The 130,344-nt window shown below is 43.1% G+C and overlaps 1 protein-coding gene across 2 annotated transcripts; it reads right to left on the bottom strand.

The window, feature by feature from the left end:
* Positions 1–54,683: 54,683 nt before the first annotated feature.
* LOC137432245 (CD9 antigen) lies at positions 54,684–120,640 on the bottom strand. 2 transcript variants are annotated; one of them, XM_068124001.2, is made up of 9 exons: positions 120,320–120,640; positions 117,631–117,733; positions 99,690–99,787; positions 68,846–68,920; positions 66,190–66,291; positions 63,999–64,088; positions 63,650–63,733; positions 62,325–62,392; positions 54,684–54,821 (listed from the first exon to the last, which is right to left on the bottom strand). In XM_068124001.2, the coding sequence occupies exons 1-8, from the start codon at positions 120,461–120,463 to the stop codon at positions 62,330–62,332; spliced, it is 759 nt and encodes a 252-aa protein (XP_067980102.2). In that variant the 5' UTR covers positions 120,464–120,640; the 3' UTR covers positions 54,684–54,821; positions 62,325–62,329. The 2 variants fall into 2 exon arrangements, with proteins under 2 accessions (XP_067980102.2, XP_067980103.1); XM_068124002.2 differs by having other exon boundaries at positions 120,421–120,633.
* Positions 120,641–130,344: the final 9,704 nt, after the last annotated feature.

Consider the following 130,344-nt stretch of genomic DNA (forward strand, 5'->3'; position numbering starts at 1 on the left):
AGCTTGTCGCGTCATACCCAAGAAGACTCGAGGCTGTAATCGCTGCCAAATGTGCTTCAACTAAGTACTGAGTTAAGGATCTGAATACTTATGTAAATGTGATATTTCAGGTTTTTCATTTTAATAAATTTGCAAAACTTTCTAAAATCCTGTTTTCTCTTTGTCATTATTGGATATTGAGTGTAGATTGATGAGGGAAAAAATGAATTTAAACGATTTCAGCATAAGGCTGCAACATAACAAAATGTGAAAAAGTGAAGGGGTCTGAATACTTTCTGAATGCACTGTATACCTCAATGGTGAAGAATCATCCGGATCCGGATCTTCACCAACATTTAATCAATTCTTCCTTGTCACAGACTCAACCTGAACACCAAGTTTCGTCCAAATCCATCCATTACTTTTTGAGATATCCTGCTATGCATAGTTTTTGGCCCTATCTCCCAATGGTGAATGATCACTTGAAAAATTAAATAATTCTCATATCCGAATCCATATTCAGATCATCACCAAAATCGAATTTATTTGTCCCTGTCAGACACCTAAGTGGTTCACCAAGTTTCGTCCAAATCCGTCTACAACTTTTTGAGATATCCTGCTAAGTATCGGTTTTGGCCCAATCTACCAATGGTGAAGAATTACTTTAAAATTCTAGAAACCGAATTCGAATCTTCACCAAAATCTAATCATTTCGTACTTGTCACACACGCCACATCTCAGCCATCTCAGGAAATCAGCCCACATTACCGCTTTACACAAAAAGGTGCAAAAACAGATCCTTGCAACTACAGACCAATCAGCCTGCTCCCAATTATCAGCAAAGCCATGGAATCCATCATTGCTTCGGATATCAAATCCTTATGCTTCTCCAATGGCTTGATCTCTGATCATCAATTTGGATTCAGACCAGGTCACTCTACTCTGGACATGCTGCTTCTGCTGTCTCAACAATGGATGGAGGTCCTTAATGCCAAACAGGAAATCGGAGCTGTCTCACTTGACATATCACGTGCCTTCGATACGGTATGGCACCCCGCTCTGCTCACCAAACTCTCCTCCAATGGTATCCATGGAAATCTCCACACATGGCTAGCGGACTTCCTTTCTGGTCGTCGTCAACGTGTGGCCCTGAATGGATTTCTCTCATCTCCCCTTCCTGTTCAGGCTGGAGTTCCCCAAGGCAGTATTCTGGGTCCTGTGCTTTTTCTGGTCTTCATCAATGATCTCTCTGACTCTCTTGAAAATCCTCTCTATCTCTTTGCTGATGACTCCACTCTCTGCCGCTCCATTCCTCATCCCTCAGATCGGTAGTCTGCAGCCTCCTCACTCTCTGCAGACCTGGACAAAATAACAGACTGGTCAATCAAGTGGAACATGTCTTTCAATTCTGACAAATCTCACACTCTTACTTTGACTCTCCAAAAAGACCGACTGGACAACCCGCCCATCTACTTTCTCACAATCATCTCCAAGAAGTTCTGTCACTCAAGCTCTTGAGTCTCATTCTCTGACATGATCTTTCCTGGGAAAACCACATTTCCAAGCTGGCCGCCAAAGCCAGTCGACGACTGGGCATCCCCCGTCGTGTAAAGTCCTTCTTTGGCACACCTGAGCTCCTCACCACATACAAGGCTTTCATCCACAGCTCAATCGAATACTGTTCCCCCATCTGGGCTGGTGCTCCTGCCTCACACCTAGCTCGGCTTCACGCTGTTGAAACCAAAGCTTTCAGAATCATTGGAATCTCCCGCGATGAAGTTAACTCCGAGGGCCTTTTACTCGCTCACCACAGGCAGGTTGGTGGTCTTTCTGTCTTCTACCGACTCCTCTCCGGCCTTGCTCCCCAAGCTCTCTCTGTGCTCTGTACCACAAATATTCCTACAGGTCACACAAGATCTAACATTTATAAAAAATAATGTAGTACATTAACAATGAAAACGACAAATAACTGAATAGGAAGTGATTTGTATCAAAGTATCATGGCAATTTGCTGAATATCATAGCCAAGATCTGCCAGCAACCCTCTCATGGTAAAATTGCCAAAATCAAGACTCTCTGCTCACCTTCACTCCTTCATTCCTCTTTTCTCCCGCCGCTGGAACAAACTCCCTCACTCTCTTCAATCCCACTCCTTCCTCCAGGTCTTTAAAACAGCTGTTCTCCACCATCTCTTATATTCCCCCATTCAAAACCTTGATCTTTTCTACCCCCGTTAATTCACCCCAGATCCACTTTTTTGAAATACCAACTTCTTTCCTGGAAGTCCTAGCAGTGTCCGTGGGTTTTTTTTTTTCTTTACCTCTCCCTACCCCTCTTTGTTACCTCTCCCTTTAAAACTACAAATCCCACAAACTTCCAACTTACCTTATTCTTCTCCTCGTGTTCTTATCTCTCGAAATCACCAAGCGTATGCGAAGCTGCGACGCAGGAAACCAATCAGTTACATGGCCTGAGAAAAAAAGTGTTGCTTTTCTTCTTCTTTCAGAAATAATGACTTCCAGCTTCCAGACTGAACAACCTATCATGTTGAAATTTTAAACACTTATTCCCGTTGATGAAAGCTATATTACATTAAAATTTCAAGTCGATCAATGCAGCGATTCAAGAGATAGAAGCTTTTAAAGATTTGCGTTCAATTATCTATTGCGGCCAAACCATGTGACTTATCGAAACTTCCCGAGTAAGGCTATAACTTCCCCACATGGGGGACGTTTGTTTTAAGTTTCCACTCGATATCTTCAAAAATTATGGAGGAGATAGGATGTAAAGTTTATGCTGAAAAACGTCATACCTCATAAACGATGTGATGTTTAATGTTGTCATGCAAGTAGTTTTTGTTCGGCATGGGTATGCGATTGTGCATGCAAAGTTTGGGCTCAATCTGTTCAGCCGTTGCGGAGAAATATTTGTTTTAGTGTTTTTCACGAAAGACAATATGGCGTCCGAAGCATATGACGTAGGAGGTCGAATTTTTTTGCATTCTGAATTTTTTCACGAAGGTCATGTAAAAAAAAAATCATATTCGTGGCATCAAGGGATCGATCTATTTGTCGAATTCTAACTTCATAACGTTAGCAGTTTTCATATCCTAAATAAATATGTTTTTGGTCCCATTGCAGAGTTCTTTAGAAGGATCCATGACTCAATTTTTCCCATTGAACCGTTTCGGAGATATAGAGGGGCAAAGTTTTTTTCCGTGTTTTTTTTTTTTGTATACAAGATCGAGGCTCGTGTAATAGTCTATAGGCTTATGTAACATTTCCAGGTTTGTTATTTTTTTGGGTAGACTCTTGGCACTCATGTCTAAACACATCTAGAATCTTCACTGATTAAGAAAAAAATAAGGGTACCAGTTTTTCCATTAACACTTAGGGCCTCCATTTTGAATTTCAAAATGGCCGCCACCAAAACTCAATTTCTTAAAATATATTTGCTAATTAACTATACTATTCATTCAAATGTCATACAATATTTATTCCATTTTACCTAAACTCATATGTAGGGGTCAACAATTCATTGGAAACAAAATGAAAGCACTAGAAATACTTTAAATTAGCAAAAATCAAAGATGGCCACCAAATTTCAGACTTTTTTTTACGTAACATGCCATAACTTTTGAACCAATGGACATAGGAAGATGTTTTTGGTGTCTAACCATATGTTTTGGCATATGAGGATTCCAATAATAACAACATATTTATGATTCGAACACTCTTCACCAATCCTCCAAAACATTTAATAGAAACAATGTAGAACATGTAATTCAATATAAATTTATTTGGGCGGTTATAGAACTTGAAGGTGGATAATTTAAAAAAAAAGGTACAACATGTATGAATCAGGAGTGTCAACGTTACGGATTAAATGTTCCTAATTGTCATTGTCTCAATCATCTTCGAGATCTTCGCCAATCATTGGTGGTGTGATGTTCGTACATATGTCGCCTTCCCCACCACATTTGCAAAGTTCGGTACAGACCACATTGTTTCCTCTGCATGAGCATCTTCTCGAACACTTTGATTTCTCACAGTTACACCTGACGAGCTGCAACACTGAGACCGGAGCTGTTGCAACCCGAGAAAGAACCGTCAGTAGCTTTTTGTCTCGGTTTCGCCACCCCAAGGTCAGAGGGTCAAGACAAGTTGGGTTCAATACCATATCCTGGCGCCAGATATTAGCCTGCACATGAGCACGGCGTATATGTTCAATCCATGCTCCCAGAGTCGGTGGCAGTTTGTCAGCTGCTTCTTCATCTTTGAGTTGCTTGAACAAAAACCATCTGAACATCTTTGCTTGCCCAATGTGGACTCCACGTGGACAGAAAAGAGAGCAAAGAAACTCTTCACAGCCACATATAACTTATGCGGACGGTTCATCTCCTTCGCCAAGACCAGCTAGTGCTATCAGAATTGCGGGGCTTGCCATCAGGAAAGTTGCAAAGCATCCCTTCTTTCCCTTTCCATGGATATGTCGACTGTCATATCACAGCCTGTGAGAGCATGCCAGTTGATCAAAGCTGCTGATTTCTCTGGGCCAAGCTTGTCATATATAGGCTGTAGGAAGACTTTGCGTCGTCTTTCGCTTGTGCCCATGATTAGCGCAGAATGGTTGCCAAGTAGTGGTGTTCTTCGCAGAGCCAAAAGTAGCACATCTGTGTCTTGTGAATATTTGTGGACATTCATCCCGTTTCTCGCAACTTCTACTGCATGATAAATCATAAGAGTGTCCGCCTCTTTCTGTGTGCTGACACCAGTCATTGTTTCACATTCATAATTCGTCATGACCTCTTGCCGTGTTGCAGTCATAACCTTGACGGTACTGTAGCGGATGAGCTGATGGGAAAGGTAGAGAGTTAGCGAATCCTTTGTTCTGCTGCTGACAAGAAACATCTTTTTGTCTTTGATGCCCGTTGAGTCTTGAACGATGTCGGATTTAGTTCCCTTCAACTTGCCTTTCCGCCGCTCTCTAGTCTGTTCCTTCATTGATGCTTTCTTCATGTAGTTATCAAATATAACTCGCAATTGGCAATATCCTCGAGCCTTTGAGTCGATGAGTGTGACGAAGGATGTTGCAAGCTCTTTGCAAGTCCTGAAATTCTTGACTGCCATCAACTCTTGTACCACTCCCATTCCATCAACTACAAGACATGTCTCCAATCCCTTTTCGAACTCGGTAGGCTGTGCAGAAGCTTGAGCTGTGTCGTTGGCCACCACCCACCAGATCTTCCAGAAGCTTTATCACTGTGCTCTTGTCTGTAGTGGGATGAGTAGATCCATCCGGTGCCATGAGAAATTTGTTGGTGTAGGAAAAGTCATGCATCCCAATCACTTCTTCCACATTGACACTCTCTCGAGATGACCGGGCAATAACCAGCAGTCTGGCACAGAGTGATGTGGTTGCCTTCAAGGTCAACACCTCAGACCCTATGTTCAATTTAATGTCTTTTGCAGCAGACGTCCATGTCTTCTGCTTGACTTTGGTCATCTTGTCCCACAAATTGCCACTCCCGATGATGCGGTCCTCCACAAACGTTTTGTAAGCTTCCATACCAGTCTCCTCTGTTGTTAGGATACTTTGTTGAACTTCGTCAGGGATGATCTCCTTTGACATGAGTTTGAACATGCAGCCTTTAGAGTCCGAGTTCTCGCTACCAGCCTCCGTTTGGAATACGTAACAGGGTGCGAACACTGCCTTCAGCTGTGCAATGGAGCGTTCTTGGCAAGCAATTTTTGACTGAGAGAGTTGATGATGCTGTTTTGGTGCTAGTAGTAGCTACAAGTCGTTCTGTCTCATCAGCAAGTCGTGCCAGCTCAGGAGCAGTGAGTCAAAACTTCAAGAGTGTTGTTGGATATGTTCTTAATCCAGAGATCCCTCCGTGGCCTTTCGTTGATTTGTTAAGGTGTTCCATCGCCTGATCAACACCAATTCGTGTGAATGGAATATGGTTGCTGGTATTCACTGCAAACTCACCATTGATGAAGCTCTGCCATAGTTCTGGATCAGAAATGGACCAGAAGCGGGAGAAAATACGAATGAAGGAGTGAAGGTGAATAGAGAGTCTTGATTTTGGCAGTTTAACCACAAGAGGGTTGCTGGCAGATATTGTCCAACCTGTATGAATATTTGGTGGACACAGCACAGACAGAGCTGGGGGAGCTAGGCCGGAGAGGAGTCGGTAGAAAACAGAAAGACCACCAACCTACCTGCGGTGAGGGAGTGAAAGTCCCTCGGAGTTAGCTTCATCGTGGGAGATTCCAATGATTCTGAAAGCTTTGGCTTCAACAGCGTGAAGACGAGCTAGGTGTGAGGCAGGAGCATCGGCCCAGAGGGGAGAACAGTATTCCATTGAGCTGTGGATGAAAGCCTTGTACGTGGTGAGGAGCTCAGGTGTGCCAAGGAAGGACTTCGCACGACGGAGGATGCCCAGTCGGCGACTGGCTTTGGAGGCCAGCTTGGAAAAGCGGTTTTCCCAGGAAAGATCATGGCAGATAGTGAGGCCTAAAAGCTTGAGTGACAGAACTTCTTGGAGAGGATTGTTGAGAAAGCAGATGGGAGGGTTTGAAGATAATTTTTCAGAGAGACATAGTAAGAGTGTGAGATTTGTCAGGATTGTAAGACATGTTCCACTTGTTTGACCAGACTGTGATTTTGTCCAGGTCTGCAGAGAGTGAGGAGGATGCAGCCTGCCGATTTGAGGGAAGAGGAATGGAGCAGCAGAGAGTGTAGTCATCAGCAAAGAGATAGAGAGGATTTCCCAGAGAGTTGGAGAGATCATTGATGAAGACCAGAAAAAGCACAGGGCCCAGAACACTGCCTTGGGGAACTCCAGCCTGAACAGGAAGGGGAGATGAGAGAAATCCATTCAGGGCCACACGTTGACTACGACCAGAGAGGAAGTCCGCAAGCCATGCGTGGAGATTTCCATGGATACCATAGGAGGAGAGTTTGTTGAGCATAGCGTGGTGTCAGACCGTATCGAAGGCACGTGATATGTCAAGGGAGACAGCTCTGATTTCCTGTTTGGCATTAAGGACCTCCATCCATTGTTGAGACAGCAGAAGCAGCATGTCCAGAGTAGAATGACCTGGTCTGAATCCAAATTGATGATCCGAGATCAAGCCATTGGAGAAGTGGAAGGATTCGATGTCAGAAGCAATGATTGATTCCATGACCTTGCTGATTATTGGGAGCAAGCTGATTGGTCTGTCGTTGCAAGGATCTGTTTTTGCACATTTTTTGTGTAAAACGGTAATGTTGGCTAATTTCCAAGCAGATGGCAGGTGACCTTGAGCAAAACAGAAGGTGAAGAGAACAGATAGAGGGTGAGATAGAGTGGCAGAGCAGGATTTTAAGACCTGTGGGCTGATGCCGTCTGGTCCAGTTGTAGAATCAGAGTCGAGGTTTGACAAAAACTTCTCCACCTTGTCAGGAGAGAAGGACACAGAGTCCTGGAGCAGCTGGGTTCGACTGGGAAAGGTGGGTACACAGAGAGATGGGTTTGGGACACAAGATTTTGAGGCAAACACAGAGTTGAGAAAGGTGTTTTGAAAGATGGCGCCCAGACCACGTGACCTATGACGTCATAATTCGCAGAAAAAATTATACATGTCCAGCCATTCACTTGATGAAATTTTCGTGTCAATTGGACCAACTTTTGCTGTGAACATTGATTTTAAAATTTTCAGAGGTGAAAAATAGGGTGGAAGGATAATAAAAAGAAAAAACTCAAGGAAAAACAAAAGGTATTCGTCTGCATTTAAATGCAGAGGAAATCTAATTAGAAAGAATGACGAGAAATTAGTCAGGTTAACTATGTCAATAAATTATATTTCGTTCAAAATCATGGTAGATTAGCAAACCTATACATTTTTGGAAAGGTTATAGCACAAGGAAACTAAAAATCAATGTTTACATTTGGAGAGATACCTGTATGGCGGCCATTTTGGATTTTCAAAATGGCCACTGTAAAATACATATTTTGTTCTATTTCTGCCTCTAATTACCCTAAAAACGTTTTAAAATATACTAAACCTATATTTTCAGGGACAAGGAATCCAATGAAAGTATCAAATTAGTGCTATGGGGAATGGTAAGACACGAATCAAAGGTTTTGAATTGCAAAATACTGTCTTTATATTCGCGATAAGTTGCATAATCAAATACATGTTATTATTTTGTACAGGCAGTTAATAACATCAAAATGTGTCACAATAATTCATATCACCAAACATACACAGGCAGTCAGCAAAATCATATATACACATGGTCAGTATAACTTCACATCTACACAGGCAGTCAATGACAAAATATACACAGGCAGTCAATGGCATCAAACATACACGATTACAGAATATGCCATTTAGAGTTCCTCATCACTGTCCTGTGTGTCGTATCCCACAATAGAGTCCGCATCGTTTTCACAGTCCGTTCCACACAAGCAAATGTCGGTCAATTTGATTGGCAAATCGAATTGGTCGAATGGTCGATCGAATCGAATTCGATGAATCGAATCGAATCGAATCGATCGAATTGGTCGAATGGTCGAATGGTCGATCGAAGCGATTGGTCGAATGGTCGAATGGCCGAATTGGTCGAATGGAATTGGTCGATTGGTCGAATTGGTCGAATTGGTCGAATCGAATTGGTCGGAATTGGCAAATGTAAACATTGATTTTCAGATTTTCCATGTAATAACGTTTCCAAAAATGTATAGGTTTGCTAATCTACCATGATTTTGAACGAAAAAACATGGTGAACCTGACTAAATGTGAAAAAGTATAAAGAAATGTGAAAGGAACAAAGATCCCTAACTCCTAGCCCAAGATCCTTAACTTAACTCCTAGCCCTAACTCCTAGCCCTAACTCCGAGCCTGAACTCCGAGCTCGAACTCCGAGCTCGAACTCCGAGTCCGAACTCTGAGCCCGAACTCTGAGCCTGAACTCTGAGCCCTAACTCCATCCCTAACTCCGAGCCCTAACTCCGAGCACTAACTCCGAGCCCTAACTCCGAGCCCTAACTCCGAGCCGGAACTCCGAGCCCGAACTCCGAGCCCGAACTCCGAGCCCGAACTCCGAGCCCTAACTCCGAGCCCTAACTCCGAGCCCTAACTCCGAGCCCGAACTCCGAGCCCTAACTCCGAGCCCTAACTCCGAGCCCTAACTCCAAACCCTAACTCCGAGCCCAAACTCCGAGCCCGAACTCCGAGCCCTAACTCCGAGCCCTAACTCCGAGCCTGAACTCCGAGCGCGAACTCCGAGCCCTAACTACGAGCCCAAACTCCTAGCCCTAACTGCTAGCCCTACAAAGATGTTGGGAAGAACCCAGATAGATAGATTTCAGCATTTCTTCCTCAGGAAAAAACGCTGCAACAGTTACAAGCTACCAGGGGTCCATCAGCGGGGAAGCATAATCTACACAACATCAGGATATAGTACAATCTTAATGAAACGGAAAACCAAATACGACATTGGAGACATCAGGAGGAACCTGGATAAGATTCCGGTTTCAAATGCTACTCTACAACCCTCAAACCCATCCAGGCGCAGCCAAGTGAACCTTGCAGAAAAATCTCTGCAAGAATTCACTTCTCCTTGGACAGATAAATGAAGAAAGAGAGAAAGAATAAGCAAGAATTAGAATGAACTAGAACTGCCACTCTATAACTGCTGGCAGTAATGCCCAGTTCCCTCCACCTTCCCGCTTTCACATTATATATTTTTTCTTTTTTTTCGTTTTCTTTCTCTTTCTCTTTCTCTTTCTCTTTCTCTTTCTCTTTCTCTTTCTCTTTCTCTCTCTCTCTCTCTCTCTCTCTCTCTCTCTCTCTCTCTCTCTCTCTCTCTCTCTCTCTCTCTCTCTCTCTCTCTCTCTCTCTCTCTCTCAAAGTTAACAACGAATTTTGCCCACCCATAAAGGTTCAGAGAGGGGTAAGGCAAGGTTGTCCACTTTCAGGTCTATTATTTGCCCTCGCCTTGGAGCCCCTCTTAATCGCCCTCAGAAAGGATATCCCTGGACTTGTCCTTTCTCCAGGACACCCACCTTTGACCCTGTCAGCTTATGCCGACGACCTTTGTGTCATTATAAAAAGAAAATGCGACAGTGACGCCATGGCAAAGTGTTTGTCGGACTTCAACCTTGCCTCATCATTAAGGTGTAATTGGGGGAAAAGCAAGGCTCTGTGGATCCCCTTTCCAAAAAATGACTTACCTATGCCACCGTTATTACCACCACCTCCCCTTCCTGCAGAGCTAGTGTGGGCAAACGATGGCATCAAGTATTTGGGCGTCTTCCTTGGTCCTCCTCAGTATGCCCAGAACAATTGGGACAGGATCATTGACCAGGTAGATGGGCGTTTGAGCCGATGGAAAAGAGCTCTACCCCACCTTTCCTATAAGGGTCGCGCGCTAGTTGTCAACAACCTCGTCACTACCCTTTTGTGGCACCGGTTCATCTGCCTGCAACCACCGGAGGTTTTGCTCCAAGCTATCCAGAGGAAACTGGTGGATTTTTTTGGGGGAGGCTACCACTGGCTTCGACCCAGCGCCATATGTTGTCCCTCGGCCAAGGGTGGTCATGGCCTAGTCGATGTGAAATGCCACCTGTTGGCCTTCCGGCTCCGCTCCATCCAACGCTTGCTTTATGCAGAACACCTACCAGGAAAGCCCCTAGCCTGCTCCATTCTTCAACGAGCTGGGAGGCTCGGATACGGACAGGAACTTTTCCTGACCAACCTTCAACACGTTGATACATCTCTGCTCCCAGTCTTTTATCAGAGCCTCTTGAATGCCTGGCAGGGCGTTTCGATAAGTCGCCAAACAGACTCGTATGGCACTAACATGTATGCACACGAGCCTTTATTTTTCAACCCACTTTTCCCCGATATCCCTAGGAGTCGCGACTTCTGCCAGCATTTTATAGTGGCCAACATCCTGAAAGTGTGTCATCTCCGGCACGACTCTGGACAGGGATGGAAGCCTGCGAACGAGCTGGTGGACCTAACAGGTGTTCAGTCCAGGAGGCAAATCGGGAACATACTAAGAGCGGTGATCCGAAGGGGCCACCAGCTAGGCCTACAGTGGACGCAGGACGCAGAGGTTGAGCCCACAGTCCCAAAATTAGGTGTCGCTTTTACCCCAAACGAGCTGCCCCCCATGAGCGCAGGGTCACCCCCCTTCCATGCTATGAGCAGCAAGAGTATTTATAGGTCTTGTGTGAAACTCCTTCTTGGGGACCCACCTCTAGCTGGGGTTACCCGGTGGAAAGGACTCTTGCCTCCCGGTCCCCCCTCTGAGCCTTTATGGGATACAATGTATGCTGGACTTATTTCTAAAAGAACAGGTGACCTTCAGTGGCGTTTGGCCCACTGGATTGTTCCTTCCAATGCTGTCATTCGTTTTTTTTCCCCCATTTCCGGCTGTTGCCCTTTTTGTCCGGTGAGGGAAGATTTGTTTCATGCTTTCATTAATTGTGAAAGACTTTCTCCTTTGTTTCATTGGTTAAATTTTATTTCCCATAGATTGCGGGTTACCTTTTCTTTGAAAGCTTACATCTTTGGCTTTCCTCCCAAAAAGGGAACCACATCTATTGTATTCGGGTTCCTAACCGCTACCGCTAAACTGGCCGTATACCTGTCGCGGAAGGCGAAGCTGGGCGGCAGACCCATGCAGGAATGCAGTATTATGGTGTTTTTTAGTTCGTTGGTGTCAGCAAGGCTCAAGCTTGAATTTGGCTGTGTCCAAACTGCAAACGACCTTGCAAATTTTGTTGCGACCTGGTGTGTTGGAGGGATTTGTGAGGTCCAAGATAACAAATTGTTAATTTCTGTATAATACAGTGCGGGTGTTTCTTATACACTGTTCTATGCTTCTCCTTGCCGGCGTTTTTCTCCCCCTGGTCTTGACCTACTCTTTCTTTCTTAAGTCTCTCCTCAGGGTTGCAGATGCGATTGTAAATTTGTACATATAAAATTATGCCTTGTTTAGAAATTATGCCTAGATTTTCTCCTCGTGTTTTTTTTGGTATTTGCACCTTTTCTGTCGCTTGGTTTGCATTGCACCGATTGTTTTTTCCTTCCGGGATTGCTATGATTTTACTGATTTTCCTGGATGAATTACTTTTGGTGGTACTCTTGTTTTATACTTTTATAATAAAAAGAGTTTAAAAGTCAAAGTCTCTCTTTCTTTATATATATACATATATATATATATATATGTATATATATATATATATATATATATATATATATGTATATATATATATACAGACTTTTTTTTTTTTTTTTTTTTTTTTTTTTTTTTTTTTTTTTTTTTTTTTTTTTTTTGTATACAGAATCGAGGCTCGTGAAAGAGCTACCATTTATCACAAAAAGAAATCAAAGAGACAAACAAAGTATATAAAAAGGGGAGCGGTAGACAAGATGGGGAGAGAAGGGGAAGCACATAAACACAACATTTGAGAGCTTTGAGACTTGGCATTTAATATGGAATATTTTTTTTTCTCGACTTGGGTTTACTTTCTTAACTCAGTATATCAATCTGGTGAGTTTATTTTACACTTTGGTGATTTATTTGTTAAAAGAACCATGTCACTGATTGTCTGTCGCAGCAAGAAGTTAACAACAGGATTATATCACAGGTGGCGTGGCAAAATGTACGGACAGGTGCATTTGATGATTGGCTTCACAGTTGGGTACACAAGGGTTGTTGCGTTCTGTATTAGTGGAAAACAACTGCTGCACGTCTCCAAAAGTTATTGCCGCTTCCTCTGGAGATGGTCCGTCAACTTGACAATGCTGTTTGTCATGGAGTGGTGGCTTTACGAAATTATGGCATGAAACAGCGTGCTATTGCTCAGCAGTATGGCATCACTCAAGGTCAGGTGTCAAAGATCCTGAAACGAAATGCTAGAGGGGTGTCCCTACTCAAATACCGAGGCCAGGACGTCCCCGCAGAACCACAAGGAGGGATGATCGCCAGCTGCACCGGTTAGTCCGCAATGGCCGTACCAAGTCAGCTAATCGGCTTAGGGTTGAGTGGCAGCAACTGACAAATGTGCCTGTATCCAGAAGGCTAGTCAACCAACGACTGGTTCAAGCAGGCTATCGTGCCAGGCGTCCCCTGAGAAAGCCACGCCTGACTAGACAACACCGCCAGCGCCGATTGCAGTGGGCCAGAGAGCACCGTCAATGGCAGCCAGAACACTGGAATCACGTGATCTTCAGCGACGAGTCTAGATTTCTGGTCTATCGTCAAGATGGCCGCGTCCGAGTGCGCAGACAAGTGCATGAAGCCTACAACAAAGATTGTATAGTGCCAAGAGTCCAGGCTGGAGGTGGTGGGGTGACCGTTTGGGCTGCTTTTCATGCAGGGGGCAAACCTGACCTGGTTGTTCTGAATGGAAACCTGAACCAGTTCAAGTACAGGGCCATTCTGGAAGAAACATTGCTTCCATTTGCTCGTGCAGCCTTTCGAGGAAGCTTTGTCTTCCAAGATGACAATGCACGGCCTCATCGTGCTCGCATGATCCAACACTTTCTTGCTGACCGTGGTGTAGAGCATATGGAGTGGCCTGCCATGTCCCCGGATATGAATCCGATAGAGAACTTGTGGGCAGAATTAACGCGTAAAATCGACCACTTGGACCAGCAGCCGACCTCTGTACGTGAATTGCAGCAGGCTATTGTCACTGCATGGCAAGTGATTCCTGTCCACACCTTGGCAAATCTCGTGAACAGCATGCCTCAACGTGTACGTGCTCTCCTGAATGCTCGTGGGGGTTACACGAAGTACTGAACTGTAATTTTACTCTCCGTAATCCCAGTCGTAATTTAACTTTTGTTTTTGTTAACAATTTTTTTGGCTAATGTGCAAAATAAAGAGATACCTCTGGAAAACGCACAGAAGTTTAACACAGTACTGTCCATGAATTGAGTTCGATATCAGTTTACATCACTTTCAAGGATCAATTTATTTGTTTCGAAATGTCAAATGTGGGTTTTGTTTCTTTTAAAGGTCACATTAACAAAATCTAGAATAATTTCAACATAATTCCAATGAACTTTTGGTTCTAAGACATCTTGAAAAGTAAGTTCACCCCCACAAAAAAATATTCCATATTAAATGCCAAGTCTGTATATATACATATATATATATATATATATCTCTCTCTCTCTCTCTCTCTCTCTCTCTCAAAGTTAACAACGAATTTTGCCCACCCATAAAGGTTCAGAGAGGGGTAAGGCAAGGTTGTCCACTTTCAGGTCTATTATTTGCCCTCGCCTTGGAGCCCCTCTTAATCGCCCTCAGAAAGGATATCCCTGGACTTGTCCTTTCTCCAGGACACCCACCTTTGACCCTGTCAGCTTATGCCGACGACCTTTGTGTCATTATAAAAAGAAAATGCGACAGTGACGCCATGGCAAAGTGTTTGTCGGACTTCAACCTTGCCTCATCATTAAGGTGTAATTGGGGGAAAAGCAAGGCTCTGTGGATCCCCTTTCCAAAAAATGACTTACCTATGCCACCGTTATTACCACCACCTCCCCTTCCTGCAGAGCTAGTGTGGGCAAACGATGGCATCAAGTATTTGGGCGTCTTCCTTGGTCCTCCTCAGTATGCCCAGAACAATTGGGACAGGATCATTGACCAGGTAGATGGGCGTTTGAGCCGATGGAAAAGAGCTCTACCCCACCTTTCCTATAAGGGTCGCGCGCTAGTTGTCAACAACCTCGTCACTACCCTTTTGTGGCACCGGTTCATCTGCCTGCAACCACCGGAGGTTTTGCTCCAAGCTATCCAGAGGAAACTGGTGGATTTTTTTTGGGGAGGCTACCACTGGCTTCGACCCAGCGCCATATGTTGTCCCTCGGCCAAGGGTGGTCATGGCCTAGTCGATGTGAAATGCCACCTGTTGGCCTTCCGGCTCCGCTCCATCCAACGCTTGCTTTATGCAGAACACCTACCAGGAAAGCCCCTAGCCTGCTCCATTCTTCAACGAGCTGGGAGGCTCGGATACGGACAGTAACTTTTCCTGACCAACCTTCAACACGTCGATACATCTCTGCTCCCAGTCTTTTATCAGAGCCTCTTGAATGCCTGGCAGGGCGTTTCGATAAGTCGCCAAACAGACTCGTATGGCACTAACATGTATGCACACGAGCCTTTATTTTTCAACCCACTTTTCCCCGATATCCCTAGGAGTCGCGACTTCTGCCAGCATTTTATAGTGGCCAACATCCTGAAAGTGTGTCATCTCCGGCACGACTCTGGACAGGGATGGAAGCCTGCGAACGAGCTGGTGGACCTAACAGGTGTTCGGTCCAGGAGGCAAATCGGGAACATACTAAGAGCGGTGATCCGAAGGGGCCACCAGCTAGGCCTACAGTGGACGCAGGACGCAGAGGTTGAGCCCACAGTCCCAAAATTAGGTGTCGCTTTTACCCCAAACGAGCTGCCCCCCATGAGCGCAGGGTCACCCCCCTTCCATGCTATGAGCAGCAAGAGTATTTATAGGTCTTGTGTGAAACTCCTTCTTGGGGACCCACCTCTAGCTGGGGTTACCCGGTGGAAAGGACTCTTGCCTCCCGGTCCCCCCTCTGAGCCTTTATGGGATACAATGTATGCTGGACTTATTTCTAAAAGAACAGGTGACCTTCAGTGGCGTTTGGCCCACTGGATTGTTCCTTCCAATGCTGTCATTCGTTTTTTTTCCCCCATTTCCGGCTGTTGCCCTTTTTGTCCGGTGAGGGAAGATTTGTTTCATGCTTTCATTAATTGTGAAAGACTTTCTCCTTTGTTTCATTGGTTAAATTTTATTTCCCATAGATTGCGGGTTACCTTTTCTTTGAAAGCTTACATCTTTGGCTTTCCTCCCAAAAAGGGAACCACATCTATTGTATTCGGGTTCCTAACCGCTACCGCTAAACTGGCCGTATACCTGTCGCGGAAGGCGAAGCTGGGCGGCAGACCCATGCAGGAATGCAGTATTATGGTGTTTTTTAGTTCGTTGGTGTCAGCAAGGCTCAAGCTTGAATTTGGCTGTGTCCAAACTGCAAACGACCTTGCAAATTTTGTTGCGACCTGGTGTGTTGGAGGGATTTGTGAGGTCCAAGATAACAAATTGTTAATTTCTGTATAATACAGTGCGGGTGTTTCTTATACACTGTTCTATGCTTCTCCTTGCCGGCGTTTTTCTCCCCCTGGTCTTGACCTACTCTTTCTTTCTTAAGTCTCTCCTCAGGGTTGCAGATGCGATTGTAAATTTGTACATATAAAATTATGCCTTGTTTAGAAATTATGCCTAGATTTTCTCCTCGTGTTTTTTTTGGTATTTGCACCTTTTCTGTCGCTTGGTTTGCATTGCACCGATTGTTTTTTCCTTCCGGGATTGCTATGATTTTACTGATTTTCCTGGATGAATTACTTTTGGTGGTACTCTTGTTTTATACTTTTATAATAAAAAGAGTTTAAAAGTCAAAGTCTCTCTTTCTTTATATATATATATATATATATATATATATATATATATATATATATATATATATATATATATATATATATATATATATATATATATGTATATATATATATACAGACTTGGCATTTAATATGGAATATTTTTTTTTCTTGACTTGGGTTTACTTTCTTAACTCAGTATATCAATCTGGTGAGTTTATTTTACACTTTGGTGATTTATTTGTTAAAAGAACCATGTCACTGATTGTCTGTCGCAGCAAGAAGTTAACAACAGGATTATATCACAGGTGGCGTGGCAAAATGTACGGACAGGTGCATTTGATGATTGGCTTCACAGTTGGGTACACAAGGGTTGTTGCGTTCTGTATTAGTGGAAAACAACTGCTGCACGTCTCCAAAAGTTATTGCCGCTTCCTCTGGAGATGGTCCGTCAACTTGACAATGCTGTTTGTCATGGAGTGGTGGCTTTACGAAATTATGGCATGAAACAGCGTGCTATTGCTCAGCAGTATGGCATCACTCAAGGTCAGGTGTCAAAGATCCTGAAACGAAATGCTAGAGGGGTGTCCCTACTCAAATACCGAGGCCAGGATGTCCCCGCAGAACCACAAGGAGGGATGATCGCCAGCTGCACCGGTTAGTCCGCAATGGCCGTACCAAGTCAGCTAATCGGCTTAGGGTTGAGTGGCAGCAACTGACAAATGTGCCTGTATCCAGAAGGCTAGTCAACCAACGACTGGTTCAAGCAGGCTATCGTGCCAGGCGTCCCCTGAGAAAGCCACGCCTGACTAGACAACACCGCCAGCGCCGATTGCAGTGGGCCAGAGAGCACCGTCAATGGCAGCCAGAACACTGGAATCACGTGATCTTCAGCGACGAGTCTAGATTTCTGGTCTATCGTCAAGATGGCCGCGTCCGAGTGCGCAGACAAGTGCATGAAGCCTACAACAAAGATTGTATAGTGCCAAGAGTCCAGGCTGGAGGTGGTGGGGTGACCGTTTGGGCTGCTTTTCATGCAGGGGGCAAACCTGACCTGGTTGTTCTGAATGGAAACCTGAACCAGTTCAAGTACAGGGCCATTCTGGAAGAAACATTGCTTCCATTTGCTCGTGCAGCCTTTCGAGGAAGCTTTGTCTTCCAAGATGACAATGCACGGCCTCATCGTGCTCGCATGATCCAACACTTTCTTGCTGACCGTGGTGTAGAGCATATGGAGTGGCCTGCCATGTCCCCGGATATGAATCCGATAGAGAACTTGTGGGCAGAATTAACGCGTAAAATCGACCACTTGGACCAGCAGCCGACCTCTGTACGTGAATTGCAGCAGGCTATTGTCACTGCATGGCAAGTGATTCCTGTCCACACCTTGGCAAATCTCGTGAACAGCATGCCTCAACGTGTACGTGCTCTCCTGAATGCTCGTGGGGGTTACACGAAGTACTGAACTGTAATTTTACTCTCCGTAATCCCAGTCGTAATTTAACTTTTGTTTTTGTTAACAATTTTTTTGGCTAATGTGCAAAATAAAGAGATACTTCTGGAAAACGCACAGAAGTTTAACACAGTACTGTCCATGAATTGAGTACGATATCAGTTTACATCACTTTCAAGGATCAATTTATTTGTTTCGAAATGTCAAATGTGGGTTTTGTTTCTTTTAAAGGTCACATTAACAAAATCTAGAATAATTTCAACATAATTCCAATGAACTTTTGGTTCTAAGACATCTTGAAAAGTAAGTTCACCCCCACAAAAAAAATATTCCATATTAAATGCCAAGTCTGTATATATACATATATATATATATATATATATATATATCTCTCTCTCTCTCTCTCTCTCTCTCTCTCTCTCAAAGTTAACAACGAATTTTGCCCACCCATAAAGGTTCAGAGAGGGGTAAGGCAAGGTTGTCCACTTTCAGGTCTATTATTTGCCCTCGCCTTGGAGCCCCTCTTAATCGCCCTCAGAAAGGATATCCCTGGACTTGTCCTTTCTCCAGGACACCCACCTTTGACCCTGTCAGCTTATGCCGACGACCTTTGTGTCATTATAAAAAGAAAATGCGACAGTGACGCCATGGCAAAGTGTTTGTCGGACTTCAACCTTGCCTCATCATTAAGGTGTAATTGGGGGAAAAGCAAGGCTCTGTGGATCCCCTTTCCAAAAAATGACTTACCTATGCCACCGTTATTACCACCACCTCCCCTTCCTGCAGAGCTAGTGTGGGCAAACGATGGCATCAAGTATTTGGGCGTCTTCCTTGGTCCTCCTCAGTATGCCCAGAACAATTGGGACAGGATCATTGACCAGGTAGATGGGCGTTTGAGCCGATGGAAAAGAGCTCTACCCCACCTTTCCTATAAGGGTCGCGCGCTAGTTGTCAACAACCTCGTCACTACCCTTTTGTGGCACCGGTTCATCTGCCTGCAACCACCGGAGGTTTTGCTCCAAGCTATCCAGAGGAAACTGGTGGATTTTTTTTGGGGAGGCTACCACTGGCTTCGACCCAGCGCCATATGTTGTCCCTCGGCCAAGGGTGGTCATGGCCTAGTCGATGTGAAATGCCACCTGTTGGCCTTCCGGCTCCGCTCCATCCAACGCTTGCTTTATGCAGAACACCTACCAGGAAAGCCCCTAGCCTGCTCCATTCTTCAACGAGCTGGGAGGCTCGGATATGGACAGGAACTTTTCCTGACCAACCTTCAACACGTCGATACATCTCTGCTCCCAGTCTTTTATCAGAGCCTCTTGAATGCCTGGCAGGGCGTTTCGATAAGTCGCCAAACAGACTCGTATGGCACTAACATGTATGCACACGAGCCTTTATTTTTCAACCCACTTTTCCCCGATATCCCTAGGAGTCGCGACTTCTGCCAGCATTTTATAGTGGCCAACATCCTGAAAGTGTGTCATCTCCGGCACGACTCTGGACAGGGATGGAAGCCTGCGAACGAGCTGGTGGACCTAACAGGTGTTCGGTCCAGGAGGCAAATCGGGAACATACTAAGAGCGGTGATCCGAAGGGGCCACCAGCTAGGCCTACAGTGGACGCAGGACGCAGAGGTTGAGCCCACAGTCCCAAAATTAGGTGTCGCTTTTACCCCAAACGAGCTGCCCCCCATGAGCGCAGGGTCACCCCCCTTCCATGCTATGAGCAGCAAGAGTATTTATAGGTCTTGTGTGAAACTCCTTCTTGGGGACCCACCTCTAGCTGGGGTTACCCGGTGGAAAGGACTCTTGCCTCCCGGTCCCCCCTCTGAGCCTTTATGGGATACAATGTATGCTGGACTTATTTCTAAAAGAACAGGTGACCTTCAGTGGCGTTTGGCCCACTGGATTGTTCCTTCCAATGCTGTCATTCGTTTTTTTTCCCCCATTTCCGGCTGTTGCCCTTTTTGTCCGGTGAGGGAAGATTTGTTTCATGCTTTCATTAATTGTGAAAGACTTTCTCCTTTGTTTCATTGGTTAAATTTTATTTCCCATAGATTGCGGGTTACCTTTTCTTTGAAAGCTTACATCTTTGGCTTTCCTCCCAAAAAGGGAACCACATCTATTGTATTCGGGTTCCTAACCGCTACCGCTAAACTGGCCGTATACCTGTCGCGGAAGGCAAAGCTGGGCGGCAGACCCATGCAGGAATGCAGTATTATGGTGTTTTTTAGTTCGTTGGTGTCAGCAAGGCTCAAGCTTGAATTTGGCTGTGTCCAAACTGCAAACGACCTTGCAAATTTTGTTGCGACCTGGTGTGTTGGAGGGATTTGTGAGGTCCAAGATAACAAATTGTTAATTTCTGTATAATACAGTGCGGGTGTTTCTTATACACTGTTCTATGCTTCTCCTTGCCGGCGTTTTTCTCCCCCTGGTCTTGACCTACTCTTTCTTTCTTAAGTCTCTCCTCAGGGTTGCAGATGCGATTGTAAATTTGTACATATAAAATTATGCCTTGTTTAGAAATTATGCCTAGATTTTCTCCTCGTGTTTTTTTTGGTATTTGCACCTTTTCTGTCGCTTGGTTTGCATTGCACCGATTGTTTTTTCCTTCCGGGATTGCTATGATTTTACTGATTTTCCTGGATGAATTACTTTTGGTGGTACTCTTGTTTTATACTTTTATAATAAAAAGAGTTTAAAAGTCAAAGTCTCTCTTTCTTTATATATATATATATATATATATATATATATATATATATATATATATATATGTATATATATATATATATTTACATATATATATATATCTCTCTCTCTCTCTCTCTCTATCTCTCTATCTCTCTATCTCTCTATCTCTCTCATATCTCTCATATGTGTTGGAGCAAATTATGCACAGATTGAAAGCATGGGAAGGACTGCTGAGGTCCATCTCCTATCGAGGCCGTACCCTTGTCATAAACAATCTGGTTGCAACAAAATTATGGCACAGAATTATTGCTTTACAGCCATCAAACCAACTAATTATGGCTACTCAGCGAATGCTAGTAAACTTCTTTTGGAGTGGCTACCATTGGCTGAGGCCTGAGATATTGTACTACCCCCGGAAGGAAGGTGGCCAGGGCATTGTTGATATCTCTGGTCGGGTTGTGGCCTTTCGGCTGCAGTCTCTGCAGAGACTACTGTTCGCTGAACAGCTGCCCTGGCGGCCCTTTGCATTTTTTCTGTTACAACAGGCTGGTAGACTGAGATATGATCGGCAGCTTCTTTTGATAGACCTCGAGCATATACATTTTGCCTCTCTTCCGAGATTCTATCAGAGTTTATTGGACACTTGGAAAAGGTTTGACGTCCACCGCTTCCTTGAGGGCTATAATTGTCGAATGTTCCTTCAAGAACCCCTTTTCTTCAATAACTTTTTTCCTGGTATCCCTCATAGCCATGCCCTGATTAAAAAATTTATCCAAGGAGGGATTAACAAAGTATGTGATCTGAGAGATTCATCTGGAGTTAAGTGGAAACCTGCTGGTTTGGTGGCAACCTCAGTGGGATCTCGGTCTGTCCGACTTGTAGACCAAGTTGTACGTATAGTCATTAGAAAATTTAGACAGCTAAACATCGGCTGGGAAGGTGTTGGTAACATTGAGGACTTTCGGTTAGGTTTCCCTGAAATCAAAGTGCTCCTTTCGTCTTCTCTTCAGCCGGAGATTGAACATACCCCCCCTTTTCATCTTGTAACTAAGATTGGAATCCGTGATCTCTCTCGACAAAATAAGAATGTACCCCTCTCTGGGAGAACACGAGTAGCTTTGTGGTCAGAGCGGTTAGGGTCGGGGTCTCCCTCTACCCCCCTTTGGCCTCACATGTACACCTTACCAATACATGGTGTGTTAGCGGACATACAATGGAGGTTAGCACACTGGGCGCTTCCCTCCAATATTTTTGTCCACCGTATTAACAGCTCACTGCCGGAAACTTGTCCTTTCTGTGACCAGAAGGAGGATTTGTTTCATGCTTATGTACAGTGTCGTAGACTGACATCGCTTTTCTTGTTCCTTGAATATCTTTTTCACCAATTGTCCTTCCCTTTCAATATGCATATGTTTATATTGGTGTGTCTTTCAGGCCCACATGTAGAGATGTGGGTGTTCTTCTCAATTTTTTGGTTGCTGTTGCAAAATATGCGATATATAAATCTCGGAAAATTAAAATAGATAACGGCTATGGCTCTGAGGCTATTTCTATTTTTAAAGGGTTTGTCTCAACACGACTCAAGCTAGAATTTGATTTCTTTGTCAGTAATGGAAACGTCCAACTTTTTGAGAGAAAGTGGTGTATTGGCAATGTTCTGTGCTCAGTCGATGATTCAAAAGTGGTAATTACTTTATAATTCCTGATTGATTTGACTTTTTTTCTTTGGAACTGATTGCTTGCATATATGTTTCTTCCTGTGTCCTTGAATACATTTCTCTCTCTCTCTCTCTTAGTTTTTCGCTTAATTTGCTCTTGATGTATTTATAGCTCTTGCATGAGCATTTCCTTTAAAATTGGTTGTGGTTTTGTTTGTGTCTTCCCCTTTGGTTTGTAAAATATATATTTTTTGTATATTTGCTGGTTTCTTTTAAATACCCTTTGCTCTTTTTGTGGTGTATTCATGATCCTTATGCAATTTCTTTAAACTGGTTGCTGTGTTTTTTTTTTACAACTGCTTTGTGAAATGTGTTTTTTTTACAACTGCTTGTGAAATGGCTTTACATTGTTTATAATAAAAGGACAAAAAAGTCAAGTCTCTCTCTCTCTTGAAGTTTAATCCGGTGAGATTATTCGTATTCGATGAAACAGTCGCCGTCGTTAGTGAGTGAGTGAGTGATTGAGTAAGTGAATGAGTAATTGAGTGAGTAAACACTTCAGTCATTATTGCTTGAACCAAACACACAATTGATTTTGATGAAACTTGTCCATAAGCTTCATATCTGATACGTCACGAAGGTGTGTCTGTTGACCGCATCAAATCAAAATGTGCACCCATTGAGTGTGATTACAGGGTAGTGTTTCGGAGATACAAGGAAGCAGATTTTGATGTAGTCAATAAACCTTTGCTAGGTATCAGATATGCAGCTTGTGGGCAAGTTTCATCAAAATCGTGTATTTGGTTCAAGCAATAATGAATGAACTGTTTCCAGATTCATTCACTGACTGACCGATGGACACTGCTTGATAGCATAAGGTCACTGGACTAAACTGCAGCTGAGCTCAAAAAAAAAAGGCTGAGTGGGTCTGTTGGGGGCAGGGGGGGTTCGGAGGGGGGGGGGGTTTGGGGGACTTGCTCCTGATGCACGTGAGCTTCAGTACCCACAGTCCTATTTTTTGTTAACAAAGTCAGTTTGTCAAAGAATGAGAGCACTGAACGGACAAGAACGCAGCAAAACAAAAGAAACAACCATGGGGAAAATTGCGGTGGATAATAAAGCGCCCACAGAGAACGCATTCAAACAACATCTCAAACGTTCCGCCCACAGACAACGCATTCAAACAACATCTCAAACGTTCTTCCCACAGAGAACGCATTCAAACAACATCTCAAACGTTCCGCCCACAGAGAACGCATTCAATCAACATCTCAAACGTTCCGCCCGCAGAGAACGCATTCAAACAACATCTCAAACGTTCTGCCCACAGAGAACGCATTCAAACAACATGTAAAACGTGCCGCCGACAGAGAACGCATTCAAACAACATCTCAACTGTGCTGCCTACAGAGAACGCATTCAAACAACATCTCAAACGTTCCGCCCACAGAGAACGCATTCAAACAACATCTCAAACGTTCCGCCCACAGAGAACGCATTCAAACAACATTCTCAAACGTTCCGCCCACAGAGAACGCATTCAATCAACATCTCAAACGTGCCTCCCACAGAGACCGCATTCAAACAACATCTCAAACGTTCTGCCCACAGAGAACGCAATCAAACATCTCCACCGTGCCGCCTACAGAGAACGCATTCAAACAACATCTCAAACGTGCCGCCCACAGAGAACGCATTCAAACAACATCTCAAACATGCCGCCAGCAGAGAACACATTCAAACAACATCCAAACGTGCCACCCACAGAACAACATCTCAAACGTGCCGCCCACAGATAACGCATTCAAACAACATCTCAAACATGCCGCCCACAGAGAACATATTCAAACAACATCCAAATGTGCTGCCAACAGAGAACACATTCAAACAACATCCAAACATGCCGCCCACAGATAACGCATTCAAACAACATCTCAAACATGCCGCCCACAGATAACACATTCAAACAACATCCAAACTTGCCGCTAACAGAGAACACATTCAAACAACATCCAAACGTGCCACACACAGAACAACATCTCAAACGTGCTGCCCACAGAGAACACATTCAAACAACATCCAAACGTGCCGCCCACAGAGAACGCATTCAAACAACATCTTAAATGTGCCGCCCACAGAGAACGCATTCAAACAACATCTCAAACGTGCCGCCCACAGAGAATGCATTCAAATAACATCTCAAATGTGCCGCCCACAGAGAACGCATTCAAGCAACATCTCAAATGTGCCGCCCAGAGAGACCGCATTCAAACAACATCTGAAACGTGCCGCCAACAGAGAACACATCTCCCGATGTCCCTGCTCTCAAATGTTGTGTTTGTGTGCTTCCTCCCCTTCTCTCCCCATCTTGTCGACCACTCCCCTTTTATTATACTTTGTTTGCTTATTTGTTTGATTTGTTTGTTTGATAAATGTTAGCTCTTTCACGAGCCTCGACTCTGCATACAAGAAAAAAAAATGCATTCAAACAACATCTCAACTGTGCTGCCCACAGGGAACGCATTCAATCAACATCTCAACCATGCCGCCAACAGAGAACACATTCAAACAACATCTCAAATGTGCCGCCCACAGAGAACGCATTCAAGCAACATCTCAAATGTGCCGCCCACAGAGAACGCATTCAAACAACATCCAAACGTGCCGCCCACAGAACAACATCTCAAACGTGCCGTCCACAGATAACGCATTCAAACAACATCTCAAACATGCCGCCCACAGATAACACATTCAAACAACATCCAAACGTGCCGCCAACAGAGAACACATTCAAACAACATCCAAACGTGCCACCCACAGAACAACATCTCAAATGTGCCGCCCACAGAGAACGCATTCAAGCAACATCTCAAATGTACCGCCCACAGAGAATGCATTCAAACAACATCTGAAACGTGCCGTCCACAGAGAACGCATTCAAACAACATCTCAAACATGCCACCCACAGAGAACGCATTCAAGCAACATCTCAAACCTGCCGCCCACAAAGAACGCATTCAAGCAACATCTCAAATGTGCCGCCCACAGAGACCGCATTCAAACAACATCTGAAACGTGCCACCAACAGAGAAAACATTCAAACAACATCTCAAAGGTGCCGCCCACAGAGAACGCATTTAAACAACATCTCAAATGTGCCGCCCACAGAGAACGCATTCAAACAACATCTCAAACGTGCGGAGTTAGCGACTGCAATCGACAAGATAAGAGTACTCACATTTGCAAGCCGTGTCAAACCATATGAGTACTATGTGTGTGAGGGCCATGGATGATGAAAAGCTGGTACCTGTGCAATTCACACACACCTGACCTGGACACAGCAGATGATGCAGACGATCTTCTGTGGCTGCACCAAGGGCTGCAACACAAACTGCTCATGTGGGAAGAAGAACATTGCCTGTTAAGTAGGCTGTCGCTGTGACGGATCGATAAATAAGTGCAGCCGTGCCCACTACAACCTTGACACCAACATACCTTGACAGCAGCAGCAAATCAGAAAGTGATAACTAATAGCACCACAGAAATGCATATGTCTACATATGTCATATGTCACCACAGAAATGCATATCAAGACATATGTCTACATACAAAACAATTAAATTCAGGATTGAGCGTGAATTTTGAACAATTCTTCGATGTTTTGCCCAAAAATATGTCTTGATATTGAGATGTAAATGGTTCAGGGAGTAATACCAATTCATTTATGATATATTTGGTTTCTTAGAATTTAGGTTTTCCTTCATAATTGCTCAAGGAACATAGATAAACCATAATGGCTGATCGTCGCGAAAGGCGCCGTATTCGCGTATAGGGTCATGTTGTTTTGAGGCTTCCTACAGATTTCCAGTAGCTTGTTCACAACGTTGTCCATATACATTATATTCCAAGATATATAAAGATATAATTTTGGCAGCCAAACCTTTACAGCACACCAAGTCCGTTAAAACCCCATTTGGCCCACTGGGTAGTTGGAAGAATTTCTACTTTTGCATTGTGAGGTCGCTTCATATATACATGATCGATAAAGGTCCCATTCTCTGTGGTCGACTCTCTCACACATCGAAGAAAACCATTTTCTTCCATAATGTTGCCAATAGAGGACAATTTGAAAATGTCTTCATTGAAATCATCCATCACAATGCAACGGCCTTGGAATGTATCCAGTTTGTTTCAGAGTAACATCCTGTTCTTTCTGAAAAGGTAAATATTTCTGAAAAAGTCCATGACCTATAAATCAACACAACGACAACAATTCATAGATTGGAAAAAATACATTTCTTAACATTAATTTAAAATGATTATACTTTCCCTCAAAGGTCTTTATCAACACGTTAAAATATTGTACATTGTGTATAATTTTATGGTATTTTTCCCTTTCTCTCAATGGTGAAGAATCACTTTTAGAATGAGATGTTCGATGATCAGGTGTCTACATACTTTTGGTCATGTCGTGTATTTGCCGTGCAAGCATGAATGTGGCCCACGGGCGTCGATGGGTGGGGAACGGGGAGGAGACAAATGCGCCCCTACAATCCCCATACACACACCCACGGCCACATTCCCATACACACACACCCCCACACACACACACATGCGCACCCCCAAACACACACACACACACACACACACACACACACACACACACACACACACATCCACACAATATCACAAACACACACACACATCCACACAATATCACAAACACACACACACACACACACACACACACACACACACACACACACACACACACACACATACACACACACACACACACACATCCCCATACACACACATCCCCATACACACACATCCCCTTACACACACACACATCCCCATATGCACACACACATACCTATACACACACACACACACACACACACACACACACACACACACACACACACACACACACACACACATCTCGTTTTTTCATTTCTGTTCCTTACAATTCTATCTCACACTCACACACACACACACACACACACACACACACACACACACACACACACACACACACACACACACACACACACACACACAATTAATTGTACAGTATCGGTTGTCCCTAAACTTAAATAATTTAAAGGATTGTTGTAAATGATGTTAATTTTACAACATCCCATATTCAACTTTATTTAAATTGTAAACCTCAAAAATCGTTTCCCCACCTAAAGCAAGAACTTTAACCCGTAAGCAACTGACTAGTTTCCCGACTGCATGGATCATCAGCTGGGCACCGTTCTTCCTCGAGGTTTCAATCCTTTCAGCCCAGGACCTCTCCAAACGGTGGATCCACAACCTCGATCATGAATCCACATCAATTGATGGTAAATCAGTGGATCCACAACCTCAGTTGCATCCAGGCAGTCAGTCAACCATCCCAACTTTACTTGCAATAGGATTTAATGTGTTATCATATATTTATAACTTTCCTTACACACTCTATAATATGATAATATCATTAAATCATTCACATCTTACCCTGAAACACATCAATCGACCAAACAGCATGACCACACCACCTACCTCTCGATCAAACTCTATTTCGAATGTTCAAACTGTCATTTATAACGTCATTATAACGTCATATATAATGTCATTCATAATGTCAAACACACACACACACACACACACACACACACACACACACACACACACACACACACACACACAAACACACTGTTACGTGTTACCTCCCCAAACCCCGGTTACGTTGCCCCTCAGAGTCTCGAAAGGAAACTCGGCAGAAAGATTTGTTATTTTGAGTGTTCTAATAAACCATGGTAAAACCACACCAATGCATTTGTGTAGAACAATGCAATTGTGTAAATAATAACATTCTTAACGAAAGTACCATGAAAATATCACTTGCATCTCATGAACAATACACATGATGGTACCATCATTCCCCAATGCTCTCAAAGCAATAAACTTACGATACGCCAAACGTGAGCGAAATGTAACAATTCCAAAGTCCGTGCATGAATCCCCACCCTGGGTGAAGGTCGAAGTCGTGCAGGATGGCAAGAACAACAGGCAGGTATCGGCACGGTTGCGGACGAAGAGTTACGTGGTGAGAGGTCGGGCAGATGGCGGCACGGGGTAACAATCCCCCAAAACGTGAGTGCAATCCACGCCTCACGTCCACCAATGATAAAGCCGATATGGAAACCAACGGCGATCAACACGAAGAGTTCAATATGGGAATTAAGTCGATATTGGAACCAACCGCAATCCACACGATGATGTCGATATGGGAACCCCAATGACAAAACACGATTCATCAGGCGGACGACCTCTTCGAGGACAAAATGGCAGATCGGCCTGTAATGGAGGCGCTTGCTTTCCTGCCAACAATAGTTCACGCTGGGTACCAAAACCTGAGACGCATGTTTAATTGCAATCGCAATATGGGACGATGTCGTGGACAACCCCTTTCACGGGAAGCCTCAATTCATTCACAACCAATATCAAGGAAGTCCGCTCACCGCCTCAATGCAAGTCACGGCTGTCTCTTTTCCCTGCCGATTTTCCTCCTTCCTCCTCTTCTTTGTCGCATTTTTCTTTTTCCTCCACAAACATTTGTTTTTACCCTTTACTAAAGTCATCTCCATTTCAGACAGAAATCTTGACAACAATATTACCTGAAACTAAAAATCCTACAAGTATGTAATATCATCAAAGGCGGAAGTGATGAATCCATAACACTCCCCACCTTCAAGGAAGAAAGTTTGAACACGGTGAAAACTTTCTCTCCATACAAAAAGTATCTTTAACAACCAAAAGTAACACTCACATCCATAAACTATCAATCAAAACTATGGCTGATCAACTCCCATAAGCAACAAAAATTCCAAACATTGCACAGGAATCTTCAAGGTTAATTCACTCTGGATAAAGCATCGGCAACTACATTGTCTCTGCCCTTTACATGCCTAATTTCCAAGTTGAACTCTTGCAAAGACAAGCTCCATCTCATGAACCTCTGATTTCTATTTTTCATTTTTTGAACGAAGGTTAAGGGGTTGTGATTAGTGAAGACCTTTATCGGAAAGGTAGTAGTTCCCAGATACACCTCATAATGCTGTAGAGCTAGTAGGAGAGCAAGGGTCTCTTTTTCAAAAGTGGCATAATATTTCTGATGTCTGTCAAACTTCCTCGAATAATAACACATCGGTTTAGCAATGCCATCATCACCTTCATGCAGTAGAACTGCACCAGCCCCCACATCACTTGCATCGATGGCCAACTTGAAAGTTTTTCGAAAATCCGGCGCTGCTAGGACAGGAGAGCTCATCAATATCGCTTTGACTTGGGCAAAGGCAGCCTGCCATTTGTCATCCCAAACAAACTTGGTCTCTTTCCTCAGCAAATTCGTTAAACTTGGTCTCTTTCCATGTCAGAAAAATTCCTACAGAACCGCCGGTACCAACCAGCCATACCCAAGAATCTCATAAGCTCCTTTTTCCCTTTTGTAATTTGGAAGCAATCAGTGGCTTCTATCTTGGCTGTCATTGGTTGCACTTGACCCTGACCGACTACATGGCCTAGGAACACCACCTGTGCTTTTAAAAACTCACTCTTAGATAAGTTGATGGTCAACCCTGCCTCGGTCAGTTTCTTTAAAAATGCATGAATTTGTTTAAGATGATCTTCCATTGTCATGGTGTGGATGATGACATCATCCAGATAAGCCTCCACCCCCTCAAGGTCTGCAATAAGCTTATTAATTCGTCGTTGAAACGTAGCAGGTCCGTTTTTCAACCCAAAGGGAAGAACCTTGTACTGATACAACCCATTTGGTGTGACTAAGGGCGAAATTTAATTTGCCCGATCGCTAAGAGGAATCTGCCAATACCCCTTCAGCAAGTCAAACTTGCTTACCAATTTAGCTGGGCCTATTCTATCAATACAGTCATCAATCCTCGGGATGGGATATGTGTCGGTCTTGGTTACTGCATTAACCCATTTTAAATCCGTACAACAGCGAAAACTGCCATCGGGTTTTGGAACCAACACACATGGTGAGCTCCATTCACTGCTCCTTGGTTCGATGATGTCGTTCTCCAACATATATTGAACCTCGTTTTGGAGATAATCCATCTTAACAGGGTTCATCCGGTAGGGGTGTTGTTTCACGGGAGTGGCTTCCCCCACATCAATATCATGATATACCAAGTCAGTACGACCAGGTACATCTGTGAACAAATGCGCAAACTCAGAAATGAGGTTGGATAATTGTCCTTGTTGTTCCCTCGTCAAATGACCTAATTTCTGGTCTGGGTTCCTTAACACTTCCGTGTTCGTCAATCTGGGACAAGCCTGGTCATCAATGCTATCGAACTTCACACTGGCCTCAAACTCTGGATTCTCTTGCACACCGACTACAGGCACGACAGGTGAGACAGGAACCATTTTCCCCACAGGGTTCCTCTCATAATATTTCTTCAGTCGGTCGACATGACACAGCTGCCGCTTTTTCCGTCGGTCCAGAGTTGTCACCACATAATCCGGTTCATTAACCCTCCTTTTGATTGCATCGGGACCAAAATACCTAGCCTGTAGTGGCTGACCTGGAATTGGAAGCAAGACAAGCACTCGGTCCTCGGGACTGAAATTTCTTATCTGAGAAGTCTTTTCATGTCTCACTTTCATTTTGTCCTGTGCTGATTTCAAGTTTCCTCCCGCTACTTCACAGGCCTAAGCCAATCTGTGCCTAACCGTTGACACATACTCTACCACTGTTGACTGCGACTCCTCCTGTGGCCACTGTTCCTTCACCAGTTTCAAAGGTCCTCAAACTGCATGTCCAAACACGAGTTCAAAAGGACTGAATCCTAACGACTCCTGAACAGATTCCCTCGTAGCAAACAGCAATAAGGATATTCCCTCGTCCCAATCCTTGTCACATTTAAAAGCAGTAAGTTCTGATCATATTCTTCAATGTCTGGTGAAACCTTTCCAAGGCCCCATGGCTCTCAGGATGGTAAGTACTTGACCTCACTTGCTTCACTCCCAACAGGTGTACAACTTGCTGAAAAAGCTTCGACTTGAATTTGGAACCCTGATCAGACTGGATGACCTTAGGTAGGCCAACCGGGGTGAAAATTCTAATCAAGGCCTTTGCAATAACTGCCGCAGTAATTTTCCTAAGACGCCCCGCTTCTGGGAACACCGTGGAAGCGCACATGATGGTCAGCACATAATGATGTCCAGCCTTAGTTTTAGGTAAAGGACCTACACAGTCAATAATGACCCGGATGAATGCTTCTTCAAAAGCTGGAATTTGTTTTAAAGACGCTGAAGGGGTTTTATGATTATGTTTGCCCACCATCTGGCAAGAATGGCAAGATTTACAGAACTCCGCCACATCACGTCGCAATCCTGGCCAGAAAAAATGTGCCAGAATTATTTCACATGTCTTGTTCACTCCAAGGTGCCCGGCCAAATGTGTATCGTGTGCCAAACTCAATATCTCCTTCCGGTACGGCTGTGGCACCACAATTTGGTTATGGATTTTCCACTCGTCATTCGCTGGTACCTCTGGTGGTCTCCATTTTCTTATAAGTATTTCCCCTTTCATGAAGTAACCAACAGGTACCTTCATAGCCTCTTCCTCTGTAATGGCTTTACCAATCAAACTCCGGAGCTCCGAATCTCCGTGTTGTTCTTCAACAAGTCTCTTTCGGACAAGCACCGTTTGTTCAACCTCGTTCCCAGATATCTCCGACGGACACTCCATTTTATACTTTGGTCCAGATGAAACCTTATCATTAGGTTCCTTGGTGTCACTCCCTTTCCTACCGTTTCTCCCAGACCTTTCCCCCAATATCTTTATGGAAACCAATTCCACATCAACTTCCTTCTCATTCTCTTCAGAGCGCTTCCTACCCATAGCACGAGTCACTGCCCATGATGAAAAGATACCCGGAATCTCCTGCTCTAACTGTGCTGTGTTATTTTCCATACTGGGCTTTTCCACCAAATCGGATTACCTGAAACTCGACCACCGGCCAAATCGTTCCCGATAATAAAAGAAATTCCCTCCACAGGAAGAGTGGCTTATAAACCTACGATGACCGGTCCTGACACCAACTCAGACATTAAAGGGATCACATGAAGAGGAGCTTTAACGAAGCCACCAACCACCTGTAAGAGGACAGTAACCCCAGTTGCAGTTTTTTCAGACAATGGCAAAATGCCCTCAAGCATCAAAGATTGATGTGCTCCGGTGTCCCTCAATACCCTAACAGGTCTCTGGTGAGTTAAGTCCCCATCCAGTGACACAATCCCCTTGGAAATGAAAGGTTTGTAACCCTCTTGGACAAGATCGTTCTCTGATGCAGTTAGTTTGGCACAGGAACCTTCACAAGTCACTGTCCTCCAAGGACGACTTCTCGCATTGGCCAACACATTCGGAGTTGCACTAGCCTGACTCCAATCCTGATTTTTCCTTTTCAGGGCATAACATTGGGACATCCAATGCCCATGTTTCTTGCAAAAAGCGCAAGTCGGCCCGAAGGAAAATCCCATGGTCTGCCTCGGGCCCCTTGGAGTGTAGGTCTGCCTTGGGCAGTTAGCCTTTTAATCACTAAAATTTGGGGTACCAGCTATTGCTCGGTACTCATCTCTGGGCCGCCTCCATGAGAATTTGCTCTCCAAATTTGCTGATTTAATGTAACTCCCCTGGCTACCTCGAGGAGGGAAGTTAGGTTTGTGAAACCCCATCGTGTGTCAAGGCATAGTCATCTGCCACTGTTGCTGCCTCATACAACTCAGGTACTTTTCTCTCATCCAAATTAACTTTAATTTCCGTGTGGACACACTGTTTAAATTCTTCCACCAAAATCAATTGTTGTAAATGGTTAAAATCTTCCCCAATCTCTTTTGAGTCACACCACCTATCAAACATAGTTTCCTTCTCTCTGGAAACTCTACATGGGTCCAATTCTCTTACCTACTTCCTGGCATTTTAGTTATTTTTGTCGGTAAGCTTTGGGGACCAATTCATCGGCTTTGAGAATGGATTGTTTAACTGTCTCATAATCTGCACTTTAGTCAATCGGTAAAGTCGAATAGATATCTTGAGCTTTACCCACCAGAACACTTTGTACTAACATAGTCCATGACTCCTGAGGCCATTTTAACATCTGAGCCACTTTCTCAAAGTGTAAAAAGAACTTGCCTACCTCCTTTTCATTAAAGGGTGGAACCAGTCTTACATGCTTACCAATATCCCAAGAGTTCTGACTTGTTGTCGAACTAGCCGGCAAGGATAAGATTTCTCTCCGTCCTCCCAGTAATTCAAACTCCTTGAGTGATACACACACACAAGACACTCATAGACATAGACACGTATCCTCATAGACACGTACACACACGTACACACACATCCTCATACACACGTACATTCCCATACACACACGTCTGCACACACACACACACACACACACACACACACACACACACACACCCTCATACACACGCACATCCCCATACACACACACACACACACACACACGTTCCCACACACACACACACACACACACACACACACACGCACACACGCACATCCTCATACACACACACACACACACACACACACACGCATCCTCATACACATGCACATCCCAATAGACACACATCCTCATACACATGCACACACACACATCCTCATACACACGCACACACACATTCCCATACACACACACACACACACACACACACACACACACACACACACACACACATCCCCATACCCCCCCCCCAGACACACACACACACACACACACACACATCTTCATACACACGCACACACCCACACACACACATCCTCATACACACACACACACCCATACACACACATTCCCATACACACACACATCCCCATACACACACTCATTCCCATACACACACTCATCCCCATACACACACACACACACACACACACACACACACACACACACACACACACACACACACACACACACACACACACACGCATCGCCACACACACATCCTCATACACATGCACACCCCCATCCACACACACACATCTCCACACACACACATCCCCATACACACACACACACACACACACACACACACACACACACACACACACACACACACACACACACGTCCCCATACACACACACACACACACACACACACACACACATGCACATCCTCATGCACACACACATTCCCATACACACACACATCCCCATACACATGCACACACACACATCGTCATACAGATGCACACACACACATTCCCATACACACACACACACACACACACACACATCCCCCCCCCCACACACACACACACACACACACACACACACACACACACACACACACACACACACACACATCTTCATACACATGCACACACACACACATCCTCATACACACACACACACACACATACACACACACATCCCCATACACACACACATCCCCATACACACTCATCCCCATACACACACACACACATCCCCATACACACACACATCCCCATACACACACACATCCCCATACACACACACACATCCCCATACACACACACATCCCCATAAACACACACACATCCCCATAAACACACACACATCCCCATACACACACACACATTCCCATACACACACACATCCCCATACACACACACATTCCCATACACACACATCCCCATACACACACACATCCCCATACACACACACATCCCCATACACACGCACATCCACACACACACGCACATACCCATACACGTGCACATCCCCAAACACACACACATCCACACACACACACACACACACACACACACACACACACACACACACACACACACACACACACACACACACACACACACACACACACACACACACACACACACATCCACACACACATACATCCACACACACAGATCCCCATACACACTGTTACGGATTTGTCACTTCCATTGTTGTGGTTCTCATCCACTGTAAACATTTTTGGGTGCATGTACTATAGGTTTTCCCACTCAATTTCATATTTTTTTCAATCAATTTCATAAGTAGAGCGTTCAATCTAATGTGTTATGTGCTCGCCAATGAAAACAAGCATTCAATTTTTTAATATGGTCAACCAAATTCCCACTCCGAGCGTTCAATATTTAAAAATCGTCATTCAAATGTTAATTACGAGCATAAGTCTTCAAGGAGCATCCAAATTCATCCGCAGCTGTTTTCAGCTGTCGTCGGTATCGCTTCGGTCATTCATATTCACGAATGAGCAACCATATTTTAAATAAGTACATTGAATTGAAAAGGTTAGTAAATACTTGCTCATCACGCAAGAGAAGTGTACTCAATGGCATCGCCATTCGCAGGTGTACATGCCAAGGTGCCTGGCTCGTCAGGAAATCGAAGGTTAAATCTTATCTGATGATGACGCTAGCCTACTGATTGTACAGAACTGTTTTTTTTAATTTACATTACAGTGTAACTCATGATCTACTATGTTTAAGGAAGTGTACATGTTTTTGTGTGTGACTGGTAAAAAAATGGAGAAAAAAGTGTAACATAGCTTTGTTTTGTTATCAACGGTTGTTGAACTTATACATACATGGGTATTAATGTATACATGATGCATGGAATAAATCCCCACACTTCTTTGACACAATGTAATTTCTCCACTTCTCTCTTTTGTATTCTTGCGGAAGTGAGGGAGAAGTGCTGTTTGTGTGTTTGAAGCGGTGCAAGGGTTACGAAGCGGGGAAGTGAAGCGGAAAAGTACAAAATACACACACACACACACACACACACACACACCGCAAACGTTACTCTAAAAGTTACAATAAACTCCATGTCAATAAATGCATCAAACGATTATCTGAACATCTTGTGCTAGGGAATGAATGTCTGCAAGTCTTGAAATTGATTGCACTTAACAGGAAAATGTTTGCTTAAAAATGAAATCGTTTGCACGAAACGCAAGTGTCAGAGAATCCATGTGAAATTGAACGCTCAAATATGCATTCTCAATTTGATTGCTCCTTAACGAATTTGGATGCTCCGATTGTGTAATTGAATGCACACAATGTTCCGTTATCGGTTTATGCGTGAAATTGATAGCTCGTAAACGAAATTGAGTGAAAAAAGTATGAAATTGAGCGGGAAAACCTATATTATTGTTATCGTTTAAGTGAATTGGAGATAGCTGTTTTCAAAAGGTAAAAAAAGTTAGTGTTTTAAAAGAAACCAGAAACCGGATCGGGAACCGGGGGGAGAAGAAGAGGAAGAAGAAAGAGGAAAAAGGAGGCGGAGCAAGTGAGGTCGGAGAAGGAGCCAAGCTACGTTGAGGTTTTGAGCAAACGCTGGCGAACGAGGGTCACGAGTGAACTTTGGGGTTTCCTGGGAAAGGGATTCCTGCGACAGAGTTGTTATCGCTGTGACAGATAAACCTGCATGACAGGTTTTGCGGTTGATTCCGAAGAGAATCATTGGAGTGCCGTTACGTCTCGAGAACGGACCGTTGGCCATTTTACCTCGCGCCTGATTTCGCATTGCTCCAGGTTTCTCACGTCACTTCAACCATTTCAACACATCCAGCCGTTAACCTGATGTGTGTGTGTAACGTGGATTTTGAGTGCGAAATTTGCGTTTCGTCGATTGGGAGCCATTGAACGTCCATACCCGAAGGTGTGACTTCCCAGCCGCCTCTTGAGGACACTTTTGCCTATCTTTGGCAGTGTGAATGTCAACCGAGCGGGATTCTGGTCTCGATACAACATCGATCTGACGATTACTTGAGCGTGGATTGACTTTGGTTTGAAGCTGGGACAGAGACATTGGGAATGTTATTTTCGCTCACTTGGAGCACAGTGAGTTATATTGTACGAAACTGATGGTACCATCATAGGAATGATATATTGGTTGTACAATTGATTAATATTGTTATTGTACTGTTATTCTTGTGTGACCTTAATACAATACTTGTTTGTTGGCAACAATTGGTGTGGTTTCACCATTGATCTTTGACATACAGAATAACACATCTTTCTGCCGTGACTCCTCTCGGGGCTCGGAGGTGCACCGTGACCGGGGTTCGGGGAGGAGCACGTAACAACACACACACACACACACACACACACACACACACACACACACTTGAGCGTGGATTGAGCGTGGACACAAACACACAAACACACACACACACCCACACCCATACACATGCACATCCCCATATGCACGCACATCCCCACACACACGACACAAACACACAAACACACACACACACCCACACCCATACACATGCACATCCCCATATGCACGCACATCCCCACACACACGACACACATCCACACACGTACTTCCCCATACACACGCACATCCACACACATCCCCAGAGACACACATCCCCAGAGACACACATCCCCATATATATATATACATACACACACACACACACACACACACACACACACACACACACACACACACACATCCCCATAAACACACACACATCCACATAAACACACACACACACACATCCACATAAACACACGCACATCACCATAACCACACGCACATCCCCATACACACACACATCCCCATAAACACACACACATCCCCATAAACACACACACATTCCCATACACAAACACATCCACACACACACACGCACATCGCCATACACATGCACATCCCCATACACATGCACATCCCCATACACATACACATCCCCAAACACATGCACATCCACACACACACATCCACACACACACACACACACACACACACACACACACACACACACACACACACACACACACACACACACACACACACACACACCCCTATACACACACACACACAGACACACACACACACACACATCCCAATACACATGCACACATCCCCATATACACACACATCCCCATACACACACATGCAGACACACACATCCCCATACACACAAACATGCCTATACACACACACACACACACACATCCCCATACACACAAACACATCCCCATACACACACAGACACACACACACACACACACACACACACACACACACACACACACACACACATCCACACGCACATCCCCATACACACGCACATCCCACACACGCACATCCCACACACACACATCCACACACACACACACACATCCACACACACACATCCACACACACACACACACACACACACACACACACACACACACACACACACACACATCCACACATCCACACATCCACACACACACACACATCCACACACACACACCCAACGGCACATACACACACAAAAACACACAATATTTCTTATTTTTAGCTCAACTGAAGTTTAATCCGGTGAGGTTATTCGTTTTCGATGAAACAGTCGTCGTTGGTCAGTGAGTGAGCGAGTGAGTGAGTGGGTAAATGAGTGAGTAAACACTTCAGTCATTATCGCTTGAACGATCTCTGGGGGGGGGGGGGGGGGGGGTTGAGTGACTTGCTCCTGATACACGTGAGCTTCAGCACCCACAGTCCTATTTTTTGTTAACAAAGTCAAAGTTTGTCAAAGAATGAGAGCACTGAACGGACCAGGACGCAGCAAAACAAAAGAAACAACCATGGGGAAAATTGCTGTTGGATAATTGCTGACGGATAATTTCTGACGGATAATTGCTGATGGATAATTGCTGACGGATAATTGTTCATGGATAACTGCTGATGGATAACTGCTGTTGGATAATTGCTGACGGATAATTTCTGACGGATAATTTCTGACGGATAATTGCTGACGGATAATTGCTGACGGATAATTGTTCATGGATAACTGCTGATGGATAACTGCTGATGGATAATTGCTGATGGATAATTGTTGATGGATAATTGCTGATGGTTAATTGCTGATGGATAATTGCTGACAGCTAATTGTTGATGGATAAATTGTTGATGGATAATTGTTGATGGATAATTGCTGATGGTTAATTGATGCCTGCTAATTGCTGATGGATAATTGCTGATGGGTAATTGCTGATGGGTAATTGCTGACAGCTAATTGCAGATGGATAATTGCTGATGGATAATTGCTGATGGATAATTGCTGACAGCTAATTGCAGATGGATAATTGCTGATGGATAATGGCTGACGGCTAATTGCTGACGGAAAATTGCTGATGGCTAATTGCTGATGGCGATGGTCTTGACTGAAGGGATGTATGCAAAATGAAGGTGGACACGTGACCTCCACCTCCTCTACGCCAAGTGAACGCCTGTTCTGTAAAGACCTGTACAACCATTACATTTGTGTGCAGGAGTGGAATTTGGACCCAAGGGGAACAACAGGCCCCTCAAATCTAAATTAATAGCAAGTCAGTTTTTTTATTAATTTAAAATTGAAATAATTTTTTTTTGTGTATTGAACAAGTGCTATACCAGAAAGAAACCCTTGTTCCGGACAAAAAACATAAAAAAAACAAATCATACACTCATTGGGTCGACTCTGTGAACAAAACACCAATATACTCAGTACACTCATGGCAGACATTTTGGAAATCGCCCCTTAGCGGCCGCTCCCCATCATTTCTCAAAATGTTTAGATGCTAAATTTAAAGGTTGTATCCCAAGGTACATAAATCCACTCTCAAACTTAGTTCTCCACAAAATATATGGGGCTGCTGAAAGTAACCCCACTAATCCACGAAGTTGTGTCATAAATCATCCACAAGTTTTTGAAATATCATGCTATATATCGTTTTTTAGACCAATCTCTCAATGATGAAGAATCACTTAAACCATTCTCATGTCCAGATCCAGATCTGGATCTTCACCAAGATCTCACCATTTTGTCCTTGTCAGACACCCAACCTGTCCACCAAGTTTCGTCCAAATCCGTGCATAATTTTTTGAGATATCCTGCTTACAAACAAACAAACAGATAAACAAGGGTGAAAACAAAACCTCCATCCACATTTGGTGGCGCAGGTAAAGAAAGGAAGAGTTAGTGCGGAGGTTTGGAATAGCGTCAGAAACGAAGAAAGGAAATAATAAAATAGGAAATAATAAAATTCCCAAAAAGCACCAGAGGAACAAATAAAATGTGCAAAAGGAGAAGTGCCAGAATGTGTTGTGGCAGTGAGGTGTGATGTGGGTGCAACCCCCCAGGTACAGAAGGAGAGGCACGAGCGTCGGATGGAGCCAGCGATTGCCGACAGGTACGTGGATACACACAGGAATGGTGTAAATGGGGAGCTAATCCAGGTAACAGGGGACTGGATTGGGACTCTTACAGGGAGGGTGTGTGTGCCGAAGTGCACGCAGTGTGGAGTGAAGCGCACACACGAGCTGCCTGTGCCCAGTGGTGTGCCATGGGTGTGGGCGGCAAAGACCGAACCACCAGTGTGTGAGAGTAGGGGTGAGGGTACATGTGAGATCAGTGAGAGGGCCGAGCACCTGCCAGTATTGGAGAAGATGTTAAGCATCCGAGAGTATTGAAGGAGATGGCAGAGCAGATAAGCATGATGTTGGCAGGGCACATAGGTATGATGTTGGCAGGGCACATGGGCATGATGTTGGCAGGGCACATAGGCATGATGTTGGCAGGGCACATGGGCATGATGTTGGCAGGGCACATAGGCATGATGTTGGCAGGGCACATGGGCATGATGTTGGCAGGGCACATAGGCATGATGTTGGCAGGGCACATAGGCATGATGTTGGCAGGGAACATAGGCATGATGTTGGCAGGGCACATAGGCATGATGTTGGCAGGGCACATAGGCATGATGTTGGCAGGGCACATAGGCATGATGTTGGCAGGGAACATAGGCATGATGTTGGCAGGGCACATAGGCATGATGTTGGCAGGGCACATAGGTATGATGTTAACATTTTAAATCTCATGCCTACCTGTTCGGCCAACAAGAGTCAATACCATTGATGTATTACACGTCTACCTTTTCTCGTCCAACATCATAACCATTCTTTACAAAAGAAGCCACATCCTGACCCAGTGCCAAACGTCATCTTGTTGTTGGCATCCAAACTTTTCCATGCCTTCACGTCTCCCAGGATGTAAAAACGTTGAGTAAATATGAGATTATTTACTGTCTGGATGTAAAATGGTAAAACGTTTGTCTCACGTCTGGACCATGCTTGCCTGGACCATGCTTTATTCGGCAATTCAGTTCATACCGGTCTGTGTTGCCTATAAACCTGTATTTTGTTATAATATCGCTCCACAAAGTGTCCAACGTATCAACGTACCCAAAATTTGGGACAAGCTTTGATCCCGATTGTTTGGCCACATACAGTACCTATGGAAAGTCTACACCCCCTTTCAAAATTTTCACCTTTTGTTACCATATAGCCTGGAATTAAATTGCATTAAATCAGACTTTTTCCACCATTATTTACACATCGGAACCCACAACCTCCAAGTGAAAAACAAAAAATTCTACAAATTTCAGAAAATTGATTAAAAATACAAAACGATAATATATTGATTGGATACGTGTCCACATCCCTGAGTTAATACTTGGTGGAAGCACCTTTGACAGCAATTACACCTTTGAGCCTGTTGGGATCGGTCTCTCCCAACTTTTCACACCTTGATTTGGGCAATATTTGCCAATTCTTTTGTACAAAACTGTTCAAGCTCTGGACGGTGGGAGGGATTTTCGAAGCTCCACACGGTCTCCACGTTTTTCGAAGTTAAGTCTGTTCACAATTGTATTTTGTCGAAACTGTATTTATCTTTCGGTGTGTGAAGTTATTGTGTGCAACTTTGGTTGTTTCTCGGTGTTTATCTTTCATAAATTGATCGTCTGTTTGCCGTGTCGTGTCTTGAGGCCTTGTACAGTGTGCACTGTACAACCTTGAGGCTTTGTTTTTCTCTCAGCGGTCCGTCGTTTGTGATCCAATAACTTTCGTTCTCTGTATTCCCAGGCTTTTCACCCATAGCCTACTTCCTTGTGTAAATCTCAACTCAAAAAAAAACAAACAAACAAAAAAAAACAAAACATTTCCTTCTCTGTTCTCATTCGTTTATTCATTCTTATTCGTTCGTTCGTTCTTCGACCACGTGTTTCTCCCCCATTTCCCCAGATAGTTTTCACTCATTAACCTTCAATGTTTACACTTTCCCCTCAAGTTATGTATTCCGTCATATTTTATAACACCTTTTTCTTCTTCTTCTTTAAAAGGCTGCTTTCGACTTGCTCACCAAATCAATTCATCCCAAAAAAAATATCCATCTCCTATAGTGCCTTTTTTCTACATTCCCTAAACTCTCCTGCACTCCATCCTCCATCCAGCGTCCTTAAACGTATTTTTAACTCGAAGGTCACAAGAAACTCATTTTGCAATAAATGTTCGTTTCCCATAAATCGTACACTTTCAAAAATCCAATCTCACCCCTCCCCTCCAAATCTTCCCCATAACCCCTCCCCTCCAAATCTTCCCCATCACCCCTCCCCTCCAAATCTTCCCCATCACCCATCCCTTTCAAATCTCCCCCCTTGCCCCCTCCCTCCTAAACTACCCCCTCACCCCTCCCCGCCAAGACGCCCCCTCGCCCCTCCCCTCCTAGACTCCTGCCTCACCCCTCCCCTCCAAATCTCCCCCATATCCCATCCCTTTCAAATCCCTCCCCTTGTCCCTTCCCTCCCAAACTCCCCCCTCACCCCTCCCCTTCAAATCTCCCCACCCTCATTGCTTCTCAATTTCCCCCCTCTCACTCCCCCTCCTCAAAGCGTCCTCCCCGCTTCTTCCCCCTTCAAACTCTCACCTCCATCTCCCCCAACCTTCTGCCTCGCTCTTCCCCCTCCTCAAATAACACCTCATTGTGGCTCACCCAATCACCATCAAACCTTTTGTCCGCCCCATCCTTCCCTTTCTCCGAGCTATTCTGAAATCTCTGACACACCTTCAACAGCTCTCCCTATCTCTTCCACCTCTTCCACATCTTACCCTACCCCTCCTCCCCCCTGTTCTGTATCTGATGCTCCCCCTTCCTCTTCATTAACGGTATGGACCTCAAACATCCGGGGCCTTCGTTCAAACTTAACTGATCTCTCCATACAGGTTGCTTCTGTCAAACCAGACGTGATCTGCTTAACAGAAACTTTCCTCCTTTATGATGTCTCTGATTCCATAGTATCTCTCCCGGGCTACTCCCTCCTCCGGTATGATAGACCTGAGCCTCGTCCTGGAGGCGGGGTTGCTATCTTTATCAAAAACTCTCTTCCTCACTCGCCCTGCACTGCACTCTCTCCACCTCACCCCCAGGAATACCTCTGGCTACGGCTTCCCCTTCGCTCCCACCTCTTGTTCATATGTGTGTTGTACCGTCCACCAAACAGTGATGACTCCATCTACATCTCGCTGTCTGATGATATGGACCAACTTCTATCTACTCATCCCAACTCTCTCTTCCTCATATGTGGTGATTTCAATAGTCACCATGCCAGTTGGCTGGGTGTGGGTACCTCTCTCACCAGCCATGGCTCTTCAGCAAAGGACTTCTGCGACTCACTGGGACTGACACAATCTGTCAATTTCCCGACCCGGATCTCAGTCAACGGAACATCTTCTCTTCTGGACTTGGTTATGACTAACTTCCCTGAAAATGTCTGCTGCTCTTCTTCTGCTCCGATCGGATCATCTGATCATGTCCTTGTTAAAGTGGACATCTCTCTGACCATCCTCAGGGAGCCTGCTCAGCGTCGACGAGTCTGGCATTTCACTCAGGCCAACTGGCACGGTCTTCAAGCAGCCATCAATCATCTGGACTGGTCTCCCATCTCTACCACCTCTGACATCAACTCATCCTGGGAATTCTTCCAAAGTAAATTGCTCTCTCTCATGCACAGATTTATCCCATCTCGTCTTCAGTTGTCATACCCTTCCTCCCGTCCATGGTACACGGAATCTTGTGGTGAGGCTGTTGCCCAGAAACAACTTGCCTTCGTCTCCTAGAAAGCAAATCCAACGGAAGGAAATCTCATTTCCTTTCACAAAGCCCGAAACAAGTGTGTGTCCACCCTCAGGAGAGCCAGGAAACAATATCTCTCCGTTCTCAAGACCGAACTCTCTTATCTGTCTCCCTCTTCCAAATCCTGGTGGCGTCTGGTCAAATCCGTTTCTGGTGTTTGTTCCCCCTCCATCCCCTCCCTTACCTCAAACGGCTACACAGCTGACTCCGCACGTGAAAAAGCTGAATGCCTCAACTCTGTGTTTGCCTCTAAATCTTGTGTCCCAAACCCATCCCTCTCTGTACCCACCATACCCAGTCGTACCCTGCTGCTCCTGGACTCCGTGTCCTTTCCTCCTGACAAGGTGGAAAAGTTTCTGTCAACCCTCGACTCTGATTCTGCAACTGGACCCGACGGCATCAGCCCACGGGTCCTAAAATCCTGCTCTGCTGCTCTATCTCACCCTCTCTCTGTTCTCTTCACCCTCTCTTTTGCTCAAGGTCAACTGCCATCTGCTTGGAAATCAGCCAACATCACCGCTTTGCACAAAAAAGGTGCAAAAACAGATCCTAGCAACTACAGACCAATCAGCCTTCTCCCAATTATCAGCAAAGTCATGGAATCCATCATTGCTTCGGATATGAAATCTTTCCTCTTCTCCAATGGCTTGATCTCTGATCATCAATTTGGTTTCAGACCAGGTCACTCTACTCTGGACATGCTGCTTCTGCTGTCTCAACAATGGATGGAGGTCCTCAATGCCAAACAGGAAATTAGAGCTGTCTCCCTCGACATATCACGTGCCTTTGACACGGTCTGGCACCCCGCTCTGCTCACCAAACTCTCCTCCTTTGGTATCCATGGAAATCTCCACGCATGGCTGGCGGACTTCCTCTCTAGTCGTTATCAACGTGTGGCCCTGAATGGGTTTCTCTCATCTCCTCTTCCTGTTCAGGCTGGAGTTCCCCAAGGCAGTGTTCTGGGCCCCGTGCTTTTTCTGGTCTTCATCAATGATCTCTCTGACTCTCTCGAAAATCCTCTCTATCTCTTTGCTGATGACTCCACTCTCTGCCGCTCCATTCCTCTTCCCTCAGATCGGCAGTCTGCTGCCTCCTCACTCTCTGAAGACCTGGACAAAATCACAGACTGGTCAAACAAGTGGAACATGTCTTTCAATCCTGACAAATCTCACACTCTTACTATGTCTCTCCGAAAAGATCGACTGGACAACCCTCCCATCTACTTTCTCAACAATCCTCTCCAAGAAGTTCTGTCGCTCAAGATTTTGGGTCTCACTATCTGCCATGATCTTTCTTGGGAAAACCACATTTCCAAGCTGGCCTCCAAAGCCAGTCGCCGACTGGGCATCCTCCGTCGTGCGAAGTCCTTCCTCGGCACACCTGAGCTCCTCACCACATACAAGGCTTTCATCCGCAGCTCAATGGAATACTGTTCTCCCCTATGGGCCGGTGCTCCTGCCTCACACCTAGCTCGGCTTCACGCTGTTGAAACCAAAGCTTTCAGAATTATTGGAATCTCCCGCGATGAAGCTATCTCTGATGGCCTTTCACTCACTCACCGCAGGCAGGTAGGTGGTCTTTCTGTCTTCTACCGACTCCTCTCCGGCCTTGCACCCCCAGCTCTCTCTGTGCTCTGTCCCCCAAATATTCCTACAGGTCGCACAAGATCTGCCAGCAACCCTCTGATGGTTAAACTGCCGAAATCTCGGCTCTCTGCTCACCTTCACTCTTTCATTCCTCTTTTCTCCCGCCTCTGGAACAAACTCCCTCACTCCCTTCAATCCCACTCCTCCCTCCAGGTCTTTAAAACAGCTGTTCACCACCATCTCTTATCTTCCCCCATCCAAAACCTTGATCTTTTCTACCCCCGCTAATTCACCCCAGATCCACCTTGTTTGAAATTCCAACTTCTTTCCTGGAAGTCCTGGCAGTGTCCATATGTTTTATACCTCTCTCACCGCCCCCTTCCCATGCCCCCCCCCCCAAAGCCCTCGCCCTCTCTCAGATCTCTCGATGTCTCCATGTCTCTCGGTCCCTGCTCTCAAATGTTGTGTTTGTGTCCTTCCCCCTCTCTCCCCCATCTTGTCTACCGCTCCCGATGTTATATGTTTTATGTGTCGGTTTGTCTTTCTGTGTGATTAATGTTCGCTCTTTCACGAGCCTCGATCTTGTATACAAAAAAAAAAAAAAAAAAAAAAAAGCTCAGTGAAGTTGCATGTGGAGCGTTGATGGACAGGAATCTTCAAGTAATGCCACAGATTTTCGATTGGATTTAGGTCGGGGATCTGACTAGGCCACTCAAGGACATTTATCTTTTTGTTCCTTAGCCCCTCCAGTGTAGCTTTGACTGTGTGCTTCAGGTCGTTGTTAGGCTGAAAGGTGAACTCCATCCCAATTTCAGCTTTCTTGGAGAGGGCAGCAGGTTTTCCTCGATGATTTTTCTGTATTTTGCTCCATCCATTTTCCCTTCTACACTGACAAGTGCCCCAGTCCCTGCTGATGAGAACCATCCCCATAACATGATGCTGCCACCATGCTTCACAGTAGGGATGGTGTTCTTTGGGTGATGTGCTGTGTTGGGTTTGCACAAACGTAACGTTTTGCATTTAGGCCAAAAAGTTCCATCTTTGTTTCGTCAGACCACAAAACTTTTTGCCACATGTCTTCGGAATCTCTGGTGTTTTTTTGCATACTTCATACGGGACTCAAGGTGAGATTTTTTGAGTAATGGTTTCCTTCTTGTAACCCTACCTTACAAGCCAGACTTCTGGAGTGTTTGTGAAATTGTTGTTTCATGCACACAGTGATCAGTCTTTGCCATAAATGCCTGTAGCTCTTTCAAAGTTGCCATTGGCCTCTTGTTGGCCTCTCTAATCAGTCTCCACCTTGTTTGGTCATCCAGTTTGGAGGGATGGCCTGATCTCGCATGGTCTTGGTGGTACCATACACCTTCCACTTCTAGAAGCAAATCATTCCACTTGACCAGGGGGCTCTCTTGCCTGAGTCCTGTTGCCCATTCTGCAATTACCAACAGCTCAGGACCTGGATGAAACGTGTGCGTCGTGGGCACCACTGACCAATGCAGCTTCACCCCGCTCTCTCCCAGGCTTCGCAATTGCAACCAAGACCCTACCCACAGGTGCTATTTACCTTTACACTGCTTGTTCTAGCAGAGTGTAGTAGCTGTGTTGGTTTCAGCTACAACACCGACAACAAATTCACATTCACGTGCAGAACAAAACGAATAGGCCGGATCTGCATCCAGACCTTCACCCGACTCTTTCCAAAAGTGCACTTGGATACAACAACGGACAATGGCCATCTTTGGCTGGGGCAACAATAACATTGTATGCTTTAACTTCATTTTCCAGGTTACTATCAACGTGGAACGTTTGTGAAAATTGTGAATATTAGAGTAGTGATTGAAGTGGAAATCTGGAGCTGGTGTCCAGTGCCTAATCTACTTGCGCCCTTTAAAAAAAGGTTTTAAAGACCAATATAGCTAAGTGGGGTCGATTTGCTCGGTGGTTTTATTCACCGAGGGAGGGTGTTGCAGTTGGGCTCTCCAGACCCCTCCCCTCAATGAAAATCAGGGCCACTTTATGTCAGGCATTTGCCCATGTTCCAACGAAATAAACTCTCAAGAGCAATGGGGTTTTGAATAATTATATTCTGTACAGCATTTCATTTCAATATGAAAGCAACGAAATGATTATTTTATATTCCATAGAATCCAGGAGAGACGGATGCACCAGGCCATACTGGATAGCAGTACTCCATTGAACTGCTGGCAAAGGCCTTGTAAGTTCAAGGAAGGACTTTGCACGATGGAGGATGCCCGGTCTGTAACTGGGGTTGAAGGCCACCTTTGATATCTGGTCTGCCCAGGGTTTGTTGTCACTGATGAAGATGCCCAGAAGTTTGAGAGACTGAACTTGGTTTTGTACACAATGTTGAGGCTCCTGGAAGAGTTAGAACACATAACAGAATAGAACACAAAGAATACCCAATGGCAGGATGGAAGGACATAATAGAGAAATTTTTGTTGGAACAATGAGCAAGTGAACAATGTGAACATGGGGGGGGGGGGGGGCGAACAAGCTGGGTACACCCTCAAATAAAGCACTGAAAGAAGAGGAAAGGAAAACAGGGGATGAAACGGCGGAAAGTCCTGTGATTCCTTAAAGTTCCTGGTGGGCAGATGGTGGACCATCCTGGCACTCCTTAAAGATCAGGTTCCTTTAAGTTATTGGCAGACAAATGGGATGCCATGAGACACATCACTCATGGCTGGCACCACACCAGAATGTTAATTTTGGTTCATTCCGACCTTTTGGGGGTAACACGTCCAGATGGAACGGCCTAATCATACGCACACCGCCAACGGAGTCCCCTGACACCTCAAAGAGTTTCATACATCCAGAATGCCCAGAGCAGGAACTTTTTGCTTGTGCGGGTACGTATTCCCTGCAGGTACGCAACCTCTCTCCAATAATGAAAAAAACCGAGATTAGAAGGTAAAAACGTTTGGCATCACAATCGTCATGGCAGCACCTGGAATAAAAAGGAACTGCTTTCACTGTCCAGAAACACATCTGTTCAGTGCACTTAGCTTTTGGCACCAAGTTGCATCCACAATCCCGTTACCGATGGGCTGACGGCCACTGCAGGAAGATTCAATCTTGCAATTTCTTACTCTTGTTCAAAGAGGATACGATTAAGGAAAGCTTCTCAGATCCAAGGAAACCTTTTGCACTTTCCTTCACAAAGGAAATTATCAACAACTTCCAGGGATGAAAATCTGGAATCAGGAGGAAAACAAAGAAGAAAACAAATGAAAACAAGTGCACCGATAGTGATACCACAAAGCACCGGATGATGTTGGACATGGTGTGGTTTGCATTCGAAAACTGACAATAAAATGAAACTACCAGCATCGAAAACACCTTTAGGTATTTCGATAAATTAAGGTTAGAATTGATAGGAACTGAAGATCAAGTAAAGAAGTGTTTGTTGTACATTTCACGGTAAATTCCCACCTTTTAGTACAATCCGCTGCCAGTTTAATGAAAATGATTATTCAAACCATGGAATCTTCACCTGTAAATTCCCCCCATCATCTCGGTCGGACAAGGTGGTGCCGAGATCAGGCATTTACCTTTGAGCTTCGTGTGAGTTTGGTTCCTGATCTGACATCTTCGTTCGTGGCTGTGCCACTGATGCAGTGCCCCCTGCTGGTTAGAATAGGAATTTTGAATTTGTCCACCAACAAATGCTGCAGACGGGTGGCAGACGACACATACATTGATGATTCACCCTGTCTGATCTGACAAAACTGTCCGATTTGTGCTTTGCATACAAGGCGTTTCATCACAAAGTGTGCCATCCTTAGGATGGATGTTAAGCTGGCTGTCCTGTCTGTTTGCATTAGTTGGCAAGTTAAAGATCCCCGTGTCTTTCGTGAAGAGTAGCAAGTTACCACTTGGTTAAATTACAAATGCCGGCGATAACTTTCTCACTTACCTGCACTTGGCAAGCATGGCATGCCAAACACCGCTCAACAATTGTTGAGTTAGGGCTTTGTCCTACAATAGGCATAAATAGGTGGAGTGAAACTGAAGAAGAAGAAGAAGAGGGGGATTCTGGGGTGTGGTGATCTAGTGCATACTGGATATATAGTCGAGCGCTCTTTGTGTGTGAGGAGAGAATTACACGTTCTGAAGGCACCATGTTCTGGTCTGCGCTGCATTCATATTGGTAAGACCAGATCGATGGCTTGGTCTTTATACTATGCTTGAGTTAACTTTGTACTTAAACTTTATACGATTCAATAACTAATACGTTAATTGCTTGTGTGCCGAGGACTTGTGTGAATCGATTTCAATAAAGCCTCACTTCTGTGAACGAGGTCTTGGATGAATTCCATTGCAATAGGCTCGAAGAAGAAGGAGGATTGTACTTTAAAACTGGACTTCATGGGGAAGGAAAATTGAGTAAAGGTAAACGCTCCATATGACAAGAGTAACAGCAATGGCAGGAGGAGATTGATGAACATCTTCACCAACACTAGATCAGTGGAGGGATCAAACACTTTCGAACCCAGATTATTAGCCCCAGTTGGACTTGGTCCAAAACGAGGGCTTATGGATTGGGTCTCGTCCGTACGTCTGTCCATGTGTGCGTGCGTGCGTCCTCGACCATATCTGAGATGGATGGACCGATTTTGTTCATACTTGGCACAAAGACAATACATGATAGTATACATATGCACATCGTTTTGTTTCACGATAGGATCAAAGATGGCCGACAGGCGGCCATTTTAGTTGTAAAAAAAAACCTGATATTGAACACGTCCTCAACCATTTCTCAGATATGCATTAACCGAACTTGTTCAAATATGGCACACAGATAATAAATTATGGCTTACATATGCACGTCATTTCTTTTTGAGATCAAATCAAAGATGGCCTACTGGTGGCCGTTTTGGTACTTAAACGTGTCTCGAACCATTTCGTGGACATGCATGGATTAACGACTGCAGAGAAAATGATTAATGACTGCAGGGAAAAAATGAAAACGAAAATGAAAACCCGAAAATGGCAGTGGCACAATCATTCACATGGACTGTGAAGAAAACTGCAGGGTTTCTTCTTCTTCCAACAATTACAACTTCTGGCTTCCAAGCCAGAACTCAAACCGTACAACAAATCATGTTGAAATTTTAAACACTTATTCCCTTTGATAACAGCCATATTACATTAAAGTTTCAGGTCAATCAATGCAGCGGTTCAGGAGATAAAAGGTTTTTAAGATTATAGTTCAATCATTCACTGCTGCCAAACCATACGACTTGACACAAATTCCAAAAGAACAGTTGATCTTCCCGACATGGGGAATATATGTGTAAAGTTTCCACTCGATATTTTCAAAAATAAGGGAGTTGATAGGTTTTAAAAGTTTATGGTTCAAAACGTCACAAATCCTAAACCATGTGACCTATGACGTCATGATCACTGAACTTTTTCTTCGGCATGGAAGATCATGTATGCAAAGTTTGGGCTTGATCTGTTCAGCCATTTCGGAGAAAAAGTGTTTTTCGTGTTTTACATGAAAAATAAGATGGCGCCCATACCACGTGACCTATCACATAATAATTAGCAGTAAAAATTCTACAGATCTAGCCTGTAGATTTAAAGACAAATGAAAGCCCGTTTGGAGTGTTGCAGTGATGGTTGTCCTTCTGGAAGTTTCTCCCATCTCCATGCAGGATCTTTGGACCTTAGCCAGAGTGACCATAGGGTTCTTGGTCATCTCTCTTACCAAGGCCCTTCTCCCGCGATTGCTCAGTATGGCCGTGTGTCGAGGTCTAGGAAGAGTCCTGGTTGTTCCAAACTTCTTTTTGTAGGCTTCCCCAGATCTGTGCCTCGACACAATCCTGTCTCTGAGCTCTGCAGGCAGTTCCTTCGACCTCATGGCTTGGTTTTTGCTCTGATATGCATTGTCAGCTGTGAGACCTTATATAGACAGGTGTGTGCCTTTCCAAATCATGTCCAATCAATTGAATTTACCACAGGTGGACTCCAATCAAGGTGTGGAAACATCTCAAAGATGATCAAGAGAAATGGGAGGCACCTGAGCTAAATTTCAAGTGTCATAGCAAAGGGTATGAATACTTATGTCAATGTGATATTTCAGTTTTTGCTTTTTCATAAATTTGCAAAACTTTCTAAAATCCTGTTTTCTCTTTGTCATTATGGGGTATTGGGGTATTGGGGTATTGAGTGTAGATTGATGAGGGAAAAGATGAATTTAAACGATTTCAGCATAAGGCTGCAACATAACAAAATGTGAAAAAAGTGAAGGGGTCTGAATACTTTCTGAATGCACTGTACCTGTTTGACTAATATCCCTTCAGCCGTTCCCAAGTTATTACGGTAACGAAAACCTATCACAGATGGACGGACAGATGGACGGACAACCTGAAAACATAATGGCTACGGTGACATCGTCAAAGGAGGCATAAAAACAAACTACCATTATATTGAGTGTGATGTCACAACATTTTTAATGGCATACGTTCCAGTTCCAGTACTGTGAGCTCGCGTTTAACGTGTGTTCTGTTTGCTCGTTTTACGTGTGTTCTGTTAGCTCGTTTTACGTGTGTTCTTTTAGTGCGTGTTTACGTGTGTTCTGTTAGCGCGTTTTACGTGTGTTCTGTTAGCGCATCTTATGTGTGTTTTGTTAGCGCATTTTACATGTGTTCTGTTAGCGCATTTTATGTGTTCTGTTAGCGCGTTTTACATGACTGTGTTCTGTTAGCGCGTTTTATGTGTGTTCTGTTTGCGCGTTTAACGTGTGTTCTGTTTGCTCGTTTTGCGTGTGTTCTGTTAGCGTGTTTCACGTGTGTTCTGTTAGCGCATTTTACATGTGTTCTGTTAGCCCTTTTTACATGTGTTCTGTTAGCGCGCTTTACGTGTGTTGTGTTGGCGCGTTTTACGTGTGGTGTGTTAGTGCGTTTTACGTGTGTTGTGTTGACGCATTTTACGTGTGTTGTGTTAGCGCGTTTTACGTGTGTTGTGTCGGAGCGTTTTACGTGTGTTGTGTTAGCGCGATTTACATGTGTTGGGTTAGCGCATTTTACGTGTGCTCTGTTAGCGCGTTTTACGTGTGTTCTGTTAGCGCATTTTACGTGTGTTCTGTTAGCGCGTTTTATGTGTGTTGTGTTAGCGCATTTTACGTGTGTTGTGTTAGCGTGTTTTACGTGTGTTGTGTTAGCGCGTTTTATGTGTGTGGTGTTAGCACGTTTTACGTGTTCTGTTAGTGCGTTTTGCATGTGTTTTGTTCGCGTGTTTTACGTGTGTTGTGTTTGCGCGTTTTTGGAATATTGTGCGCCTGTTATTTTTACCATTTTTAAATTTATGTTCACGAGCGATTGGAATTACGTGATTTGAATGAGTGAGTAACGATGCAATTAAATTTTCGCAAAACACACGTGTGTTCTGTTAGCGCGTTTTACGTGTGTTGTGTTAGCGCATTTTACGTGTGTTTTGTTAGAGCATTTTACGTGTGTGGTGTTAGCGCGTTTTATGTGTGTGGTGTTAGCGTGTTTTATGTGTGTTTTGTTTGCACCTTTTACGTGTGTTGTGTTAGCGCATTTTACGTGTGTTGTGTTAGCACGTTTTATGTGTGTTCTGTTAGTGCGTTTTACATTTGTTGTGTTTGCGCGTTTTTGGAATAGTGTGCTCCTGTTATTTATACCATTTTTTCGTTTATGTTCACGAGCGATTGGAATTACGTGATTTGAGCGCGTGAGTAACGATGCATTTAAATTTTGGCACTGAACAACATGCCTTCCCTTCCCTTTGGCTAAATTTCCTTCCCTCACCCTCACCTTCCCCTCCCTCAGTTTCCGGAAACCCTCCATCTTAGCGTCGAGCGTGTAGCGAAATGTGCAGCTGTAATTAGCGTAACTCTTGCAATCATGACTGGAGAGCATCCGTGGAGTAGCAAGGTTGGTAGTGCGAGCAAAAGACAGGATGGCCATCACTATTGAAGTAAAACTGTAAACGTTTTTTTATTTACACGACTATATTCAAGAACAAAACGATATCGTAAATGAAGAGGCTGCAGTGTCACACATGCAGATATTTTTTTGCAATGGTTCCCCAAACAGGGGCCCACAAATTTGTTTGGCGCCAGGCCCACAAAAGGTTAATCCGACTCTGAATGAGATTTCCAACACATACCATAAAAAAGTATCAAGTGGGTGAAACAACATTTTTAATACAAGCACCTTCATCGTACAAACATTTCTCGCATGGGTTAACAGCGACACGCCATGGCAAGACAGAAAACCTACAGTCATACTGACTTACTATATATATATATAATTATAAATATATAATTATATATATATAATTATATATATATATATAATTATATATATATAATTATATATATGTAATTATATATATGTAATTATATATATGTAATTATATATATATATATATATATATATATATATATATACATATATATACATATATATATATATACATATATATATATATACATATATATACATATACATATATATACATATATATATATACATATCTATATCTATATATATATATATATATATATATATATATATATATATATATATATATATATATATATATATATATGTAAATAAATATATATATATGAAGGCACAGCATACAATACATTTTAACACTTGCTTTGGGTCTGAAAGAATTACTGCTGACAAAGTCATTACCCATACACGTACAGGCTGTTATATTGGATGCATCCCACAAAGGAAGAGAGTGCCACCTGTAAAGCCAAGTCACTTACACTATTGCTCACAGCACGGCTTTGCGGTCACTTTACACACAAGCAGCCTGGTTAATCATGGTGGTAACAGTCCGGCGACATCATGTAATCACGGGTGAACAAATACGGTTTGCAGCATGCATATCTCACTTTGCAAGCAGGTACATGCGCATGAAGAGGTATTCCACCTTTACTAATCAAGCACGATGCAACAGCCAGTGTGGAGGTTACCTGTGGAAACAACAACAATAACAAGCAAAAAAAAATAAAAAATCAAAAACCGTTGTGGATTCGTTTATAACTTTGATTGGAGACAAACGCCCCACAGTTTTTTTTAAGGTCAGGAAATGATGATTTCAGTTTATTACATTGTGAACAAGAATGTTGTAAATTATACTATTTACAAATCACAAGCAACACCGCTTTGGAATTTGCGGAAGAAGGGGATGTCAAGCAAAACCTCTTTGGAATTTGTGGCACAAGGGGGTGACAAGCAAAACTGCTTTGGAATTTGCAGAAGAAGGGGATGTCAAGCAAAACCGCTTTGGAATTTGTGGCAGAAGGGGATGTCAAGCAAAATTCCTATGGAATTTGTGGCACAAGGAGATGTCAAGCAAAACCGCTTTGGAATTTGTGGCACAAGGGGATGTCAAGCAAAATTGCTATGGAATTTGTGCAAGAAGGGGATGTCAAGCAAAACCGCTTTGGAATTTGCGCAAGAAGGGGATGTCAAGCAAAATTGCTATGGAATTTGTGGCACAACGGGATGACAAGCAAAATCGCTTTGGAATTTGCGGAAGAAGGGGATGTCAAGCAAAACCGCTTTGGAATTTGTGGCACAAGGAGATGTCAAGCAAAATTGCTATGCAATTTGCACAAGAAGGGGATGTCAAGCAAAACCGCTTTGGAATTTGCGCAAGAAGGGGATGTCAAGCAAAACCTCTTTGGAATATGTGGCACAAGGAGATGTCAAGCAAAACCGCTTTGAAATTTGCGCAAGAAGGGGATGTCAAGCAAAACCTCTTTGGAATATGTGGCACAAGGAGATGTCAAGCAAAACCGCTTTGAAATTTGCGCAAGAAGGGGATGTCAAGCAAAACCGCTTTGGAATTTGCGCAAGAAGGGGATGTCAAGCAAAATTGCTATGGAATTTGTGTCACAAGGGGATGACAAGCAAAATCGCTTTGGAATTTGCGCAAGAAGGGGATGTCAAGCAAAATTGCTTTGGAGTTTGCACAAGAAGGGGATGTCAAGGAAAACCGCTTTGGAATTTGTGGAAGAAGGGGATATCAAGCAAAATTGCTATGGAATATGTGGCACAAGGGGATGACAAGCAAAATCGCTTTGGAATTTGCACAAGAAGGGGATGTCAAGCAAAACCGCTTTGGAATTTGTGGAAGAAGGGGATGTCAAGCAAAACCGCTTTGGAATTTGTGCAAGAAGGGGATGTCAAGCAAAACCACTTTGGAATTTGTGGAAGAAGGGGATGTCAAGCAAAACCGCTTTGGAATTTGCGCAAGAAGGGGATGTCAAGCAAAACCGCTTTGGAATTTGCGCAAGAAAGGGATGTCAATCAAAACCGCTTTGGAATTTGTGGAAGAAGGGGATGTCAAGAAAAACCGCTTTGGAATTTGCGGAAGAAGGGGATGTCAAGCAAAATTGCTATGGAATTTGTGGCACAAGGGGATGTCAAGCAAAATCGCTTTGGACTTTGCGCAAGAAGGGGATGTCAAGCAAAATTGCTATGGAATTTGTGGCACAAGGGGATGTCAAGCAAAACCGCTTTGGAATTTGTGGAAGAAGGGGATGTCAAGCAAAACCGCTTTGGAATTTGCGCAAGAAGGGGATGTCAAGCAAAACCGCTTTGGAATTTGCGCAAGAAGGGGATGACAAGCAAAACCACTTTGGGATTTGTGGAAGAAGGGGATGTCAAGCAAAATTGCTATGGAATTTGTGGCACAAGGGGGTGACAAGCAAAATCGCTTTGGAATTTGCGCAAGAAGGGGATGTCAAGCAAAACCGCTTTGGAATTTGTGGAAGAAGGGGATGTCACGCAAAACCTCTTTCGAATTCGTGGAAGAAGGGGATGTCAAGCAAAATTGCTATGGAATTTGTGGCACAAGGGGATGACAAGCAAAATTGCTTTGGAATTTGCACAAGAAGGGGATGTCAAGCAAAACCGCTTTGGAATTTGTGGAAGAAGGGGATGTCAAGCAAAATTGCTATAGAATATGTGGCACAAGGGGACGACAAGCAAAATTGCTATGGAATATGTGGCACAAGGGGATGACAAGCAAAATCGCTTTGGAATTTGCGGAAGAAGGGGATGTCAAGCAAAACCGCTTTGGAATTTGCGCAAGAAGGGGATGTCAAGCAAAACCGCTTTGGAATTTGTGGAAGAAGGGGATGTCAAGCAAAACCGCTTTGGAATTTGCGCAAGAAGGGGATGTCAAGCAAAACCGCTTTGGAATTTGTGGAAGAAGGGGATGTAAAGCAAAACCGCTTTGGAATTTGCGCAAGAAGGGGATGTCAAGCAAAACCGCTTTAGAATTTGCGCAAGAAGGGGATGTCAAGAAAAACCGCTTTGGAATTTGTGGAAGAAGGGGATGTAAAGCAAAACCGCTTTGGAATTTGCGCAAGAAGGGGATGTCAAGCAAAACTGCTTTGGAATTTGTGGAAGAAGGGGATGTAAAGCAAAACCGCTTTGGAATTTGCGCAAGAAGGGGATGTCAAGCAAAACCGCTTTAGAATTTGTGCAAGAAGGGAATGTCAAGCAAAACCGCTTTGGAATTTGCGCAAGAAGGGGATGTCAAGCAAAACCGCTTTGGAATTTGCGGAAGAAGGGGATGTCAAGCAAAATTGCTATGGAATTTGTGGCACAAGGGGATGTCAAGCAAAATCGCTTTGGAATTTGCAGAAGAAGGGGATGTCAAGCAAAACCGCTTTGGAATTTGCGCAAGAAGGGGATGTCAAGCAAAACCGCTTTGGAATTTGCGCAAGAAAGGGATGTCAATCAAAACCGCTTTGGAATTTGTGGAAGAAGGGGATGTCAAGAAAAACCGCTTTGGAATTTGCGCAAGAAAGGGATGTCAATCAAAACCGCTTTGGAATTTGTGGAAGAAGGGGATGTCAAGAAAAACCGCTTTGGAATTTGCGGAAGAAGGGGATGTCAAGCAAAATTGCTATGGAATTTGTGGCACAAGGGGATGTCAAGCAAAATCGCTTTGGAATTTGCGCAAGAAGGGGATGTCAAGCAAAATTGCTATGGTATTTGTGGCACAAGGGGATGTCAAGCAAAACCGCTTTGGAATTTGTGGAAGAAGGGGATGTCAAGCAAAACCGCTTTGGAATTTGCGCAAGAAGGGGATGTCAAGCAAAACCGCTTTGGAATTTGCGCAAGAAGGGGATGACAAGCAAAACCACTTTGGGATTTGTGGAAGAAGGGGATGTCAAGCAAAATTGCTATGGAATTTGTGGCACAAGGGGGTGACAAGCAAAATCGCTTTGGAATTTGCGCAAGAAGGGGATGTCAAGCAAAACCGCTTTGGAATTTGTGGAAGAAGGGGATGTCACGCAAAACCTCTTTCGAATTCGTGGAAGAAGGGGATGTCAAGCAAAATTGCTATGGAATTTGTGGCACAAGGGGATGACAAGCAAAATTGCTTTGGAATTTGCACAAGAAGGGGATGTCAAGCAAAACCGCTTTGGAATTTGTGGAAGAAGGGGATGTCAAGCAAAATTGCTATAGAATATGTGGCACAAGGGGACGACAAGCAAAATTGCTATGGAATATGTGGCACAAGGGGATGACAAGCAAAATCGCTTTGGAATTTGCGGAAGAAGGGGATGTCAAGCAAAACCGCTTTGGAATTTGCGCAAGAAGGGGATGTCAAGCAAAACCGCTTTGGAATTTGTGGAAGAAGGGGATGTCAAGCAAAACCGCTTTGGAATTTGCGCAAGAAGGGGATGTCAAGCAAAACCGCTTTGGAATTTGTGGAAGAAGGGGATGTAAAGCAAAACCGCTTTGGAATTTGCGCAAGAAGGGGATGTCAAGCAAAACCGCTTTAGAATTTGCGCAAGAAGGGGATGTCAAGAAAAACCGCTTTGGAATTTGTGGAAGAAGGGGATGTAAAGCAAAACCGCTTTGGAATTTGCGCAAGAAGGGGCTGTCAAGCAAAACTGCTTTGGAATTTGTGGAAGAAGGGGATGTAAAGCAAAACCGCTTTGGAATTTGCGCAAGAAGGGGATGTCAAGCAAAACCGCTTTAGAATTTGTGCAAGAAGGGAATGTCAAGCAAAACCGCTTTGGAATTTGCGCAAGAAGGGGATGTCAAGCAAAACCGCTTTGGAATTTGCGGAAGAAGGGGATGTCAAGCAAAATTGCTATGGAATTTGTGGCACAAGGGGATGTCAAGCAAAATCGCTTTGGAATTTGCAGAAGAAGGGGATGTCAAGCAAAACCGCTTTGGAATTTGCGCAAGAAGGGGATGTCAAGCAAAACCGCTTTGGAATTTGCGCAAGAAAGGGATGTCAATCAAAACCGCTTTGGAATTTGTGGAAGAAGGGGATGTCAAGAAAAACCGCTTTGGAATTTGCGCAAGAAAGGGATGTCAATCAAAACCGCTTTGGAATTTGTGGAAGAAGGGGATGTCAAGAAAAACCGCTTTGGAATTTGCGGAAGAAGGGGATGTCAAGCAAAATTGCTATGGAATTTGTGGCACAAGGGGATGTCAAGCAAAATCGCTTTGGAATTTGCGCAAGAAGGGGATGTCAAGCAAAATTGCTATGGAATTTGTGGCACAAGGGGATGTCAAGCAAAACCGCTTTGGAATTTGTGGAAGAAGGGGATGTCAAGCAAAACCGCTTTGGAATTTGCGCAAGAAGGGGATGTCAAGCAAAACCGCTTTGGAATTTGCGCAAGAAGGGGATGACAAGCAAAACCACTTTGGGATTTGTGGAAGAAGGGGATGTCAAGCAAAATTGCTATGGAATTTGTGGCACAAGGGGGTGACAAGCAAAATCGCTTTGGAATTTGCGCAAGAAGGGGATGTCAAGCAAAACCGCTTTGGAATTTGTGGAAGAAGGGGATGTCACGCAAAACCTCTTTCGAATTCGTGGAAGAAGGGGATGTCAAGCAAAATTGCTATGGAATTTGTGGCACAAGGGGATGACAAGCAAAATTGCTTTGGAATTTGCACAAGAAGGGGATGTCAAGCAAAACCGCTTTGGAATTTGTGGAAGAAGGGGATGTCAAGCAAAATTGCTATAGAATATGTGGCACAAGGGGACGACAAGCAAAATTGCTATGGAATATGTGGCACAAGGGGATGACAAGCAAAATCGCTTTGGAATTTGCGGAAGAAGGGGATGTCAAGCAAAACCGCTTTGGAATTTGCGCAAGAAGGGGATGTCAAGCAAAACCGCTTTGGAATTTGTGGAAGAAGGGGATGTCAAGCAAAACCGCTTTGGAATTTGCGCAAGAAGGGGATGTCAAGCAAAACCGCTTTGGAATTTGTGGAAGAAGGGGATGTAAAGCAAAACCGCTTTGGAATTTGCGCAAGAAGGGGATGTCAAGCAAAACCGCTTTGGAATTTGTGGAAGAAGGGGATGTCAAGCAAAACCGCTTTGGAATTTGCGCAAGAAGGGGATGTCAAGCAAAACCGCTTTGGAATTTGTGGAAGAAGGGGATGTAAAGCAAAACCGCTTTGGAATTTGCGCAAGAAGGGGATGTCAAGCAAAACCGCTTTAGAATTTGCGCAAGAAGGGGATGTCAAGAAAAACCGCTTTGGAATTTGTGGAAGAAGGGGATGTAAAGCAAAACCGCTTTGGAATTTGCGCAAGAAGGGGATGTCAAGCAAAACTGCTTTGGAATTTGTGGAAGAAGGGGATGTAAAGCAAAACCGCTTTGGAATTTGCGCAAGAAGGGGATGTCAAGCAAAACCGCTTTAGAATTTGTGCAAGAAGGGAATGTCAAGCAAAACCGCTTTGGAATTTGCGCAAGAAGGGGATGTCAAGCAAAACCGCTTTGGAATTTGCGGAAGAAGGGGATATCAAGCAAAATTGCTATGGAATTTGTGGCACAAGGGGATGTCAAGCAAAACCGCTTTGGAATTTGTGGAAGAAGGGGATGTCAAGCAAAACCGCTTTGGAATTTGTGGAAGAAGGGGATGTCAAGCAAAACCGCTTTGGAATTTGTGGAAGAAGGGGATGTCAAGCAAAACCGCTTTGGAGTTTGCGCAAGAAGGGGATGTCAAGCAAAATTGCTATGGAATTTGTGGCACAAGGGGATGTCAAGCAAAACCGCTTTGGAATTTGCAGAAGAAGGGGATGTCAAGCAAAACCGCTTTGGAATTTGCAGAAGAAGGGGATGTCAAGCAAAACCGCTTTGGAATTTGCGGAAGTCAAGCAAAACCGCTTTGGAATTTGCAGAAGAAGGGGATGTCAAGCAAAACCGCTTTGGAATTTGCGCAAGAAGGGGATGTCAAGCAAAATTGCTATGGAATTTGTGGCACAAGGGGATGTCAAGCAAAACCGCTTTGGAATTTGCAGAAGAAGGGGATGTCAAGCAAAACCGCATTGGAATTTGCAGAAGAAGGGGATGTCAAGCAAAACAGCTTTGGAATTTGCAGAAGAAGGGGATGTCAAGCAAAACCGCTTTGGAATTTGCAGAAGAAGGGGATGTCAAGCAAAACCGCTTTGGAATTTGTGGAAGAAGGGGATGTCAAGCAAAACCTCTTTGGAATTTGTGGCACAAAGGGATGTCAAGGAAAACCACTTTGGAATTTGCGGCAGAAGGGGATGTCAAGCAAAACCTCTTTGGAATTTGTGGCACAAAGGGATGTCAAGGAAAACCACTTTGGAATTTGCGGAAGAAGGGGATGTCAAGGAAAACCACTTTGGAATTTGCGGCAGAAGGGGATGTCAAGCAAAACCTCTTTGGAATTTGTGGCACAAAGGGATGTCAAGGAAAACCACTTTGGAATTTGCGGAAGAAGGGGATGTCAAGCAAAACCGCTTTGGAATTTGTGGCACAAGGGGATGACAAGCAAAATCGCTTGGTAATTTGTGGCAGAAGGGGATGTCAAGCAAAACCAGTTCAGCATTTGTGGCACAAGTGGATGTCATTTGAATCGATGTATTTCCGTTTCATAAACTTACCAGGTTAAACAAACTTTAGGATAAATCTCTGAACGTGTGGCCAAGTAAGCTACGTATGATCGGATCATGAACCTTGTTCTATGCGGAAAGTCGGTTTCGGTAAAACAGTTTCTATGATTGCGGTTAAAATCCCAGTTGGGTCGCCACTCCGACATGGAAAGTGACGGCAGGAATTTGTAATTTGTTCAGGGTGCCGGCGATAGCTCGCCAACTCTTAGCGAAGGACACTGTGGGATCTTTAACATCCAGCAACTAATGTCGGCAGATGGGACTCCCAGTTTCATGTCAATCAAAGGGACGGTGCACACAATGACGAATCACCCTCCCTGTGAAACACCTCCCTGGGATGACAGTTTATAGCTCGGTCAGGATTCATACCTAGGCTAGACAGGTTGGAGGCGAGTGTGCGTACCTTTAGGCCACCCTGTGGGGGAATTAACCCGCCTCCCCTCCATCTCCCATACATTACCTTTCACTACCCTCAAGCCCAGGCCTCATCATTTGTAGGAAGGATTTTAGATTTAAACTCTGCTTAAACCAACCACCACCACACACCATCTGGACGAAAGATCCTTACCTCCATCACATATACTCCCTGTTGCGCACAGAACAGCACAACGCCATACTAAAAATCATGCCGAAAATCTGCAGCACAGGTGGGTGAGGAGGGGTGGATCAGGAAGGGGAGGAATGAATTACACAAAGGGCATCATTTCAATATCTTCAATGAACATCCTCAAACCACAAACATTTTGTTTTGTTACAGCTTGAATTTAAAATGGATTAAACTGAGAATTATTTGTCACTGATCTACACATAATATCCCATAATGTTAAAGTGGAATAATTTTTTTTGGGAATTTCTTTAACCAAATAACTTTCCCAGCATCACGGCCTTTTTCATATCCCAAGCCCCTTGAATGCCCCCTTGTGCGAAAAGACACTGGGACATCAAAACGCAAAAGGGCAAAGCTCTCTTGCACAAAGGTTGGGGTAGTGTATACGGTTTCCTTGGTGATGTCCGAAACATACATTTCTGGGAATGGCGGCTGACATCTGGAAAAGACCATTGTCTGCCCAATAGGCTGGGGGACTGTTTTGTTATGGAGAGTCTCGTAACTCTGGTCACTGCTGTAAATTAGGAGGCAGAGGTAAATAAATATGAGGTTTGCACAAACGCCACTACTCCGTCACTGGTCACGAAAGGGAAGCAAAGTGATCCTAATTACATGAGTCAACTAGAACTTCGTCACACACCCAACCTGGCCACCAAGTTTCACTCAAATCCATCCACACCTTTTTTTGAGCTAACAGACAAACAGCAGACAGACAAACAGGGGTGAAAACGTAACCTCCATTCACCTTCGGTGACAAAGGTAACTAGTTTATGGTTGAGCCTTGGTCGAGTGTCAGGTGTGCCGATACCGTCTTTATTTATTAGACTTCATATGGATGTAAATGAACACTCGTTTTACTCTGCACATGTTGCACATCACGTGCAGCGAATTTCACCTCCCCGTGCCTTGTATTTGTTATTTAAAAGAAACGCTTCTGTACACCGCCCTTGAGGATCGGTTTAGAAGCCACCGTCTACAATTCCAATAGAAGAGACATAATTACTCTTTTATGGAAAATGTTTTCGAGTTTGTTTTATCCTCAAAAATAGACGGTAGTGAACACACATTCGTGTCAAAAGATTGGCCTTTAAAAGCTACCCTTATGAAGGGGGACAGACAAACACACAAACTGACATTGGGCTTCATATGGTAGATTGTTGTTATTATTATTATTATTACAGTATCATGAATCATCATCATCATGACACAGGTGATGTCATAAACAGGTAAGAGCAGGTGGCAGCAGTGGTTCGTGAGTGCAGTGGAAGTAGCGGAAATGTTCTCACCATTACCACTCCCATGCTGATGCCAATGAAGGCGATGATGTAGACCTTCGTCGTAAAAATTTCCTTAATCTCCTTCTTGCAGTCCTGCAGAATTATAACGTGGGTTAATGGCAACATGGCTTTGCACCCTCTACCAATCCCTACCACCGCCCCCCCTCCCCCTCACGAGCACAAGTTAGACAAATCATGCCATCTACACTATACGAGAGCCGTTTGTCTGTTTGTGTGTGTGTCGCCATTTTTCTCACAGATGACTGAATGGATCCTTGTAGCCAGGTACTCCTGTTAGTAAATAAATAAGCCACTTAATGTTAAAACCAATAAGAAAATGTCAACGTGTTCTCACAACCTTATTCTTTGCCTTGGATGTACAAATATCCTCTGTGGAATAGATGCTGCTCGAGGTGCTCGAGGTCTTGCTCAAGCCACAGCAGTCAAACTAGAGAGAAAACAAACCCAGCGGTTCATCATGATGCGACATTCAGATAATCACAACGTCACACTCTTAATATGAGCACAACTGGCATTTTGTGTATCGTATTCAATTATATAGGTATATGTAGTCATACAACTTGACATATCAATGTATTTATCATATATGTCGTCCAACGGCTTTTAATAGAACGAGCACGTGTCATTTCAGGGTGCAGGCGGGAGACTTGATTTGGATGTCAGGACACAGTTACCTGCTCTTTAAACTCCTCCCACTCACATGCTCAGAGATGCAGTGCCCCTGATGGTCAGGCAACACAATCTTGCTCACCAGCAGAGCTATCATACCTGGGCTTTGATGGATGTCACCTTTTCTAGTCTGAACGCGATTCGGCCCTACCTTGGTGAGCAAACGTCATCTCTTGACATCTCTGAATCCTATTTGTGATCTTTTCTATTTTCAATAACAATCCTCTCGGACAGTCAACCTGTTCTCTTTTTTACACGTGTCCTGTGTTTCAGATTTACCTGTCTGTACTCATGTCCATTGTTTACTTATTACCTCCGCAACGGAAGGTGAACGGAGGTTATATTTTCACCCATGTTTGTCTGTCTGTCTGTGAACGTTAACGGCATACCTCAAAAAGCTGCGGACCGATTCAGACAAAATTAGGTGGACATGTTGGGTGCGTGACAAGGACTACTTGTTTCGATCTTGGTGAAGATCCGGGTCCAGATTTGGATACTGGAATCTTTAAAGTGATTCTTCACCATCGAGTGATGGCCGATGGGGCCAAAAAAGATACATAACACGATATCTCAAAAAGTTATGGACGAATTTGGACAAAACTTGGTGGACGAGTTGGTTCAGTGACAAGGACTAAATGATTCGAGTTGGTTCAGGTATGCATGTAGATCTGGCCTATCAATGGGATTTCCTTGCTGTCTTCAGGCCTCTGTCGTTCAGCTCTTCCAAGAGCCTCAATGTCTGCACAAAAAGAACTTCCATCTCACGAGCATGTCGATGAAGAATGTCTATTTAAATTATGCTCCTTACGTATCAAAGAGCTAACATTTTGAGTGCAGGTATCCAAGCCAAATGCATTCTGCCAGGCGAGCTCACGTGATCATTGATCTCGAATGTTGCCTCGGCTTAAACTGTCGTGGTCTACGATAGCTACTGTAGATCCTCACAGACAGTGATGATTCAAACCGCAGTGACGTCAAACTTAGGGAAGTCAAACTTTACTTTACTTGATTGAACCGATGAACCGCTTTACTTGAGTCAAACTTTACTTGATCTTTACTGCTCTCCCCTCTGGGCTGGTGCTCCTGCCTCACACCTAGCTCAGCTTCACGCTGTTCAAACCAAAGCTTTCAGAATCATTGGAATCTCCCGCGATGACGCTATCTCCGAGGGCCTTTCACTTACTCACCGCAGGCAGGTTGGTGGTCTTTCCGTCTTCTACCGACTCCTCTCCGGCCTTGCTCCCCCAGCTCTCTGTACTCTGTCCCCCAGATATTCCTACAGGTCGCACAAGATCTGCCTGCAACCCTCTTATGGCTAAACTGCCAAAATCATGGCTCTGCTCACCTTCACTCTTTCATTCCCCTTTTATCCGCCTCTGGAACAAACTCCCTCGCTCTCTTAAATCCCACTCCTCCCTCCAGGTCTTTCAAACGGCTGTTCACCACCATCTCTTATCTTCCCCCATCCAAAACCTTGATGTTTTCTACCCCCGTTAATTCACCCCAGATTCACTTTTTTGAAATACCAACTTCTTTCCTGGAAGTCCTTGCAGTGTTCATATGTTTTATACTTCTCCCACCTCCCCCCCCCCTTCCCTCGCCTCCTCCCCCCAAGCCCTCTCCCTCCCACAGATCTCCCGATGTCCCTACTCTCAAATGTTGTGTTTGTGCTTCCCCTTCTCTCCCATCTTGTCTACCACTCCCCTTATTATATATTTTACGTGTCTGTTTGATTTTTTGTGTGATAAATGTTAGCTCTTCCACGAGCCTCGATCCTGTATACAAAAAAAATAAAATAATAATAATCTCTTTTGTCTCCATTGAGAGAATGAAGCCGTTATTTGGAAGGTGAGACTCACGGCCTTGTGGAATGTGACGATGGGAGCTTTGTTCGCAGGAGTTGAATTTCTCTTGTAATCGTCATACAAGCGAGTGTAAAACTTTGTTATGTCTTCTGGAATCTGGTGGAGGTTAAACACAAAATCAATGCAATAATAGAAGATATTGACATCAATTCTTTCAAACAACCTCCCTGAGTCTGACTCGTGTTTCTCTCCATTCTTACAAGATGGAGACCCACCAAGATAAACACAGTTCCACCATTATCTAAGTGAAGATCTCTAAAGATGGACTTTTTATGGCAACACTAGGGAAGCACAACCTCAACCCATGTTGCCCAAACTTACAAAGAAAATCCCAAACTCTTTTGGTCACATGTCCTTTCAGTAAGATGATGGTGCGAGTCGTCGCTTTTGACGAATCTCTTCCCTTCGTTGACGTGCTCACTAAGCATTGTGCATTGTGTGATGGCTGTATAGGTAAAAATGGGTGGTGAGCAGGTGTGCAGGTGCCAATGAAGGTAAGAATCTGCACAGAGAAGTGAATAAAGTGATGGAGGTGTGTGCTATCCCTCTCCCACTCTCGATTCCTGTGAGCATCGTTGGCTGCAGGTGCAGTAAATGCAACATGAAGTCTGATGCACATAGGTGCAGCAGACTGACCAGGTCATCGGTATGACGTCTGCCCTTGATGCCCAAAGTGGACACAGATGTCTGCAGATGCTGTGCGGTGATGCCTAAATTGGTGCCACCACTGACTTCCATGGGCATATTTATCCACGATGTAGCGCTGCCAAGGCTGATCTGCAGGTGCGGATTTGGAACCTGAGTGTCATTCTCATAGCCTTAGACTAAAGAGGCTTCCCTACAAGGCAGTGGGGACCCGTTACCCTGGACAAGGGGTCCACACCAGGTGCTATCAGCTGGAGCCAGCTGAGTCAGGGACTCGCGTATGGCAGGGACATCACTCCCTGATGTAGCTGAAAAACAGCTATCCTGCTACCCATCTTTCAGTTTAATTATATATAAAAAGGTAATTATATATAAAAAGGTAATTATATATTCTTGGGAAGTGGCTGCATGACTTTGCTTTAGTACTTTGCGAAAGGTTACAATGGGGGCTGAGTGATTAAACATACTAGAACATTTTGTCAATGTAGCTCATTGGATGTTTCACTGAGTTATGGTTGCACTCACAACCACCGCCACAACCATAACCACCATAACCACCACCACCACCACCACCACCACCACCACTACTACCACAACACAACTACCACCACCACCACCACAACACAACCATCACCACCACTACTACCACTACCACTACCACTACCACCACCACCACCACCACTACCACCACCACTACCACCACCACACCACAAGCACTAGCACCACCACTACCACCACCACAACACAACTACCATCACCACCACAACACAACCACAACCACCACTACCACTACTACAACCACTACCGCCACTACTACAACCACTACTACAACCACTACTACAACCACTACCACCACCACTACTACTACCACCACAGCCACAACCACCACTACCACCGCCACCACTACCACCATCACCACTACCACAACCACCACCACAACACAACTACCACTAACTACTACTACCACTTTAATGGCTTTAACCCCTCCTTCTTGGGAAATGGCTGCATGCCTTTTCCTCTGCACATCTGCACACCTACTCTGCACACCTACTAACACCAGGATCCTCTCTGCACTCTACCTCTCCCAGTTTGCTCTACATTCACCTCCTTGCACTTGTTGTCTGTCCACATCTCATCCTAGAAAAGCCTTCTTAACCACATTGCCCTTCTTTCTGAGAACATGTCCTAACCAACACAGACGTTCCTCCCGTGTCTTTTAGCATCCCTTACACCTGCCAACCTAATCTCCCCATTCCTCTACCTTTCCCTTCCCTCTCAACAGCTGCATCTCCGTGCTCTGCAGCATTCTCTTATCTTCCTTTCTCAATATGTAAGCACATCTCCTCCATACAGAAAACTGGTCTTATTACTGTTTTGCAAATCCTCAACCTCAATCTACAGTAAGTGGCATATTTCAATCATAGACTACCTATAGAAACCGTTACATCTTACACTTACACTTACACCCCACTCTCGACTCTCACTCTCTTTTTGATAATTCTTCAATTCTCTGTCTTACATTCTACCACTCTCCTCAAACCACAATCTATCTCCTCCCAAGTAAAGCCAAGGTACTTGAATTTTCCTACAAATCACCAAATTAACCTTAAAATAACACTTCAAAATAAAGAACAATCATTCACTCATTCATTCAGCAGCAAATAGCTGTAGCCCTGCTGTGCTGCTGATGCAGTGCCCCCTGAAGGGTAGGGTAGCGATTTCAAATTTGACCAGGATACCGGAGATAATTCGCCTACTCTGTGTCAAAACACAATGTGGGATCTGCAACGTTCACCAGCAACCAAGATGGCAGATTGGTCCCAAACTTAACGTCCCATCTGACAAAAGTCGTACTCGTTGAAGACACACCCCGATTATGAAACACCAGAGACAGTTTATAGTTGGACTGAGAATCAAACCCAGACTAAACAGGTGCATACGCTACCTCCGAGCTATCGTCCAACCGTGAACCTCAAATACATCATATGGACAACAGGTCACTTACCTGATCTTTGTTCATGAAGCCCCAAATTCCAGCTGCTATCTCGGCAGCAAAGACAACCAGAAGGCAGATGAAAAACTACAAAGAGAAAAGCATTGTATTGCAGACAAAGTGATTTTAAGAATGATGATCTACAAAAATCAACAATTACAGTTCATAGAACACCTTATGCCACACAGTCGTAAGGAAAAGGACATGGGTGGTGTCTGCGAGCAGCAAATGTGATTGGTCGATATGATGTAAAATGCCGCAATACTTTGTCCAAGTACTGCCAAACAGGTTTTTGAAAGTGGCAATAAGTGTTCAAGTATATAATTCAATGGAAATAAAATAAAGATTCTAAAGGTTTTGGAAGAAAAAAAATTCGGAAGTTTACCGCCGTTGATGCAGCGTCTTTTACACGACCTTATTTAACACGTTACATTAGTTCTTTGTGCCTGTTGTTTGTGTCCTTCATGACATCATTAAAACAGTACGTTTCCTGTTTGGAATGATTTTCAATTTTGTATCGCTGTGGAGCGATAGATTGGAGGCGCAAGATTGGAGGTCACGTCTTTTCGAAGCTGTCCATGCGCTCACGCTTTCGAAGTTAAGTAATTTTTCACAATTGTGTTTTTGTTGAAACTGTATCGATCATTCGGTGTGTGTACCTGTAGTGTGTCTTTAGTAAGATTCTCCATGTTAATTTTTCATACATGTCGGCAAAATCGTCGGTTAATTTCGTGTCGCGTATTCTGAGGCCTAGTAGGCTACCATGTCCGACCTTGAGGCTTTGTTTTTCTCTCAGCAGTCCATCAATTGTGCTGCAATTACTTTCGTTCTCTGTTTTTGTCCCAGTCTTTCATCCCATACTTCCTTGTTTAAAATCTCAACTCAAAAAAAAAAAACGAAAAAAATATTTCCTTCTCTGTTCTTATTCGTTTATTCGTTGTTCTTATTTGTTCGTTCGTTCTTCGATCACGTTGTTCGTGATCACATGATCACGTTGTTAAAAATGTTTAAACTTTCCCCTGAAGAACTGTATTCTGTCGTATATTATAACACCTTTTTCTTCTTCTTCTATAAAAGGATGCTTTTGACTTGCTCACAAAATCTATTCATTCCAAAAAAATTCCATTTCTTACAGTTCCTCTTTTCTACATTCCCGAAACTCTCCTGCACTCCACACCCCTCCAGCATCCTCAAACGTATTTTTGACTCGAAGGTCTCAAGAAACTCATTTTGCAATAAATGTTCCTTTCCCATTAATCGTACACTTTTCAAAATCCAATCTCACCCCTCCCCTCCAAATCTTCCCCATCACCCCTCCCCTCCAAATCTTCCCCATCACCCCTTCCCTCCAAATCTACCCCCTTGAGCCTCCCCTCCAAATCTTCCCCATCACCCATCTCTGTCAAATATTCCCCCTTGCCCCTCCCCTCCAAATCTTCCCCATCACCCCTTCCTTACAAAACTTCCCCATCACCCCTCTGCTCCAAAACTTCCCCATCACCCCTCCCATCCAAATCTACCCCCTTGCCCCTCCCCTTCAAATCTTCCCCATCACCCATCTCTTTCAAATCTTCCCCCTTGCCCCTCCCCTCCAAACCTTCCCCATCACCCATCCCTTTCAAATCTCCCCCTTGCCCTTTCCCTCCTAAACTCCCCCCACACCCCTCCCCTCCGAGACTCTCCCTAGCTCCTCCCCTCCTAGACTCCCCTCTCACCCCTCCTCCTCAAAGCGTCCTCCCCGCTTCTTCCCCCTTCCAACTTTCACCTTCATCTCCCCCAACCTTCTGCCTCGCTCTTCCCCCTCCTCAAATAACACCTCACTGTGCCTCACCCAATCACCATCAAACCTTTTATCTGCCCCATTCTTCCCTTTCTCCAAGCTATTCTGAAATCTCTGACACACCTTCAACAGCTCTCCCTACCTCTTCCTCCTCTTCCACATCTTACCCTACCCCTCCCCCCCCCCCCCCTGTTCTGTATCCGATGCTCCCCCTTCCTCTTCATTAACGGTATGGACCTCAAACATCCGGGGCCTTCGCTCAAACTTGACTGATCTCTCAATACAGGTTGCTTCTGACAAACCAGACGTGATCTGCTTAACAGAAACTTTCCTCCTTCATGATGTCTCTGATTCCATAGTATCTCTCCCAGGTTACTCCCTCCTCCGGTATGATAGACCTGAGCCTCGTCCTGGAGATGGGGTTGCTATCTTTATAAAAAAAACTCTCTTCCTCACTTGCCCTGCACTGCCCTCTCTCCACATCACCCCCAGGAATACCTTTGGCTACGGCTTCCCCTTCGCTCCCACCTTTTGTTCATATGTGTGTTGTACCGTCCACCAAACAATGATGACTCCATCTACATCTCGCTGTCTGATAATATGGACCAACTTCTATCTACCCATCCCAACTCTCTCTTCCTCATATGTGGTGATTTCAATTGCCACCATGCCAGTTGGCTGGGTGTGGGTACCTCTCTCACCAGCCATGGCTCTTCAGCAAAGGACTTCTGCGACTCACTGGGACTGACACAATCTGTCAATTTCCCGACCCGGATCTCAGTCAACGGAGCATCTTCTCTTCTGGACTTGGTTATGACTAACTTCCCTGAAAATGTCTGCTGCTCTTCTTCTGCTCCAATCGGCTCATCTGATCATGTGCTTGTTAAAGTGGACATCTCTCTGACCATTCTCAGAGAGCCTCCTCAGCGTCGATGAGTCTGGCATTTCACTCAGGCCAACTGGCACGGTCTTCAAGCAGCCATCAATCATCTGGGCTGGTCTCCCATCTCTACCGCCTCTGACATCAACTCATCCTGGGAATTCTTCCAAAGTAAATTGCTCTCTCTCATGCACAGATTTATCCCATCTCGTCTTCAGTTGTCATACCCTTACTCCCGTCCATGGTACACAGAATCTTGTGGTGAGGCTTTTGCCCAGAAACAACTTGCTTTCGTCTCGTGGAAAGAAAATCCAACGGAAGGAAATCTCATTTCCTTTCACAAAGCCCGAAACAAGTGTGTGTCCACCCTCAGGGGAGCCAGGAAACAATATCTCTCCGTTCTCAGGACCCAACTCTATTATCTGTCTCCCTCTTCCAAATCCTGGTGGCGTCTGGTCAAATCTGTTTCTGGTGTTTGTTCCCCCGCCATCCCCTCCCTCACCTCAAACAGCTACACGGCTGACTCCGCACGTGAAAAAGCTGAATGCTTCAACTCTGTGTTTGCCTCTAAATCTTGTGTCCCAAACCCACCCCTCTCTGTACCCACTGTACCCAGTCATACCCAGCTGCTCCTGGACTCTGTGTCCTTTCCTCCTGACAAGGTGGAAAAGTTTCTGTCAACCCTCGACTCTGATTCTGCAACTGGACCTGACGGCATCAGCCCACGAGTCCTAAAATCCTGTTCTTCCGCTCTTTCACTCCCTCTCTCTGTTCTCTTCACCCTCTCTTTTGCTCAAGGTCATCTGCCATCTGCTTGGAAATCAGCCAACATCACCGCTTTGCACAAAAAGGTGCAAAAACAGATCCTGGCAACTATAGACCAATCAGGCTTCTCCCAATTATCAGCAAAGTCATGGAATCCATCATTGCTTCAGATATGAAATCTTTCCTCTTCTCCAATGACTTGATCTCTGATCATCAGTTTGGTTTCAGACCTGGTCACTCTACTCTGGACATGCTGCTTCTGCTTTCACAACAATGGATGGAGGTCCTCAATGCGAAACAGGAAATTAGAGCTGTCTCCCTTGACATATCACGTGCCTTCGATACGGTCTGGCACCCCGCTCTGCTCACCAAACTCTCCTCCTTTGGTATCCATGGAAATCTCCACGCATGGCTGGCGGACTTCCTCTCTAGTCGTAGTCAACGTGTGGCCCTGAATGGGTTTCTCTCATCTCCTCTTCCTGTTCAGGCTGGAGGTCCCCAAGGCAGTGTTCTGGGCCCTGTGCTTTTTCTGGTCTTCATCAATGATCTCTCTGACTCTCTTGAAAATCCTCTCTATCTCTTTGCTGATGACTCCACTATCGGCCGCTCCATTCCTCATCCCTCAGATCGGCAGTCTGTGGCCTCCTCACTCTCTGCAGACCTGGGAAAAAAATCACAGACTGGTCAAACAAGTGGAACATGTCTTTCAATCCTGACAAATCGCACACTCTTATGCCTAGGTCACACATAGGCGGATTTGTCGGCGACTACTGGCGACTTAAAAAATCGCCACCGTCCGCCGACAATCGTAATGAAACCGTAATGGACGGTCGCCTGTAGTCGTGGTTATCCTCCCCAGGTCGGCTGCAGTCGGCAAGAGTCGCAAAGGGGCCAAAAAGTTTTTAAAATGTTTAAAAACGGCGCGCTCAGTCGCAATGGAAAAAAATCCGCCATGCTGTCGTGATGGAACTGCCATGCTGTCGTCGGTATCCGTAATAAGAGCGTAAAGCGGCTGCAACCCAGTCGCTCATAGTCTTCCGCAATCGCCCCACCAGCTAGCACGGCAGAGATGCGAATGCCATACGGCCTTCCTGCGGCATCTTCCCGACTACGGGCCGACACTGTTGCGGCTGCATATCGACTACAGAAGAACTGTCACGTCTCCCCTGCGGCTATGGGAGACTGACGACGACAGCAGTAGGACTAGTGGCGGCCGAGTTACGGCCATTGGTGACAGAGATACGACTGCCTGGCGACTGCATTACGACATACCACGATTTTCTGGCCAGGTATAAATAGGGGTGGACATTTCAGCTCACTGCAGTATGTTCTATGGTCAAGGTCTACCAAGGGTCTCTCTACCAACATCTATCATGGATGATGAACATAGGATGAAGCTGGTCCTTCTGAATGACTTGGCAGCACTGGACCAAGATATTGCTGCGAATGACATACTGCTGGCTCATGCTGAACTCCATTCCATGGCAAGACAGGATGGTGTGAGGGTCTCCGTGGAGTGAGGTCCTGTGGTGCCGACAAGGATATGGCTTTATTGTTTGGACTTGGGACTTTTGGGAACTTTATTTTTGGGACTTTGGTCCTTTGGAAACTTTATTTATGGGACTTGGGACCAGTGGAAATAATTTGTGGGACTTTATTTCCATTCTCTCTCCCTGCAGAAAAGTTTGATTATTACATTACAATGATACATCTTTATTAACTTTCTTATTGTACATCAAACATCTTTATGCTTCATGTCATACATCATTGAAATGAATAAAGTGAAATGTAAAATAGAGAAATAAAGATTTTTTTAAAAATGCAAAATAGAAACACTGTAACGGTAGCTTTAGCCGTCTGATGAGTGCTTGTAGCGAGGACGAAACAGTGATTTTTGAAATTTATATTTAATACAAACAAATTTATTTGTTCATATTAAATACAAATTTGTTCATAGCACAAGTATCCAATAATGAATCACAATGTTCATAGCACAAGTATCCAATAGCACAGCACAAGTATCCAATAGCACAAATATCCACAAGTAATAACTAATGTGTCAATAATCCTGACTGCCAGAGTCATCGTCATCGTCAGCTGGTGGCAGGTTCGGTGTAGACATCGTCTCTTGATGTGTGAATCATGTGTGAATGATTGTGTGTGATCACACAATCATCATGTGTGAATCGTCTCCAATCGCCGGCGGTCTTATTGCAGTCTTGCGGACGTCGGAGTAAACCGCCACCCGGCCCCAATGCAGTCGCCGCGATCCGCCATCGGTCGTAATCTAGCCGCCAGACTGTCGCCACGCTGCCGCCGTGCATCCGCAATGCAGTCGTCGTCGATCTTCGACAGTCGCCATCCCACTCGGGGCGTCGTCGCAATGCAGGCGCAATGTGGCCGCCTGCAGTCGCCATACTGCCGCCTGACCATATTTGACCGCCCGACATCGCCAGTAGTCGCCGAAAAATCTTGATCGCCGGCAGTCGCCGGTAGTCGCCAAAATATCCGCCTATGTGTGACCTAGGCATTACAATGTCCTGTACAACACCTTTGACGCTCTTGCAGCTGGAGTCTAGATCTACTGTAATCTATATATCCCACACAGGATGACAACATAACCCTTCCTGCCGCTCCTGTTCAGAGTGGGTGCACTAGTTGCCTGAAACCAGACCCAGCTGCCCATAAGACGTGTAATGATATTGAATCAAACCATGAAGATCCTCGGAGGTGAATTGTGTAATATTGTTTTGTCAGTGGGGGGTAGTGATATGTAGAGTCAGGTAGATTTGTGTAGGTATCATGCTCCGGATGTCGGGTAAGAACCATCACCATGTAATAAGTTTTGTTTAGCCGAGTAAGGTGTATCTCCGTCTCCATTATGAAGAATGGGGCATGTTAACTAGTATAGGGATAATGTTATTTCTCCTGTCGTCAAACCTCAGTAATTTATCCTTTATCTCTTTTGGCACCACACTATAGACAATAGTGAGGAAATGCCCATTAATTAAACCACACATAACAATAAAAACCAACCGGAAGCCAGTTCTGAGCATGGCCGTTTGGACGCACCAGCTACATCGCCACGGACGACAGGCAGGCCGAAGACACGCCCCGATTAGCCGTGATTGGCCAGGGCGAAGCAAGAAGCTTCCACCGATGGATTGGCAAGGACCACCGATGACGTCAGAGGCAAGCAAGAAGCGGCGCGCTGATTGGTGGAGAAGCGCTGATGACGTCACAACCCCGACAATGAAAGAACTCTCAGGCGTACATTTTCTCTCTTGTTCTCTTGCCCTCCTTCTTGCCCTCTGCTCCTTGCCTTCACTCCTGCCTTCCTCTCTCTTGCTCCATTGTCGCTCTTGTCCCTTGTTATTTTCCCTCGCGCTCTGGTGCTTGGACCACCATGTCGAAGACACCACCGGGAGATGTGCAGAGGCAACGGGAAGAGCCCGCAGCCAGGGAACTGCGGTTCTCCAAGTGTACGAGCGCTGCAGCATGACGAGGCCGGGGTGAGTGAGATGCCCAGCGAGACCTAGCAGGGTGTAAGCAAGCGGACTGTGGCCTTCTTCCCGCCAGGGGCACCGCCTGGTCCGTACTGCGCACATGGGGCCTTGGAGATCCCTGACGAGACCTCACCAGTGATCAGAGCTAAGCACACCCACACGTTTTTATTTTCCAACGTTCTTTTATCCCTTTTGTCTGTGTTTGGTTCTGTGTGCGGGTGCGCTCCATATAGGAAATTTAGTTTTACCGTCGCGTTTTTCTTGTTACCGGTTTTTCTTGTTACTTGTTTTATTATTTGTTTTTATTGTTACTTATATTACTTGTTACCGGTTATTACTTGTTTTTCTTGTTACATTTGTTTAAATAAACCCGTTTATTTTTGGACATTTTAAATCCGCCTCGGTTTGAGTTACTTTTTGCAGGTTGGGACTGCCTGCAATCGCGACAGGTAAGCTTCAGCTTCCTCTTCCCCTTTCTTCCCCCACATATATAAAATCCGCATTTGGGCATCGCCTTCAGAGTTAAAGCTCGCTATTGGCCATTCATGACTCTCCTGGTGTTAACTGGGAGGGAATCACACGACAATATCTTTAACAGCACGGATGAGGGGTTGAGTGGACAGAGGAGGTGAAAAAAATATGTTTTGTGTCACAAGTTGTGACCACAGTGCGGTCATTTTTGTTTTCTTGTTGAGTGGTTTCCGAGAAAGTGATATGTCCAATTTTTTGTCCTTCAATCCAATATGGCTGCCATATCATATGACATGATATAAGATTTGGCAATAAACAATTCTGCATGGGGAGTCCCTCCTATGTATAACTTGATCGGAGAAGCAGTTGTAGAGAAATAGATTTTTAAAGTGAAAATATATAGATGTGGACACGAAGACCTGGTAAATCTCCATTCCATCTCCTGGAGCCCACCCATGTGTGGGGATAGCAGGCAAAGACAATTTGCGCACACACACACACACACACACACACACACACACACACACACACACACACACACACACACACACACACACACACACACCAATACTCTTGCATTCCCTTCTGAGTGAGACAAAAAATTGGATAAAGAAAAATGTATTCCAAGTAATGACAGGCAATGACATTCCCTCTCCAGCCCTATTGACAAAAACATGAAACATACATTCCAATCAATACGGGCTGAAAACAAGCCTTGGAACATTCGCCAAACACATTTCCTTGTCAGATCACCTTGACCATATTTCTTCCGTGTCCTGCTATTGGAACACTGGGAAGCTGTAAGTATGGAAATCAAAATAAACATGAACAAAATCACTGCCCAAAGCTCTCAACAATCAGCTCCTGAGATTCTCTTAGTAATCAGTGACCACCTTACAAAACGCAAAAATCCATCACGGTCTAAACATTTCTGAACAGGTGTCAGTAAGATGGCCGATTGGTGAGTCCAGCACCTACTCGCATGGAGATATGCTGAAACAATAACTGTGGAGAAATATTAATGGAAATACTTCACCAGTGTATGGTATTTCCAACTACATTTATACGATGTTTTCAAAATACGACATACATACCTATTGTTACGTTGGAGGGGGTACATATTATGTAGATTATAGATTATAATTATCATGGACTGTTTGATCAACTAGCTTAGAATATTCTTCTGCAACAGGGTTTTGTTAGAGTAAAGTTGTCTTGCTTGTTATTACGTCTGTCGTTGGAGGGGCAGTGTTGACATTAGCCTAACATAAGGAAGAAAAGCATGGGTCGTTCTCTCTGTAAACCAGGTGAGGAGCTGTAAACCAGGTGAGGGATGATGAAAAAAGAGACTGCCACAAAAGTGGGAGATAAGTTGGAGTTGAGTGAGTTGGAGTGAGGACCCAGTGAGTTAGAGTGAGGACCCAGTGAGTTGGAGTGAGTGAAGACCCAGTGAGTTGGAGTGAGGACCCAGTCAGTTGGAGTGAGTGAGGACCCAGTGAGTTGGAGTGAGGACCCAGTCAGTTGGAGTGAGTGAGGACTCAGTGAGTTGGAGTGAGCGAGGACCCAGTGAGTTGGAGTGAGGACCCAGTGAGTTGGAGTGAGGACCCAGTGAGTTGGAGTGAGGACCCAGTGAGTTGGAGTGAGGACACAGTGAGTTGGAGTGAGGACCCAGTGAGTTGGAGTGAAAACCCAGTCAGTTGGAGTGAGCGAGGACTCAGTGAGTTGGAGTGAGCGAGGACCCAGTGAGATGGAGTGAGGAACCAGTGAGTTGGAGTGAGGACCCAGTGAGTCGAGCTGATCTGTTGGGGTGGACACAGTGCCCCTTTGGTGTTGGGGCTGTGAGCCGGGTCCTACCCATTGGCGGGAAAGCTGTCCTCTTCTCTTTTCTTCTTCGGAGAGTCCCTCTTGGGGATTGACTATCCTCGGCTGGGCTTCGCAAGCTTCGAGTACCACACGGTGGCTCGCTGATGTCCCTGGCCACCTGGCATACAAGCCTGCCTGTCGCTTCACTTTCCCCTATCACTTCGCCCTTGGGATGCTTCACCTGTTCAATGGTCCATCCTGGAGCTGGAGACCTGCTTGGGTGGAGCACTATTATGAGATCCATCGAGTGGACAATACGTAAAGATGCCCGTTTTAAAAGTATGCCTTTCTGGGATTGAAGAAGCGGACATGTGAGTTTAATGCAGTGGCATGTTCCCGGATGGAACGGGTATTTACTCGTAAATATAAATATGACTCCCCTCATCATCTACAGCAAGTTCTACTCACAAGTTTGTTGAATGGCCTTCCCTGAGCAGGCCTTCTCAAGAACCGGAGCTTGCCGTCGGTGACGTACCAGTACCAGTGCCAAAGCACCAGTGCTCAAAGCTTTCACCCTTCCCATCCTCTGCCTGCATTTCTTCTTCATTGCCATTTTGTTTAATGAAAACAGTGTTGTCAACAACAGTCAAGGATGCGTCATTGCGTCAGTCCTCGTCAAAACAAGATTGTTCAAGATTCGTTGCCAACAATGTTGTTGTGTTGCAACAACGAACATTCACCAGTGTGTGATGCACTTTATAGTTAGAGTGTCTGCTTTGAATCTGACAGGTCGGCAGTTCAAACCCTGGTGGAGTCATACAAAAGACAATAGAAATGGTACATACTGCTTCCTTCCTTAATGCTCAGCATTTAAAAGGTTAAGAGCACAGACAATCCCATAGGTTGGCATCCATGGGACAATCCCATAGGAAATTCCTCCTGAAGAAATGCCCCGCTGAGTTCAGTGAGAAAGGCGACGCCATTGTCGTGACGTCACATTGGTACCCAGGGTATTCCGGGGAAATGACGGAACTTCCCCCAAGACCAGTGGCTGTGTTTGTCTCATCTAACAGTCCTGTACTATGTTTCGATTATTTGTCTGTGAGGTGTGTGTGTGTGTGTGTGTGTGTGTGTGTGTGTGTGTGTGTGTGTGTGTGTGTGTGTGTGTGTGTGTGTGTGTGTGTGTGTGTGTGTGTGTGTGGCAGCTCCACGACTAGCCTTAGATCTTGTGAAAAAGGTCATGCGGCTCGCGAAGTGTTTAGTCAGGTTCACTGTGTTTTTTCGTTCAAAATTTTTGGAGATTAGCAAAACTATCCATTTTTGGAATATTCAGAGCATGAGGAATCCAAAAATTAATGTTGGCATTTGCGTAGACACCTGCATGGCCGCCATTTTGGATTTTCAAAATGGCCTCCATAAAATACATAATTTGCGCTATCTCGGCTTCTAGTCAACCTAGAATCTTATTTAAATACGCTAATCCTAAGTTTTCTGGGTCAAAAAAACCATTGGTGGGATCATTAGACTTCTAATCCTCACATTTACTTCACTTTTAGGACTTTCCAGATGTTATTGATACAAAAGATATTCAGCTCACATCTTCCGGCCTATAAACCTTTCATTGAATATGCCTATTCCATGTTTCCAGAGACAAGGAATCCACTTGTAGTATAGCGAGACTCCTAATTATTTTAACACGTGATTCATTTTCAGGAAATATGTATCTTGGCAGCAGTTCTGTTTATCTTTCTAACTGAACTAACACTTATCTTGGTGGAGGTGTATAATATATGCTGGATGTTGTTCTGTACTTTCAGGGCATAACTCATGATGGATGAAAGCCCTGATGACAACAACTCCGAGGAGCCTGTCGACTGGAAACTATGCATCTTCTGTCAGGAGTCTAACACTAGTAAAGGGGCAGTTGTTCTGAATCCCAGGACCGAATCCTACTAGAAACGACTTGACGTGGTGACGGAGCGACCCCGCGTACATGATGGACAATTTGTTGCAATTCAAATACGTCTCCAAGGATGTACCAAAGAAATGCTGCTCGACAAGGAAACAACATGGCATCGAAGCTGCGAAAATGACGCGGAATGTAATGCCGAAAATGACACTCAGGACAGTGATGAACATCTGTAAAAGCATATTCCTGAACGGTGTAGACCTAGTAGATCCTGTGTATAGGAATTATAGTTTAATCTGATACTAACAAGGCTGCTTTCTTGCTTTATAAACCCATACCGATAAACTTCAAAGGACTTGCAATATCATGTGTTATGTAATAGTAGTGTAATAATGTTGCTTCTGGGACACCTCCGTTTAACATGGGAAATCCCTATCTAATGTCATTTACCCCCTTGTCTTTTTCAAAAATCATAAACACCTCTATTTCTCCCACCCTCATCTTTATGAACCTTTTGTCTGTAGTACCTATCCTTAATGTTGTTCATTAGACCACTCAAACACTACAAATATTTGTTTTCTCTTATAGACCTATCATCCTTCTTCTACATATCATCTGGCAGATTAATCTTTGACCCACTCAAACATTGACCCATTCACTTCCATATTAATTCTTTCCCTCCCTCATTGCCCCTAAACACCTATATTTCTCTCACCCTGTTCTTTACGAACCTTCTAACCTTTTGACATGTTATCCTTATTCATTAGACCACTTAAACACCTGTGATCCTTCTGACCTCATGGACCTTTTAACCTTTTACTCTTAATATCATCTGGTGAATATAACCCACTCAAACAACGACCCTACAAATATTTGTTTATGCGTGGGAAATAATTTAATTCTCCTACAACTCTCTTCACCATCTAATATATTAACAAAAAATATGTTTGAGTTTGGTTCTTTATTAAGATATTTTAACTGAGCTAAGATAAAATGGTAAACCTCCCTCAATGTTCTTGCTTGAGCGCCTCCAGTGCCACATACCATTTTTAAATTAAAGTATATATTTTCCTGACAACCATCAAAGTTTTCCGTCCACTCAAAAATATTTCCATCTTTTTTACCCAATTCACCGGTATTTAAATTAATTCTCTTATTTGTTTTGTGAACTTTTTTACCAGTTGCCTTTTCAATTATACCTATTTGATATTTTTCACATTCATTATGTTTTCCATTTATATACCAAGGTTGATTACACCTCCACTCTTTAGTCTGGTTGATACTTGGTTCTATCATTTATATAATAGTAAAAAAGGCGGCGGTAGCCCGTTAAAATCCCCAACCCCCCCCCCCTTTTTAACTTATCACTTATATATATCTTATCACTTATATATATCTTATCACTTATGTATATCTTATCACTTATATATATCTTATCACTTATATATATATCTTATCACTTATATACTTATATAACCATAAGGGAGACTATCAATTCCATTTTCTAAAATAAACCTCTTATCATCAAAAGCCCCCAATGCTTTCTTATTTATCTCTTCTGAATATAATTGATGTTTATAACTTCTTATTCCATTAATCTTTCTAAACTCTTCTTTCTTTGTTGTTAAACAGTTATAATAATCCTTAAAGTTTATTGTTTCTTTAATAACATTTTTCTTTACACCTTTTAACTTCTTATCAGTCTTTTCAACGTTATTCACAATGTATTTATAAGCATAAGCCTTTGACCTCAATCCCACAAATTCACTCATAACATTTCCTCCTAATTCATCCTTGAACTTTCCAATCACCTTTTTATTTTTAGAAGAGAACAACTCACTCTCTGGACTGTAATTACTCGTGTCATAGATATTAATGTCTCTTTTCATGTCTGAATAAACATCGTTGGTATTAATTTTCAAAATAAAACTATCTGTATCCATATAAAGTAGATTAACATCATTTTGATATTTCTTCCTCAAGTTATTATAAAAGTAATCATACATTAATGACTTTGATAAATCAAGAATTGTTGTTCCAATATAAATAGGTTTGTTCATTTCAATACTCTCTTTAATCAAATGGATCGCACAAAAGTTCTCAGTAAAGACCTCAGCTCGAGTAAAACTCGGTCTATTAATTAATTTTGATGCTTGTTCCCAAGATGTTGATAGTCTGATATTTTGTCTTTTCCTCACATTCTCCATAGTCTTACCAAAGACCGCATTATTCATCAATTTATAAAAGTCTTTCTCAAAATCTGTTTTTGACTCTGTTCTTCTTTGTGTATTAAAATCAATGTACCCCTTTAACCAATGACTTTGATTGAACTTTAGAACCCTATGGATCTTCTCTACTCTTAGACCTTTTGATAAATATTGTCGCAAATTTCTTTGGTGTAGAACATAATTTTTCTTGTTATATAATGTAGTAAGTAATTTTTCTGTTGATTCACCTATATCAAACGATCGTTGATAATCACTCAACCATTCTTTCTTTGGACTTGCTTTCTCACAAGCAAATGGGAGATCTTTGTGTAGGTTATGGAGTTCCTCTGGATATTTTAAATCAATTTCAAAATAATAACCAACTTTTTCTTCATCCAATTCTTTTTGTGTAGAGATACATACATCTTGTAAAACGTTTTTGTAGTCTTTTTCCTTTACCCATCTAAGTTTTCCATAAGGAAGAGCCTGAGACATTGCCCAGCCATACAGGTTGTTCGCGTCATAGTACATCAAGTAAGAACTCTCTTTCGTTGGATCATAATTTGGAAGATATTTGTTATTTGCTTTTGCGTATCTACTCGAGCAGACTTGTGAAATTCCACCTCTTTTTGCCTTTTCAATCATCAAAAGCATATCAACATCGGTTATCAAATCCAAATCTTGTTTTGTCATTTTCAACATCGCACTCCAGGCCAATCCAGGTGCTGTGTAGTAGTGAGCAGGATCCAATCCATATCCAGTGCGACAAACAGATCTAAAGGCTTCAAATACATCGGCCAATAAAAGCACATCAGTTTTGAGATACAAATCGTGATACTCGCCAAGATTCTTGATGTTATATTTTTCCCAAACATTTTGTGCGTGTACATAATCTTTATCAGATATATGACTATTATTTAATTTGTTATAGAAATTTTCTTTTGAAGGAAGTTGTGTTTCATTGAATCTCTCAAATGAGTCCATATAGTCATAGGGGTAAATTCCCTTTTGTGTTAGAAAATCTTTATCTAAAAAATACTCTGAAAGACATGGAAACTCTTTTAGATTTTGAACCAAGTTAACCAATGGACTTGCCATGAATTTAAATGTATCAAGAAATCTGATATGAGTAATAGGAGATGTGTGAATTGTTTTTGTGAATGAAATGTATTTCTGATCCGTGTTTGGAATTGCTGAGATACTTCCAGAAGTCTTTGAGAGTTCCTTGATAAATAGATGTGTATCATAATGAGCGTTGTTATGAAGAAAGACAGGAATGAAAGAGGGGAGTTGATAATTAATATTACAACTTTGATGAGCCGGACCTCTATATTTACCAGTGAGATGACAATGGTCTCTAACCTTTAGACCTTTACCAATTTTCTCCTCACAAATATGACAGACATTGTTTTTTATAAATTCCCTTTTTTCTTTACTTGTTAAGGACATTGGTTTATTGGTTTCTCTCATTATCTTGGTTAATCGAACACAGTCTTTTTCTAGTCGTTTCACAAACTCCTCTGGGGTATTTGAGCCTCTATACATCTCTAACTTGTTATATTTATCACCAACGGATGATTTGATATAATAACAAAAACCACAAGGAGTATGTTTTTGATATTTATTTGTGTATGATTCTTTTGGATCTTGAGAAGCAGTATCAATTTTTTCTAAAATACTTTCAAAATCAGCATATATAACAAATGGATGTTTGATCTTTTTATTTTCATCTTTGAATGTGATCTTTGAGCCTTCTTTAGGCATATTGATTACCGTTGATTTATGTTCGCCACAATAATTTGAATGTTTATCTAATCTTTCTTGTGAATTGAAGAAGTTAAGACAACGCAAACAAATATATATTTTATTTGTTCTCTTACAGACTTGTGCTTTTATTAATTTAGCAATATCTTTGATGTATGTATAATGTGAATTTTCGTCTGAATTAAAATATAGAAGATTAATATGAGTTTGTTTACAATTGTCAGAAAGCTTTAAAACCTGAATGTTGTTTGTTTCTGTTAGACCATAAACATTAACTGATAAATTATTCATCTTTTCAAATTTAGGAATATCATTTAAAGTCATCGGAAACTTTAGATCTTTCGTATTTAATGTATTCTCATATTTTTTATAATGAGATACTCTTTCATCATGAAAATGTGGAGGATGTAAGTGTGCTAAAATAGACCAGAGAAAACATTTATTGTCTTTATTTTTGATATTGATAACTGCTTTTCTATTTTTGATAACACTGGGTAAATCAATGTAAGAAGAAGCTTTTAGAGGATCTGATTTAAGAATATGAATGTCTATGTAAATAATTTTTCCTATATTGAATCCACTTCCTACGATTGAATTATCCACATCTTGCTCTTGTTTAATAAGTTCATCATAGACTCCTGATGTTTTAAAATCTTGATATGAAGATATAAAGTGTGGCTCAGTTCTCATGTATGGTGCATCTATAACTCCTTCATCCTTTGTCATTTCTAATTTTACTCCCATATAAAATTTAAGTGGTTTCATTTCCTTTAGTGTTTTTTCAATCAACGTTTGAACAGCAGGTTTAACTATTTCTACAGCATCAACTATAGACTCTGGTTCAGGAGGTTTGAAGTTAAAGACTCTTATTTTAATATGTCCTTTGAATGCTCCATCAGAGTTTTTAGTTGTGATAAAATTTGATAAATGTAGATTTGTTTTAAGATGTATTTTGAAGCCTTTCTTGAGGATATTTTTATTACATGTAGAACAGTGTTTTGTTTCAGGTGGAAGAGGGGAAAGTTTGTTTAAAATGTTGTATGTATGTTTTGCGGTGAGAATATGTTGTTTATAATATTTTACTTCCTTCTCGCAAGTATCACAATAAACCATATTTATAGCGTGAGAAAACGTGGTGTTTTATATATATCACTGTGCTTAAAATAAAACACTTTTGAGCTTTACAGCTCCGTTTTATATATATCGCTGTGCTTAAACTAAAACACTTTTTCACTCAGAATCATCTAAGTCATAACTATCACATGAATACTCAGAATCATACTCAGAGTCATCAATAAAGCTACTCTCATAACTATCATTTGAGCACAAACTATTAGTATCATAACTATCATCTGTGTTCAATGAAATACTATCATCACCATCGTCCAAGTTCAATGAAATACTATCATCACTATCGTCTGAGTTCAATGAAATAGTAAAATCTTCACTGCTGTATTGACTCATATTTAATTAGCAAGAAAAATATTCCCATCAATATCTATATACTTTCTTTCATTAACAGATTCAATCTCTACAATTTTTATATCAAAAGTTATCTTTAAATAATCTCTAACTATCATAGAACGAAATGACATTTCACCAGAAATATTAACATCATTCATTTTACTTAGATCTACACCCTTTGGATTATTAAAGAAAATACAAATGTCTCCTCTAGAATTATTAATGGTCTTATCATTCTTTTTCAAAGTATCGTGGTCAATCACTTTTTCAAGCTTTGAATAAATTGCCAGGAGTAGAGGAGAAACTTTTGTTAGATTTACTTTAATGGATGTCTTTCCAGGTATAGTTAGAGCTCTTCCTTTAAATGAAATAGAGGGGCTCATGTTATTTTCCATAACTGGTTTTACCCAAAAATTTCCATATTTATCTTTGTTCAATTTAACATCTTTGACATATTTTTCTATATCTTCCACCGAAGTAGAGATTGATTGAAATTTGTCTTTTGTGCTTTGAAACATTGTATTTATTAATGAATAAACTTGCGTTTAGTTTAAGTAAAAATTTACCACATAAATATGATAAGTTCTGAAGGATATTTAGAATTTCCAGACTCTCCATATGATAAATTAGAGAATTGTCCGGCTTGTGATAGAGTGGGGCTTAATGATGAGGATTCATATAAACAATGTATTTTCTGTGATTTAATTTTAATTAATGATAATAAGAAATATAAAAAAATATATAACTCTTTTAAATTAGAACCAAAAATGAATTACTTTACAAGATTAATAAGAGAGATGAATGTTAAGTATTGTGATGATAATACACCATTTCTTTCAAGGGAAGAGACTAATTGTATTGAGGAAATGTATAAGGGTTTAATGATATTTATTATTCAAAATAATTTTAATGGAAATGTTAATACAAGATACTATATAAATAAAATAATGGATTATTTTGAAATTAAACCCGAACTCAGGATAAAATATAGAGTTTCTCAAATAGCTCAAAAAAAGTTGGATAACTTGTTTTCCAAATATATAAATGAATGATTTTTTACCCGTTTGGGAAAATAAGATAAAATTTAATAACCATAAAAACATTCCAAATTCATTGAGATGTCTAATAGTTGGTTCAAGCGGATGTGGAAAAACCTGTTTACTTTTAAAGATGCTCCTTGGTTCTAATTTTTTAGATTATGATAATTTAATAATTTTTACAAAGTCAAGTTTTCAACCCGAGTATCAACTACTCTCACAGGGTTTTAATGCGGGTCTTAAAAAGGAAGACATTATCGGTTTATTTAAACTTCAAAACAAACTAAATGATTATAATATTGATGATATAATACAATTATTTTGTGATACACAGAAATCAAAATCGAAACCCATAACTTGTATTCTCAGTGATAATACGGATGATATACCTTCACCTCAAGATTTAGATAAATCAAAAAAGAACCTTGTCATCTTTGATGATTGTGTTAATGAGAGAAACCAAACAGTAATGGATAGCTACTATACAAGAGGGAGACATTCTTCTTGTAATTGTATATATCTTAGTCAATCATATTTTCAACTCCCTCGACGCTCAATAAGAAACAATGCCAATACTTTTATTTTATTTAAGTTAAATTCAATAGATGTAAATAATTTTTGGAGAGATAATTGCTCTACGTTATGTAGTAAAAAAGAATTTGAAAATTATATGAAACACACGATTGGAAAATATAAATATATTGTTGTGAAACAAGATGAGATACTAAATGATATTTTTCAATAAATAAATACAGAAAATGAATACTGAAGAAAGAGAAAGAAAGTTTAAGGAACATCAACAATTAGTTTCAAAAGTTGTTAAACAACAGGAAGAGATAAAGAAGAAACGGAGACAGAAACTAACTGGTGAAGAAGCCTTTGAAAGAAAACAAGAGAAATTCTTTAAACCACTTTTGAAAACTCAACACCCTACAGTTCCCACGGTAGAATTTACTCCGAAAAAACTTCAAATGCTCAAAGATTTTAGTCAGATAACAAAACAAGAACTTGGTGAATTAGAATATGATGACGAGGGATTATTTCGGAAACTTGAGCAGGTAAATCAACCCCCTAATTATGTTGTGGAAGCTCTTCAAAACAATGAATATTCTGCGGGTTCAAAAACCAGAGCAGGTCTCATTCCAACAGAAGAACCAGCAGTGTTTCATCTTGTGGAAGAAAAGGTATTGATATTTAATGATGAATTGATGTTCTTGAGTTCTACTCAACCAAATGTTAAATTAACTCCAAGATTAATGTTTCTTCTAACAAACCCCGGATTCAGCGGTTCAAAATATTTTGAGGAACCACTTGATATGGAAAGAGAGGAAGATAGGGTATATATTGAGTTGTTAAATACACTTGATTATGGAGTTTCTGTTGCTGGTAAAAGTAAGAAGAATGAGAAGGAGAAACATATTATTGATGCTTTAAGTAAGCTTGGTTCGGGTGTTAGTTTTCTTCCAAATGACCCATCACAATTAGTTAATAGGCTATTATTGTTATTAGGTAGTAAGAAGGCTGGAAACAACAATTGTTTTAATGAATCCTCAGCCATTTTAGATCAGTTGATGAACATGAAAATAATTAATAAATGTCAATACAAAGATATTTTATTAGATATTAAATAAGATGAGAAGCACAATTCTTAGTTTTAATTTCACAACGAGCGATTACACAGCTTCATTCCCTTACCCACTACAACTTGACCCCCTTACCTCATATGAGGCATCTTTGTTGTCAATGGAAACTTACAATACCCTTTTTAATATCACAGAGAAAAACAACAAGTTTAGTTATAATCCAGGCACTGCCTACAAAACTATAACTGTTTCACCTGGAGCTTACGAGATTTCTCAAATATCTTCAGAAGTCTCTCGCCTTATGAAAGAAAAAGGTGATGAACCAAAAAATATTGGAATAGATATTCAAACACACACTTCAAAATCAACTATTAAACTGAAAAATAATTATAAAGTTGATTTCACGATTGAAAATTCGTTCAGAGAGCTATTGGGTTTCTCTTCAAAAAAGATTGAAAATAACGGGACGTTTTACAGTGATAATGTTATCCAAATATCCTCCGGTATAAATTCAGTATTAATTCATTGTGATTTGATTGATGGTGCTTATAACGATGGAATAAGAACAAATACAATATTTTCATTCAGTGCATACTCAACCCCGATTGGTTATAAATTTAATATGGAACCAAAAAATCTTGTCTATTTACCTGTGTCAGGAAAAACCATATACAGAGTAAATTTTAGGATAACCGACCAAGATAATCGTATGATATCCTTTAATGATGAAATTATATCCATCAGAATTCACCTACGTGAAGTTTTTCAATAAATAAATAATGGTTATTGTAAGAAAACACGAGTTGGGAAAATATAAAATAATTACAGGGGAGGGCATGTTCCTTTCACCAGACTATACAAGGTATGTGGGTAAAGGATACTATAAACCTAAGAGACAACGGGGTGTGGGTCATCAATTTCGAAATAAAGGAGATGGGATAATTGATACTCTAATGGGTATTGGTTCAACCATTCTTAAACATAAAGACCTAATTGGTTCAACTGCTTCTCTCATGGGAAATGTAGCAGGTGTTGTAAAGAGTATAAAAGATGCTCAAAAGGAGTCCCATAAATTACAAGCAATCAAAGAAATTAAAAAAGGTAAAACTCAACTATCTTCACAAGAACGACAAAAAATCATTAAAATACTTGGGTCAGGGTTTCAACAATTTTAATACTATATAAATACAAGTATGGAAGCGATTGATAGTATCTATGATTTGGATGATACGATTATCATTTCAAACTCTACTAAAAAGGAAGACTATTTTAAGGTAAATGCTATTACAGGAACCGACTGGAATTCAAACGGAACAAAAAGTTTTGAAATAAATAATCAACAAACTTACTTGAATATAGCTGATAGTTTCTTGCTGTGTAAATTTAAATTCACTAAGGCTGCGAATAATACTAATGCTACACTCGTAAATGATTTCTTCTGGAAAATGTTTGACAGTGTTCGCCTGTATATTGGAACACAAGAGGTTGAAGCGGTTGATTATGTCTCTGCTACATCTGAAATGATGAAATTTACACTATATTCGTTTGGTGATAGAATGGGTAAGGGAGCTGTTGAAGGCTTTATTCCTGATATGTCAACGGGAACAAACACAGACCCTGGTTATAGTCAAAGGAAGTCAATGTATAATGATGACGCAAAAGCTGAGAATAGTTTTACCGTAGCAGTACCTCTTAAAGGTATATTTGGATTTTGTGATTATGATAAAGTTTTGTATGGTCTTAAAATTAGATTTCAACTACAAAGGAATGATAATGTAAATAGATTGCTTTTTGGGGATGAAAATGCTTTTGGAGAAAATAATAAATTTGTTATTAATGATTTGTGTTGGTATATCAGTGAATATACTCCTAATCTTAAAACGGAAGAGATGTTAAATAGAAGACTTAACTCAAAGAAACCGCTAAATGTATCATACCTTAAAAGAAGATGTCAACACGTTAAACTGGAACACACTACCTACACTTGGAATTTAGGTGTTCTTCAAGGAAAGCCACGATACCTCTGGCTCATTTTTAAAAAACCAGATGGAGAGGAGGGTACTAATAAGAATAATGCGCTGAGTGATAATGCTAAGGTGAAACAACTTCGGGTTTCTCTTGATGGCACATTTTATCCGCGAGATAGATTGGAAATTGATTGGGAAAAAAATGATTATGCGGAAGCCTACAAGTCCTACCAAAAAGTGTGTGAAAGTAATGGTAATAATGATCCTATTTTGGATATGGTTGCATTTAAAGGTTTATATACAATCTACGCAATTGACCTGAGTTCTCAAAAGGAAACTATAAAGTCTAATCGAGTGGATACTTCTCTATACATTGAAAGAGGGGAGAATGAAGAAGTTGATGCTTATTGTTTGCTTTTGGAGGAAACAGAATTACAGATTAATACAGATAATGGTGTTATGATTAATATCACATAGGTTTTTTCTCATAAATAAATGGTTGGGGTATATGTTAATCAAATCAATCTTAATAAATTAACATCTTGTATTCAAAATCAAAAGCCTTGTATTATTAATGTTAATACAATTCAAAGAAAAGGAGCTGTAAGAATTGATGTTTTACTCACACACACACAAGTAAAAACACTAAATGATGTTGGATCACTTAAAATTAAAATGACGAAACCTATGTTAAAGAAATATTCAATAGACGAGTCAAGAGGAGGATTTCTCCCGTTTCTAATTCCTTTATTTGCTGGTTTAAGTGCGGCGGGAGCATTGACTGGTGGTATTTCAGCAGCGGTAAAAACTGCTAACGAAAGGAAGGCACAACTAAAAGCTCAAAAAGAATTGGAAAGACATAACAAGGAGTTGGAGAAACAAATTAGTGGAAGTGGTGTAATTGTAGATTTTGCTCAAAAACTTGAAAGTCTACCTGATAAAGCTAGATTGTTGGTTGGTGATATGCTTTCCTCTATCGCTCAAGCGGGTGTTAAACTAACTAAACGGGGTAATGGATTGTATCTTTCTCATAAATAAATGGATAAATGGTTTAAACAATTTGGAAAGAATACAACGTCAAATATAGAACTAGCCAAGTATTGTAAAACACTAAAAATTGATAATGTGGTAATCTGTATGAGAGATGAATTAATACATATAAATAAGAATACAAAGAATATTATTATGAATTTAGACACACAGAATGGTTCTCATTGGGTTTGTATTCATAATAGTCAGGATAAATATTATTTTGATAGTTATGGTATGCCACCACCTGTTGAAGTAATACAATTCTTACAGAATGGTGTTTATCAAACATTTCAAGTTCAAGAAATTAATTCTAAATGTTGTGGTCAATTATGTTTATATGTATTATTTCAACTCAACAATAATGAAAATTTTTATGATATCATTTTTAATCTAATATAAATGACTTATGTTGGAAAAGATGGTTCTATCTTTGGAAAATCCTCTCAGGATATTGATTTATCAAATTATTATACAAAGGCACAGGCTGAACGACAAAAATATAGTGTAAGTAAAAATATTAATATGAAGAATACTTATAAATTAATCAATTATCCAAACCCTACAGATGCGAATGACTTAATTAGATTAAGTGATTTATCACAATATATATTTTTAAAGAAAACAGCACGTTTTGTGAAAGAAGTAAAATTTACAACCACAACACCTGGTTATACTGACCATACACCTTTCCTCATTGAATTTAACTACCTGCTTACAATTGAATTTTATAAAGAAGGACATTTAGTTAATATGCGAATTAATAAATGGGGGTATGATATGCCTGATTTAGGGTATAATTGGTCTTTTTCAATAAACATAGAAGACCTACATGATTTAAATCAGTCTCGTAAAGAAGAATATTATCCACTTGGTGAGGATAAGGATTTATGTGGAAGTACAATTAGTAAACAACAAATACGTGATTTTAAGAAAAGAAAAATATATGATAGTATAGCGATGGTTCGCATGACAAAGAAGGAAGGTAATGAGATAAGGATAGAAAGCCGAGGAATACAAACCGATTTGGTAGTGGGAAGATGGGGTGGTATTACCTGTCATAATATTAATCTCACATATATTTCTGATACATAAATGGCAGGAAGAAGACTACAAGAGAATTATAATTTTTGTATTCAAGGATACCTACAAGAAAAGGGTGCTCGGTATTACATACCTTATGATTTGGAGCATATACATGGGAATTTTGTCATTAAAAACTGGCCTTATACTGATATTGTTAAACCCACAAATAGAGACTTGGTTTAAAATATTAAATAAAAATGAACTTCTCAAAGTTATGAAATATAAAACTCTTTTAGAAATCGTCAACAAATCTTATTGGTATCCTATTATGAGAAAAATAATTATAGATACAAGAATATCTCAAAATCCAGATGAGTATATGTATAATATTCTTTGGGGTTCAAACTCAAGGGTAGCAAGGGATGAGGAAGGAGTTGAAGAAGAGAAGGAGGAAAGAGAGAAAAAGGAGAAGGAGGAAAGGGAGAGGGAGGAGAAGGAGGAGAGGGAGAAAAAGGAGGAGAAGGAGGAGAGGGAGAAAAATGAGAAGGAGGAAAGGGAGAAAAGGGAGAAGGAGGAAAGGGAGAAAAGGGAGAAAAGGAGAAGGAGGAGAGGGAGAAAATGGAGGAGGAGGAGAGGGAGCAAAGAGAGAGGGAGGAAAAATATAAAAAGATGGAAATCATTGAGATTCATAAAAGATTGAGTGTATTAAAGCAAATAAATCAATCTCAACGCACCGAAGAGGAAATTAAAGAATTAACAACTCTTATGAAGATAATGGTTTCAAAAATAAGAACGTCAATGTCTTCAATTTCAGGGAGGAGATTTAAACGAGAAAGTGGTGAAGAAGAAGAAGAAGAAGAAGGAAAAGATTATGTGATTGATGATGTTGGTGTCATTGACTTTAGTTAGTTTTTATTTGTAAATAAATGGAGGAGAGAGTGAAGGCATTCCTTAGGATTCTTTATGTTTTAAAAATAAAGATTGAAATGTATATGTTGAAAACCAAAAAGGTTTTGATACTCTGTCGGAATTTTTCTGATAAATAAATATGAGTTATTGTCTCAAATGTAAAAAGAAAACTAAATCTAAAAATATCTCTTATGTTAAAGCTAAAAATAATAGAGTTTATCAAAAAGGAATATGTCAAGTATGTGGCTCTAAAAAGTGCCAATTCATCTCTCCTAAAAGAGGAGGAGACATACAAAAGTTTCTGTCAGGAAGTAAATTTACAACAACTGGAATTCCAGGGGAATTACACCTTCCAGGGTATTCTTTCTGTGGTCCAGGAACAAACTTGGATAAAAGATTAGATGAGGCTGACAATCCTAAACCTTGGTCTAAACCTACAAATAGGGTTGACGAAGTGTGTATGAAGCATGATATTGCTTATGGGAAAACCACTACGTTGACTGAAAAACATAAAGCCGACAGCGAAATGTTGTATAATTTGTCTTTGATACAAAATCCAACGTTGAGAGAGAAAGTTGATAGGTTTATTGTGAGAAATTTGATAAATGCTAAATTGAAACTTGGTCTTGGTTATTCCTCAAAAAACTATTAGGCTCTAATGATGTCATCAAGACTGAGGAGCTTTTGGCTGAAGAATTACACAAACCTATAATCACAAAGTTTAAAAGAAGGAAGGTTTATTCTAAATACACTGACCACATATGGTCCGCTGATTTAATTGAATTGAATAATGACAGGGGATACAGGTATGCTTTAACCGTTATTGATTTGAGGAGTAGATTTGCCTGGGTTGTCCCTTTAAAAAATAAAAGGGGTGATACTTTAATGTTAGCCTTTAAGCTAATATTTGATCGGGATAAAAGGAAACCAAAGAAGTTATGGACTGATGAGGGAACAGAGTTCTATAACAAAATATTCATGAAATTTCTTAAGGGGAAGGGTATTAAATTATACAGCACCTTTAATGAAGGAAAGGCAGTTGTTATTGAGCGTTTTAATCGTACTTTAAAAGAGAAATTATATAAAAAATTCACACAACTCGGTTCTCAAAAATGGGTGTATTTAATTCAGGATATTGTAGATAATTACAATAATACAGTTCATTCATCAACACAATCAAAACCATCAGAAACATTTACAAAATTAGAATATGAAAAGGAGATTAATTTGAGAAAGCCCAAGTTTAAAGTTGGTGATATTGTAAGAATATACAAATGGAAAAGTCATTTTGAGAAAGGTTATACACAAAAATGGACTCGTGAATTATTTAAAATCATTGATGTAATGGATACAGTCCCTTGGACCTACAAATTATATGATTTAAATGGAGAAGAAATCTTGGGTTCATTTTACTCACAAGAATTACAAAAAACACAAGTAAGCAGATAATACCCTTGAAAATAATAAATAAATAAATAAAATGTAATGGGGATACGTTTTTAAATCTGTGAACCCCAAACACAGAATCCCACAACTTTTTAGTTGGGGCTTAACTTTTGTGTGTGTATAATGGGGATACGTTTTTAAATCTGTGAACCCCAAACACAGAATCCCACAACTTTTTAGTTGGGGCTTAACTTTTGTGTGTGTATAATGGGGATACGTTTTTAAATCTGTGAACCCCAAACACAGAATCCCACAACTTTTTAGTTGGGGCTTAACTTTTGTGTGTGTATAATGGGGATACGTTTTTAAATCTGTGAACCCCAAACACAGAATCCCACAACTTTTTAGTTGGGGCTTAACTTTTGTGTGTGTATAATGGGGATACGTTTTTAAATCTGTGAACCCCAAACACAGAATCCCACAACTTTTTAGTTGGGGCTTAACTTTTGTGTGTGTATAATGGGGATACGTTTTTAAATCTGTGAACCCCAAACACAGAATCCCACAACTTTTTAGTTGGGGCTTAACTTTTGTGTGTGTATAATGGGGATACGTTTTTAAATCTGTGAACCCCAAACACAGAATCCCACAACTTTTTAGTTGGGGCTTAACTTTTGTGTGTGTGTGTATGTGCGAGTGAGTCATAATAATATACAAACCCTAACCCAACCCAAGCCCTAACCCAACCCCATCCCTAACCCAAACCCATCCCTAACCCAACCCATCCCTAACCCAACCCCATCCCTAACCCAACCCCATCCCTAACCCAACCCCATCCCTAACCCAACCCCATCCCTAACCCAACCCCATCCCTAACCCAACCCCAACCCTAACCCAACCCCATCCCTAACCCAACCCCATCCCTAACCCAACCCATCCCTAACCCTCACATTCAAAATCCCAACCCTAACCCAATCCCATCCCTAACCCAACCCCAACCCTAACCCTCACATTCAAAATCCCAACCCTAACCCAACCCATCCCTAACCCAACCCCATCCCTAACCCAACCCCATCCCTAACCCAACCCCAACCCTAACCCTCACATTCAAAATCCCAACCCTAACCCAACCCCATCCCTAACCCTCACATTCAAAATCCCACCCAAACCCTAACATAATCTTTCTTTTCTTCTTTTTTAAATACGTATTTCTTTTTTTTTTTTTCCTCTTCCTCCAATTCTGTCTTTCAAGGCTTTTAAGTTTGAAGAAGTAGAAATGGGAAGAAAGAATTTTCCAGCATTTTCTTCCTCGAACTTTCTTGATATTGCTTAAATCAAGCGTCATTAAATAAAGAACATTGTTCATTGCTTTAGAATCCAAAGAGTCTCCAAGAGGAACCCCACAGGTAGAGTCTCCAAAATAAAACCAACTTTCCAAGTTCCCAAGGTATAACCACATTCCTGTTGAGCCTCCAAGATAGGTATCACATTCCGAGTCATCAAAACAAAACCCCCATTCCGAGTCTCCAAAAATATAACCATCTTTCCAAGTCCCCAAGGTAAAACCACAATTTTCAGAAATATTGGGGGTTTCCGTGATAAGTCTCACATAGTATAACTGCGGACCATCAGGGAAAACTTCCCTTTCCCAATTTTTTAGGGTTTCTATGATGTGTCTCACATAGTATAACTGCGGACCATCAGGGAGAATTCCCATTTCACAATTTTTTAGGGTTTCTATGATGTGTCTCACATAGTATAACTGCGGACCATCAGGGAGAACTCTCCTTGCCCAATTTTTTAGGGTTTCTATGATGTGTCTCACATAGTATAACTGCGGACCATCAGGGAGAACTCTCCTTGCCCAATTTTTTAGGGTTTCTATGATGTGTCTCACATAGTATAACTGCGGACCATCAGGGAGAACTCTCCTTGCCCAATTTTTTAGGGTTTCTATGATGTGTCTCACATAGTATAACTGCGGACCATCAGGGAGAACTCTCCTTGCCCAATTTTTTAGGGTTTCTATGATGTGTCTCACATAGTATAACTGCGGACCATCAGGGAGAACTCTCCTTTCCCAATTTTCAGAAATTTGTGGGTCTCCAATGTATGACTTGTATTCTGGCTCATCAAGGTAGAACTTGTTCAGTGGGTTTTGTTTTGATAACTCACAACAAGTATCATCATGGTAAAACTCTTTTTCAGGATTTTGTGGATCTCCAAGGTATAACTCTTTGGCTGGGTCATCAAGGTAGAACTCGTTCTGGGGGTCTTGGTTGTTCAAAATGTCTTCAAACAAAAAAATAACTTCATCCCAAGTTGTGTTAAAAGCAGAATTTTCATTTCGTATCTCAGATACAATTTCCTGTGAAAGAAAATAACAATGTATTAATTTAATACAATATTTTTTATTTGTATAAATCAAGCTCTATGAATATTAAAATAAACTTTGTTAACTCTTACACGAGTCTCATCTTAAAAAAAAAAAAAAAAAAAAAAAAAAAAATTAAATAAATAAATAAATAAATAAACAAACTTACCTCCATTGATAAGAGGTTCGAGTCCAGTTCATCAATCTGAAGGTTGAGTTCTACACAGGTAGTAGGACTCCATGGAATAGCAAAGTTATCCCATTCCATTTCGGCATAGTAGTCCATTCTCAAGTGAAGCAGAAAGCGTGTTTGAAAAAGCCTGTGTGGTCGGTGCCTTTTATAAGGACTGGGTGTGTCTTCCTGTGGAAATTCCCTGGGCGTGTCTTAACTGGAAATGATGTGATGGAAATTCCCTGAAAATGATGTAATGTATTACCTGGAAATGATACAATGCTGAAGAGTTTATAAAGTGGGTGGGACTTAGCAAAAGTGGGAGGAGCTTAGCAAAAGTGGGCGGGGCTTAGTAAAAAATGGGCGTGGCTTAACAAAAAATGGGCGGGGCTTAGTAAAAAATGGGCGTGGTTTACCAAAAAGTGGGCGGAGCTTACCAAAAAATGGTATGTGGCACTGGAGGCGCTCAAACAAGAACATTGAGGGAGGTTTACCATTTTATCTTAGCTCAGTTAAAATATCTTAATAAAGAACCAAACTCAAACATATTTTTTGTTAATATATTAGATGGTGAAGAGAGTTGTAGGAGAATTAAATTATTTCCCACGCATAAACAAATATTTGTAGGGTCGTTGTTTGAGTGGGTTATATTCACCAGATGATATTAAGAGTAAAAGGTTAAAAGGTCCATGAGGTCAGAAGGATCACAGGTGTTTAAGTGGTCTAATGAATAAGGATAACATGTCAAAAGGTTAGAAGGTTCGTAAAGAACAGGGTGAGAGAAATATAGGTGTTTAGGGGCAATGAGGGAGGGAAAGAATTAATATGGAAGTGAATGGGTCAATGTTTGAGTGGGTCAAAGATTAATCTGCCAGATGATATGTAGAAGAAGGATGATAGGTCTATAAGAGAAAACAAATATTTGTAGTGTTTGAGTGGTCTAATGAACAACATTAAGGATAGGTACTACAGACAAAAGGTTCATAAAGATGAGGGTGGGAGAAATAGAGGTGTTTATGATTTTTGAAAAAGACAAGGGGGTAAATGACATTAGATAGGGATTTCCCATGTTAAACGGAGGTGTCCCAGAAGCAACATTATTACACTACTTGTAATACAGTTATATCACAAATATAAGGACAATGGTTTTCCATTACCTTTGTTTGTTGCTTTTCTATAATCCTGAGCACTATTTTGAGGCCTTTATTGGATTCCTTGACCCAGAAAACTTAGGATTAGCATATTTAATTAAGTCTCTAGGTTGACTAGAAGCCGAGACATCGCAAAATATGTATTTTATGGCGGCCATTTTGAAAATCCAAATGGCGGCCATGCAGGTGTCTGTGCAAATGGAAACATTGATTTTCGGATTCTCCATGCTCTGATGATTCCAAAAATGTACAGGTTTGCTAATCTCCCAAAATTTTGAACGAAATTATATTTGTTAACATAGTGAACCTGACTAGTTGGAGTGCATTCAATCCGGCCAGCAATCAAAAAAGGTTTGGATGCCCCAGCTCGAGGCCAAACTCTCAGCCCTCATAATACGTCGTACAAATATACGATTATCATTGTAATTAATAAGTGTTTTTTTTTGTCTCGGCTCATGAAAGAGCATGGGGCAGAGGATAAAAGGCACCAACCCAAAAGTGGGCCAATCCTAGGCAATGGCTGGACATAACAAGTGGAATGTGTTACGGATTCGTCACTTCCACCTTTGTTGTTATTATATACTTTTAGGATTATTAGTTTCAGGTAATATTGTTGTTAAGATTTTTGTATGACATGGAGATGACTTCAGTAAAATGTAAAAATAAATGTTTGTGGAGGGAAAAGGAAAACGCGGCAAAGAAACCAGAAGAGGAGGAAGGGGGAAGATCGGCGGGGAAAAAGAGACAGCCGTGAGTTGCATCGAGCGGACTTCTCGATATTGGTCACGAATGAATTGAGGCTTCCCGTGAAAGGGATTGCCCGTGACATCATCCCATATTGCGGTTGAAATTAAACCTGCGTCTCAGGTTTTGGTACCGAGAGTGAACTATTGTTGGCGGGAAAGCAAGCGCCTCCATTACAGGCTGATACGCCATTTTTCCTCGAGGAGGCTGTCCGCCTGGTGCTTCGTGTTTTGTCTTTCGGATTCCCATATCGACCTCTTTGTGTTGATCGCCGTTGGTTTCCATATCAGCTTAATCGTTGGTGGACGTGAGGTGTGGATTGCACTCAAGTTTTGGGGGATCGTCACCCCGCGCCGCCATCTGCCCGACCTCACACCTCGTAACTCCTTGTCTGCAGACGCGCCGATACCTGCCTGTTGTTCTTGTCATTCTGCACAACTTCGACCTTCACCCAGCATGGGGATTCGTGCACAGACTTTGGGGAATGTTACATTCCACTCACGCTTGGCGTATCATGAGTTTATTGCTTTGAGAGCATTGGGGAATGATGGTACCATCATAAGTAGTGTAAATTTGATGCAAATGATATTTTCATGGTACTTTCTTTAAGAGTGTTAGGGTTACTGTTAGTGTTTGAGTCAGCCTGTCATCCTTCCGAGTTCGACAAATTGAGTACCAGTTCACTGGTAATTCCCTGTGTGTCACAAAAGGCGGCCAACAGGGTTGGCGGCAGGAAGGGCATCCGGCCGTAAAACATTGCTTCAAAAATGGGACCACGTCGCCCGAAAAAGGCCAACCCCTGCTCTGCGGGGGAAAATGGCCTCAAAAAAGGTGGTTCAATAGAGGTTATGCCTAATGAGGAGATGAAGAAGTTCAAGAAAAGTGATCATGTCATCATCATAAGGTTATAGACAGTCTGCGAAACTTACTGAACCCAGCATGCACTGCGATTCCTGGATAGCTCCACAACAGCCCAGGAAGCCAATAAGCATCATAAGGGCACCAGCTCCCATCAGAACATTGACCCCTGCACCACACAACCAGACAGGGTGAGGGGCAGAGGGAAGAGGGGAAGGATGAGACAGACAAAGATTTGGGTTAACATTGAGTTCTGCTGTTAGTTAAACAACATCTCAAATGCATTTTCAAAGCAAATCTGTAACGGTGAAATATTCCACGAAACATTTTGTTTATATTAATAAGTGGCTCCAAAGGGATTTTTAACCAGTTTCATGGTAGAACTGGGCTTTACCGTAAGGACCACACATCAATTAGAGCTGTAACATCACAGAGTTTCAGGAATTATTGAAGGATTCCTTAAGTAATCAGACAAACATGCACACGGAACAGAGATCAATGGTTGATCAGATTCACCCTTCCTAGTCAGGCCCAGAGGCAGGACCTGCAATTGTGACAAAATAGGGGAGGTTCTGCTTTTTGAAACCATTTTCATGGACTACCTGCCCCATGTTGGACATACTTTTGAAGTTTCAATTCAGGATATATGAAGGTGATGTCAAGGAAAACGCAAGAGGCAGTACCTGGCAGCGCAAACAAGGAAAAGTGAATTCCCGTGTAGGTAGCATGAAGGGAAAGGTGTAGGTGTAAATCATATTAGCCTTCCATGATTTGTTGGGCCACATCTACAGCAGCTTGAGGTTTTACCCTGGGATCCCAACATCATGAGCTATTTGATCAGATCGGGGCACCAAACTGGTCAACTCTAGTTCTTAAACAGATAAGTCAGACTTCAGAAAGCAAAATTTCAATTTTACCAGGGGTGGGAAGGTCTTACGGTAGGACAGAATGAATTAAACTAAAGAAATTCTGGAAAATACCAACGAAATAAAATAATTTAAAATGTCCAGAGGGAAATCAAGAAGGAACCGGGAGTCGTAAAGAGGGAGTGGAGAACACGGCATGATGAGGTGACAAAGACAATGAAAGAGATGGGCGAAGTAATGGAGGTAAAGGAGTGGGTGATGAGTGAACACACAAACATGATGGAATGTAAAATGGAAACGGATAAGGTGGTGTCAGATGGTGAACTCGTGAGGGTGCACCCGGAAATAACGAGGGTAACAGAGGAGGTGCAAGAGGTTAAAAAACTAAGTCAAAAATAATTACGGAGGAATAAATAGAGCTCCATGTGTGTTTGGTTCCATGTTTTGTGAAATACCATATACCTTGAGATCTTGAGATCACGTGAGATCTTGCGAGAGCACACCACAGCATATGGTCTGACGAATGAAGCAGTTATCTTACATACTGCATGTAAAATGTGCCCCATTTTGCTCGGGTGGGGGGCGGGCTGGGGGGGGGGGGGGCAGAATCGGCGGGCCAGAACTTTGATGCATGCCTGAAACGTATGACATCAAGACGTACTCTGCCAGGAAGTCAGGAAGTATGGTACAGTAGGAGCGAATCCGTTGTTCTTTATGCGTTATCTTGGTCCTTTTTTCAAAAGTGTCCATGTCTCACAACGATACAGAAGAACAGGATGGACGCATGTTCTGTAAATAAAATACAGAGCTTTGATGGTAAACTACGACGGTGCGTCTAGTTGCCCGATGACAGAACCAGCCATGTCAATTTGTCTACTCACACCAGGGCTGCAGTATCCAGATGAATGAATGTTGGAGCCCAGGTAGGTGAAGTGATCCACTGACTCTACAACTACGCCCAACTATTGCCATGAGGGCTTTAGGCCTAGGCTTTTAGCAACCAATTTAAAGTGATTGAACAGCAGGCCACGAGGGTCTCTCACAAATATGTCAGCATCATCTGCATAGAGTATATCGGTAATTACTTCTCTGCCAATATTGATTCCAAGCTGATCTGTACACCTTGACATTATCCAGTCCATGCCGCTGCAGAAGAGGGAGGGAGCAAGGATGCAGCCTTGACAAACTCCAGAAGACATGGGGAAAGGTGTTGATAAGTCAGTGTCCACTCCAATGCAAGCTGTTGTATAGTCATGTAGGTTCCGGATCAAGTTGAGAAGTTATGGCGGAACTCCATTTGCCTCTCACAACCTTCCATAGGGGTGTCCAGTCAACAGACTCAAATGCGGCATTGATGTCGATATACGCCATAATTAACGGGCACTGAAATTACCGATGAGGTTCTACATGAATAAAGAGGGCTAGTATAGGATCCATTTCAGACCTGTTTGGGTTTCTGAAACCAGATTGCTAGAGGCGTCTACCTTGTAGCAGGAGGGCGTGAATGTGGTGAAAAAAAACATGAGCAAATACCTTCCCAGGCACTGACATATCAAGGTGATCGGGCTTTACCTGCGGCAGTTAGAGAGGGGGCCTTTGCCTTTGTAAATGAGGATTATTATTCCATTTTTTCCACTCACCGACCTGCACCTAGATATCAATTTAGGTTATTTATTTGTTTTACGGAGGTGAAAATTTTTACGATTTTTTTTAACGAATTTACAATTTTTAAAATTTATTTATTTGTTTTACGGACGCGTTTACGGTCTTTACGTAAATGTTCATTGAGATTTATATTTCACAGTTTGTACTTATAGAAATTACAATTATCAAAGGCTAGATATCGATTGAGGTTTTTTTTTTTTTTACGGACGCCTTTATGGTTTTTTTAAGGGTGGACTTTCTATAGGCACTATTGTGGCAGAAGGTCGCTTGATGTTTGAACAAAGCAAAGTAATTTTGAAGTGGTATTGTAAATTCCAAAATGCGTGTGAAGTGCAAAGACTGGAGACGTGAATTTTGAATGGAACTTCCATCAGGAATACCAATTACAATAACCCGTGATAAATTTGAGACGTATGGTACTGTGCAAGATGCGTACACCCAACCGTTCATCAATGGGTGCGGAAAATTATGCGATTGTGTTACAGCAATTCACATGATCAGCACAAAAATCTTTAAGGAGATGTGTCGGGGTAAAAATAAATAATTGTCATCTCTGGACCAATCAGAGACAGCCATGGCCGAAGAGCATGTTGGGTACATTCATAATGTGATATAGTTGAGCCAGGCCAAAGGAAAAATGCTTGAGAGGCTGGAATCAGCAGGGCACCACACAGGCACATCTATTGCTTCTGCGCACACCAAATATTGACCTTTTCTTAGGTGTGTAATGGGTAGTTTTTCTTTCTTAAAATGTGTAAACATCTTTTTGAGACACCCTGTATATATAGCAAGAAAAATATACAGAATATAATTTGAAATATAAAATGGGGTATCTTGCTCAGAATTTTTTTTGAACACCCGACAATACATCTTCGGACTGAAACAATAATTCATCATGCGAATTTCCATCTGATGGGACCCTTACGAGATTTCTTTCACATCTCATGAGAGATGAGATCATAAGAGATATTTGGAAGGAATCACAAATGAGAACTGTTGATGTCACCAGGTCTCTAATTTTAAGAAAACGCAAATTGCAAACTCTGTGTGCAAATGTAAAAATAGTAGGAGTCTCCAGCTCAGTTATATTAGTTTAAGCTCATGTTCTATTTCCACATTACCAAAGATATTAATTATATTAAAGACCACATTTCATTGCTGTTTTCCCCAACATAATTAAGGGGTGGTTCCCACAAAAAGTCAACATTTTTTTCAGGAAACGAATCCCCCCTATGCCCCTCCCGTCACACCCAAATCCTCGGACAGTATCCATACATTGGTTAAACAAATCATTCGATTTGCTTGGCATTCAATTTGCATAGCTCTTCCTGGCATTGACAGGAGCTGCAGGACCTTGCAATTGCACTCCAATTATAGATGCCCCTCTGCAGCAATGACTCCATCAATGCCAGCCCTGCTGTGCTCGGAGTTGCACAAACTTTCCTCAAACAGTTTGTTTTTTTTTCAACTAAAAAATGTGGATTGCAAAGAAAGTCACACAAATTGCGCCATACAGTACCCCATCCATCCGCTAAGCTATAGGCAGACAACAGCTGTATCTCGATCTGTTGATATATAGTTAATGGTAGACAGCGTCAGGAATGCGATTCTCAAGAATGCAATTTCACAACAGAAAATAGGAGCAAAAGAGTTGAGGTGTACAGTCAGCCTCGATTTTGGACGTTTAACCAGGTGTTACTGGACCAATGCATGCATCCTGGAGTTTCTGGAGAGGGTCAGAGGGTCAGAAGGCCAAGGCAATGGAGGGAGCTAATGATCCCCCTGCAGTATTGCTCCCCATGCTGGGCTGGTGCTCCTGCTTCTTACCTTGCTCCTCTTGAGGCAGTTGAAACCCGCACTAGAGGCGGTTAAAACAAACCTGGGGGCCACCAATCTTTCTGTAATGTGAAGGCATTATGCTTCAGATCATTGCAGGAGATGCCAATAATGTTAAGAGCTTCAGATTACACAGATTCCAGGAGAGGCAGAGTTGATACTGGGGCACCAATCCATAGAGGTACTCCATTGTAGTACATAGTACTCCATTGAGCCACAGTTTTGAAGGATGTGAGTAGTCTTGATTTTTCAAGGAATAACTTGGCTCGACAAGCTGCCGAATCTGCGGCTGGCTTTGGGGGAGGGGGGCAGCTCTGTAATGTGTTTGGCCCAGGAGAGGTGATGGTGAGGCCGAGAAGTTGAATACACTGAACCTCTTTCAATGGCTGACAATGGAAATACATTTGTTTGACAATTCTTCTGGAGCACGTGCAGTGGGATGGGAGTCATGTGCAACACAATGTGGAGTCATCTGCAAAAATTGAGAGGGTTTTCCAGAGCATCAAATAGGTCGTTTGTGTTGATTAGGAAACACTGAGCCCAAGACACTGCATGGAGGCATTCCAGTCTCCATTGGGAGAAGGGGAAAAGGTTTCAATTGGTCGTGAAACGTAGACTATGCAAATGGAGGAAATCAGAAAGCCAAGTGTGAATGTGGCCATATAGGGCGCCATTGGCGAAATAAAGTTTGTTGTTTATGTGTGACAATTCTGATTGCAACCTAAACTTATTTTATTACCCCGCACCCTCAAAGAGAGAAGCGGAGTTAAGCAATATTGGTTCACTTTGTCTATCTGTTTGTCTGTCCGCAAACATCAGTTTATGATGGAGTAATGACTTAATTAAAATTGAATGTTAAATTTTGAACAAGAACCAGAAAATGAATCTGTAGTTTAGCAGTCTTTTGTCTGAATTTGTCCTGACTGTATATGTGTATAAAGGAGCGAGATCATTTTTTGTCTCCCTGTCTGTCAGTCAAACAAAATTGAAAATCATTCCAAACAGGAAATGTACTGTTTTTAGCGATGTCATAAAGGACACAAACAACGGGCATGAAGAACTAATGCAACATGTTAGACAAGGTGGTGTAGAAGACGTTGCATCAACGGCGGTAAACCTCCAAAAACTTTTTTCTACAACCTTTAGAATCTTTATTTTATTTAAATTTAGTTATATGCTTGAAAACTGTAGAATACAAATCGCCTTACTGTCACCTCCAAAAACCTTTTGTTTAGCAGGACTCGGACAAAATATTACGGCATTTTACATCATAATATTGACCAATCAAATTTGCTGCTCACAAAGCTCGCAGGTTTCCTTTTTTCTCAAGACTGCACGGCGTAAGGTGTTCCGTGAACTCTCTAGTTCGCCATTGTGGTAAACCTCCGGACATAGTACATCCATTGTGCATCAAGCAGACAATCCATTATAAATTAGCCACAGAACCCAAACACACTTTTAAGTATTATGTTCAAAAATGATGGAACAGCTGCCTTAATGCAATTTTTTATTATAAATGATCGAGGCTCGTGTAAGGGCTAGAGCAGAATGGAAGGGAACAAAATTGAAAGGGGGAACACCAACAACTAAGACTACAAACTACAACAACTACAAACCAACCGACAACTACGAAATAAAAACAGGTGAGGGAGAGGGGAGGAGAAAATCCCAAAAACCTGGAAAAAGTAAGTGCTTGGAAATGGGGTAATTTGGGTAAATGGGACATAATGAGCTCAATGCACTTACCATGGAGGTAATGAGCACTCAATATTCCTAAAGTCTTGGTAAGGAGCCAACACTAATGCATGTATGTGGGAATGGGAGATGTGAGGCTGATCGGAGAAATATAAAAATGAGAACAGGAATGTAACTGAGGATTAAAGAGATAGGAGGGTTGTGGATTGTGGATAAGAGGGAAAGATGTTTGTGTTGGGGGCGGGGAGGTAATTAGGAGGGTATGTGTGAGTAGGGGTAATTAGGAGCCACGTGTGAGGGGGGAGGGCAATTAGGGGGGCAGTTGTGATGGGGGCATAAGTAAGGAAATTCCACCAGATTGGCATTGGTAATAAACATGTGACCTCCCAAAACAATCACAAATTATTTCCCATCTTTTGTACTTTAAGGGGGTAGAAAGTTCATAGCTCATGTGGGATGCCTTTGCTGTATTTTCCTGCTCCTTTTGCACTCGCTCATCATAATGAGACTATAATTAAGACAACTTGCTGGCCTTGGAAAATCCACAGAACCATCAATTAAGGCAAATTACAAGGATAGATACATTCAAATTACACCGCCCCCATGCCAAACAAATAAATATCCTCCAGCGCGGCATTTCTGGGGCACTTGGCAATACCACCGTGCAGCACATAGAGGCGGTATTGGGATGGAGAAAAAAAAAAAAACCACCTTTAGAGGCCATTTTTCCCCGCAAAGCGGGGGTTGGCCTTTTTCGGGAACCGTGGTTGTTGTTGTTTTTCGGTCCCCTTTTTGAAGCAATGTTTTACGGCCGGATGCCCTTCCTGACGCCAACCCTTTTTGCCGCCTTTAACGACAAACAGGGAATTACCAGTGAACTGGTACTCAATTTGCCGACCTCGGAAGGATGACAGGCTGAGTCAACCCCCCTGGCGTTAATTCAGCGATCGACCGGGATTCGAACCCAGGATCCTAGGATCCTAAGCTGGCACCCTAGCCGCTAGCCAAACACCAGGGTATTGGGATGGAGAGGTGTGCAATAATTGATTGATTAATTGCATAATTAAAATCAATAAATACTAATTGTGAAATAATTTCTTAATCAATTGGCTAATAGAATACCTCAACCACCAGTGTTTCATCCGAAGCTGTAGCTTTTTGAAGATTAATTAAATAAGTCATTAATCGAAAAAAGTATAATTAATTTATTAATTATCTCATCAATAAATAATTTATCGATTAATTGATTAATCAATAAATCAAAAATGCCATTTACAGCCAAATCACTTGGTGACTGTCGTGTCTGAATATCAGCTTCCTAGCTCAAAAGGTGCCTGAGATATTGCGCAGATGAGAAAGAAAATAAATAAGTGATTAATAACCGGAAAAAATAAATAATAATCGTAAAACAATAAAATTATTCATCAATTGGCTAATATAAAAGCTAAACCACCACTGCTTTATCCAAATCTGTAACTTAAAAAAAAATTAAGTCATTAATCGAATAATTTAATAATTATTCGATTAATTAATCAATAAATCAAAAATACCCTTTAAAGCCAAATCACTTGGTCATTGTCATGTCCAAATATCAGCTTCCTAGCTCAAAAGGTGCCTGAGATAATGCCCAGATGAGAAAGGAAATAAATAAGCACCTGTACTTAATCGATAATAATAATTAAGTAATGAATCAATTAACTGAATAATCAAAAACACAAAAATATGTTTTTGTCAAAGCACCTGTTCACTATTGTGCCCAAATTTCAGCTTCCTAGCTCAAAGGATGGCTGAGATATCGTCCGGACAAACAAGAAAGAAACCGAAGTGAAAACGGAGTACTCCCTTTCGGTGCCCGGCGATGACGTCATGCAGTGCCTGGAGATGGAATGGGAAAGGAGCGGTGTACAACAATAAAGGTAGCCGAGGTCAGCTTTGTATTTGTATTGTGATAGATTGTCCAGATACATATTGGTCACCGAGTGGATCCAAGGATGAGTTCCAATGAACATAAAGCAAACAAATTTGTTCCTCGAATGAAAAATCCTCCAGAAAGGTTAATTTGGCCATATATCAGAGGTGCATTAGGGAAGGACAATAACGCGAGTTGATTGAATAGCTCTCTGTGCACAAAACGCTTCATATTTCTGGCATTCCTCCCAGGTCCAGAATTTAAAGAGAAGACAGAGAAAGCTGCTGGCACTGATTGATAAAAAAGTGAGAAACATCCCAACATGCTCACCAACATGATAATTACAAAGCATGATAAAATGGCCGAATGTACGAGATGGAAAAAATCTACCATATAAAACACAATGTCTGTTTGGGCGTTTGTGCAGATATCTGATGTCTGTCCCCTTCGATAAGGGGAGGTTTTATAGGCTTTGAGTAGCGTTTTAGGAGGGATTTGAGTGGGGTTTTAATGGGCAATCTTTGAACACGACTGTGTGTGCACCACGGTCAAAAGACTCTGAGGACCGAAAATACCCAGAGGACCCTTAATAACCCTGAAGACACCCAAAGACCAAAAAAAACCTCAAAGACCTGAAATGCCCCGAAGACTTAAATTACCCCAAATACCCTTAAAGTCCCCGAGAACCCAAAAATACACGAAGAAACAAAAGACCCCGAAGACCAAAAAGACCCGAACACCCAAAAGACCCTGAATACCTGAATCCCCAAAAGACCCCAAATACTCAAAAGACCCAGAAGACTCTTAAAGACCTTGAGGACCGAAATGACCTAAAAGACCCTGAGGACCCAAAATATCTCAATGACCCAAAATACCCCCAAAGACCCCGAATAACCAAAATACCTGAATACCCAAAAGACCCCGAATACCTGAAACCCCAAAATATCCCGAAGACTAAAAAGACTCTTTAAGACCCAGAGGACCCAAAATACCTAAAAGATCCAGACAGAGATCCCAAAAGACTCAAAGGACCCCAAAGACCCAAAATACCCAGATTATGGAAACTACCCAAAATGACCCAGAGGACCCAAAAGCGCCAGAAGATGGAAACGAACCAGAGGACCCAAAAGACCCCAAGGACTCAAAAGACCCCAAACAACAGTAATTACGTCTCTTCTATTGGAATTGGACTTGCAAACTGAGCCTCAAGGGTGGTTGGTGTACGGAAGCGATTTTTTTCTCCAAAATAACAATAAATACAGGGAGGTGAAATTTGCTGAACGTGATATGCAACACGTGGCATAAGATGAGTGTTCATTTACATCCATAGGATGTCTCATAAATACCTGATGCTAGGCTGAGGCTTCAGACTGGCATGCTCACGAGGCTGTACCATTGAATAAACTATGCCAACTCGTCATTATTGACGGGCTTTTTACCTCCGCCATCAAAGGTGGATGGAGGTTATGTTTTCACCCCTGTCTGTCCGTTTGTGAACAAAATATTTCAAAAAGTTGTGGACAGATTCAAAAGAAATTTGGCAGAGATGTATAAGTCCCCAAGTCCAGGCCGGGTTGCCCATTTGCCCAGTCCCTCCCAGTTGCCCAGTTGCCCAGTCCCTCCCCAGCCCAGTTGCCCAGTCCAGTTGCCCAGTCCCAGTTGCCCAGTCCCAGTTGCCCAGTTTCCCAGCCCAGTTGCCCAGTCCCTCCCCAAGTCCAGGCCGGGTTGCCCATTTGCATTTTGTCCTCATATTCTCTGGATTGTGGAAGTCTCCCTGAGAGATCAATTAGATTCAGGAAATAGACAGTGAAGATCATCAAAACCCAACATCGTTGTTCTATAGGCTTCTTTGCATCGGTGTGAAATTAAATATTCAAGGAAGGACAGCAGGAATTTACATTTGCAAAAAAGCAAGATCAAAATATTGATAATTAAATATAAAATATAAAATATACATAATCAAAAATATCAAGATCAAAAAAAACATTAAAATGTGAATTAGAAAGATAATTGTCATCAAAATAATAGACCGCTTTTCTTCAAAAATAGAATTATATTGCACAACCTGCGGACGTCAAAATCCCCAGCAACAAAAACCCAGTTAATCTTTGCTGCTTTATTATGGCCGGTTATTATGGATTCCGATTCCGATTGTGATTTATTGGGAGAAAGGGGAAAAAATCTGCAGATAGCAACATTTGTGATGCCAGGAAGTGGTGGCATCAAACCCAGTGCACTGGATTGTGATGCCGGTGTGAAACAGCGGCTGAGATTTGAAATTCGATGAAATGGAAATCGTGCACTCTCACGACTACAGGACGAAATCGATTTAAGACACGGTGTTTGGGGAGAAACAATATCGGACACACGCCAAGCTTTGGCATGACAGAGTTTCCTCCAGAATCTTGCGTGACAGCAAATCCAAATTGAGAAAACTTGGAAGAAATTCTTCAACTTAGACCCATTATGGAGGACACCACTAAGCGTATCAATCATCATCGTGTATTTCAGTGTTTAGAAGAGCTTCATGCAACAAACTTCTGAGAATCTCAACTACACTTAATTTGGTCGTTGCCAATAGTTGCACCAGTGACGTCATGGAGCGTCACAGAAGATTTCTGTTGCACTGCATTTCAATTAATAAAGAAACATGAAAGCAATTGCATTTTTGTCCTTTAAAATCATGGTATTTCATACCAATACTTGCGTTCGCTCTAATTAAAATAGTTAGGTCTTTGGTATCTGAGCAGGTAGCTCATGAAGGTGGGGTTCGCATGTACAAAACTGATATTCTGTTTTGATTTGTCTATTGTCTCTTAATGTCCTCATCGTTGATCCAAAGGAATATCTGATGTCCCTTAACGTCTGTCTGTGGTCTTCATGTAGTACTTTTCCAAGATCTTCCTGAGAGACTGCAAATTGAAAAGGTAGGTGAGATATTTTTTTTACAATCAAAGTGGTGAAATAATCAAACTGGAGCAGTTTTCCCAATCATTGAGACGACTTCAAATCCTCTGTAAATCCATTCTTGTTTGTATCTGGCCTCCACAGCTGTCGTAGATCACCAAATAGGTTCATTCCTTCGAGCCAAACTTAAAACTGCAAATGCTTTGCGGTGATTAAACCTCGACTTCTGGTCAATGGTTTGGCATGAAGTATGTGCTTGACATGAGCCAATGCGAGTGATGTAACCGCACAATGGTTAAGTTGATTACTGCTCAATAAATGAAGGCCCCAGCAATGGTGAACGATGCATTAATCAGACACCGGTCAAGCTTTTCTTTACACTGAGACCATCACTAAAATAATAACATGTACCATGCACTTTACAGAGTGTTGGTGATGCCGAAACAGTTTATTGGCAAGGGTCATACTCGGTGGTTTGGCATTGCCTTACCACCATTATTTGTCCATGCTCTTGATTGGGCAATATTTGTCCATTCTTCTGTACAAAACTGTTCAAACTCAGTCATGTTGCATGTAGAGCGTTTATGGACAGAAATCTACAAGTCATGCCACAGATCTTCAATTGGATTTAGGTCGGGGCTCTGACTGGAACACTCAAGGACATTTATATTTTTGTTCCTTAGCCACTGAAGTGTAGCTTTGACTGTGTGCTGTGGGCTGTGGTCATGCTGAAAGGTGAACTCCATTCCAATTTCAGCTTTCTTGAAGAGAGCAGCAGGTTTTCCTCTAGGGCTTTTCTGTATTTTGCTCCATCCATTTTCCCTTCTACCCTGGAAAGTGCACTAGTCCCTGCTGATGAGAACCATCCCCATAACATGATGCTGCTGCTGCCATGCTTCTCAGTAGGGATCTTGTTCTTTGGGTGATGTGTTGTGTTGGGTTGGGTTTGCATTTAGGCCAAAAAGTTCCATCTTGGTTTCGTCAGACCACAAAACGTTTTGCCACATGGCTTCAGAATCTCTGGAGTGTTTTTTTGCATACCTCATATGGGACTCAAGGTGGGATTCTTTGAGCAACGGCTTCCTTCTTGCCACCCTACTGTACAGGCCAGACTTGTGAAGTGCTTGGGATATTGTTGTTTCATGCACACTGTGACCAGTCTTTGCCATAAAGGCCTGCAGCTCTTTCACAGTTAGCATTGGCCTCTTGGTGGCCTTTCTATTCAGTCTCCCCCTTGCTTGGTCATCCAGTTTGGAGGGATGGCCTGATCTAGGCAGGGTATTGGTACCATACGCCTTCCACTTCTTAATGATTGTCTTTATTTTGTTTATTAACAGTGCGTTAAGGGACGACCTGGGCTCACAAGATAACCTTGGGGTACTCACATTCTCTAGGCTTTCTAGCCTGGGCTGGCATCACGAAAGCCGGGGTTCGCATCGCGACCCAGCTATAAACTGTCATCCTGGTGTTTCACAGACTCGTTAAATCATCAATGTGTGCCGTCCCTTCGATGGACGTTAAGTTGGCATCCCGTCTTCCAACAATAGTTGGTGGATGCTGAAGATCTCCGTGGTGTCCTTCACGAAGAGTGGGCGAGCTATCACCGGCAACCTGAACAAATTACAAATTCCTGCCCGAACTACTGCTGGGAAGGCAATGGCAAACCATCCAGTATAACCTTTGCTCAGGAAGCTGCTTTGGTGGCACAGACACTCTTTAACGAGTATGGTACATCAGTTATGTACAGTATGGTACAAAAAAAAATAGAAAAGTAAATTAAAGCAGTTAAAAAAAGATAGAGCACAGACATGTAGAGAGGAGAGAAGAGTGGGGGAGAAGTGAGTGGGGGAAAGGGGACTGGGGGAGAGGGGAGTGAGGGAGGGAGCAAGATGTGAGGGGAGGGAGTGGGGGAGAGACTGGGGAGTGTGGGAGAGACAGGTGAGTGGAGAGATACAGGGGAGTGGGGAGATACATGGGAGTGGGGAGGAAGAGGAGCAGGGGAAGGAGTGGGGGAGTCATGGGAGTGGTGGAGACAGGAGAGTGGCAGAGACAGGAGACAGCGGAGGGTGAGGGGAGTGGAAAGGGAGAGAGTAGGGAAGGAAGTGGAGTGGGGGAGACAGGGGAGTGGCGGAGACAAGAGACTGGCGAGTGGTGGAGAGATGGGAGTGGGGAGAGAGGGGTGTGGGGGTAGAGAGGAATGTAGGAGAGAGGGGAGGGACAGGGGAATGGGGGAGAGAGTGGGTGAGGGGGAAAGGGGGAAAGGGGACAGCGGAGAGGGAAGAGGGGATAGGGAGAGAAAGGGAGGGAGAGAGAGGAGGAGAGGAAGCGGATGCTTTTATACCTTTGCTAGCTTTTTCCGTCACTTGGGATGGGTACCCTTCCTAGTAGTAGTTAAACATCATGTTTATGAATCGTCCTTATTTGTTTGGGAGCTCCGTATCTGTTTTGTGCTTTATTAAACCCACCATCTCTTCTGGGTGCCAATGATTCCGATTATTGGAAACCCTGGAGGATTAAATTAGTGACAATGATCTCGACCACATTCGGAATATAGGAACAGATTCATATCGCTCACCGTGATCCCTGTTTCATTCGGCCATCCACAAATTAAATGTAATTTTTAATGATCTCGTCGTTTTTAAACTATCTTAAAACATGATCTCCACCGTGTTTGGTCTCCGTGCCACCTTCAGTCACGGTTGTGGTTGAGCGGTTGATGTGGGGGCTGTACACGTGACAGTATTGCCAATTGCATCAGCATGCATCACAGTTCTTAATTCCATAGAACGCAAGCATTAGTTTGAATTAAAAGCAAGATGTGGTTGTTACACATTTGTGTTAAAACACGGAGTGGAACTAGGGTATTTAAGACATTTGAGCAGACCAGGCCATACCAGGAGCAGTAGAAGAGTTGGTATACAGTAATAGGAAAGCAATGCGTTTTAGAGGTAAAATAAGCCAGATACATTGAAGGAATAAAAAAGGACTGGACTTAACTTGACCAGCATATTTAGTCGACTGCAAGACGAAGGCCTCCTTGAACCTGATACATTCTGGTCTAATCAATGCAATTTGGGGTCTTGTACTGGAGTGCTTGTTACCCTTTGCCAAGAATCTCCATGGAGCAGGTTGCGCATCTTATGTCAGGGAGGCTTCGATGTTCTACGATCTCTGCCGGGTACAAGACTGCTCTGCTCTCCTAGCTGTTTCCTCAGACATTTCGGCCTTTTAACAATCCTGTCCGAATCGTGTGTGAGTGGGTGTGCCAGTGTGTGAGTGGGTGTGCCAGTGTGTGTCTGGGCCTATAAAGGGGAAGATTTTATTGTAATATAAGGATCTACTGTATATTATATCTATTTATTAAGCGGGAGTAATGCATTCGATCGTGTCCGTCCGTGTGTGTGTGTGTGTGTGTGTGTGTGTGTGTGTGTGTGTGTGTGTGTGTGTGTGTGTGTGTGTGTGTGTGTGTTCGTATGTTCGTGTGTTCGTGAACAAGATATCTGGAAAAGTTATGAACGGACTTGGATGAAAGTTGGTGGGATGATTGCCCTTGGGATAAGGAAGAATTGATTAGTTTTTGGTGAAGCTCAGGATATTATTCCGGATCCAGGAATTTTTGAAGGATTTTTTTTACCATTGGAAGATAGGGCTCAGCAGCGGCCACCCACGGCGGGAGTATGCGCTCCACTGAGTGGCGTTCTAGTTCATATTCTGTCTGGATCTGTCTGTAAATGTGCCTCATGATGATTTCAATAAACCATTCTTCATTAAGATTGTGTGCATCTGCTCCGCAATCCGTCTCCTGGGCGCCACTCATTTGGGTGGCATTGGCAAATCCCTGGGAATCGAAATTAGGTTAACATCCTGATAACAGGCCTGGAATTAGACCACACTCGGAATAGGATCGTTTACCTCCGCTCGGAGAAGCGATCGCCTCTAAATTGGCATGGAGCCGGCCATCGACAAAGCGACTACTTCAGGGTTTTGCATCACAAAGTGTGTCATTACTCAGATGGGAATTAAGCTGGGTGTCCTGCCTGCTAGCTTTAGTTTGTGGACATTTAAGATAAATCAGTGTCTTTTGATGAAGAATAGGCGAGGCACCCAAATTCTTTCCTAAACTGTGGATAGCAAGTGGTCTTGTCTGGAGACTGGGATTGCTTGCTATCTCAGAGTGTGATTCCTGTACGGGCAACACCTTCATTACCCTCCGCTTGCGAGGTAAAAAGCGAGGTTAAGCATTCAGGTGCGTACGTGTGCAGTGTCTGCAATTTAAAAATTCATTTTCTCCGCAACGGTTGGTCCGATTGACAGGAAATTTTCACCGTAGGTGCAACTCAACCTGTATAATTTTTTAATGATAATTGTGACGTCATGGGTCACGTGGTTCGGCCGCCATCTTGGATAAACCGAAAAAAATTCCCCTCCACATCTCCCAAACCGCTCAATGGAAAACAAATTGAAACAAGGCTCATTGTCAAGTACTCCCCACAGGGCGCAGCATATATTCATGATGATGTCATCGGTGCTTCATTATGACGTCATAATTAGACAAGTAGAACGCGATCAGTTTGAAATTTCTTGAGTGTGATCGACACAAACATTGTACGTGAGAATTAAATTTATGACGTCATCATTCACGTCATTCGGCTGCCATATTAAATTGAACATAAATCTATGTCGTCAAAAAAGCACCCAAACACAGCAGCTAATAAACACCACACAAATACATTCCGGTAAGGGTCTGCAAACACTGATTGCTCTTTATTGTTACCCTCGCCTGGAGAGGTATTGCATTTGAGTCCGTTTGTTACTTGCCGGAAAAGATTCCGGCAAGTATGTTGATCGGTTGGTTTGTCTGTCTGTCTGTCTGTCTGTGTGCAGCACTACATCTACACCGTTGCACATAGAATCACCAAACTTTACACACATATTTGTCTTGCCCTGGAATAGACTGTGCCCAATTGATGACGTCATCGGTCACGTGGTTCGGCCGCCATCTTGGAAAAACTGAAAAACTTTGCACCTCTATATCTCCAAAAGTGCTGAATAGAAAAAATTGAGACATGGCTCATTGTAAAGAACTCTCCATGGGGAATAAAATATGTTAATGATGATGTCATAGGTGCCTCCATTATGACGTCATAATTCGACAAGTACAAAACTTCATCCGATCAAGATGGAATTTCTTGAGCATCATCAAGGAATAAATTAGTTTAGAAAACAAATAATGATGACATCATCGGTCACATGGTTTGGCCGCCATATTTGTCCAAAATGGCCGATAAAAAAGCACATTCCGGCAAGTCCTCGTTCTCTGACCGATTTCTCATCTGTTTGTCTGTCTGTCTGTCTGTCTGTCTGTGCGCAGCACTACATCTACACCGTTGCACGTAGAATCGCCAAACTTTACAAACATATTGGTCTTGCCCTGGAATAGACTGTGCCCAATTTTTAACTCTCTCGGCCCAAGGCCTCCATTATGACGTCATAATTTGATAATTCGACAAGTACAAAACTTCATCCAATCAAGATGCAATTTCTTGAGCGACATGACGGCATAAACTGGTGGAGAAAAAAAATTAATGATGACGTCATCCGTCACGTGGTTCGGCCGCCATCTTGGAAAACCGAAAAACTTTGCACTTCTATATCTCCCAAAGTGCTGAATAGAAAAAATTGAGACATGGCTCATTGTAAAGATATCTCCATGTGGAATAAAAATATGTTCATAATGATGTCATAATTCGACAAGTACAAAACCTCATCCGATCAAGATGAAATTTCTTGAGCGTCATGTAGGCATAAATTGGTGGAGGGAAAAAAATGATGACGTCATCGGTCACGTGGTTCGGCCGCCATCTTGGATTGAACATAAATCTACGTCGGCAATAAAGCACCCAAACACAGCAGCTAATAAACACCACACAAATACATTCCGGTAAGGGTCTGCAATCTCTGATTGCTCTTTCTCATTACCCTCACCTGAGGAGAGGGAATTGCATTTGAGTCCGTTTGTCTGTCTGTCTGTTTGTTTGTCCGCATAGAATAAATGATTTTCTCTGCAACCGTTGGTCTGATTGACAGGAAATTTTCACCATAGGTGCAACTCCACCTGTATACTTTTTTAATGATAATTATGACGTCATTGGTCACGTGGTTCAGCCGCCATCTTGGAAAAACTGAAATAATTTGCACCTCGACATCTCCGAAAGCGCTTAATAGAAAAAATTGAGACATGTCTCATTGTAAAGAACCCTCCATATGGAATAACATCTGTTAATGATGATGTCATAGGTGCCTCCATTGTGACGTCATAATTCGACAAGTACAAAACATCATCCAATCAAGATGAAATTTCATAAGCATAATCTCGGGATAAATGGTGGAGAAAATACAGAAATTATGACGTCATCGGTCACGTGGTTCGCCCGCCATATTTCTTTTAACATAAAAGCCTTAAAAACCACAGAAAACATCCTGGCGAGGGTTTGCAATCTCTGATTGCTCTTTCTTGTTCCAAATGCGTTTGCAATTAAATACCGAGTCGTTTGTCTGTTACAACACCACTACCACTACTACCACTACTACTACTACTACGACTACTACTACTACTATTCCTCTTCTTCGTCCTTACAGTCTCAATTATTCTCACCTTCCTGTGGGGTTGGCTAAAGGGGAGGTTTAGGCTCAAGCCTTTCACAAGATGGTGGCCTGACAATTCAACTTGGACCAATTTGGGAGACAATTTGTAATTGGCTCAAGATGCCGGCGATAAATCTTCGACTCTTCATTTTTAAAGACATCATCGGGATCCGATTAAAGACATGTTCTACATATTCCAACTAATGTAAGCAGATGGAACGTTTAACTTAATGTCCGTCTGATGGACCCTGTGATGCAACTTCCTGTCTGCGAAGCACCAATAGGATAGTTTATAGACCGGTCAGAATCAAATCCACATTGGAACGACTTAAAGGTAAATGTGCTACCTGTGCACTATTCTAGCGGATTAAAACACCATAATGGTACACATGACGACGGACACACATTCGGATCACAATCAGTATCGGATACACTGAATTGTACACTGAATCGGAATGCCATGCAATGTGTGCTGAAGACCCGACTTACCCACGTAAAAGGTCGTTGGCGCACCTTCCATGTCGAACACGTCCCTGGTCTGGGAGTCAAAGCGCAGCCACAGCGCGATCCCCAGAACGGCACCACCTGCGAGCTGAGTGAGGGGCATGTCCACGTATTCGACTCGTTTTGTTAGAAAAATTATAAAAATTACAACAGGATTCCTGGAGATTTTTGGTCACGGGCAGCAAGAGACGACATTGTAAATTTTCTCATTTTGCAATATCTAATGCAAAGTAGGGGTGCTCGGCGGTGCATCACCCTACCACCATTGGTTCGCAATATCTGAGAAGTTGCAGTGAAACGATTGACCTCCCACAATGCTTTGACAAGATGAAAATGATGGGATTTTAAATGGACACCATGAACAATCTTTACATGTGATTGTAGCAATTTTACCAGGGTAAACGTTCATGGAAGAAACATCAAAACCAGGGAGGCAATATTGGAAGAAGCAATGATTGCTGATCAATGCCAGAGGGCGCTGAATTAATAACATCGAAAATGATGTCAGTCTGACACAGTAATAGGGGCACAGTAATAGGGTCAAGGTAACAGGGAAACGTAAAAGGGAAAAGGTAATAGGGGCACAGTAATAGGGTCAAGGTAATAGGGACACAGTAATAGGGGCCGAGAAATAGGGTCAAGGTAATAGGGAATGGTAATAGGGGAATGGTAATAGGGGCATTGTAATAGCGGCATGGTAATAGGGGCACATTAATAGGATCAAGGTAATAGGAGCACGGTAATAGGGACATGGTAATAGGGATACGGTAATGGGGACATGGTAATAGGGGCACAGTAATAGGGGCATGGTAATAGGAGCATGGTAATAGGAGCACGGAAATAGGGGCATGGTAATAGGGATACGGTAATGGGGACATGGTAATAAGGGCACAGTAATAGGGTCAAGGTAATAGGGTAAAGGTAATAGGGGCACAGTTATAGGGTCAAGGTAATAGGGGCACGGTAATAGGGGCATGGTAATAGTGGCACGGTAATAGGACCATGGCAATTGGGACCCGGTAATAGGGCAGAGAAACAGGGTCAAGGTAATAGGGTCAAGGTAATAGGGGCACGGTAATAGTGGCATGGTAATGGGGACATGGTAATAGGGGCATGGTAATAAGAGCACGGTAATAGGGGCATGGTAATGGGGACATGGTAATTTGGGCACGATAACAGGGACAGGGTAATAGGGTCACAATAGGGGCACAATTTGCAGGGGCACAGTAATAGGGGCACTGTTTATTGGGGGCACAGCAGATTATAATTCACAGATTATTTTTATGGCGTCACAAAACGGAGCTTGCAATGAGAAATCAAACGAAAATCAAGGAGCAGGGATTCTGGAATACGAGAAACTAACACAGAACACGTGAGTGTGCACGGCACGGTGCCGGAGGGAGGGGGAAAGGGGGATGCACGGCATCGGAAGAAGGTGGGTTGCCCAGCACGGTGTCGGAGGGAGGGGGGAGAGGGTTGCACAGCACAGCACTGTGGGGGGGGGGGGGGGAGGTTGCACGGCACGGCATCGGAGGAGTGGGGGGGGGGGGTTGCAAAGCACGGCACTGGAGCGGGGGGGGGGGGGCTTTCGCACAGCATGTCACCACGGGATATTTTAAGATTGTATTTGGCAAAAACATTCAGATTTCGCTCATAAATAAGAAAAGCAATTGATTACTATCAGCGACGGGTAACGTGTGGGGTGGTAATCGAACGATGATATAACCACCCTAATCACTGGCCAAAGGACGAAGTTCCTCAATGTCAAATTTCGATGAAGCACGAATCCTTCACCCACATTTACTGTGCACAGCGAACCAATCAAATGTGAACCAACAGGGAACAACAGGGTGTCGTGTTCACCAATAAGTACACACCAGGTGGTCGTGTCCACCAAAAAGTACTCACCGGATACTCGTGTCCACCAAAAAGTACTCACCGGATACTCGTGTCCACCAAAAAGTACTCACCGGATACTCGTGTCCACCAAAAAGTACTCACCGGGTACTCGTGTCCATCAAAAAGTACTCACCGGGTCCTCGTGTCCACCAAAAAGTACTCACGGGGTACTCGTGTCCACCAAAAAGTACTCACCGGGTACTCGTGTCCACCAAAAAGTACTCACCGGGTACTCGTGTCCACCAAAAAGTACTCACCGGGTACTCGTGTCCATCAAAAAGTACTCACGGGTACTCGTGTCCACCAAAAAGTACTCACCGGGTACTCGTGTCCACCAAAAAGTACTCACCGGGTACTGGTGTCAACCAAAAGGTACTCACCAGGTACCCATGTCCACTAAAAAGTACTCAACGGTACTCGTGTCCACAAACAGGTACACACCTGGTACTTTTGTCCAACATGTGTACACTGGGTACTTGTGTCCACCAACAAGTACACACCGGGTGCATGTGCCCACCGACAGGTATACATCGGGTACTTGTGACCACCAAGTACACACCGGGTAATCGTGTCCACCAACGGGTATACAACGTCTACTCGTTTCCACCAACAGGTACACAATGGGTACTCGTGTCCACCAACAGGTATGCACCGGGCACTTGAGTTCACCAACAGGTGCACATCAGGTACTTGTACACACGAAACACAAACACGGCACACATCAACATCACGGATCACACATCAGGCATCAGGTACACGGATCGAGAACACGTACCAAAATGGGTAGGATCGACATGGTGATGGACTGATGGGTTTGTCTGGACGCGTTCGGAACGACCCCAATAGGCGGGAGAGAACGATACATAATCATCTCACCCAGAAGAAAAAATTGAATCCGAAGAGGATGTACTTGATGCATTTCATGCAGCCTTGCACCCCCATGACGAGGCGAGTACCGAATCACGGTCCTTTCTACCAACAACGTCCTTACGATCGCGTTCCTGGAAAATGGCGATCGCGCTCTCACTGCGTCGCTACGATTCCTCTTCGCGCCTCTTGGCTCGAGCTCCGCGACCCGCTCGCTCGAGATGCAGCGAGGTGTGGTCAGGGTGGTCGCAAACACCCCGAGCGGAATTTCCCCGCGATGGAATCGGAGTCTGTTTTGGAAAATACGAGGCTGGCGCCAAGGCGCTTTGTTTTCAATTACAACAACAGTAAAACCTGGAATTTTCGCGATGACGGAGCTTTTACTCCGAGAGTGCGTGAGTGCCGACGTTAGAGCGCAATCTTGATCAAGTGTACCAATGTATACCAACGTTAAAGCGCAATATAGACCCCTCGTGTACCATTATGTACCGACTTTAAAGCGCAATATAGATCCCTCGTGTACCAGTGTGTACCAACGTTAAAGTGCAATATCGATCCCTCGTGTACCAGTGTACCAACGTTAAAGCGCAATATAGATCCCTTGTGTACCAGTGTGTACCAACGTTAAAGCGCAATATCAATCACTTGTGTACCAGCGTTAAAGGGCAATATCAATCCCTCGTGTACCAGTGTGTACCAACATTAAAGCGCAATATCGATCCCTCGTGTACCAGTGTGCACCAACGTTAAAGCGCAATATAGATCCCTTGTGTACCAGTGTGTACCAACGTTAAAGGGCAATATCGATCCCTCGTGTACCAGTGTGTACCAACGTTAAAGCGCAATATCGATCACTCATGTAACAGTGTGTACCAACGTTAAAGCGCAATATCGATCACTCGTGTACCAGTGTGTACCAACGTTAAAGCGCAATATCGATCACTCGTGTACCAGTGTGTACCAACGTTAAAGCGCAATATCGATCCCTCGTGTACCTGTGTGTACCAACGTTAAAGCGCAATATCGATCACTCGTGTACCAGTGTGTACCAACGTTAAAGCGCAATATCGATCACTCGTGTACCAGCGTTAAAGGGCAATATCGATCACTCATGTAACAGTGTGTACCAACGTTAAAGCGCAATATCGATCACTCGTGTACCAGTGTGTACCAACGTTAAAGCGCAATATCGATCACTCGTGTACCAGTGTGTACCAACGTTAAAGCGCAATATCGATCACTCATGTAACAGTGTGTACCAACGTTAAAGCGCAATATCGATCACTCGTGTACCAGTGTGTACCAACGTTAAAGCGCAATATCGATCACTCGTGTACCAGTGTGTACCAACGTTAACGCGCAATATCGACCCCTCATGTACCAGTGTGTACCAACGTTAAAGCGCAATATCGATCACTCTTGTGCCAGTGTGTACCAACGTTAAAGCGCAATATCGATCACTCGTGTACCAGTGTGTACCAGCGTTAAAGGGCAATATCAATCCCTCGTGTACCAGTGTGTACCAACATTAAAGCGCAATATCGATCCCTCGTGTACCAGTGTGCACCAACGTTAAAGCGCAATATAGATCCCTTGTGTACCAGTGTGTACCAACGTTAAAGCGCAATATCGATCACTCATGTAACAGTGTGTACCAACGTTAAAGCGCAATATCGATCACTCGTGTACCAGTGTGTACCAACGTTAAAGCGCAATATCGATCACTCGTGTACCAGTGTGTACCAACGTTAAAGCGCAATATCGATCCCTCGTGTACCTGTGTGTACCAACGTTAAAGCGCAATATCGATCACTCGTGTACCAGTGTGTACCAACATTAAAGCACAATATCGATCCTTCGTGTACCAGTGTGTACCAACGTTAAAGCGCAATATAGATCCCTCGTGTATCAGTGTACCAACGTTAAAGCGCAATATAGATCCTTGTGTACCAGTGTGTACCAACATTAAAGCGCAATATCGATCCCCCGTGTACCAGTGTGTAGCAACGTTAAAGCGCAATATCGATCACTCGTGCACCAGTGTGTAGCAACGTTAAAGCGCAATATCGATCACTCGTGTACCAGTGTGTACCAACGTTAAAGCGCAATATCGATCACTCGTGTACCTGTGTGTACCAATGTTAAAGCGCAATATAGATCCCTTGTTTACCAGTGTGTACCAACGTTAAAGCGCAATATAGATCCCTTGTTTACCAGTGTGTATCAACGTTAAAGCGCAATATCGATCCCTCGTGTACCAGTGTGTGCCAACGTTAAAGCGCTATCTCCAGTGTATTCGCTACATACCCGCATACGGGGAGTCAGGGCCAAGGCTGCGGCTAAAGTATCCGCACAACGAATGGACAAGGCAATTCACCTGTCGAGTTTTTCACAAGACATCCTCAAACATGCCTACCGGACTCTACAATGTAGAACTCGGCTCAAGGAAGACCCTGCACAGGTAAACAAGTACGAATGCACTCCCCCTTAATGAGGGATGAGCAGCACTTCAACACGGCTTGATCTATAACGAGAAAAATGGCTTCTTTGGCTCTCCAAGGTGAAAGAATAAAAGGTGAAATTGGTGTTAAAAAGAAACACAAAATGTCGATAAAATTGCCATTAATGCTCGTTGTCAGAATGCACAATACCAATTAGATGAGTGTAAGGACATTATGAGATAACAATGTACTTTTACATGCATAACACGAATGTCGAGATGCAATGTGAAAATCAATCAACGATGTATGGGATTCGAACCTTCTGGGGACCATGAGCCAAACTCTTTGGAGAAAGTCAAACAAGGCAGTAAGAAGACGCTATGTCCTGGAGGTACTCTACGATGCGGCACCTGCTTGCTAAACTCGTGAAGGATGAGATTTACGAGCTATTCTAGGTTTTGCTACAAACCAGGTAAAGCAAATGGGTAATTTGATGGTCTCACAAAACATGGAACTATTCGGGATCTTTCACCCAGCGTTTTGGTGTTTGAGGGAGGTAGGTGGGGAATCCACGAAAAATGCGATACGTAATATATTGTTACGGTTTTTAGAACCTTCACTAGTAAATTTTAGTAAATGTTTCCCTTATAAATGTTCCCCTGTAAGTATCCCCATCAATTGGCTTGTTAAAGATCGCACCCTAGTTAGTCCATGTACAACACGTAGCGAAACATAGGACCTCTCCGTAGTTATTTCATTATTATGTGTTTCAGTCAAGGATCTGTTCCCAATAGTTGAATCTGCGTTGCAATAATCAAATAAGATAGGCCCCAGTACTTCGTTTGCCAGCAGCGTTCGCTGCTCCTTGCCTTGATGCGGTCGTTGGCCCCAGACCGCCATTAGCCATGCGGTCAAGCCGAGGAAGAAGGGGGCGGAGCCGCCAGAACAAGGTGTGGCACGTCGACTCGTCATCGGAGTTGGAGTCAGCAAGCCCTTTGCCGGCCAACCAGCGCCGTGGTGAGCCAACCGGTAGGCGTGTCATCAGAGCCGGCGGCTTGATTCCAATGCACGTAATATAAGCGCGAGCGCGAAGCCTTTTGAGAGAGAGACGTGATCCGGCAGATGAGGAAGGTACCAGGCGAGCATACCGCTGGATCGTGAGGCAGAAGAGTGGATCCGTGATGGCGACAACAATACAGTAGTCAATTGACATTGTCTGACCGTGTGTGAAACCGAATACGTGAAGCTGCCGCTGGCTATTCGCTTCCAGCCCGGAGCCTGGACCTGGAGCGGACCTCCAATTAATTATAGTGGAAATTGGAATGGAAGAGACGCTGGACGTAGAAAAGCCCTCGCGGGGTGAAGAAATGGATAATGTGCAAAGTCCGTGCTCCCATCATGATTCCTTGCTTAATCCTTATAAAGATTTGCAGGTGTTGGAGGAATGAGGAAGAAGAATCCCCAAGGTGGAGCGGGTAGTAGATGGGGCGAAGAGATTTTTCGGTAAGGTGTTTGTCGCGAAAAGAATTTTCGCGCGCTTGGGATTCCAGCGTAACCCGGGCGCTCGTAAAAGGTCCATGGTGCGCTGTGTGAATGGCAATGGTGCACGTGTGAGGAAAAGGTGTGAAGGTGAACGGCACGCGTGTACGAATGGCGTCGGAGCGCGAGTGTGGTACCGGGTGCGAGGGAGAATGCATGACCGAGTATGGGAGTGAAACCGAGTGCGAGTGAGAATGCACGTCGGAGTGTATGTGTGGTGAGTGTGACACGGAGAGTGAGATGGATGAGGAGCGGGTGCGAGGATGCACACTTGGGATGGATGGAGAGAGTGTGCGAGAACGCACACCTGGGTTGGTTGTGGCGCGTTGCGGGAGGGCACATCGGAGCGCGTGAGTGGGTGGATGCAAGAGAGCACCCCCATGAGTGGTACGGCGTACGTACCAAGAGAGAGTGCGCAAGACATTGCGCGAGGAGGTGTGTTAAGGAAGTGTGTGAACGACGAGTGTGCGCAAGAAGGCATGCGAGAGGAGTGGTGTGTAACAGGGAGTGCGGTGGTGGAATGGACGGAGTGTGTGGAATGCATGAGAGGCGCTGAGACGCCGGATTTTGTGAGTATGAAAGGGGTCGCGTGTGGGTGTGAGCATGTACGGGGAAGCAGCGACGTTGACCGGAGCAGCGTTTAGGCTGACGGATAGTCGACGCGAGCCCTCGGTCCGTGCCGGGCTTTGTGTACTGCGGGAACCGGCGAGGGTCGTAATCACGGCGGTTTCAAAAGAACCCCCGTGCGCGATCCGCGCCGGGCCCCGCCCTGCACGGTCGCGTCCGTGCTTTGCTAAGCAGAGCGGGCGGCCCGGTTTGAGGGAAGGTAGGAAGGGTCGGAACGGCGCCCCCTTGTGGTTGCGGCATTCCGGCCGGCCAAGATTGGGCCATCGGGCAGGAGACCGAAAGGCCCCAAGCCGGGATGGTGCTGTGAATCTTGGCCCAACGAAACCTCCTCCCCTGAACCGAATGCCAGACGACCCATCCGCAGTAGACGAACCACCCGCATTCATTGCTCGGCTTGGCGAAGCCGAGCTTTGAGAATGTAATTTCCCGCACCGAGGCTCATAGTTTAATGGACGATGGTAGGGATAGTGAATATGATTGGCAAATTGGATTGGCAAATTTGATGGGTAAAAATGATTGGCAAATTTGATTGGCAAAAAAAATTTGGATGGGCAAAATTGATAATGGGAGAAGCCCGATGTAGAGGGATGGCAACTCTGCCATCCCTCCCATCCCCAGGGCACATGAGCATTAGTTTATGGGGTTTTGGCTGTGCAAACTAGCCCGGTGGGGTTAGGATAAAATGTTAGGATATAGAAAGATGACAGTAGGTAACTAGATTTAAGTAGCGACATGTACCTGTAGTAGGGGACGTAGCAGATTAGTGGATTATAATGACGTGGGAGCGCTTAGTATAAGGGAAGACTGGGGGAGCGCGAGTTTCAGAAGGGGGTAGTCAGCTTCGAAGATGCAGTGTGTTTGTAGTGATAGTGATGAATAAGGAATTGGTATGAAAGTGCACGGTAGTGCTGGTTATGAAATGAGGCAATGCTCGTGAACGATGTGTGTGTGTGAAAGTGAATGAGCAGAGCATTGTGGACATGTGTGTAATTGTGATTGTGCATTGTATTGAGTGAATGGTCCTGGAGGAGAGACGGGTGCAAGAGCCACCAGGGGTGTGTGAGCACCAGGTGAGTGAGCAAGTGCAGGTGCAGCACAGGAGTATGGAATACATGGAGTATGGAATAGATGGAATGGATGGTGTGGAGTGAGTAGTGTGGAATATGTGGAGTGCAGTGGTTGGTGCGAAAGGAGTGGATGGGGAAGATGGACCCCTTTCATGAGTATCCGGGGAGGGTAGTTTAAAAGTAGGTAGAGGGAGTAGGTAAATTGTGGTGGATATTGGCATCTGTGGTGCGTGTGGTAGAATGGTGTTTGGATGGGTGCATTAGTGAAGTGGAAATGGCTGGACGTGTGGCCTGTTAGTGAATGTAATTGAATGGGCACTCCGCCACTGTTAGGATGTCGGCCAGGTGAGGCCGCAGGTGGGCTCTGGGAGCCAGTAGAGTTGTTCAGTGGGGCCCGAGGATCCGGAGGACGGACCCGGGTAGCCCAGTGCCAGAGAGGGCACCGAGTGGGGAGAGCACCAGAAGGCCTTCCCCAGGTAGATAGGTTAGGGTAAGGAGCAGGTAAGCTCGGAGGCAACTGCAGTGGCGGAGGTGTGCAGGTGAGTAGGCCTGCTGGTGAGCCACACGACCAAGCCCGGAAATTGTGCGAAGGCACATGGAGTTGAATCGGAGGAGTGAGACCCCAAATTGATGAGCACCACAGTTTGGTCAATGGGAGTTCGGTTCTTAGAAACACATAGTGTAAGATGGCCAATGGTTTTGCAGGGAAAGACCCCGGGTAGAGTAAAAGTGTTAAAGCCATTTAGAAGTATAGTGATGATTGAATTCTCTTCGCACCATCTACATCCACTCACCAGGGTGACAGGACTCCACACCATGTTTTTTTGTTGCAAATGTTTTGGGAATGTGAGACGCATCATGACGTGGGGGTGACATTGTGCTTGTTTATTCTACCTCTTTCTCCTTAGGAGGGATGGATGATGAATTGATTGATGGCAAATTTGGTTAGAGGGATTGATAACGAATTTGGTATTAGGGGAGATATGGGGAAGATGAGACAGTAGTGACGAATTTGTAAATGTGTAGAGTTTTGTATATACGGGGTAAGGGCAAGGGTAGGGTAGGTGACGGGGGGTGACGTACGGTAGGAACGCGCTTTCTGCGCTCGCTCCCATGTGCACCTCACCTCTGCATTGCCTTGTTTGGATGGGTACCCTTGTGACCTTGCTCCGATGCTTGCTTTGTCCTTTCCTTCCCCACTCACGGCTTGTTTCTTTTGGGTCCGGGGGGGGGGTGGGGGGGGGGGGGAGTGCGCAGGTAGCCACACTTGTGTGCCCGAGCCGCCGCTGCACAGCCTGCCTGGATCAATACACCACCTTATGGACCGCACGACTTGCGGCCTAGCACCACCATATGGAACACACGCTTCTGTGGCCAAGCACACACACTGAAGGACCCCACGTGTTGGGGCTTGACCCCTCTGCTGGGACCGGCCATGATGGCCAGAGAGAGTTATTTGCTTGCGGACCACGGTGAGGTGGCCCCTTTTGCCATACAGGTGGACCACCCATAGTTGGCCCCTGTCGGCCCTAAATAAAAATGGACGCGTTGTGTGCCTTTTTATTATTTACAAATAGGCAGCAAGCCACAAGAAAGGACAACAACAGGAAGAAACATCGGACCAGCAGAGCAGAGGGAGCAGAAACAACAAGAACCCGGTCAACAGTTTGTGTTGTTTTTATATGTGAAATGAGCACTGGATGGTGCTTTGTGTGTTTCATGGTGCTTATTGGTGCTTTGGTGCTTTGTGATGCTCTTGTGCTCGGGGGTGCACTGCAATATCAATTGTGCATCCCCGGGCACTTGAGTATGGTGTATCGGTGCAGTGCAGTGCATGCTCTTCCTCTTTTTCAGAAACATATTTTTGTCTCCCAAAATGACAGGTCCTGGGTTTGCAGTGTAAATACAAATTAGTGTTTTGTAAATAATGCTCCCCACCGTATATGTGTAGTTTGCGAATAATTCCATAATTTGGTTATTCTGTGGGCGTGAGTCTGTTAGGTAGGATGCAACGTAGCAGGCGGGACATACGTAGTTGTTTTAAAACTGTCGCACTCAAGGGTAAGGTTAATAGTAGAGGGCTACTACACCTGAGTGTCACATTAAGTAAAGTTATTTCTGGTCGGGACGACCCCAGAGGAAAAACGGGTGCTACGTTACGGTTTTTAGAACCTTCACTAGTAAATTTTAGTAAATATTTCCCTTATAAATGTTCCCCTGTAAATATCCCCATCAATTGGCTTGTTAAAGATCGCACCCTAGTTAGTCCATGTACAACACGTAGCGAACCATAGGACCTCTCCGTAGTTATTTCATTATTATGTGTTTCAGTTAAGGATCTGTTCCCAATAGTTGAATCTGCGTTGCATTAATCAAATAAGATAGGCCCCAGTACTTCGTTTGCCAGCAGCGTTCGCTGCTCCTTGCCTTGATTCGGTTGTTGGCCCCAAACCGCCATGAGCCATGCGGTCAAGCCGAGGAGGAAGGGGGCGGAGCCGCCCGAACAAGATGTGGCACATCGACTCGTCATCGGAGATGGAGTCAGCAAGCCCTTTGCCGGCCAACCAGCGCCGCGGTGAGCCAACCGGTATGCGTGTCATCAGAGCCGGCGGCTTGATTCCAACGCACGTAAGTGCGAGCGCGAAGCCTTTTGAGAGTGAGACGTGATCCGGCAGATGAGCGAGGTACCAGGCGAGCATACCACTGGATCGTGAGGCAGAAGAGTGGGTCCGTGACGGCGACAACAATACAGTAGTCAATTGACATTGGCCGACCGTGTGTGAAACCGAATACGTGAAGCTGCCGCTGGCTGTTCGCATCCAGCTCGGAGCGTGGACCTGGAGCGGACCTCCTTGCTGTGCCTCGACCCGAACCTTCCAGCCCTGCTGTCCCACTTGGACCCTTCTCATTCCTTCCAGTCATTCCTGCCTGCGATTCCCCTTTCGTGTAAGTCTGTGTTTGTTCTGTCTGGGCGTTGATAATTAAGACTGTTTTAAGGTTTGCCCTGTGTATCTGCTTTTTCCTACTTGTAAATGCACTTCTTTCGTTTCCTCTTTTAGTGTAGAAATAAACCTGTGTTCTTCCTTTACCCTTTTTGGTTCTTTGGCTTCCTCTCATCTGGTCGCTTTAGTCTTTTCCCCATTGAGTACCTGTGGCGTGATTTTGGCCAATGCTCGGGATCGGGTTAGTCAATTGCTAACGGCTTGAGCCGCGGATTGCTAAACCGCTCGGCAGATACCATCTTGTCCGTGGTTCGAGCGGTACTTGTCTCCCTGCTTTGCGGAGGGATTGGTAAAGGTATTCGGGAGAACACCTTGACCAATAACCCTGATCAATTCCACCCCGCAGAGGAGCGTTAAAAGTACCAGGACCAGAGACGGCCAGCTTAACAGGCCAAGGGGATTAACCCCCCCTTGCTAAGGGGAGTGCCGTCTCTGAGATCCGTAACAAAAAAACAAACAAAAAAAATAAATAAATATATATATATATATATATATATATGTACATATACACAAAGAATTAAGTTAAGCACCCCCCCGTTTTTTTACAACCTCGCACATTACAAGTTTGTTGTCGTCAAAACAGTGTAATATACCCATGATATTGCTATATTTTCTGGAGAAGTGATATTATGGTCACATAAAAACATAACAATCATGCCGTTTTCAATATTTTATTCTGAATAATTTAAGGTGAAATTTTTTGGGAATTTTAGGCATATTTTCACCTCAATTTAAGTATGGAGCTATAGGTCCATCACGGACAGTGTGGATGACGTTTATGTTTTCTAACGTACAGTCATTGTTCTGAGAAGACCTCTAGCGATCTTTGCGTCAATAACGTGTGTAGGACCCACGTGATCGGATGGAGCAAGGTGCTGTGACAACCATCCCCTGGCCTGCGTACAGTCCTGACCTGAACCCCCTCGAGCACGTTTGGGACATGTTGGGACGACAAATTGCGAAGATGGTCCCTCCAATAGCCAATCTGGATGAATTGGAACGTGCATTACATCGGGAATGGAACAACCTGCCACAGCAACGCATACGACGGCTTACAGGGTCTATGAGACGTAGGGTTGAGTCAGTGATCCGATCACGTGGGTCCTACACACGTTATTGATGCAAAGATCGCTAGAGGTCTTCTCAGAACAATGACTGTACGTTAGAAAACATAAACGTCATCCACACTGTCCGTGATGGACCTATAGCTCCATACTTAAATTGAGGTGAAAATATGCCTAAAATTCCCAAAAAATT

The sequence above is a fragment of the Myxine glutinosa genome, chromosome 8 (assembly GCF_964187855.1).
Source record: "Myxine glutinosa chromosome 8, kmMyxGlut1.1, whole genome shotgun sequence".
Classification (NCBI taxonomy): domain Eukaryota; kingdom Metazoa; phylum Chordata; class Myxini; order Myxiniformes; family Myxinidae; genus Myxine; species Myxine glutinosa.

Coding starts and splice junctions, on each gene's coding strand:
- LOC137432245 (XM_068124001.2), bottom strand. CDS start 120,463: ATGCATCAAGTACATCCTCTTCGGATTCAATTTTTTCTTCTGGGTGAG. Junction 117,734..120,319: donor TGTCGATCCTACCCATTTTG/GTACGTGTTCTC, acceptor CCCCTCACTCAG/CTCGCAGGTGGTGCCGTTCT. Junction 66,292..68,845: donor GCTTCATGAACAAAGATCAG/GTAAGTGACCTG, acceptor AACCTCCACCAG/ATTCCAGAAGACATAACAAA.